The sequence below is a fragment of the Gorilla gorilla genome, chromosome 22 (genome assembly GCF_029281585.2).
Source record: "Gorilla gorilla gorilla isolate KB3781 chromosome 22, NHGRI_mGorGor1-v2.1_pri, whole genome shotgun sequence".
Taxonomy (NCBI): Eukaryota; Metazoa; Chordata; class Mammalia; order Primates; family Hominidae; genus Gorilla; species Gorilla gorilla.
The window spans coordinates 28,774,636-28,918,814 of NC_073246.2; the positions used below are offsets into that span (position 1 = coordinate 28,774,636).

At 37.6% G+C, this 144,179-nt stretch overlaps 1 protein-coding gene across 5 annotated transcripts; it reads right to left on the bottom strand.

The window, feature by feature from the left end:
- Positions 1-36,750: 36,750 nt before the first annotated feature.
- On the bottom strand, positions 36,751-97,019 carry ADAMTS5 (ADAM metallopeptidase with thrombospondin type 1 motif 5). Of its 5 annotated transcripts, none has more exons than XM_063702785.1 (9): positions 96,549-96,686; positions 94,385-96,240; positions 83,873-84,005; positions 63,558-63,841; positions 61,957-62,140; positions 61,089-61,264; positions 58,953-59,128; positions 38,959-39,047; positions 36,751-37,959 (listed from the first exon to the last, which is right to left on the bottom strand). In XM_063702785.1, exons 2-9 carry the CDS (start codon positions 95,486-95,488, stop codon positions 37,880-37,882), a joined length of 2,226 nt encoding a protein of 741 aa, XP_063558855.1. In that variant the 5' UTR covers positions 95,489-96,240; positions 96,549-96,686; the 3' UTR covers positions 36,751-37,879. The 5 variants fall into 5 exon arrangements, with proteins under 5 accessions (XP_063558855.1, XP_063558854.1, XP_004062693.2 ...); XM_063702784.1 differs by lacking the exon at positions 96,549-96,686 and adding an exon at positions 72,500-72,667 and having other exon boundaries at positions 94,385-96,446; XM_004062645.5 differs by lacking the exons at positions 36,751-37,959; positions 38,959-39,047 and adding exons at positions 47,003-53,703; positions 72,500-72,667 and having other exon boundaries at positions 96,549-97,019.
- Between the last annotated feature and the right edge of the window lie 47,160 nt (positions 97,020-144,179).

Here is a 144,179-nt window from a genome sequence, read left to right on the forward strand (position 1 = left end):
ATTATCTATTTCAGAAAAATCAGATTCATCAAATGAATCTTTGACCAGCAACTGTTCAAGAACAATGTTAGCATCACATGTAGGAATGCTAGGTTTTCTAGGATTTGATATATTTAGCAATGGAGAATTACTATATTTTGCAAATGGAAATGCCACTACTAAAAACAGAATGCTGTAAATAGAATGATGTTTTCTGTTTCTGAAGTTGATATACAAGAGCAATGCGAAAACAATAATAAAAGCAAAATATTTTGTGGCAAATTTATCTCGGGGTAAATGCTGCAGCTGCAAGCACTGCAGCTTTTATCTATGCAAACTTTTTGAAATGCTACATCAGTGAGTATTCTCAGGGCAAATGGGAAAAGGGTTACAACCTCAGCCAGAAGTATAGACAGCTATGTTCAGTCAGATGATAATTATTCTGAGAAATGATTTCTCCACAGCATCAGTGAAAGCTTGAAGAAAGTGGAATGATATATTTAATATCCTGAGAGAACGTAACTGTCAGTGCAGAATTGTATACTAGAAAAATCACAAGAATTAGGGCAAAAAAATGACATTTTCAGATAAAACCTAACAGAGTTTGTCCACAATAGACTAAGGAAAACCTAAAATATGTATTTCAGTGTAGGGTCCAGCCCTACAGGGCCTGTGGGTTTTTCTCTTCATGTGCGGAGAGGAGAGATCATAGAAATAAACACACAAGACAAAGAGATAGAAGAAAAGACAGTTGGGACCAGGGGACCATGACCACCAAGGCGTGGAGACTGGTAGTGGCTCCAAATGCCTGGCTGCGCTGTTATTTATTGCATACAAGGCAAGAGGGCAGGGTAAGGAGTGTGAGTCATCTCCAATGAGAGGTGAGATCACACGAGTCACGTGTCCATCGGACAGGGGACCCTTCCCTATTTGGTAGCCGAGGCAGAGAGAGACAGGGGACAGCTTATGTCATTATGTCTTCTATGTATTTCTTGGAGAGATCAAAGACTTTAATACTTTCACTAATTCTGCTACTGCTATCTAGAAGTTGGAGCCAGGTGTACATGTCGGAGCATGAAAGTGGACCAGGAGCATGACCGCTGAAGCACAGCATCACAGGGAAACGTTTAGGCCTCTGGATGGCAGCGGGCGGGCGGGCCTGACTGATGTCAGGCCTTCCACAAGAGGTGGTGGAGCAGAGCCTTCTCTGACTCCCCCAGGGAAAGGGAGACTCCCTTTCCCGATCTGCTAAGTAACAGGTGCCTTCCCAGGCACTGGTGCTACCACTAGACCAAGGTCTGCTAAATATACTTACGGGTGACTTCCCAGACACTGGCGTTACCGCCAGACCAAGGAGTCCTCTAGTGGCCCTGTCCGGGCGAGACAGAGGGCTCACACTCCTGTCTTCTGGTCACTTCTCACCGTGTCCCTTCCGTTCCTATCTCTGTATGGTCTGGTTTTTCCTAGGTTATAATTGTAGAACAAAGATTATTATAAAATTGGAATAAAGAGTAATGCTACTAACTAATGATTAATAATATTCATATATAATCATATCTGTAATCTATTTCTAGTATAACTATTCTTATTGTATATATTTTCTTTATTATACTGGAACAGCTTGTGCCTTCAGTCTCTTGCCTCGGCATCTGGGTGGCTTGCTGCCCACATTTCAGGAAGAAAGAATATTATCTTAGACAGAAGTTTTTGTCATGGGGTCAAGCAACAACTTCATTGTCTATATAATGATTCCAGAGTATATAAAAAGAAAGAAAAAATTAGCTCTTTATATGAAAATAGCGTAAGTTTGTTAGCAAAAGCCCCCCAAAAAATGAATGAGGAAGGAGAAGAGATATCAGGTCATTTCATTTGTGACATTGATGCAAAAATGTTTAGTCAAATATTAGAGCAAGCATAACTGAGCAATGTACAATAAAGAATATAAATACTTTTTGACCAGGTGGTTTAACTCAGAAGTGCAACAGAGGTTCAACATAAAATCAGGCCAGGTGCAGTGGCTCATGTCTTTGATCCCAGCATTTGGGGAGGCCAAGGTGGGAAGATCGCTTGAGGCCAGAAGTATGAGACCAGCCTGGGGCAAGATAGCAAGACTCAGTCTTTATTAAAAAAGAAAAAAGAAAAATCAATAAATGCAAATAAATGCATTAATAATTTGAGGAGAAAAACTTGGCAATTGTATGAAAATATGCCTAAAAATAGTAAGTTAAGAAAAAGAAATAAGAAGATGGCACAAATAGAAAACAAAGCTAATCACTATGAGTAAATACATCAAAGGCAACTGTACTAAATATTCCAAAGACAAAGATTAAAGATTGTTAGATCAAAATAACAACAATAATAATAAAGAACCACTTGTGTATACTCCTACATGGGACATAACTTTTTAAGAATGATAAAATATAGATAGGTTGAAAATAGACAGTGGAAAGGGTATATGTATTAGCCTATTCTTGAGTTGCTGTAAAGAAATACCTGAGACTGGGTAATTTATAAGAAAAGTGGCTTGATTGGGCTCACAGACCTTTTTTTTTTTGAGACAGAGTCTCGCTCTGTCGCCCAGGCTGGAGTGCAGTGGTGCAATCTCGGCTCACTGCAAGCTCTGCCTCGATTGGGCTCACAGATCTACAGGAAGTATACCACTGGCATTTGCTTCTGGGGAGACCTCAGGAAGCTTTTACTCAGGGCAGAAGGTGAAGCAGGAGCTTGCATGTCCCATGGCAAAAGCAGGAGTGAGAAAAAATTAGGGAGAGTGCGAGGAGGTGCTACACACTCTTAAATGACCAGATCTTGTGTGAACTCAGAGTGAGAGCTCACTCATTATCAAAGGTATGGCCCAAGCCATTCATGAGGGATCTCCACCCCTATGACCCAAACACCTCCCATCAGGCCCCACCTCCAACACTGCAGATTACAGTTCAACTTAAGATTTGGGAGGGGACAAATATCTAAACTATATCAACATATACTAAAACCTTAAGCAAATATGTGTATTGTGAATGTCTTGTCCTAATCTATGCAAACTTTTTGAAATGCTACATGATATCTTCCAAAAAAACAGAAGTTTTAAGTTCTAGTGCAGTATAATTTATCAACTTTTCCTTTTAGGCTTAGTATTTTCTGAACTTTGTTTAAGGATTTTTGCCTAATTCCAAGTTACATAGATTCTTTCCCTTTTTTATTTAGATGTTTATAATTTTACCTCTTACATTTAGAGCAATAATCCATTTCAAATTAATATTTGGGCGTGGGAAGTGAAGTAGAGATCAAATTTTATTTTATTTTTATATAGATATATAATTGTTTCAGTACTGTTCTAGTGATCAATTTCTGCCAAAAACCAACCAAGCAAAAACAAACAAAACTATCCCAAAACTTAGAAGTTTGAAATAAATAAAGTGAGTAAATAAAATAAAATGGGTAAAACACTCATTTTATTTTTTTCCATGATTCTTTGGGTCAGGAATTATGGAAAGGCTCAGCAAGGTGGTTCATCTCTGCTCTATATTATCTGCTAGGATGCTTGGCTTTGAAGGATCTACTTCCGCAATGGCTTCTTCCCTGTTATGTCTGGTGCCCGGGCTTCTTGGCCCCTCTCTATTTCTTAATCTCCACATGGTGTCTCATCCACTAGGGCTTCTCAATGTGGCTTGGGATTTTCACAGAACAGTGACCTCAGAGTAGTTGAACTTTTTACATAGCAGCTCATGGTTTCAAGAGACCAAGGTGGAAGCTACCAGCCCACTTATGACAAGGTCCAGAAATAGCATTATAACCAATTTCACCATGCTATGTTGGTGAAAGCAGTTACAAAACAGCTCAGATTCAAGGGAAAGGAAACTGACCATATCTCAATGGAAAAAAATGTGAACAAATTTGTGGCCATCTTTTTTTTTATTATTATGCTTTAAGTACTGGGGTACATGTGCAGAACATGCAGGTTTGTTACATAGGTATACATGTGCTATGGTGGTTTGCTGCACCCATCAACCTGTCGTTCACATTAGGTATTTCTCGTAATGCTATCCCTCCCCTAGCCCCCCACCCCCCGACAGGCCCCGGTGTATGATGCTTCCCTCCCTGTGTCCATGTGTTCTCATTGTTCACCTCCCACTTATGAGTGAGAATATGTGTTTTTAATTGGCCACAGCATCATATAGAGAGGACCATTCTTTCCCCCATTAAACTGCATCATAGTTATCATAATTTAAAGAAATATTGGCCTATGAATCTATTTCTAAACTCTTTCATAAAATTAAACATGTACTTACCATAGGACCTAGTAATCCTACACCTCAGTATTTACACAATATAAATGAAAAGCTATATTAACATAGAAACCCACCCCATGAATATTTACAGCAGCTTTATGCATAATTATCCAAAACTGGAAATGATTCTAATGTTCTTTCATCAGTGAATGGATAAAGAAACTGTCGTGTAGTGATACAGTGAAACTTATTTAGCAAATAAAGGAAATAACTATTAATTTACACAACAACATAGATGAATCTTAAATACATTTTGCTAAGCAGAGGAAACCAAATTCAAAATGTCATATATTGCTTGATTCCATTCATAAAGTATTATATAAAAAGCAAAATTATAGGATGTGTATTTGTCAGGGTTCTACCAAGAAACAGAAGCAATAACATACGTAAAGAGATATATAAGAGATTTATTACAGGAACTGGCTCATGCGAGTTTGGAGGCTGAAAACTACCTTAGTATTCTATCTGTGAGCTGGAGACTAGAAAGCCAGTGGTGTAATTCAGCCAGAATCCAAAGACCCAAGAACCAGGGGAGTTGAGAACAGGGAGGGGGGTTCCACTGGTGAGAACTGAATGTTCCACCTTTAAAAGAGAGAGAGAGAAAATTCGCTTTTCTTCTCCCTTTTTGTTCTATCTAAGCCCTCAGCTGACTGGATGGATGCCAGCCCAGGTGGGTAAGGGTGGATCTTCTTTACTGGGTCCACTGATTCAAATGACAATCTCCTCTACAAACACCCTCACTAACACACCCAGAAATAATGTTTCATCACGGAAATGTCTGGGCATCCCTCAACCCAGTCACGTTCACACATAAAATTAACCAGTGTGGGATGAAAAAGAAGTCTAGTTGCTAGGTGTTGGGGTGAGGGGAGATGTTGACAGCAAAATGTCATCATAAAGGAATTTGGGGGCTGATGAAACTTTTCAAATCACAACTATAGTGGTAGGCCCATGACTCCATTCATTTTTCAAAACCAATAGAACTGTATACCACAAAGAATGGGTAAGTTAAAGCTAAATTCAAAAAGAGCATCACATAAATACTGCATTGCAGTTAGTGGCTTTGTTTCTTATAGAGATATGGGTTAGTTATTCTGAAACTAATTTATGTGGACACCATGGTTGAAAACACAAGTAGATATATGTAGAAAATAAAAGCCAGGTTTCTTTCTTATTGTTTGAGAATAAAAGTTTCAAATAAGTAAAGGAGGAAGGTTAGAATGAACTCCGTGCTGCTAGACTGGAGTTGGAAATATCTATATAAAGGTGTGTGTGTGTGTGCACGTACAGAAATAAATATATAATGTGTATGTACATATGTATGAGGTAGTATACATACACATTTCTTCACACTCTGTCTGCTGAAAAGGTTTAAAAGCAATGACAACCCAGTAGCAATAAGAACACTTGAAGCCCAGATTTTGATTTTCAAGTACCATTCTCCAAAGAAAGAAACCACGCTCCTTGGTAAAGAGGTTGCTTGGACAAGGAAAATATAAGATGTGCTTGAAATATCTTGTGGTACCAGAAAGTGAAGTAGTTATAACTATAAATTACTTGTGTTAAACATAATTTTTGGCAAGCAAAAGTATACTGCAGAATACTTGCAGTATCATTCTATTTGTGTGAAGTCTACAAATACCCCAAAGTAGACATATTGTTAAAGGATGCAAACATACATGGTGATAATCCAAAGAAAATTGACGACATGCAATTCAGAATGCTATTTTTCTTCTTTGCTAAAAACAAAAACACTGTGGAACTTTCAACAGCTTAATGGCTTCCACAGTCAGAAAGACTTTCACTTCCTTTATCTCACGTATATCTTTGTATTGTTACATTTGCTTCCATCTGTTTGGGGTTCAGTAGATCTAGTGATTGCATCCTCTGGATAGTAGCCAAGCTTAAAATTGAAGATTGATTTTAGCCTTCTTTCGCTAGGGTAAATGATTTTATATCTTAATGCTCGTGTTCTCTAATCATTTAACCACATTTGCATTATTTCTTTGGTCGGCTCTGAGTTTTCTTCATGTTTTGGCTTGCAAACCTTGATGTAATGCTGTGGAATTGACTACTCCTAAACATAATGAGTGGATGGCCTCTTAATTCCTTCATGCTGTGCACTCTATGATATCAGTGAGCAAATCCAAAATATATTGGCTCTAAATGCAATTTCCAAAAAGGCTTTAATAAGATAGTTTTCTATTCCACAATTCCTCAGAAAAATACCCAAGCCTTGAGTGGTTAAAATTATCTGTCCCCTCTCTTTAGTTTTTAGGTATTTGAGAGTAGCATCTCTATCTATGCAAATAGTCCGTTTATCTAACCCAGATAGTTTCTAGTCATAGAAATACTTCTATAAACAGTATAAATAATACTATAATGAATATATGAAAATATAAATTTTACTTTCTCTGATTATGTGTGGAATTTATTATTTCAATATTTTCATATAATTTAATGCTTACACAATACACTAAATGTAAACAAATGCACCATGAGAGCAAGATGAAAAGAATAATTATACTGGAAGTTACAAAACCATTAGATACAATTCAAAGTTTTCTCTAAGTTTCATACAACCTCTTGGCAAATAAATGTATTAGATTTATTCTTACATCACATATTTTAATAATAAGTAATATTTGTTATATTAATTATACTTATTTATCCAAAATAAATGTAAACATGTTTTTAGAAAAAAGTGATCTAACTAAATGCAATGTGGTATCCTGTATTAACTTCTGAAACAGAAAAAGAATTAGAGGAAAAACTGGTGAAACCAGAGTAAAGTCTGCAGTTTAATTTATCAATGTATTGATGTTAATCTTTTAGTTTTGACAATTAAGCCATGGTTGTGTAAGAGGGTTACATTAGGGAAATCAGACTGAAGAGTACATGGAGCCTCTATGTTCTTTGCAACTAAAACGATTCAAAATAAAAAGTTTATTTAAAAATACTGTATGTTATTTTTAAGTAAACATTTTATTTCATTTAATTAATGTGTATCTTAAATCTTTTGACATTTTTTACTTAAGAGAATAACTTGCATAAGAATCTAAAAATGTAGTTTCTAGGCCAATTATTTAAAATTATAGATTAAAATTAATGGTGGCCTTTATTTAGAATTTTTCTATCACGTAAACTTATATAAGGTAATAACACGCATTTTTGTTTTGAACTAATGCTTTGAAACTGTATTTCCTGGATATTGGGTGACATTAATTGTCATTTTGTAATTAGAAGTTATATAACTTAAAAGTCTTTTATTTGTGCAGTATAGAATATATAATTGCTTGTAGAAAATATAATTCTATCTTTTATGAACAATGTTTCTTTTGGATGAATTCAGTTATATATTTGGTATAAAAGTCCTTAAGTACCAAATAGACCTTCTATTGCATACATTTTCTGTTAGGAGCCAAATGAGCAGTACAGATAACTATTGACATTCTTCAGGAGTTTAAAATATAAATATGTACAAGACAAAAGTAGTACACAATTTTAGTGTGAAGTCTAATGTGGAAGTCAGACCAATGAACTTGGGGGAAAGCCTCAACTCATTTCTGAGGCTGCATTTCCCAGTTTGTGAAAGAAGAAAAACCAAATATATTGTATTTCTTAAATATACTATGAAGACAAATCCATGTGGGTATTTAAGCGATTCTAGAGGATTCTATTTAGGTATAAACAACAAATTAACTAATTTGCTGCATTTTGTGGACAACAAACAAATAGTACTTTATTATGGATGCTACATGTTTTCCCCATTATTGGAAGTGATGGTTTTTCGATATACTAACAAAATAGAGAAGGCAATAAGATTTGCACGCTTTACATATGTGTTTATTTTTCAATTAATAGTACCCTGAATTTAAAGCTGATAATGACTCTGAGAAGTACAGTTTTTCCTGTTTGTGGACATTTATGTTGATTCCCAAACAGAACTGGCTTCCACTTTATGGAGAGCAATCGCACAACATTGATTGGCTTTAAATTATTGTCAATGTACACACACTAAAGTGGGCACAGTATACTTTCAGAGGATACAACCTTTAAAACAAATTTGTGTTTCATCATACCATGTGGCAGACAGTAAATAATGTTTTTTTTTGTTTGTTTGTTTGTTTTTTGAGACGGAGTCTTGCCCTGTCACCCAGGCTGGAGTACAATGGTGAGATCTTGGCTCACAGCAACTTCTGCCTCCCAGGTTAAAGCGATTCTCCTGTCTCAGCCTCCTGAGTAGCTGGGATTACAGGCATGTGCCACCACACCCAGCTAATTTTTTTTTGTATCTTTAGTAGAGATGGGGTTTCACCGTGTTGGCCAGGCTGGTCTCGAACTTCCGACCTCAGGCTATCTGCCCGCCTCAGCCTCCCAAAGGGCTGGGATTACAGGTGTCAGCCACCACGCCCAGCCAGTAAATAATCTTAAAGGTTAAATAAACTCAGTGAACATGTTGTAGTATTGTGTGGAATGTATTCATTTATATCATTGATGAATTCTAGATTTGTACAGCTTCTTTTCTCCAGTTACTCCTTTCTCACACTGAAGCAGAATTTCTCAAAATGGGTGGGTTCAGGAGGGAAGCACTGAACCACTGGTGAACCATGGGGTGAAGTCAGTGCGTGGGTTCAGAAGGAAGCATAGGTACCATTTCTCAAAAAGTATCCTTGCCTTTGGTGGATTACTATCTGTAATTCACTGTCATAAATTCTTAAGTACATGGCCAGAGTGGTTTTGCTTCAGTAAGACAACCTGACTTCTACATGGTAAACTCCTGCTAACCCAGCTCTTCAATCAGACCCAGTGGGCTTCATAAGCTTTCTCTTGAGAATCTTTAGCCATGGCTCTGTCTGACTTGAGCCATGGCTCAAGTCTTCTTGCCGGCTATCTCAACATGTTCAATACATTATTTTCTCTGTTTATCTTGCATTAGCTCTCATTGTCTTTTGCTTTACCTCTCCATTGGCCTTAGCTATGACCCGTGAAATCTTGGAAGGCTCTTCCACCCCACTCTTGTCTGATGCTAGCTGCAGCAACCACCTCTTTCCTGGAATCCTTGAATTAACCCCTTTCATTTTGACACTTGTGCCACATCCAACAAGATTTAAGATAATTTGGAAAAGCAAACATAACAAAAGGCAAAGCAATTTGGAATGGAAAACAAAAACAGAACAGAGGTCACCAGCAAAGAGTAAAAAGAGTAAACATGACCAAATACCTGAGATTATTTAATTATCATAATTGGGCATGAAGTTTGATTTGCCTGGAAGCAAAGACATTTTTTAGTTACAAAATTTAAACGATACCAATTCACTTAACATTTTTTTTTTGCAGGAATCCCATGTAAAAGAGGTGCTCTCATAAGGTACATTAAAAATCAATGAAAAACTACTATGGTTTTACCAAAAATAGCTCTAAAATTGTGTTTAAAGAGATGATGTTTTTACTGACACAAGAGCTGAATATTATATTATAAATTTGTAAAATATTTCTCATGGATAATGTATTAATATTTTTTAGATTTCCTATTGTTCAATGATCTACTTAATTATGGGAATGGGACTTTGAGAATCTAGGTGAATGGGTGGATGATATGCCAAATAGGCTCTTTAATGAATGGCCTGTCAATGGCAGATCCTGGGTGACAGTCAATAATATTTTCCATTTCTAACCTAAAGCACAAAGATCCTTGTTGTTGGTCAAATTCAAAACTATAGTTTTAAAAACCCCAGATGTTAGTGTAAATAATTTTATTATTTTGCTGTAGAATTTTGAGAGCAGATTTTATACCTCACCTGAATTTCAAGCCACTTTTTCGAGATACGAGTAAGCAAAGCAGAGGACATTTGTTAGAGCTAATATATATATTTTTTTCAGAATGTGTAAATGTAATTGATGGAGTTAGATTGATGAGACCTAGGTTTGGTTTGAGCTCCACTGCTTGCAAATCATGCGGCATTAGAAAAGCAATTCAACCTTTTCTGGTTGTGTCAATCAATGACATAGATCCTCTAAGCAAGCGTAGGAGCATTAAGTTTTTTAAAAGGGAAACAGTAGGTATAATTCAAAGTCAAACTTTACATGAATGTAAGTGCTGGGGTTTATATTGAGGTTGGAGGATATAATGGATGAGATTGGTGGGGGTTGAATCCCACGATTCAAAAAACTCAAATAAGGAAACTTCACAGCTTCTGCTTTATTACAGAAGACAAGTGAAAAGTGTCTCTATCTAAATGAACTGTGCAGTTAATGTGGACAACTAAGAGCATAAACTTAATATGCTAAAGTTCAATTAAAACACACACTGAATTTCCAGCGTTTCAATTTTAATGTTATGTAATAACAAGACCACCCAAAAGGTGGCACTAAAAAGCAGATATGTGACCTCCAAGTAAGTAGAATTTGGTGAGATAAAAGAGATGGTAGAGAAGCGTTAGTCTTCTTTTAGGTTTAAATACTTAAATTGCTTCTTAGTAACTTGTAAATATTAAGCTGTCGATATTTTGAAGAAAAGCTTCTATTTTCAATCCAACTTAAAGCATTTGAAATTCATTTGTCTTGCAGCTATGTATATTTAATTTAATATCTTTCAGCCTACCAAACTAGTGATCTTTTTTAGTGTGTAATCATCAGAGACATTGGCATATGCGGGCTAATCTGATTTTCTTTGGAGTCATGCTTGTACCATAAGTTTTGAATGAACAGATGCCCTTATCTGAATCCAACATCACACTACTGTGTGCCTCAGGGTTACAGAAAATAGACTCTTTAATGAATGACCTGTCAATGGCAGATCCTGGGTGACAGTCAATAATATTTTCCATTTCTAACCTAAAGCAGAGAGATCCTTATTGTTGGTCAAATTCAAAACTGTGGTTTTAAAAACACGAGACGTTAGTGTAAGTGGGTAATTTTGCTATTTTGTTGTGGAATTTTGAGAGCACATTCTGTACCTCACCTAGAATTCAAGCCACTTTATCAAGATGGTAAGTAAGCAAAGCAGAGGACATTTATTAGAGCTATTTTTTTTCAGAATGGGTAAATGTAATTTGATGGAATTAGAATTATGGGACCTAAGTTTGATTTGAATAGAAGCTGTGAAGTTTCCTTATTAGAGTTTTTTGAATCGTGGGATTCAACCCCTGACAACCATATCCATTATATCCCCTCCCCCACTATAAATCCCAGCACTTATAGTCATATAAAGTTTGACTTTGAATTATACCTACTCTTTCCCTTTTAAAACACTTAAAAATCAGTAGGCTTCTATGGCTGCTTAGAGGACCTATATCATTGATTGACACAACCAGAAAAAATTAAACTACTTTTCTAATGCCCTAGCATTTTCTAATGCTAGTAGAGAATGTTATGTTCAAACCAATTTTTTTTTTTTTTGCCTCTGTGCAAATAACCAAGTCACAATAGAGGTAGATTAAAACTATAATGCTTGTCGGGTGTGGTGGCTGATGCCTGCAATCCCAGCACTTTGGGAGGCTGACGTGGGTGGATCATTTGAGCTCAAGAGTTGGAGATCAGCCTGGGCAACATGACGAAACCCGTATCTACAAAAAAATACGAAAACTGCTGCGCGTGGTGGCACATGCCTGTAATCCCAGCTACTTGGGAGACTGAGGCAGGAGAATCACTTGAACCTGGGAGGTGGAGGTTGCAGTGAGCCAAGATTGCTCCACTGCACTCCAGGCTGGGCAACAGAGCAAGACTCCATCTCAAAACAAAAACAAAAACAAAAACAAAAACTATCTGGGTCCGGTGGCTTGTGCCTATGTTCCCATGTTCCCAGCTACTCCAGCAGCTGAGGCCAGAGGATGGCTTGAGCCCTTGGGAGGCAGAGGTTGCAGTGAGCTGGGATCATGCCACTCCAGCCTGGGTGACAGAGTGAGAATCTGTCAAAAAATATATATATATAATGCATTCATATTGACATATTTTACTTCAAACTGATAGAATTTTACAGAATTTTCTATGAAATGTTTATCAGTAGCTACACATTCTAATAATGTATTAATATCACTGAATATCAGGTCTAAAGTAGTAGTTGTTTTATAGTAACAGTAAAAAAAGAATGCTACTATAAAGGTTAACAGTGAATATATTTCAGTAAATAAAACAATATGCTACCTTTCTGAGGTTATTTGGGAGATGCAACAAATTGTGCTCCATTTACCCATTCAGCTTCAATTAAGAAACGTAATAAATTAGTTCACATACAGAGAATAAAATATAATCACCCTTATTACAGTCAAAATTGAAATTAGAGAATGTGTTTTGTATCTGGGAGCATGTGGACTTCTGCACCGAAGGCCTGATTTATATAGCCTTATTCACCTTGTCACAGCAGTGCTTGACTGGGCAGGCTCTACCTATGAAAACAGAAGTCACCCACAGAGAAGTAAAGTAGAACATGGGAGCAGCTGTTTCTTAAGAGAAACAGCGAAGGAAGATGTGGGTTCCACTTGCCCAGGTCTTCCTTCTAACATCACCTGTGAGATAAGCCCCTCCCAGGTATATAAACTATTTGGAAATGAGTGAGAAAGCAAGGGAAGCTGGGAGTATGAAGGAATATTTTCCACAGAGAGGAAAACACAAGGAATAAAGAAGTACTTCCTACCCATGCATGCATGGTCTTTCTAATGAAGGGGTTCTTGTCCATTATGAAACAGCCTTGAGTATTCCCTGATGACACAGTGCTGGAGCACAAGGGAAGTTTATCTTGCACAATGCCTGTTGTTTTAGAATTCTCTAGGAGAATGAAAAGGCACTTGAAGCAGTGAAACAGCAAAACCAGTGCTATGGTCTGAACGGTTTGTTTGTTTTCCTACTCCCCTAAATTCATACATTGAAATCTGATTTCCAACATGAAAGCATTAGATGGTGAGGCCTTGTGGATGTGATTAGGTCATGAGGGCTCCACCCTCACGAATGGGATTAGCACCCTTATAAAAGAGACCCCAGAGAGCTAGCTAGCCCCTTTCACCATGTGAGGTTACAATGAAAAGATGTCTGTCTGTGCAGAACAGAGTCCTCACCAGATACTGAATCTCCCGGTGCCTTGATCTTGGACTTCCCAGCTCCATAACTGTGAGAAATAAATTTATGTTGTTTATATGCTACTCAGACTTAGGCATTTTTGTTATAGTAGCCTAAAGAGATGAAGAGAATAAGACAGTTGCTAGCTTCCACCTTTCAAAGCTCTTCTGGACATTCAAGACTATTTGGCCTTATCACATCAGGTGCATTCTAGACCATCTTTATTGGTCAGCTTAGCTCACATCCATGAGCGGCAGACTTTTATCTGTGCTAAGGAGGGAATCTCCTAGTATGCCTGGGCTCTTGGCCTTCACATTCTAAGATCATGCTCCTATTCATGCTGCTTTCCATCTGGTCTGACAGCAGGTGACATAAGTGGGTCTGCTAGGACAGGCAGGTACTGTCCTCAATTTTTCTCTACAGGTAGTAATGCTCCAATGTGTAAAACGGCAGTTCTAGACTTAAGAACTTCACTTTCTACATAAGCTTAGCTGAGATTATTAATACAAATTTACAGTGATGGCAATAGTAGTGTTAGGTATTCTGTTCACTCCTCTACATTTTATGGCCCACTTGCAAGGTAAGACTATGTGAGCTGAAAGGAATTTTGTCTTCTGATTAGAGGCAATAAAAATTCCTTGCACATTTCTCTAGTTTTTCTCTTCCCTTGCCATTGCAACTGAGCATAATGTAGCACCAAATATGAGAGCCTTTGTTTACTGAATACCTGAGTGACAGCACAGTAGAGCTACCTGATGGCTCATATGGGACATTTAGTGTAAGAAAAAACTTCTGTGAGGTCATTGAAATTCCTGGATTTTTTGTTATTACAGCACAAATTAACCTATCTTGACTAGTATAGTTACACAGAGCTTTTGTATGCAACAAGTGTGCGTTTCACTGGAGGCACTATTAGGAGAAATTGTGCAAATCCTCACAAACATGAGATTGGAACAAGGTTTTAGAAGACAGTTAAGATTATAGGATAAGTTGAGAAAGCCATGAAGACATATTAAGCTGGGAACTCTAGCAAAGGAGTGGGAAGAGAAATGCGTATGGTACAGTAAAGCTGGCTTGAAGAGGACGAGGTGTTTAAGTCATAGAGTTATATAGGATGAACTTTCATGGATGTGGAGAATCCAGAGTGAGGAAACAGCTTGAGAATTCACATGATGTTTTTAAGGAAGATGAGGAGCAAAAGGGGCCAGATGGAAGCAGTAGGCAAAAGCTCAGGAAGATGATGTTGGCAGTGTTGCTCACAATACCTAGACAAGATGATATTTCACCTAATTAGTTAGTAACAGAGAAAGGTTGGCATGTGCTGGATAATTTGTAACTATAATAATTGATTTATTGGAGCATTCAGTTATAAATCATGAGTGAGAGGAAGAGATAGGAAACAAAAAACACTAAAAAAAAAAGGAGTTAATGAAGAATGGCCATGCCTCTACAGAAATAGAAGGTGAAAGAGAACCAATCAGAGTGAAGATAACGGATTTACGATTGAATACATTTTGTTTACAATAAGGGCAAGCTCTCTGGACAGTTGTATGTAAGGAAATAAAACAATTAGAAGTAAGAACAGGAGTTACATATTTGGGATTAATGCTAGGTGATGATAATTTGCCTTTAGATTATAGTCATATATAGAGAGAGAATTATCTATCTGTACAAAGATGTGCAAAGTGCTGATGAGTGTGACTTGTTCATGGTAGAAAAAGGAAGACAAGTTCTTGAAGAACTGCATCAAGTATCTTTTATAAACAGCATATTGAGCTCATTACCATATACATGGTGCCTGTTTTGTTGTTTGTTACAAATGTGATATGGTTAAGCTTTGTGTCCCCACCCAAATCTCATCTTGAACTGTAATCCCCAAGTATTAAGGTAGGAATCTGGGAGAGGCGATTGGATCATGGGGGCGCTTTCCCCCATGTTGTTCTCATGATAGTGACTGAGTTCTCGTGAGATATGATGGTTTTATAAGCTTCTGGCATTTCCCCTGCTTGCTCTTCTGTCTCCTGCTGCCACGTGAAGAAGGTCCTTGCTTCCCCTTCACCCTCCACCATGATTGGAAGTTTCCTGAGACCTCCCTAGCCATGCAGAACTCTGAGTCAATTAAATCTCCTTTGTTTATAAATTACCCAGTCTGGGGTAGTATCTTTATAGCAGTGTGAAAACAGGCTAATACAAAGTGCCTATGAAACCATGTTTATGTTTTTACAACTTTTATTCCATTTGACTCCATCGTAGGAGAATATCTGCAGCAATAGTCCACTCATTCTCTGGTTTCTTGTACAACTTTCTATTATTTTTTTCTGAATTTATTTATTCAGGGAAGATCGTCAAAAAAAGTTTGCATATTTCTTCTTGGGCTGCAATGGACAATCTTAGCTCATTCTTACATGTTATAAAACCAATTATCTCAGGCTGGATCATGCATCAATATAGTCAGTGTTATCCCACAACATGAAGAGCTTTATGAACATCTGTAGTTTTTTTTGAAATGTCCATGAGAGTTTACAGCTCACTCGAGTCAACAGAAGCTTTACATGAATCTGTAAAGTTTGTTTGCTCTATTGTAATACATTTTTTATAATCTAGAGTTGGCATTTTTAGAGTCCTGAAACTCTCTAGGTATTAAGATGTTTCTCATGCTTACAAGGAGAATGCCTTAAAATGTGTTCTCTCTGATCTTTTCTATTATTTGGGTCTGTAGAAAAGATACTGTATATGTTGCTTCTGAACATATTTTATATGTGTTCAGTTAGTCAATAAACATGTATTGGATGATTTTATGTGCTAGGTGTCCTACTAAGTGTGGAGAATACAAAGATGAAGCAAGCACAGTTTCCAAAATCAAAGAACAGCACCTGCCTTCTAGAAAGAAAGGCAAACAAAGGAAGAGAAAATTAGAGTATAGAGTGATAAATATTGTGTTAGAGGTAGGCACAGAGGGACTAGCACAGCAATGCAAAGAAGAAGCAGATTTCTTAGGCCTGGAGGTGGGAAATTCAGAGCTTGTCAGGTGAAATGAGGGCAGTGAGCAGGAAGGGCATTCCAGCCAGAGAAGCAGCCAGTTCTCAGGCCAGATGAGAGAGCTGTAAGTAGCTCAATATGCTTGTAGCACAGAGTGGTGAGAGATGAAGCCGGAGAGATAAGCAAATGCCAAATCATGATAGACCTTGCTTCTTCAATTGTTTGTGTAGTTACAGCTCACTTTGTTCCAGAAGAGTTTTTACGTGCATTGAAGGGCCGTGAATACCACACTAAGACATTTGGAGCCCTTCCAAAAATGTTGGCAAGCCTCAGGAAGAAAGCAACATGATCAGATTTGCATTTTAGAAGGATAATTCTATCTTCTTAGAGGAGAATGAATTGTAAGGAACAAAGACAGAAGCAGAGAGGCCATTTAGGAAATTGCTGCACTCGTTCAGATGAGAAATGCACCACGCGGGGCTAAATTAAAGTAGTAGCTTTGGGGATGGAGAGAAACAAGATATAGAATAAGCGCAATGAACATGGCTTGCTAATAAATATTTTCTCAATGAATGAGTTGTGACTAATTAGATGTATGGGGTGAGAATAAGAGGTAATTAAAAAATGAATTTCAGGTTTAGACTTGGGAAACCAGGTGGGTGACAAGAGAACTCATTGCTTCGATACTGAATGCATTCCTTCTGAGTTCTTTTTATACCTGGGAACTATAATTGTTGTGTGTGGATTAATCTTAACTGTGTGGTAAATGCCCTAAGCATAAGTACTGTCTTCCTTTTCTCGTATTATTTTTCTAGCACTGAGAACTTTAGAGTTACGTTCATTGAACTAACTATAATTCAATGAACCTGGCCCAGGTCATTATCTATTTAAGAATGAGTGACAGGTCTTAACTCTTAATTCACTAGTATTCTTTGGTTGTGTGCAAAAGAAACTAACCCTGACTAACATGAACCAAAGAAAACTGTGGTGAGTTATTGAGGATTCTCAGACTTGATATATAGTCTGGAGAAGTAGGCTTGGAAATACGCAAGCAGAAAAGTACATGCAGCAAACTGATCAAGAACCACAGAAAGTCTCCTGTAACATGAAGGATCCAGTCAGGAAGCCACTGTGCAAAAGGAGAAACCACAACTTTCAATCTCTTTGTCCCTCTGCTCAAGAATCAAATTCCAGAGAGCTCTGAGTTATTGCCTATCTTGAGGAACATTTTCACTGCCTAGCCTACAAGAGGTTTGGGCCCATAATTATAGTCCTGACAGAAGGGAAGGAGGTAATTCCTCAAATATTTAGAAATCATGTTGTACTTAGGAAGAGAAAAAGGATGCTAGCCAGCCAAATAATTACAAATGTCTACTTCCAGCTGATTCTAGCTTTTATTATTTTCTGTTTAGAAAGATTCTTAAAAACAAAATTGAAGCCTTATGAAGTATGGGCATGCGATTTATTTTCTGGCTAAAAAAAACTTGGAACTCTTTCAACTAAGCTACTTTTTTGACAAAAAATTCTATTCTGTAGCTTCTAGAAAGTAAAATGAATATGTTTTTAAAGAGTAGGACATAGGCTCTGAACTAGTGAGATACAATCAAAAACTTTATACTTGGAAATAAGTATTATTTAGTTCTGAAGGAAAAAATTGAATAGGTGGGATGAGGGGAAGAAAATATATGAGTAAAAGGAGGAACACACACAGAAGAAAAATCCAGCATTATTTGGATAAGCTTCTGAGCAAAATTCAAACCAAATCTAACTCTTGAACATCCGGAGGGAACACTCACCACTAATTACAGGACTAAGATATACAAGAAGCCACTTCAGGACCGTGGGGCCAAATCAGCCATCCGATTGTAGTTTTTAAGATGTGGCTGTGGTTGTTTGTTTGGTGGTAGGAGAAAGTTTAGATTTGCTTTCACTGGCTTTGGTGGATGTTGATATTTCTTTCATTTCTAATCTCATTCCAGAGCTACGGAGGTACCTGTGCCAACTCTGGCTTTGTTTGCTCTGCCAGACAATCCTGATGCTGCAAAGTCAAATCATTGTGAAGGATGTTTGTGCAAATGTGGGAAACAGGACTATAATCCTGCTTGAAGTTTGCTTAGATTCCTGGGAAGTCTCCCTATTCCAACCCTTTTTGAGAAAGTAAGTACAAGAACTGCTTTTATGATTGATTGTAAAACTATGGAAGGGTTTAAGTTGGTCTCTATTTGAAACCACAATTTTGGTGATATTTCTATTTTCTTTCATTTCTATCTTTTTCCTAGATAACAGTCTCTCTCTCTCTCTCTCTCTCTCTGTGTGTGTGTGTGTGTGTGTGTGTGTGTGTGTGTGTGTTTTCGAAGAAAAGCTCAACCTTGAGAAAGTCCACATTTCTGTGTAGGATAAGATAGAGATGAGACATTAGACAAAATGGGTGAAAAATACTTTTGGAAAACTGAATGAGTATTTTCTGTGCACAATCTGATTCTGTTATTACAAATACTAGACGTGTTATAGGATGACTTTATAAACCTATACGATTGATGTTTACAGCTTACCTTAGAACTTCTCAGTTTTTCTTTTCCCAAGCTAGACAGATATCCTAGAAAATAAAATAATGATTATAGCGCTTTTACTTACATTTATTATGGGAAGGGGTAATTCCTCAAATCGGAACTAAAATTGGAAATCAGATAGTGGAGCTGCTTAAGGAGTAACTAAACTATTTGAATTTGTCACACAGAAAAAAGATCTGACACATTCCTTTTGCTTCAAAAATGTTTTTCTGTCCTTACTGCTAGAAGAATTGATATGCTGTCAGGAATATTGAACACATTAAATATTGGCTTTTGAGTTAGGCAAGACAGCTTCTTTAATTCTTTCCAAAAATGAGTTTCTATGTTATTATTGTGGCCAGGGATGTAGCCAAGGATGTGAGCCAAACTGCCTGGGCTTGCATCCTAGCTCTCACCTAGGGAATCAGTTGCCATTCATAAATTGCAAAAAATGCAAAAAAACAGTGGTCTTTGCAGAGCTATATCTAAATAAATTAGTTGATAAAGAAAAACCTGGAAATTTTATTTTATTAGTTACTCTTTCATTTGATGGTTCTGAAGAGAGTTATAAGAGTGTGAGTGCATGTGTGTGTGCTTACATATTTATGTATACATATAAGTGCATGTATATACGTGTAAGTGGAAATATTTATTTACTGTATTTTATGTATGTATCTTGTGTGTGTGTATGTGTGTGATAGAGTCTCACTCTGCTGCTCAGGCTGCAGGGCAGTGGTGCAATCATGTGTCACAGCAGCCCTGACCTCCCCAGGCTCAGGTCATCCTCCCAAGTAGCCTCTGCCTCCCAAGTAGCTGAGACTGCAGGTGTGTGCCACCAGACCTGGCTAATTTGTGTATTTTTTAAAAATAAAGATGACAGTTGTAGTAAATTGAGTGAATAGTCATAATATTATCAAGCTATCCTGAGAGGAAAATCTCAGGTGAGTATCATAATGTTGCTACCCCAACCCATTTCACATGGAATACAGTTATAGCAGGCTTAAACCACTTTTGTTTTAACTCCTTTGCCAAGCATTGTCACTTTTTGTAGTAGAGTTGAGATGATTAGGTAGGTAGAACCCAACAGAACCCAAGACTGACCCTTGTTTACAATGGAGGTGAGTGTTGAGATGCTGCCCCATAACTGCCATCAAGACTAACTGCTCATATGGAATATGGAATGGCATGTTAGTGATGAATACTTAGTAATTCAATTTTTAGAAAGATTTGTTTTAGTATTTCCTTAGTCATCTCTACCTTCCTTCTAGCCTGTCATTTGTTCAAGGTGATGGAGGGTATGTGATAACTTGGAGAAATTGTTTGAACTGAATTAATCAGACTACTATTGGCAATAATATTGTGTGGCTCTTTGAGTGTTTTTTAGATTATTTCAGATGTTTGAAATGAAACTTACTGGCCCTGAAGCCATTTTGAGTTACCCACCAAATTAAGAAATGGTATTCCCTGAGAAATGGACATAAAATTGCACTGCATTCCTAATTATATTTTCTGATAAATTTTTATGGAAAGTAGGTGTCCTTGGATTTTATAACAGATGAATAAATTCCCAACTACAAAATGTCATTTCCAGCTTTATTCCAGTTTCCAATACGATGACTGTGATGGTTAATATTGACTGTCAACTTGATTGGATTGAAGTGCAAAGTATTATTCCTGGGTGTCTGTGAGGGTGTTGCCAAAGGAGATTAACATTTGAGTCAGTGGACTTGGTGAGGCAGATCCACCCTCAATTTGGGTGGGCACCATCTAATCAGCTGCCAGTGTGGCTGAATAAAGCAGGCAAGAGAAGATGGAAGACAAGACTTGCTGAGTCTTTAGCCTTCATCTTTCTCTCAAGCTGGATGCTTCCTGCATTGGAACAAGGGACTCCAGGTTCTTCAGCTTTTGGACTCTTGGAGTTATACCAGTGGTTTGCTAGGGGCTCTCCAGCCTTTGACCATAGACTGAAGGCTGCACTGTTGGCTTCCCTACTTTTGAGTTTTTGGGACTCAGACTGATTCACCAGTGGCTTCCTTGGTCCCCAACTTGCAGACAGCCTATCATGGGACTTTACCTTGTGATCGTGCGAGTCATTTCTCTTTAATAAACACCCTTTCATGTATACATATATTCTATTAGTTCTGTCCCTCTAGAGAACCCTGACTAATACAATGACCTTGTATGATTTTTATTTTAGGGAAAGGAGAGGGAGCAGAAAAAGGAATTGTAATAAGTAACCATGAGAAAGTTTTAAAATCATACCTTCTTTTTAGCATTTACAGTTCCTGTGTTGCCATGTCCTGATTTGGGGAGGAAAATACCAGTGATACTACTTGGGGTCTGAGAGGTTTACAGTGGATTTTTCACTCGGATATCTATATCTATCTATCTATATATATATACATATATATCTCAAAACTATTCAGGACTCTAAATTCTTCTCATGGATTCATCATCTATTCATGCCACAGTGAGAACATCATTCATATATGGCAGCACATCTGGAAACTGGGTGGCAAGGTCAGATTGAAGTCATGGAACATTCCAGGGAGGCCAAACATTCTAAATAGAAGCAGCTTAACTCAGAATGTTCTTCAGTAAGTGATGATTGTTTTGGCTTCTGCAGTAGCCTCATTGATGATCTGCCATTAAGAAGCTTTCAACAAGCAAATTTTTCAAAAACTTTACCTTCTGAAAGGAGGGTAAGAATTTCATTAACTGTAAGCATTAGACCATGAGCACATTACGCTTTAAATTCAGAATGTTTCTCAGAAAGTCTCACATCATCATTATTCTTTGGTTTTAGCATGACTTTGTCCAATATAGTAGCCATTAGCCACATGTCACTATTGAGCACTTGAAATGAATGTAACTAGTGAGACTGAGGAACTGAATTTTTAATTTTTTAAAAATTTTACTTTATTCAATTAAAAAATTGAATATAACATATATCATTCATATTTTTATATTGATCATGTTAAAATAGTAGTATTTTGAATATATTGAGTTAAATAATATGCATTACTATTAATAATTTTACCTGTTCTTTACACGTTTTTGTTAATGTGACCACCGCAAAATTTAAAATTACATATGTGGCTTGTATTATATTTCTGTTAGGCCAGTTCTGCCTTTTACTTGTTGGAGACTCAAAGATGTCTAATTTACTTAGATACATAATCTGTCTTCCTTTTTTCACCTCTAGAGTGATGGTATATAATTGTTTTCATTAATTGATTTAATAGCTGGTTTCAGAAGAAATGACTCTGATTCTTCCATCCAATCATCTAATTACTCTGAGAATATCTTGCTTTTTCTGAGAACAAATTCACTATTATCAAATAGTTGAGGTCACTATTATAATGCTGTGTTATTTCTTTTTCCCTTAGCCCCCTTTAATTCTCAAGGCTAACCCATGCAACAGTCATAGGCATGTCATTAAAAAATATTTTTGTTCATAGTTTTGATTCAATAATACCTCCAGGATGTCTTAATTATATCTGCTTTAGTCCAGCTAGTACATTGCTTCCTCCGGATTTCTGATATTCTTGACCTTAAACTTCTTGTCTCATCTCACATGCTCTTGTTGATCTTGATCTAAATTACTTCCCATGTCTTTTCTCAGAATTCTGCTTTCTAAGTAATATCCTCTCAATTCCACACCTTGATTGTTGGAACCCAGAATGGTGCAAAGCTGGATGCAAAGGCTATTGTAGGTGCTGGATACAGCTCCATAGGAAGACATGGCTTCTGGCCTTATGTGACCCACAGTGTAGTGGGGGAAACACAAAGTAAACATGTGTGTTTCTTTTCCAGGATGCTAGAACCTGCCTTTCCTGTAAGCTCAGAGAGGAGAAGTAGCTGGGCATTTATTTCTCCCTGGGAACAGCCCTTGGCTAATAACTGATACATTAAGGAATAGAAATATTCCATCCCCTAATCAGGACACCTCTAAGCTGAGAACAACATGGAATGCAAACTGCCTCTGGATTATTGAGCCTAAGATACATTCTGCTGGGCTATGCTTGCTAACACAGCCTTCCTTGGTCTCCTTCCTCTTCTGGTCCCAACTCCTTCCTCCTTTACTTCTGTCCTGGGAATACTTCAAGTAAGCCACTTTACCCCTGAATCCTCATTTCAGTATGATGCTTCTGCGGAATCCAACCCTATGTCAGTAATTTTAGGTACTGAAATTGGTTCTAGGAAGCCAACTTTTAGGATGAGACTTAGAATTAAATCACTCAATGCCCAGATGGCAACAGAGAAGCTGTTGTTTGTGGTGAGTGAAGGGATGATATCCTCTGGCCTGCTGTAGCATTAAATTGTTGATATTTTTACCTGTGGTGAGTTGGGATGGAATACAAGTGAAAAGGGATGCACTGGACCGCACAGCAGCTATGAAATTTAATACTTTTGTAATTTGATAGTAATTATAAGAAGGATGGGGTTGTTTAGTGGCTGCTAATTGATGTACTGCAGAAAGAAAACACTGTGCTTTGGTTAGTCAATTGCCAGTTCATGGGGAAGAAGGAGATCAAGAATTCTGTTTCACAGATATTTAGTTTGTATCTGAGGGTGATTTTAAGGAGAGTTCATATATCTGCAGATTGGGTCAAAAGCAGAAAAATAAATTTTCAAATCATCCCTCTTTACATGGTATTTAAGACAATTTGTATTAATAAGAGTTAGTACTAGCAAACAACACTAAAAGGGATCATCTCAAGAAGAAAAGAATATTGAATGGATGTTGGGTCATTCAAAGAATTGCCAGGATATCTCAGGGAATTGTCAGGAACAAAGAGGGCTGGCAAGAGCCAGAATTGCAAGACCACGATAATGGCACAGATTCTCTCCAAAGAGGACACTGCTACTGCCATGATGCAACTGAGTATCTCAGCTTATACAATCTCTACTTCTAGCTCTGATTCCTGGATGCCACCATAGATAGGCATCTCAGCTACTGGTGTCCTGGATAATGAGTGTAGCTGCAGCTGACATTAGAAAGAATTCCCTATGGACTCTGTTTGTTCTATCTCACAAGCTCCAAATTTGAAGATTGGTGGATTTTTGTGATTAGACAAGCCAAGGCCATGCTGCCTTGTGTCCCACAGAAGACACCAGTGCAGTGTGTCCTCTTTGAAACTCAGGATAACGTTTTTGAGATTCAGCCAAACTGTTGCATGTATCATGCAAATTCATTATTTTCTATTTCTGAGTAGTATTCCATTGTGTAGGGACACAACAGTTTGTTTATATCCTAGTATATCCTTGCCTTCATTGAGTTCTCAAAGTTTTTTTTTTTTAATAGTTCTCTTTTAGAAGCTGAATAGCTTTAGCTTTAACATTGAGGTTTATGATCCAGTCTGAGAAAATTTTCTGTATATTTAATAGTATGAAATATTGAAGTTTTTTTCCACATAGATATCCATTTGCTTCACTGCTATTTTTGAAAAAATGATCCTTTTCCCATTGTATTTCTGTAGCACATTTATTGAAACATCACACTTTGCCCCACAAATACATACAATTATTATGTGTCAGTTAAGAATAAAATTAAAATACAAAAATAAAAGAAAATGACCATATATATGTGTATATACTTCTAAAGTTTCTATTCTGTTCCATTGAGTGATATGTTGATACAATTGACATTATCACCTTTGTGATCACTACAGCTTTGTGGTGAGTCTTAAATTGCATTAGTACACTACCTCCAACTTTTTTCTTTAAAAAATTTTTTCTTGCCTATTCTAATCATTTGAATTTCAAAATAAATATTTGAATCAGCTTATTAGTTAGAAAGAAAAAGCTCTGCTGAAATTATGCTTAGAATGATCAATACATCAACTTGGGAAAATTGACTTTTTAATATTGTGTTCTAATGAACATAATATATCTCTTCATTTAATTTTTCATAATTCCTCTCAGCAATGTTTTATAATTTTTACAATAGAAGTCATGCATTATTTATATCCATAGCTAAATATTTTATGCTATTGAAATTATTTTTAAACATTTCAATATGCCATTATTAGTTGCTAATATATAGAATTATAATTAATTTTTAAAATATTGATCTTCTATCCTATATTCTTACATTATTTTAAATTTATAGGATATTCTGAGTAGGTATTTTGTAGCTTCTTTAATTTTTTTTATGCTTATTATCATACTGTCTTCCAGTAAAGAAAGTTTTGTTTTATTTCCAATTTGCTAGGAGCATTTATCATGAATAGTTATTGAATGTTGTCAAATAGTTTTTTCTCCATTTAGTGAGATAGCATATTATTTCTTTCTCTCCTCTGTTAATATCACAAATTACCTTGATTTGCTATTCAACTATTAACCAAACTTGAAATCTTGTGATAAGCCCAAATTGGTCATGTGGCACTAAATTTTTGTTTTGCTGGATTTTACTTGCTAATCTTTGGTAAAGACTTTTGTGTTTATGTTTATAATGTATATTGGTAGTTTTCTTTTTTTTTATTATTATTTATACTTTAAGTTTTAGGGTACATGTGCACAATGTGCAGGTTAGTTACATATGTATACATGTGCCATGCTGGTGCACTGCACCCACTAACTCGTCATCTAGCATTAGGTATATCTCCCAATGCTATCCCTCCCCATTCCCCCCACCCCACAACAGTCCCCAGAGTGTGATATTCCCCTTCCTGTGTCCATGTGTTCTCATTGTTCAATTCCAACCTACGAGTGAGAACATGCGGTGTTTGGTTTTTTGTTCTTGCAATAGTTTACTGAGAATGATGATTTCCAATTTCATCCATGTCCCTACAAAGGACGTGAACTCATCATTTTTTACGGCTGCGTAGTATTCCATGGTGTATATGTGCCACATTTTCTTAATCCAGTCTATCATTGTTGGACATTTGGGTTGGTTCCAAGTCTTTGCTATTGTGAATAATGCCGCAATAAACATACGTGTGCATGTGTCTTTATAGCAGCATGATTTATAGTCCTTTGGGCATATACCCAGTAATGGGATGGCTGGGTCAAATGGTATTTCTAGTTCTAGATCCCTGAGGAATCGCCACACTGACTTCCACAATGGTTGAACTAGTTTACAGCCCCACCAACAGTGTAAAAGTGTTCCTATTTCTCCACATCCTCTCCAGCACCTGTTGTTTCCTGACTTTTTAATGATTGCCATTCTAACTGGTGTGAGATGGTATCTCATTGTGGTTTTGATTTGCATTTCTCTGATGGCCAGTGATGGTGAGCATTTTTTCATGTGTTTTTTGGTTGCATAAATGTCTTCTTTTGAGAAGTGTCTGTTCATGTCCTTTGCCCACTTTTTGATGGGGTTGTTTGTTTTTTTCTTGTAAATTTGTTTGAGTTCATTGTAGATTCTGGATATTAGCCCTTTGTCAGATGAGTAGGTTGTGAAAATTTTCTTCCATTTTATGGGTTGCCTGTTCACTCTGACGGTAGTTTCTTTTGCTGTGCAGAAGCTCTTTAGTTTAATTAGATCCCATTTGTCAATTTTGTCTTTTGTTGCCATTGCTTTTGGTGTTTTAGACATGAAGTCTTTGCCCATGCCTATGTCCTGAATGGTAATGCCTAGGGAGACTTTAACACCCCACTGCCAACATTATACAGATCAATGAGACAGAAAGTTAACAAGGATACCCAGGAATTGAACTCAACTCTGCACCAAGTGGACCTAATAGACATCTGCAGATCTCTCCACCCCAAATCAACAGAATATACATTTTTTTCAGCACCACACGACTCCTATTCCAAAATTGACCACATAGTTGGAAGTAAAGCTCTCCTCAGCAAATGTAAAAGAACAGAAATTATAACAAACTATCTCTCAGACCACAGTGCAATCAAACTAGAACTCAGGATTAAGAAACTCACTCAAAACCACTCTACTACATGGAAACTGAACAACCTGCTCCTGAATGACTGCTGGGTACATAACAAAATGAAGGCAGAAATAAAGATGTTCTTTGGAACCAATGAGAACAAAGACACAACATACCAGAATCTCTGGGACACATTCAAAGTAGTGTGTAGAGGGAAATTTATAGCACTAATTGCCCACAAGAGAAAGCAGGAAAGATCCAAAATTGACACCCTAACATCACAATTAAAAGAACTAGAAAAGCAAGAGCAAACTCATTCAAAAACTAGCAGAAGGCAAGAAATAACTAAAATCAGAGCACAACTGAAGGAAATAGAGACACAAAAAACCCTTCAAAAAATTAATGAATCCAGGAGCTGGTTTTTTGAAAGGATCAACAAAATTGATAGACCGCTAGCAAGACTAATAAAGAAAAAAAGAGAGAAGAATCAAATAGACGCAATAAAAAATGATAAAGGGGATATCGCCACCGATCCCACAGAAATACAAACTATCGTCAGAGATTACTACAAACACCTCTATGCAAATAAACTAGAAAATCTAGAAGAAATGGATGAATTCCTCGACACATACACTCTCCCAAGACTAAACCAGGAAGAAGTTGAATCTCTGAATAGACCAATAACAGGATCTGAAATTGTGGCAATAATCAATAGCTTACTAACCAAAAAGAGTCCAGGACCAGATGGTAGTTTTCTTGTAATCTCTCTTTCTGCTTTTGGTATTTCAGCAAAGCCAGTCTCATAAAATGAATTGGAAATTATTCCCCCCTCTAATTCTAATTAACGAGTTCATGTAAAACTATTGTTTTCTTTCTTCAATGTTTAATAGAATTCAGCAGTGAAAGACATTCTGCCTACCCAATGCTTCTTTTTTTACTAGTATTCAATAATATGATTAAAATATGGCTTCTGTGGTTTTCTTTGTCTTTATCCTCTTTGTTGAGTTTCTCAGAACTGCAGATTTATAGTTGTATTAGTCCATTTTCACATTGCTAAAAGGAAATACATGAGACCGGGTAATTTACAAAGGAAAGAGGTTTAATTGACTCACAGTCAGGCCTGAGCAGGCCCAAGGAAACTTACAATCATGGTGGAAGGCTAAGGGGAGGCAGGCACTTTCTTCACAAGATGGCTGGAGAAAGAAGCGCTGAATTGAAGGGGGAAGAATCCCTTATAAAACCATCAGACCTCGTGAGAACTCACTGTCACAAGAACAGCATGGGGGAAACTACCACCATGATTCAATTACCTCCATGTGGTCTCTCACTTGACACATGGGGATTATGGGGATTACAATTCAAGATGAAATTTGGGTGGGGACAAAAAGCCTAACCATATCAATAGTTTTCATCAAAGTTGGAGAAAATTTGACTATTATTGCTTTAATCTGACCTTTCCTCCTCTTTTTCTGGAAGTCCAGTTGTCCCACAGGTAAGTGAGACTGTATTTATTTTTCAAGATTTTTCCTTTCAGTATTTTTGTTTGCATACTTTCGTTGCTATGTCTTCAAGTTCATTGGTCTTTTATTATATGGTCTGTTACGTACTACAAAGTCCATCCATTTAATTTTTTCTCTCAGATATTATGCTTGTCAACTCTATAAAGTACATTTGTTTTCTCAAGTCTTCCACTGCTCTAGTACCTTGTTTTCTTTTAAATCCTTAAGACTATGTATAATGTTTTAATGTACTTGTCTGCTACTTCCATCATCTCTGTAATTTGTTTGGTTCTATCACGTTTCTCATGATTATGAGTCATAAATTCCTGCTTCATGTTCAGTAGTTTTTATATGATATTGGACATTGTGAAATTATGGTTATAAGTGTGTGGATCTTGCTGTCTTCATGTAAAGAGTGTTGAAGTATATTTTGGCAGAAAATTTAATCATTTGTGCATTATTTTGAACTTTATCTCTCATCTTTTTAAGGGTGGCATATAGTAGCCCTACTATGAAGTACCCTCTGCATTTTCTTTTAAATGCCTCAGACATTCAACAAAGTATCCCCTTTTGGTTTGATCAGTGTGAAGTTGTCTCCCATTCCTGTATGATCTTTGGGAATCATTCAGCTTACAGCTGCGCAGTAGCTTTTCATTTTTGTACAGGCTCATGGAGTTTTACCCTATTCATTACTTAGTTTTACCTCATGCATATATTGCTTAGTGTTCAACCAAGCTATCAAGGGGATCCATACAGATTTCTAGAGCTATTTACTCTTTCTTGCAAGTTCAGCTGCTTCAGCCTTTCTGAACTCTAATTGCTGTTCCATCAACTAGGTGAGACTGCCATGCTTGGTTTGGGCTCCCCTTATCTGCTCTGAAATTAAGAAAGGTGTTTCCAGGAAGAAAGTGCAGTGATTATATAGTTCACCTCTTTTGTTTCCCTTTTTTAAAGCAATGCAGTCCTGTACTTCCAGTTGTCCAATGCCTGAAAATAACTGTTTTACATATTTCGTCAGTTTTCTAGTTGTTTTTAGTGGGAAGGCAAGTTCAATTTCTGTGACTGTGTCATAAGCCGAAATAGCTGTCCTTTCTTAACTTTTAAATCTCTATCTTGAAATTTAAAACTGTGTCAAAATAATAATTGGTAATATACTTTCAAAATCCACATGGTCATCAAATATGTTGGTCTTAAGTGAAATTAGCAATCTAGCATTTTATTTTGGGAATGCCTAGATACCTCTGACTGTCAAAATAATAATATGGCTTCAATTTTTGATAGTGACATCAAAAAATAAAACCTTTTACCAAATAAATCCCCCAAATCAGAGTAATAAAGTCTTTCGTATTCCTCAAATCAGTCAAAGGTGTTTTGTTTTAATTTTTCATTTATAGTTTCAGAGAAAAATTTATATTCTTTAGAATATATTTGTAGTAGTTGGTGTTTTCATTTCTTTTTCTTATTTTACATACTAGAATCATACTCTTGAATCAAATTCAAAAGCAAATATACAAAAAGACAGGATAAAAATAGACCATCGGCCAAAAAATAATCCAGTATTTAATCTAAACTCCTTTGCTCTTTTTTCTTGAATTATTTTGCCATACAAGTAAATGAACACAAAAGAGACAATCAAGTATTCCCTGGCTTATAGTGTATAAAGATGAATTTCAATGCTTCTCTTTGGAAGCTTTAAGTAATGTTCAGTCCTGAAACAGGACTTTAAAGGGATCCATTTTCATTCACAGTCACATAGATAGAGTCAATGCTTTAACTTTGGTCACAATCTCATTTTGACCTCTTTGTCTGATCTCTCATTCCTTAAGTTGTGTCTGCTCCTGCTCTAAAATCAGACCACATATCACAAAGGCAGCACAGGGATTTGTGAGTGGAACAATCCCAAGTTTCCTACTGAGGACTAGCAGTACTGTGTGCTCACTGAGTCTCTGAAGCTCAGAGAGGTATTAGTTTTAGTGTTTGCGGTGGGAAGGGCAGGGACAGGAGAGGTTGGGCATGGTACCATGCTCGCTATGGTAAAGCATAGAGAAGTGTCACATGGAAATGTGAAGTGTTGTGAGGACATCAACGTGAACTTGGTCTTTTTGAACCAATAGATGAAAGGGTGCTGTTGACAGCGTTGGCAAGTAATTTGACTTCTGGTCATGAATTATTGATCTCGTCCCATAAAAATGCAATGGGGCAGGTGACCACACAATTTTTAAATTACTATTGGCATCATCAGCTTCTGGTCATCTCTTTATGTAAGTGTTTTCATTTTTAAATTAGATTTGGCATCATCAGCTTCTGGCCATCTCTTTGTAAGCATTTTATCCTACAGGTAAATAAACTGACTCCAGCTGTCTTGCGTGTCAACTCTTCCAACAAGCCTGACACTTAGCTCTGATTTGGCTGCATACAAACCAAGCACTGTCTCCAACCAACACTTATTTTGGCTTCCTATTTCCTAGGTCCATGGTATACATGAAAATTTCTCACGTGATTTTAATATAGTTTTATCCGATAGAGCAAACATTGAATCAGCACCTATGTTGAGTTAGTCAGAAAAAGTATGATGCCGTATTTGAATGCATTTATAAAAATAACACTACTATCTTAGGTATAAGAAAGGATTATCATTTTTCTGGGGATTTGAGGTTTTAAAAGTGTGTATCTTGAGTGACTGATAACATTTTGTTAGCATTGTCTAAGGTCGGGGCATACACTGTGATCATCTTCTCAAGTCTCCTAAGATTCTTGAGACTAAATTTAGTGAAGTGAACAATAAATGGTTATAGGTTAAGCTATGATGTGAAACTGATTTAGTGGATGAAGATGTGACCAGTTTTCAAGGTGTTTATGCTTTAAACACATTTTTTCTGTTTGGTTGATGTTTTCCCCCTCATTTTCCTATTGCTAGTCAGTTATTCATCTTAGTTCAAAGCTAGCACTTTAGCACTTTTGGAAAAGGACATAGAGAATAAAGGAATGGTTACCAGAGGCTGGGAAGGGTACTAGGGGGTTGAGGGGGAGGTGGGGAAGGATCATGCGTACGAAAAAAAAGGGAGAAAAGATGAATAAGACCTACTCTTTGATAGCATAATAGGGTGACTATGGCCAATAATAATTTAATTGTATATTTTTAAATAAATAATGTAATTGGATTGTTTGGAACTCAAAGGATAAACACTTGAGGGGATGGATACCCCATTCTCCATGATATGCTTATTTCACATTACATGCTTGTATCAAGACATCTCATGTACCCCATAAATATATACACCTACTGTGTGCCCACAAGAATTTTTTTAAAAATACAAAAAATTTAAAAAATACACAGAAATTCAGAAAATTAAAATGAAAGGATATACTGTGGGGCCAAAAACTAAAGGAGTGACTATAAGTGAGGCCGAAGGGCTTCTCAGAAGCAAGAAAGTCTAGATCCCATTTGCTTTGATGTTTTGGGTAAGGCTTTGTCATTGTTTCCTTCTTGACTCCGCTAGATAGGTCTAGTTAGTATTTAAATTCCAACTTCCAAATCACAAAGTGATCTCACATTCACTTTGTGACTTTTAACGCTTACATTAGTAATAGGCTTATCAACATTTTGATGCCAGTAGAGGGGACCAATAATTATTGAGTAGATCTAACGGAAATAAAATAAACATTTAACTTATTTAGTTGATTCTCTCAGATGTTTAGATGTTCATATTTAGCCTAGGGAAAATATATTTGCTAAGTTTTTGTTATAGGAACCACAGGAATAAACATTTATTCTCTCTCCCAAAGTTTTCTTCTCACATTCTTTCTGTTTTACTCAGTGACTCTCTGTCTCCCTCTATTTTTATTCATGACTTGATTTTGTTGGTATATTCAGTTCGTCATTCATTCATTAAATGTGAGTGGAAGTGAAGTTCCATTAGAAGTTTAGCACAAACACGACTGGTTTATTTCAGGGTAAGCCCATCAACCAAAGGTGGAAAAAATTCCAAAAAAATTCTGTTTGCTGGAAAATTTGCTAACAAACTTGGATACTCAAAAGACTTGCTCACAATGTGGGATTTGAGGGTGGGGGCCCGGGTGGAGAAAATGCAAAATATAATAAACACAACAGACATTCACTGGCATAAAACTGATTGGAGTGCTTCAGGAAAACAAGTTATGAGAGAACTATGAAAACAGCTTTGTACTTTGTGAAGTGGAACATTTTAGAGATGCAGATTATAAAGATTGGAACTAATAGCAAAGCCCCAAAGTGAGGTTCTTGTTTTGGGTCTGCACATGCGCAATTTATTCTTCATTCAAAAAGAAATTTTAGTTTGCAAACAGGATGTATACCAGACCCCTTAACAATCTAAGTATTTCATCTACACAGAGGATTAGTATAAACACTTGCCCTTTTATAGTGAAAAAAGGTTAAGCTAAAATGAAACAAATTGCATTTAGCTTATCTTTTAAAAATTAGAAGGAAAAATATAAATGAAGCATTAGGTTTTTTATTAAAAACATATTTTAGAATGTTTCTTTTTCAGGTATATTTATTTTCTTCTTTCATTTGTTGACTTCACCATGAACTTAAATAAGTTCTTGGCATGTTCTTGGTTTATTTGACTTTTGACTTAACAAGGCAAGGGATGAATTTGAGTCTCTAAATTTGGAAGAAGTTCTTTGAAGTGAGGCCCTCTTAGCTTTCTGGAGGAAGCAACAATTAAATTTGCCCTTAGGGAAAGGACACAATTTCAGTAACAAAAGGACGGGGTAGAGTACTCATACAGAGGGGATGGGCTCCTAGAATGCAAGGATGTCAGGGACAGCCAAGTCATGTCAGGTGGTTGAGAGTAACCTCAGGGTGCAGGACATAGGCAAAGTGGAAGGTAAAGCAGGAAAGTTAGGCTTGCCCACACCCTATCATGTCAGGATTCAGAGTTTTATTTTAATAATTGGCACCTGGTAGCCTTTAACAACTTTAAGTAGAGTTCCATGGAAAAGTGGATAAGAAAGAAAGAATCACTGAAAAAGAGAGACCAAATATTTATGGAGCTATTCTCTGTGCTACATATTATATAGTTATGCTATATCCCCTATCATGCAGATGGGGAAACTAAAGCTCAGTGTTTAAAAACTTGCTAAGATTTACAGATTGATAATTTTGACTCACATTTATTGATTGAACAAAACAAGCTTCAAGAGGATTCAGGATTCAAGAGAGGATTCAACAGAGGCTTCAAGATGGGAGATCTGGCCTTAGGCATAAGAGACTGGGAGTGGGGATACTAGATAGATGTGAGCCACTAGCCTGCATCCAGATGAAACTCATAAACTATATCTAATGTTCCAGAACATAGGGCAAACACCAGAATTTTTAGTTTTATTATTATTTTTTTCTGGTTATAAAAGTATATGGGAGGCCGAGCATGGTGGCTCATGCCTGCAATCCCAGCACTTTGGGAGGCTGAGGCAGGTGGATCACCTGAGGTCAGGAGTTTGAGACCAACCTGACCAACATGGTTAAACCCCATCTCTACTAAAAATACAAAAATTAGTCAGGCATGGTGGCAGGCAGATGTAATCCCAGCTACTCAGGAGGCTGAGGCAGGAGAATCGTTTGAACCTGGGAGGCAGAGGTTGCAGTGAGCCGAGGTTGCACCACTGCACTCCAGGCTGGGTGACAGAATGAGACTCAGTCTCAAAAAAAAAAAAAAAAAAAGTATATATATATGATTTCTGAGTTACAATACTAGGCATGCTTAATAGTATACCTCCTCTTAACTTCCTTTTAAAATTCCCATAATAATACACAGACAGTGGCAGCAGCACTATAAATTAAATACAAGAGGTGAACAAGGGCAGAATTTTCTCTAATTTCATCTCTGGTGTGACAGATTTGAAAAGCATATTCTTGGGTTCCACATTCTAGGTTCCAATCTCTGAGCTTGGACAAGGAAGAAGCCACCAAGCTGGGGCCTGGGGGTGGAGTGAGGTGGCTCACGCCTGTAATCCCAGCTCTTTGGGAGGCCGAGGTTGATGGATGGCCTGAGCTCAGCGGTTTGAGACCAGCCTGGGCAATATGTTGAAATCCTCTCTCCACCAAAAACAAAAAATTAGCCAGGCAAGGTGATGCACCTCCTTTTGGCTTTTAGATCAAAACTGGAAAACTCCCCTAAATGAAGTGAAACTTGATGGAGGCTAGCTCCTCTCTTTATTGCAAAAATCATCGTCTGGATTGACAATTTTTTTCCTCTCAAAGATGAGCAACTAAACACCAAACCAAAGCATATAGTCTATGAAAAAAATTCTAGAACAAGGAATGAGAACATTGTCATAAAGATGTACAGAAATAATTTGTTTCACTGCTTCACTTTGGAAATCTCCTGAGGAGAAAAAGAAAAAAAAAAGAAAACAAAATGCCTGTGCCTCAACCCAGAGCTTCTGATTTAGTTGGTCTGGAGTGAGGCCTGGATGTTGTTTTTTGTTTGTTTGTTTGTTTTTAATAGATTTGTTTTTTAGAGCATTTACAGCTTCATAGCAAAATTGAAAGGAAGGTAGAGAGACTTCCCATATACACCCTTCTCCCACATATGCACAGCCTCCCTTGTTCCCAGCATCTCCCACCAGAATGGTACATTTGTTACAATTGATGAACCTACATTGACACATTATTATCACCCTAAGTCCATGCTTTAGGGCTCACTCTTGGTGTTGTACATTCTATGAGTTTGGACAAATGTATAATGACATGTATCCACCATTATAGTATCATACAGAGCAGTTTCACTGCCTAATATGGTTTGGTTTGTGTCCCCACCCAAATTTCATCTTGTAGCTCCCATAATTCCCATGTGTTGTGCGAGGGACCTGGTAGGAGATGATGGAATTCTGGGGGTGGGTCTTACCATTGCTATTCTTGTGATGGTGAATGGGTCTCACAAGATTTGATGGTTTTAAAAATGGGAGTTGCCCTGCACATGCTCTCTTTGCCTCCCGCCATCCACGTAAGATGTGACTTGCCCCTCCTTGCCTTCCACCATGATTGTGAGGTCTCCCCAGCCATGTGGAACTGTGAGTCCAATTAAACCTGTTTTTTTTTTTTGTAAATTGCCGAGTCTCAGGTATGTTTTTATGAGCAGCATGACAACAGACTAATACACTGCCCTGAAAATCTCCTTTGCTCTGCATATTTATCCCTCCCTATGCCCAAACCCTGGCAACTAGTAATCTTTTTACTGTCTCCATAGTTTTGCCCTTTTCAGAATGTCAAACATTTGGAATCACAAAGTATGCAGGCTTTCCATATTGGCTTCTTTCACTTAGTATCATTCATTTCAGTTTTTGCTATGCCTTTTAATGGTTTTATAGCTCATAGCTCATTTATTTTAGCACTTGATAATATCCCAATGTCTGGATGTACCACAGCTTATTTATTCATTCACCTGCTGAAGGACATCTTCGTTGTTTCCAGGTTTTAGCAATTACGAATAAAGCTGCTATAAACATCTTTGTGTGGACAGAAGTTTCAGTCTTTCTGGGTAAATATCAAAAAGTACAATTGCTGGATTAAATGGTAATAGTATATTTAGTTTTGTAGGAATCTGCCAAAATGTCTTCCAAAGTGCCTGTATTATTTTTCATTCTTACCAGCAATGAATGAGAGTTCCTGTTGCTCCACAGGTATTTTTAAAAAGTGCCACAGGTGACTTTAATGCAGCCAAGTTTCAGAAACCACTGACTTAGGGCAAGAACATCTGTCAGCAAACATCTTCTCTCACTTAGTATTAGTTTCCTTATCTGGTAGAAGAGAAGCCTTCCATAAGACAATAGATCATTGCTTCTCTCTGACTTTCTTGCACATGCTGTTACTTTAATGTTTTTATTATAAAATCCTTCAAGGAAATACATGTCCATGCCAAAATATGAGACCCAATTGGCAAATGGAATAAGCCAGAATTGCCAAGGATCTAAGATTACTTCTTTGTGCTTTTTAAATTTTAAAATATATTGTCATCTAAGATACATTGACTACAGAATGATAGAGAACAGTACCAACAAAGCCAAGATCTTGAACTGGTGCCAATGCATAGGAAAGCTTATTGGGATCTGTTCATGGCCACAGACCTCAAACCTGATGAAGGCCTCACATTACCGACAAAAAAAGAAGAAAAAGTATGTTCCTAGACTACTTTCTCCTAAACTCCTGGCCCTTAGGTGCTTGCTTTATCTTTAAAATGAAGGGAGTGGATGATACGATTTTTAAGCTTCCTTAATTCTCTAATCTATGCATTACATTATTTTTCTTCAGTAACAGAATTTCATTAGCATTGACGACAAGTTAAAAAGCATGTTCTACTAACTTTTCATCAGCTACGTTAGATGTAATAAATATTCTTGTACTGGGTCTATGATAAGATAAGTGAAAGACTTGCTTCCAGCACCAAATTTGAGCGGGGCGAAGGTTTGGTAGACTTTGTTATCAAGAAAAATTATACTTTAGTGTTACAGTTTTAAAAATTTAAATTACTGCACAACAATCCACGATGGATAAATCATCAACAGTTCTAAATAAAAACAGATTGCATTTTTAAATTAAATGTTTTGTATTATAAATTAATATCTACAATGTTTGTTCTAGCTAATATTAAAATCCATATTCATGTAATCATTCATACAACAAACTTGTAGTGATTACAAATATAAGGATGTTTAAAACATGACTTTGCCCTCTCAAGACTTATAATGTTGTGTGGGGTAGTGACGTTGTCAGGGTAAGGAAGAAACAGACTTCTGCAATTTACTTAAGGTCAAGGCAAAAAGAGAAAAGTATAATAATATAGATATCCATAATATCGACATTTAGAAGCCATAGTAATTGGTTTTTACTGGAAATGAGTGTGTGTGTGTATGTGTGTGTGTATGTGTGTATGTGTGTAGTAGAATAGTAGCAGCAGAATTGGGCCATCTGCTTGACAAATTAGACCTTTTAACTGCATAGTTAAAAGCTTTGTTAGGAAAGATGATTGAAAGACAACCTGGCTGAAGAATTATATGGCAGAGACCCAGAGACATCAGCATTTAGAGGAAATCTGGCCTTTGTGTCAGAATCGTCAGTGTGTTTGATCAGGTATAGCAGTTGCACATGTGGCTAGAAAAGTTGGTTGGAATTTAGATAAGTACCTGTCATCTGCTAGATTCCAGAGGAAGGCATGCACTATGGGGTCAAACACTGAGCTGCAAATATTCTTTAAAGTGTGGAATCCTCACAAGTGAGAATCCACTGTATTTCTAAATACAGTAGTGTTTTGGAAGTTTGTTGCTTTGACCTAGTAATGTTAGCTGAGAAGATTTAGTTAAACATCCAGGAAAACACGCTGCCTCCAAAGTTTAGCTTTGAACTGAGAAAAGGAATTATTCACTGCTTCATCTATATCATATGCACAGTGAATCAAAACCAATATAATTTGTTTTTAGTGACTACCTTTCATTTTGGTGGCTTGAGTACTTTAACATACTAGTCTCTGTGTATATCAGGCTTTGAATTGAGTCAAGATTGACGATTATGATTGAGAATCATTTCCGTGAGAGAAAAGCAAGCACATCAACGTGCAATCATTTTTCAAATCGTACACTTGATTCTGGAGATGTAGTGTCTTTGGCCTTGACTTGAAAGCTGTGGTGTTGAGTCCTTTAGGAGGTGGAAGGTAATGGGTTTAGACAGCAGAAATAAACAAGAACTTCAGGAATCCTGGTTTGACATGATGGAATCCAGTGGCAAGTACACTGTATATATCTAAAAATGAATAACAACCTCATGAAAATGTAAGTAGAACTTCATAGTGTTTTCTACCCTGATCTTACCTGATCTTAGCCATAGTGCTTGTAGCCTTCTCTTTCTTTCTCTCCTTCCCCCTCCTCTTCCACTCTTCCTCTTCCTCCCTCCCTTCTCCTCTTCCTCTTCTTATTCTTCCTCCTCCTCCTCCTTTCTCTCTATTTGTCTCTCATTTCTTGACCTCTAAGATATTGTTTATTGTGGTTCCTTTTTGGTATTGACCAAATTTCCGGCTATTGTGTTACTGGTGACTTCTTTTCTAAATTAGGAAATTGTGTTTGGAAAAACAGAAAGAAAAATACTCCCCTTGCTCCCCAAATTTTTGTTTCTTTTGTCAATTAGAATAACATTAGGGCCAAGTTTAATGACCCTAATGTTAAATAGCCAAGTTTAAGAATGTATATTTTGGCATAAATCTTCATGTACAAGCTTCTAAATAACTCTTACTCTCAAGCAAAAGTTTAAGAATTTTTAAACAAAAAGATTATTAAACAAAAAACCAATATCTATGCTAAGAAATGCACATTGGAAACTGAATTAGGATTGTCTGTTGTAGTATCATGTTTTTGTACTTCCTAGAATTCCCTAAAAACTAGAACATGGTCATTTACGGAGTTTATTATTTAAAAATACATGCTATTTGCACCTAAAATAAGATATTATTTAAAAATGCCATTGAGGAAACAAAACTTTCATTCTTCTCAACTCTTTTCATTTGGCTATATGGAAAACATTCCATTTAACTCATTCAGAAAATGTGCAAAACTGGCTTTAGGTACAACACTAATTTTCTAAAATGGATGGGCCAGGGCTGTTTTCCATAGATTTCTTGCAATCAGTTGCATATGGCTGGAAGTAGAACTAATGGTGATTTACAGTAATTGCCTGTCATCAGTCTATGCCATGTTCACCTGCATAATCCATCAATTGTCCCAACAGTGCCCACAGCTCATAACCTACCTGAGGTTATTTGGGTCTCAGGAAACACACAGCACGTGCCAATGTTCCAAGAATGAAGCTCTGGTTCCCAGCTTCTGCTGCTCCAACTTCTATAGCAGCAAGGAGAAAAGAGTAACAGACATACTGATCACATCTAATTAGAAGGTAAGAAGTATTCCCTTGAGCATGTTTATGACACAGGCACAATAGGACAGGAGTAGTCTATTCAAGCGGGTTCCTCAATCTCAGGACTACTGACATTCTGGAGAGAATCATTCTTTGTGTCGGGGCATGGGGGCTGTTCTGTGCATTTCAAAAGCTTCTGTGGATTCTTTCCACTAGATGTCAATAGCATCCCTCCCACCACTGTGGCAATCCACAACATCTCCAAACATCACAAATATCCCACGGGGAGAAAATTTTTCCTGATTTAGAACCACTGTACTAAGGGAAAATTAAAACTAGAAATTTGTAATTGGTCAGCATTATATACTGAATGCATGAAGTATAAGTAGTCTACATAGTGAAAAAATAATAGGACAAATATTCGTAAAACTAACTTAAAGTGATGTGTATAAACACAAAGCATACATTGACCTTTTGGAAAACTTTTCATGGGTGAAAGGGAGTGGTAAAAATAAACCTCTACAGTTATGACCCTTCTGAAGCAACTGTGTTTGGAAGAAAAAATGAAATGTGAGAATGGTAGAAACTTTTTTCTACACTGGTTCTTATTTTGACCAACTCATTGGTTTTCATTGTACCCTTCGGCTTATGTAAAGTAATTATAACTTTTCTTTTCCATGATAGCCTTTCAACTATTTGAAAGCACATGCTGTTTTGTTCTGAAGTCCATTTTCCAAACTTTATTTTGTTATACAAAATAGGACATAGTTTTAGATCCTCCATCTTTCTAACCTTTCTCTAAGCAGAGCTTCAATCTGTTTATATTATTATTAAGATTCCCAAGGTTGAGAATCCTAATTCCCATGAGAAACTGAATCAGTTAGAAATGCTTTTGTCTACAAAATTCAGAATATCCTGCAGTGATTTAATCCTTTAACAAAAAAAGTTCTTACATAACAAAAATTCCAGGGATGGTTAATTGTTGATATTTGTTCAACTGCTCAAAGACCTAGTCTCTAGCTGAGCAGATGTTAGTATGGAGCAAAAAAAGCAGGTGGAATGGAAGTTAGCAGTGTCAGAATCTGCAACATACCTTATCAATGCAGACTAGGAAGAGCATCATCATTTATAACTGTATTAATGCACTTTAAGAGCTCGTTGCTTCTCTGGGTATTGTATTACATGATTGATACTGTATCTACCTGTATCATAGAAGCAATTCCACTGCAATGTGATTTCCTATATATGCACCCTGTTGGCTTTTGCTTGTTGAATATTGAAACCGAGTCTTATTGGTGATCACATCCCTGTATTATTCTGGGTCATATTACATATGTGCTCAAGAATTGTTTAAAGGATCAATGAATACTAAATATGTTCTAATTTTAGGAGCAAAATTTTCAGTTGTGAGAAGTTACTTCTTAGAAAATTTCCATTTACAGCACATTTGTTTTTGTTTATGTTACACTGGATTTTCTTATTTAGCTTCTGGAGGTATATAAATTATCTCAAAGTTGTACATAATATTTTGTGTGCATGCTCATTTATTAAGTAAACTACAGCTTTAATAAGTTTCTTAAAGAAGCATTTGTTTCCCTGCATCAGATGTTAAGTTCCTATACAATACAGATTTTTTGGAAGAGGATAAATGAAAGATCAAAGTTAAACGACTTCGAGAGAACATTTATTTTCAAGAAAATGTGACGGCCAGCTGGGGCCTATTTTGGAGAGATTTCTGTGTCCTCCTATGACCCCAAAGTAAAAAATAAAAAAAAAAATCTACAACGACAATTCCGGATTTTATGTCTAATTCTGTCACTGAGCTCACATAATGGGGACCAGTCAATGCAAAAATTTTGGAAATGGCTTAGGAGTCTGATTCTAATGGATTGGAAAAATAACAATAATGTGCTCCAGAAACACTCAATCAGTATTAAAATAGTTTCATTCTTTCAGTATGAGGAGGGTGCAACATACAATCTGTGCTTTCTGTAGTTTCCTGACCCATTTTTAGCAGTAGGTGCCTTTTAAAGTCTGTGTTGATGAATTTATGTAATTGATCCATAATCTCTGATCAGCCCCATAGGAGCAATGGCAGAGGAACACGCAGGACTTAGGAGTGAGCTGTATCACTTGAATGGAGCTGGAACTTAATTGTAGCTTCATTAAATAGATCCAAACTAAGGCTAGCTACATTTTCTAAATATCACATTTCCCAAGTCTTCATTTTCTTCATTAGAGGGGTTTCAGTTTCTCACAATAGACCCAGCAGATGCCTGAACAATTCATTATACTCTTGTACACATCTGGCTTAATCAATTTTGTAAAATGAAGATGTCTTGTCCAACTTTACATGTAGAACAGATAAAAACTTTCTTTCCTACTGGAAAATATATTTGGGGCCTGCTTACATCCTGATCCACAGAATGGTCCCCTTACTTCCTGTCTACCTTATATCTGAATACCTCTGGTTCACAGAGTAACAACACCTTTCAGAAATGTTGAAATTTTTTTTTCAGGGTAAGGCATTTAGATTGGGAGACACACAAACAAACACACAAAAGAATCAATTCATCCTCCCCACCCTCAACAAGGAAGCTTCCCCAGTCAGACCACTAAGTTAATTACAATATTGTGACTTCTCATCTGCAGTTTGCTTATTTTATACTTGATCGCTTCTCAGCCTTTTGGCTAAGAGCAAGTGTAGTATTTTATACTTGAATGGATACAAAGGGTAGTAATCTCCTCCTCATTGATAACTATTATGCCTTTGTAATTCTAAATATTGTTGTTTCTGAAATAAAAGCCTCATTTTTTTGCATGTAGGAAAGACATGTTAACAATGAAAAATTTACTTTAAAAGGTTGGTAACCAAAGTATAAAGTGGCATATTTTATAATTTTTCCATTTCTAGAAGAATCAAGGTAGTATCTTTGAGTGTTGTTGATTCACGCGTTGTGAAATTTTTAATTAGTTGTGTTACAAAGGAATATTCTGGCACTTCCAAGGCTTGAGCATTAAACATCTTAGAGATTCTACTTGGTTTTCTGGAAAAACCTGTTCTTAGAACCCTTAGCCACTTTGTAAGAAGAGTGAATACCCTTTTGAAGAGGCCACACAGAAAGGCCTTGAGAATACCTGGAGAGGGAGGAGAACCCAGCTGAGACTGATTATCTAGCTGTCCCATCCAAGACATGAGGCATGTGATTAAACCTGTCTTGGACCTTCCAGTCAAGTCCAGTTGGTGTGTGGAGCAGAAGTATCACCCAGCTGAGAGCCCTGACTCACAAAATCATAATATTCAATAAAGTGTTGCTTTAAACCACTCCATTTTGGGAAATTAAGTATTAACAGCAATATATAACCAAAACACGTTTGTCAAATTTTTGACCCATTTGATTAAAACCGTTACACATATATTGATTGCCAACAAAGAATTTTTAGCTGCATTTGGAAAACATTTTTCCAGGCAATAAATCTCCATATCCATCAATTTCCATTTTTCTTGCCCCTGTTTTCTGCCTTGTGTTTGCTTGTTTTTATCACTGTGACTACAGATTGCTACCCTACATCACATTTTTAACTAATCCTGTCCTGGGGTCAGTGTGTATATATGCAGCCCTTGTTAACAGCTCAAGTGACTTGATAGCAAAATTAGATTAGCTGATGGTCTTGTTCCAAGATTTTGTGCCTGATCTGGTAACTCTGAGTTTGAGTTTTTCTTGTTTCCACCTTGTCCTGTAACCCTGATAGTGACAGGAGGCTACCAAATGCCTAGGCTGATGGGGCAGTTCCCATCCAAAGACAGTTTAAAGCCTGAAAGCCGAGCTACAATTTAAATCTTCACACCGGATTAAGAACTTGTCTTCCTGCTTGGCATGCTTTCCTCTGACTGATCACCACCCTTAGCCTATTTTACATATACCTACCCTTTCCTAATTGTTTTTCTACACTGTCGTGCCCACCTTTGAGTGGTGTTTTTGCTTCAAACTTTTTTGCATACTCACAAACCAATCAGCATGCACTCCCCATTTTGAGTCCATAAAAACTCCAGGCTCAGCCATATTGGGGGACTTTCTTGCTTTTAGGTAGGGGAAGCACCCCCCGCCCTTCTTTCTCTTTGCTGAGAGCTTTCCTTTCATTTAATACATTCCACTCCACTCACTCTCTGGTGTCTGTGTGCCTAATTCTTCCTGGTCATGAGACAAGAACCCGTACCTAGCTGAGCTAAGGAGCAGAAAAAAATCCTGCATCAACCCCAATAACTGGATTGTAATCTTGTTCATTCTGCTTATAGGCCTAACATGATAGCCTTTCTAATAATCCACTCTAGATTGAGATTATTCCTTGTTTTCATGTGTACATTCATTTTCTATTACTACCATAACAAATGCCAATCATTCAGCATCTTTACCAAACCTATTTATAATATCACAGTTCATAGATATCTAAGCTCAGCAGAGCTCCGCTGGGCCTCTGCTCTGGGTTTACAAGGCTGGAATCAAGGTATCAGCAGTGCTGCATTCCTTTCTAGAAGATCTAAGGATGAATCCGATTCCAACAAACTCCTTCATGTTTTAGCTAGAATTCATTTGTTTTGAAGTTGTAGAACTGAGGTTCTCATTTCCCTGCTGGCTGTCCCATTGGCCAGGTGTCATTCTCAGCTTTCTAGACACTGCCTGAATCCTTTAGCCTGTTGATCCTTTTCTTCATCTTCCTAGCCAGCAGTGGAGCACGGACTCCTTCTCATGCTTGGAATTCCTCTAACTTCCCCTTCTGCCTTTCTCTTCTGCTTTTAAGAGTTCATGTGATTAAACTGGGCTCTCAAATTAATCCAGACTAATCTTCCTATTTTAAGGTTTGTTGGTTATTAACATTAATTCCATATCCACAGTAGTTTCACAGCAGTACCTCAATTTGTGTTTGATTGAATGACCAAGAGACAGGAACTATGGGGGCACATCTTTAGAATTCTGTCTTCCACGTTGGTGTCATACCAGGAACTGAAGATCTGTCTTTGAATCAAGTAGCCAGGTTCTTGCTACTACCCATCTACCATGGCTCCTCTACTTCTTGGGCCTAAACTTGGCTTGATTTTTTTCTAAAATTTTTTTTTAAACAGCATTACTTGTTAAAAATATTTATATACCCACATTTTGCAATTTTGCAGAGACATCATCAACCATTTCCTGAACCCTTTAATAATTATTATTTGACTGGGTTGCCATCAATTTATTGATTCAGTCATTTATTCAACAAGTACTTATTGAATGCCAGGTACCTTCTTAGGAACAGGTAATACAGCAATCATACAAAATAAAGAGTATGGTCTCAAAGTATGTACATTTCTACATCTGGTTATATGATAGGGATAACAGACTTATACAAACGAGGATATGGTGAAATTTCAGGAACTTATAAGTGACATGAACAAAAATGAAGGAGAAATGTGTCTATTTAATTTAGGATGGTCAGGAATGGACTCTCTGAGGGATAACATTTAAGTACAGACTTGAAGGAAGCCAGGAAGCCAGTGTATATCTGGAGAAGAGTGTTTTAGGCAAAAGATTCTGGAAAAGGTTTAAACTTGATGCCGTAAAGAGTAGCAGAGAGGCAAAGTAGCTGGGGAGTGAACCAAGGGGTAAGAAAAGGAGGGAAAATCAGACAGGTTGGTGGTATCAGATCCTGTGGGGCCTTGAAGCCTGTGGAAAGAAGATTGTTTCCTACTTTCAGTGAGTTAGTAAGGTGTTGGAGAATATTTGGCAGAGGATTTAAATGATCTCACTTAAGGTTTTTCATTATTAGTCTAGCTGCTGAAGGAAGCAAGTAGTCCCATAAAGAGGCATTTGCTGTTGTTCAGGATAGAAAAGATTGAAGGATTCTACTCAAGTGGTAGCAGTGTAGGAGCTATAAACTGGCTAGTCTTAACATAATCTTAAAAAAAGAGACATCTATTGCTTGTTCTCATATACTAATATTCTGTCTGACACTCCTATAGCTGGTCATAGTCAGGCACTTCCTTTGAGTGTTCAAAGCAACATCTTTGAACAGAGGGATGGTAAAGGAGCTTGACAGTAAAGAAACAATCTAGGTGGACTCTTTACAATGTCTAGTAGGTAGCAGACATATCTGGAAGATGAAGAGGTTAATGCTTCTCAAATTTTTGTAGATAAAATACTCTTTTTAAAATCTAAAACTGGCTCAGCCACTATTTTTGGAAGCAGTCTACTTACAAGTGATTAAGAAATATTTTTCCATGCTTTCCAAGATTTAGATGCTTCTTATAGTAAATAACAACAATAAAAAGTCCATAATTCCAATTGAAAGCAAATCCCAAAGGAGGCTTAGTAGGGAGACAAAGCATTGGAGGTAGCTAGAAGTAGAAGGAGAAATCTATGTTACAGAAAATCTTATGAATGTACATTGGAGTGAAGTCTTGGGCTAGGTACTGCCCCAGATGGTTAATCGTTCTGGCATCATGTCTCCTTATGTGACAGACATGGATAGGAACTAGAAAAAGCAGGGCTATTCTACTATACTCCCTCACCTGTATCTACATAATGACATATAATCATTTATTTTGTGGGAAAACACGAATTTAATTGAACAGATAAAACACTCAATAATATATCAGAAAAGACCCAACAGAATCTGAGAAATAGAGATGATTTGGACTTCACAAACATCTAGAGTTCCATTTCTAAGCATCCCCTTTTTTCATTCTACTCCTAATCCAAAAGCTATCCCCATTACCACTTTTATGCCTTTGACCTTGTCTGACCCAACTCATTTCCAGCTGTGAAGGAGTTTGTAAGGTAAAATACCAAACTCTTTTTTCAAAAACTCTTACCAGCAATTTCTTAGTTTTCTAAATCAAATTCTCTCTCCTCTTTCCTTAAACAACAATCTTCTGTGCTACCTTCAGCTCCTGGCTCTATCCTTACTGCTTGCCTAATTCTTCATAGTTTCCTTACCATTTTCATTGGAATTTTAGGAATGTTCTTGCTTTTACTCAGGGGGCCTACACATTAGGCGTAAACACTTCCCTTCATTTCTCTAATCTCCCAGTCAATCCTTCAACCACCCTGCAATCTCTCGCTCAGATTCACTTTTGCACCAACCTAATAGCTAATAATTAATGGCTATCATATTGTGACTGTTATCTGTAACATGGAATCTTAATACCAGTATCACAAGAGCCAAAGGGCATGGAGAGAAATTTGTGGTAGAAAGTTTGTGGGGTGATTACCACAGGGCCTAACTCAATGAGATGTTGAACAAATCTTAGCTATATTTTGATAGTTAGTGTGTATGTATATATTATACCATCTTTTAAAAAATATAGATGTTTTAAATCATTTCTTTAAAAGCATACATCCTCCTAAGGAGAAAATTTAAAGTACCGCCATTCTACAATACTGTTTGATATGAGAGGGAAATTCAGCATTTGAAATGTATGCTAAAAAGTAATGATTCCAGGTTTAAAAAGAATTAATGCTCCTAGGAAGCTTAATGTTATAAATGTTATAAAATAGACTTTTGCTAGTCAATTTCAGGTTTTTTTTTTTTAATTCTATGCTTGCATTATTATCTCAACTCTTTAACTTTGTATCTGGACTAAGTTTAGACATAAAAATTAAAAATGAAGCAGTAGATTATGTTGCTTGCTGTTTCTAATTTAACACCAGAATTTTAATAGTATGCAATCTTCAAGGGTTGGTAGTCTGGTAAAAACTTGAAGCAATAGTTTCATAGAACTTTAACTAAGATAAAGTATTAATTGTCTATGCCAAAGAGGGTGAGCAATGACAGAAATTATAAAGAGCCTAGGGCTTCCCTGAGACCCAGCTTGCTGCTACCACTGTTAAGAGAAAATTAAAAATAAATGAACAATAGTTTCCAACTCTAAAACATATTATATGCAGTACATACTTTAACCTAGTTTACAATTTATATTTATTATGCCCACTGAACCCACAAAAGCAGTGTTTAATTTTACAGTTTAAAGTCACACATAGGGAAATGCTTTACAAAATAGGATATTGTTCCTCAATGAAAATATTACAGTATAGGTCCCAAACGGCTCAGTTCAAGTCTTTTACCTGAATAACAGAGCTGTTGTGGAATGCAGGCTACAAGACACAGTAATGCTTTAAATAGTTGATTAAGATTTGAAGGTTGCCAAAGCCGAGAGACATTTTAAACAAGACCCGTCTTAGTTTTCCAAGATTTTTGGTTTTTCAACTGCATTATATACCATTGCTTCTGGAAAATTGAGGGTAATAAGCAGCGTACATTTTACATCTTATATACAGTATGTAAATCTTCAATGATTTTCTCTACCATCAAAGCAAGTTTCAAGGTTTAAAAATCTTAGTTATACCTACTTAGGTTTATTACTTGACTTTACTCACAGACTCTAATATAGAAACCAAATATTTATGTGGTTGCTTCTATCAAATGCAACATATTTCTTCAGTCTATTTAGTTATCTGCAAAGTCTATTTACAAAGCATATGTATGATTTCCTCTGACTAATAGGTCATACAAATACGTAAGTAGTGTTTTTCAACTCGTGATTGTAGCAAGATGAACCATCAAGGTTTACGTTGTGCCTGAGTGTATAATGCAAAAATACCATCCAGAGATTATATATTTCTTAATCAAAAGTCTAGCTTTACAAAGTCACATACAGTATGGTCTTCTATTGTAAATATACTCTCAGTATAGGTAGACGTGTTTCTAATATATTGTGAGTTGTTAAAGAAAAGGCTGAGATATAGTCACCAAGTGTTTACCAATAACATAAATTATTGCAAAGCTTGAAAAAAAATCAGGCCAAATATACACGACAGTTTGAATGGAATGCTGAGGACTTAATGAATGCTGAAATATGACTCATCTAAAAGTCTGCTACTCTGGCCTGATGCTCCTCAAGTTTTAATGACCCCTTAAATGTCCTCAGATGCACACGCAGTTTACGTCACTGACCACTGTTGGTCAAAACAATCATTGGATGTGCTTACTTTTCAAATTTTGAGTATCAAGTTGTGCCCTACCATGACACAAAGCTTAGAGGTCTTTCTTGCAAACTGTAAAATCATGTAGAAAAATAGTAACTCAAAAATACCACATTTGACAGTTGGTCACGAAAGATGTTAGCACCTCAATAAAAATTAGAATTGTTCATTGGGTGTGCCAAAGGAAAGTGGAAAAAAATTAAAAAGCATGCCCTGTTTTTTGTTTGTTTTGTTTTTTTTTTCCTACAAATCACAGTTTTCCTCACAGTGTTAGACTTTTAGGTCACTCTGATGTAGCAGTACCTTACAGGATGAGGGGCCACTGCTCGTTTTTTCCATTTGACCTTTACAGTCCACATGGTCCAGTTAGTTGAAGCCACAAAATAAAGACCAGAGACAGCAAAATTATTGCTAATGTGCAACTATATTAGTAGAATGCAATTAACTGGGCTAACTAATGTGTATGTTAATGTCTTTTTTTTTTTCAAAACCAACATCATCTAACAACATATTCTTTTAGTTTTCCCATAAAACCTGCATTGAGAATGATATCATAGCCCCAGGCAGGCATTTACCAGATTGAATGTTTTGCTGATCTGAACACCACCTGTATTCCAATTTTTTGGCTAATGCATGGTTTTGTATTTCAATATGTTCTCATACATTAAATAAATGAAACACAATTATACATTATAGAGTTTATATGCATCATGATGATATAATTTGAGAAATTATCTCTATAGATTATGCTAACAAAGGATTCTTAGGAAGATTTTTCAATGTACTAGCCAGTTAAGTTGATCTATCTGTTTGATAACCTAAAACTATAGATTGTTGGCAAATGAGAAAAATAATAGGGAAAACATACAAGTTCCTTTTCTGTGTGTCTAAATGATACATTGTCTTGAATTTGTTTCTATTAAAGCTTTAAATGACCATTTCTGTACACATGGCTATTTCATTTATTTAGTAGTTTTGAAATGTTAGCAAATATAAGGTATTTGTAGAGCATCTTTCATTATAAAGAGATTAGTAATATTCACCAATCATGCCAATGAGATTATACACTCTGCCACAGACTACTAGAAAAATTTGATCATTATTAAATTCAATGTTATTTGACAGTGTGAACTCTATGTAACAGCACAAGTTCTGGACTTTGAATCTGGCTGCTGTCCTCACCTGAACCATTAAAATGACCTTGTTAACAAGGAAGGAATCAATGGGGAAATATCACAACCAGAGATTGGCTGTGTGTGCAAGGGTGCTTTGTCTTGTTGCCAGGATGAGACTGTGAAATCACAGAGGCAAGCTGATGTCATCAGAGGTGACTCTGCCTATTTCAAGTCCTATAATCACCCCATGGGATTCAACAGCAGTAGGAAAACATCACATTCTCTTAATGGGCACCCCATATTTGTAGAAACAGTTATGACTATTAGCATTTGTTATACAAACCCAATCTATTTGTGCTCATCTGTAGAATCCTACAGACACTAGAGACTAAATGATATTAATTTTAGGAGGTGTTTCTAAAGGAGAAACAGACAACATTTGGTTTTATTATCATTTGTATCCCTCAGAAGTTGTGTGTAGACAACTTTCATCTAATACATCAATATTGACTTGTCCAAGTTTCTCGATGAAGTGAAAGGATCTGATTATTGGCTGTGTCTTAGCGTCTGTAGGAAGCTTCTAGGCTATTTGTGTACCCAAATTTAAAACTTGCACCTTGTTTCATTGAATAAGTGTTTTTCTTATTTGTGACTTGGAAAAATTAGTGTTAATGTGATGTAAAAGACCTATTATCATAGGTACAAGTAATGAACACTATTGGTCGTGACAGATTAAAATTTCCTTGAAAAGAAAAATGATAGTATCAGAATAAGAATACATGAGGAATATATACATATACACCTGCTTCACACAGAAAGCTTTCTGTAAAAAAATACAAAAGCAACCAGTGCTGTATATTATGTAAACTCACAAAGTGTAAAAGTGTACTTTATACACAAACATGAAGCATAAATTAAAAAGTAGGACAACAGCAAAACATTTTAAATATAGAAAAATTTGAACATATTTTTGTTAAATAAGAATAAATAATTTTATCACACAAATTCACACACCAGTTGCAAAAACAATAAATTACTTTTTTTCAGTGCTGCAACTTTTTTTTTGTTTGTGATTTATCCCCTAATTCCTAGTTTAGTGGGATAAAACTGTTTCCACAGGAAGGCAAAGGAACATAAATTGATTGAATAAATTATAACAATGCCCTCATATTTCTAAACAGCAAGGCAGGGCTTAATTTAAATTTTTCTGATCTAGAAGAAATAAATGTCATTTTTTCTGGCTCCCTTTGTACTTAATAAAACTTATTATGGAGTGCTTAGTTATGTAAGTGAGATTAGATTCTTACAAACCTGAGCATTTTCAGACAAATTCTTTTTTTTTTTTTTTTAAAGAAGTAGCCCCTAGCATCCTGAACTCTAGACACTTTAAAAAATTCAAGATGCAACAATGGAAAGGTGAAAGACAGTACGAAGTCAAAGTGGACTGACTTAGATTGAGTTGTATAGAATTTTCCCTTTGTTCATAATTCGTGGTATCTATTGAACACTCAATTTCTCTGAATTTCAGTTTCCAATCCATATCATCTTCTCCAGGAATTTAGACATACATTCCTCAGTCAATCTAGTGAGACTCATAAGAAAAAGGTGGAGAAAACTACTTAAAAGCATGGAATAGTGGTTTATTTGCTCTGAGCTCTCTAGGATTGTTTCCATGACAGGTGTAAACCATCACTATTTGAGGGAAACATGAATCATTGATAAACCATATTAAAAATGTATGAGTATAGTAAGAGAAGCAGAGTAGGAGACAACTACATTTATGCCTCGAGTATTTTTTAATGTTGTTGGGAATATAACCACAAAAAATAAAAATAAATTTTGTCACATTTGAGTTACTTGATTAAAATTATTTCCAAAATGGAAAAAAGTAACATTAACCTCTCTCCTAATTCTCTTTGCACAGACAAATGGCACTGGGATTATTATTTTTTTTCTCACCTATTTAACTAGGTTTGCTTTCTGCCCTTGGCATTGGGTGATCTCCATCAAATATAGGTTATCAGCCTTGTACAGGCCTCATTTCTCAAAGTGATAATTTATTAAGAAAAAAATTTCTACATCGAAAGCAAAGTCAGTCTATGAAAATTCAAAGGATAATTATTGGTTTTGTAAAACAATTATTTGTTTTAAAAGCAGTTTCTTAAGAAAATACTGAAAACAGCGAGACATCTATTTTCCTGGCCCACTGAAATGATGTGATATAGTGATCAGTTACATAATTCTTTTATATTAAAAATATCTTATAATAAAAATAAACTCTCATGAGCTTGTAGAACTCAAACAGTGGTTCCCTAAGATCTTCACATGCAAATCTTTAACAATAGGCACATTTGGCAGGATTACTATGAATTTTTATGAAGAAAAACTGGCTTTGCAGTGTTTCACAACAAAAGAAATCCCAATGAAATGAAACAACTTAGATTTTCTAAGTTGTGAGGTTGGTGATGGGGGGGGTGTACATTTTATCATCTAAAAAGATATCTTTAGGTGTGTGCTTATAAAATAATTTCCATGTCTAACTATTCAAACTTACAACCTACTTAAACAGGCTATGGAAACAAAAACAACAACTTTCTGAAAATCATCACATGTCATCACTCAAACACTTACGGGTACAATCAAGTGCTTTCCAGTTGGGAAAAATATTTAGTACAATAGGAATATACTTAGATTTTTTAAATTAAGAAATTATTGCCTATGGTGTGGAAACAGTCTTATTAATATTAACCACTTTTTGGCATTAACCACATTAACAATGATAACCACTTCTCAATGTGGCTAACTACCAAGTGATCTTTAATGTTTCTAATAAAATAAGTCAAGAAATACAAAACATTGTAGGTCTTACTGAACCCTTGAACAAAACAAATAAGCAAACACAAATGCATTTTAAAGGCTTGCTGGTAAGAGGTATACCAGTGTTGAATGTGTTGGACATGATAGAAAACTTGCTGTGTGTTTTGTACATATATCATACATTGTGAGATATCAGATGAAAGCTCTGGAGAGAGAAAGTAGTTGTGAAAATACAAATTGAAAACACAGTGAAATACGATTTTTTTCCTTTTAAATTTCCAACACAAGGAAACTAGTTTTTAGACTCTTGAGTACGATCACACACACACACGCAAACCCTACTTCTACATCTGAAATTATGCATTAATTTGGCTAGCTACCTGAAAAAAATACAGGCAGTCAAAGGTTTAAGTAAATGAACCCGTGTATGTATTTAAGTGACTAGATACACTGAGATCTATTTACTTTTCAAAATTTCTCAGAAGATACTTGCTGTCAAAATGGTTTTTTGACTGAAATTTTATCTCCTGTAGTCAGAAAATATACTAAATCTTATTAAAACAGCAGCAAGTTCTTAATTTCCAGTAAAATATCCACAGCTCTTTCTGGAAACGGAAGGAAGTTGAAATAGCTGCAGACCTACTTTGGTCAAACACTTTTTTTATAGAAATATATATGGATATTTTAATAGAACCAGGGGATATAAAGTGACATACCAAGGGAGAATGTATTTACAAACAGTAAAAAGAAGCTACTGTGTATTATGGGTGAAAATGATTATGATGCCATTAAAGACATTCTATAAGAGGTAGGTGACAAGGGGGAGACAGTTCTGCCATCTTCAAATGTCCCCTGATTTTACATTCATCAGTGTTTCTTGTAAGCCCAGGGGATGTTCAATAACTCCCAAGTTTTTCTATATTGCAAGGTCACCACTGTCACGTGAAGCAGTGCACATCCTCTTTTGGTCACAGAGAGCAGATTCTGCCCATAATTGGACTCCTGTTGACAATGTCACTGAAGCATGACTTTCTGTGCATTAGGTAGACCTCCTGTTCACCACGACTGCATCGGTGCTGAATCCTCCAGTTATCTTTGTGCATAAGATCATAACCACAGGCTAACATTTCTTCAACAAGCATTGCTTAAACGCAGAAGGCCTTTGGGAGAGAGGACATCCTTTCGCTAACTTCCGGTTTCCATCCTGGCACTGCACCATTCTGGTGTGCCAACCTGTGTCACAGGTCCTAGAGCAGGCGAGCCATGGGCCCGTGACCCACTGCGGCTGCGAAGTGTGTGATCCCACTTTATTGCTGCCATGACTAGTGACAGAGTTTACTTTTGGAGTGGACTTCTTGGGAACAAAAAAGCTATAACGGACATCTAATGGTTTAGTGGGGTCTGTTGCAAGAATCTGCACTATTAGAATTTCCTTCGTGGCAGAGTAGCCCATGCCATGCAGGAAGTCATCCCTGTGGCTCCAACCGCTATAGTTCATGACTGTTCCATTGATGTCAATGATAGTCTCTGAAGTGGAGATCATGTACTTTCCATTGATAAGGTACTCACCGTTTTTCTTTTTCAGGGCTAGATAGGCAGTGAATCTAGTCTGGTCTTTGGCTTTGAACTGTCGAACTTTTATGTGGGTTGCCCCTTCAGGAATCCTCACCACGTCAGTGTAACCCTTACTGGAAGTAGGAATGTTCACAGGAAGTGGGGGTAGGTGGTTAAAAAAAGGGAGAAAAAATGAGTAAACACTTAACAAATAAATAAACAAACAGAAGTTCTCTAAAAAGTCTTCTCTTAACACACAGTTTTAATGGATTAGTTTAAAATTGGGTTTAAAAATTATTTTTATGAGAAAATTGCAATTATACTACAGTATTGTATACACTTTAATTGAGGTGTTCGAAATTAGGATGATGCTAGCAACCTGCCTTCATTTAAAACATTTATACTAACTTTCAAGATTTATACAACCATTTTCATCCTTATCAGATCCTATCATCTTTACAAATCTACTTTCCATTCTTTCTGGCACAAAATGGGATCTGTTTAAACACAAACTGACAAAAATATGCCTTCACTTAATCTCACATAATTCTTTAATGTTTCTCAGATTGCTTCCACATTAGAATCACGTGGGGATCTTTTAAATCTTTCAGAGCCTACCCAAACCTCAGACCAATTAAATCCCCATCTTCCAGGGTCGGGCACAGTCAAGAGCACTTTTGAAACTTCTCACATTGTTCCAATGTGCAGACTAACTTGGGAACACAGAATTAATTAGTTTTTGGACTAGAGGTGAGTAGAGTCTCTGCATTCCTTTCTACTAGAATTCTGGATTTGGTGGGACAGGCCACTAAATGAAGCACGCAATTCTGAAATTGGGTAATGATATTACTAATACCATCATAAAAGGGGAATTTTTTTAAATGACTTAGAGAATTTTTCTGAATTCTTAGTGCCCATAAGATACAATAGATTGAGAAAGGCTTTATGGTGAGTGACATATAAGTCTTCAAAGAGCCATCATCTGGACAAAAAAATGGGGAAAGACACAAATATCTTTAATACCCATAAACCTGTGAGGAATGCTAGGACGGAAATGCTAATTAAGCACCAAGGGTGAAATGAGGAGTCAACTTTTGTCCACATTTTTGCCTTTTTAAGTAATTCCATAATAGGGTCCCTTCACTTTCCTAGTTATTTAAACAGGAATACTATTGGCTTGAGCAGTTTGACTGACGTGTGGAGCTGAACTGTCTCATTTCCAGTTCTCATTCACATGCTAAAAATCCAAGTGTGTTTCCCTTACTCCAGAGTTTCCTCTGAATTGGAAAGGAAGCTCATCGCCAAGGAAGTCCCCTGTCTGCAGGGCAATCTGTTCTACAGTGACAGCCACACAGGTGGTAAAGCTTCCTACAGTGTTGAAGAGAGATGATGCAATGCTCAGGGCATTCCTTATTCTGTCTAACTCGATTCATTATTTTTATTTTTGTAGTACATTACAGATCAGATTTTGTTACAGATGTGTTTTGTAGTACCTAATATTAATAAATAATCCATGAAACTATAGTGGCTTCAAAGAAAGTCAAAAGGGATGTTGGAGAATTCCTTGAGGCCAGGAGTTTAAGAGCAGCCTGGGAAATACAGGGGAGACCTTGTCTCTACAAAAAGTAAAAGAGTTAGCCAGGGATGGTGGCGCATGCCTATGGTCCTAGCTACTGGCAAGGCTGAAGTGGGAGGATCACTTTAGCCAGGTCTTGGCTGCAGTGAGCTATGATTGCACCACTGCACTCCAGCCCGAGTAACAGAATGAGATCCTGTCTAAACAGAAGGTAGTTGGAGATAAATATAACATCTTACACAAAAAGAGTATGAAATGGGGATATATGACAGTATTTGAACAAGTTCACTTTAGAGCTGATTAGTGGCAGTGTTAGGCTTAAAAGCCAGGCTTGGCTGGATGCTGTGGCTCACACCTGTAATCCCAGCACTTTGGGAGACTGAGGCAAGGGGATCACCTGAGGACAGGAGTTCCTGACCAGCCTGGCAAACATAGGGAAACCCTGTCTGTACTAAAAATACAAAAAGTAGCTGGGCATGGTGGCCCGTGCCTCTAATCCCAGCTATGCTGGAGGCTGAGGCAGGAGAATCGCTTGAACCTGGGAGGCAGAGGTTGCAGTGAGCCAAGATGGTGTCATTCCAGCCTGGGCAACAGAGTGAGACTCTGTCTTAAAAAAAAAAAAAAAAAAAAAAAATAAGGCCAGGCCCTTGACTCCCAATTAGTGCTCTTTTTCACTATGTCCTCAGGCATAAAATCCTGACCCCTGCCAGCCATATGTTATAGCAGTTAAATGAAATTAAATTCTGGTTATGTGCAGAGTTTAAATGATGCCCAGTAAGGAGTAAGTAAAATAAAGAATAAAGGGTAAGGGAAGCTTTTTTGGGTGTTTACCCTTGTTCCTTAGAGCTTATCTCATCTTGATGAGAATTAGTATGATGGTCAGTATTGCTGCAGGTCTTCAAACTGAGTTTCACAAGCACTAGTAAACCTGAGTATTAGTGCCCTGATTTTTTAGTGCCTTAGTAAGAGATGATTCTCTTGATATTCCTGATTCCTTTTCTTTACATCCTGCTTGGTATCATTTAAACCCCAGACACTAACCAGCTTTCCCGACTACCATAAGTGAATGCAATTTTCATACAACTCTTACAAAGTATGGCTGGCAGGGCAAAGGAATCTTGTTTTGTTCAGGGCTATCTGCACAGTGCCAAGGGCAATGTCTGTCATGAAGAAATATATTCATTTATATTCAAGCATGCTCTCAGGGAAGGGATGTTTTAGTCCGCTCCCAGCAAACAAAATATGTGGTGATATCAATTGATAAGAGCTGTGAAGAAACGGAATAAGGTAAGAAGTTGCACAGTATTGGTGGGAGTGGAGGAGATGTTCTCTTCTACATTTACGGTAGCCACCATCTGGGGAGGTGATATTTGACAGAGACCTAAAGAGATTCTGGAAAGTGTACTGCTCATTAATAGCAGAAAGTGTTCCAGGCAGAGGAAACAGTATTCTCATACCTGGTGTCATGTTTTTGAAGTGCCAGAAAGTGCATTCTGGTCAGAGCAGAGCATGAGAAAGGGACAGTGTAGAAAAGACATAGAGGAGGGAAGGGGCCAGATCTGTTAGCACCTTAGAGATTACAAAACAGTCTTGGGTATTGAGTCTAAGTAAGATGGAAGCCATTGGAGGCTATTGATCAAAGGAATGCAATGATCTGGTTTAGGTAATAGCCATGGCTTCCCTTGCTTGGTAAGACGAGATTGAGGAGCAAAGGATCCAGAGGTCAGCGAGAAGACTGCAGTGTTAGTCCAGGCAAGATCTGATGAACACTTGGATTGCGGTGGGAGCGGTCATGGTGGTGAGGGGCACCCAGATTCTGGAGATGTGGTGGAAATAGAACTGACAGGATCTGCTGATGGATGGATGTGGGGTGTGAGAGAAAATGAGACATGAACCATGCCTCCAAAGTTTTGGCCTCAATAGTAGAAAGACTGAGTTGCCATTTACTGAGATGAGGAAAACTGAGGGAGGAGCGAGTTAAGATTAGGGTCATATTGTGAATGGGCTTAAACTTGATGAAATATTTTAATATGTATTACCTCATTTCACCTTCACAACAGTTTTATTAACCATATGATAATAATTACCAGTATTTCCACTTTACTTTTGAGAAATCTCATGGTAAAGAAATTAGGTGACAATTCAAAGATCACATGTCTAAGGAATCATTGAGCCAAAGCTTGATTACAAATATTCCAGTATGAGATCAATGTTCTTTTTCATAAATCATATAAATTACTATGGCCTCCCTAGGTAATTAATTTGAACTACTCAAACATGTCATTTGTACCATAGTAGAATCTTGGTCAAACCAATTTTCAGGTGGTTACATTGCACACCACTTGTTGCTATAATGAATTTCTTCTTTTTCATGTGAAAAAATGTGCAGATATTAGTTGTCAGCACAAAAATACTTAAAATGCTAAATTTAGCAATTTTAAAAGTGGTTTATAACTTTATATAGAAGAGAATATGTACCATAAAGTGTATAAGGTATTACTTTTTAAAAGTAGTTTTGTTTCTAATTTGATTCCTGAATTCCCTCTCTCCCTCCTTTCCTTTTTCTTTCCTTCCTTCCTTCCTCTTTCTTTCTTTCTTTTTCTTTCTTTCTTCCTTTCTCTCTCTCTTTCTTTCTTTCTCTCTTCTATCTCTCTTCTTTTTTTTTTTCAAAGTGACCTGTGTATTCTAGGATTTCAGTTATGGTGTCTGCTCTTCTCTGGCATTCATCAGCCATGGAGAATTGGCTAACTCCTATATTTTCAGAGTCCAACTCATTTTTAAAACAGAAGGTTGGACTGATCATCTCCAAGGTGTTTTATAGCTTTGAAACATATAAAAATGCAGGATATAATTGGGCATTCAGGGTTTTTGACATAGATGATCTAACACAATTAGGTGAATAATTATTTCATTAGCAAATAGAATTAGTAATGCATATTTTAACTCAGAATAAATTTTTCAGCCATATATTTTCAAATCACATCAGAGAAAATTTATAGTTTTTTACATTAACATGTTTAATTATTTTAATAAATCCTATTGTTAATTTGGTTTGCATATTACTCTCAAGTTACAGACAACACAGCACGTACATCAAGAATACAGATACATTTGACTAATAACACTCAGCCTAAGAGTGGTTTGGGAAGAAAAGCAAGCCTGTATTTTACCAGACTCTAGTCAACTCAGTCATCCTACCTGATAGCATATTTTATGCCAGAAATTGGTACTTCATAAACTTGAATATTTAAAGCAAAAATCTAGGACCATAAGAGGAAGCAGGAGACAGACACTGCTGTATATATTTCTTTAGAGATTAGATATAAACCAGGATACTTCACTAGGATTGTTGCCCACACCATTGCAATGAACTTACATTTTGCAAGGAGAAATATTTTCTTAAGGAAAACACAGTGTAAGGAGAATTTGTTTTTAAAAATATAGTTAAGATCAAAACCAACCAACCTTCCCTAAATTATGTTTTAGGAATAACAATAGATCTGCAAGATATCACTAAAGTGGAATGTCCCCCACTTTTTCTTTTCAGTTTTCTGACTCTACAAGCTATTGATTCCCATGGCTACTGCAGTTTATCTGCTTCCAGAGGCGGCATGAGTTTTCCCTGAGCAACCAGAGTTTTATTCATCTCCTGTCTCTTCCTTCTCATACTTAAAATGTGTTTCTAGAGCCACGTTAGACCTCCTCATACAGATAGCTTATGATGTAATATGAATCCTCCTTTATCAATTTTGCAAGAGTCTAAAGCTTTGTTCAATTCACATAAAGACAAAGGTTCTATCATATTACCTTTTCTTATTAAAGGTTCCAACAATCTTTGTACAGCTGGAGTTGTCTCCTCCACATACTCCGCACTTGTCATACTGCAGCTTTGAGCCAATGATGCCATCACAGCCAGTTCTCACACACTTCCCCCGGACGCAGACGGAATTACTGTATGGCCTACATTCAGTGCCATCGGTCACCTGAATCATGGCAAATGCATTAGCAGTGGGAAATGTTTGCATCAGTATTTGCTCCTTTGGTCAACTAGTAAGTTCATTTGTGATTTTTTGAGTTTGATTGGTATGGACAGTCCATTGAAAAAAAAAAGCCAAAAAACATAGTTTCCAGAAGTATCTAACTGAAAAATCCTTGGCATATTGCCAGAAAGCAGATTTTGGATAAGCCTAGGTTATACATTTTCTCTCTTAAGCTTACCTCTGAATGTGTTAAGAGACACAAGGTACTCATCTTCGTTTTTGTATGCATAATACATTCTCATGGTACAATCTTGGCTTTTTACAATAGAAGTAATCTTTTCACTTAGTGTTTCAGACTATCATTTGTGTGCAGAACTGAATATGAGCAGGCTTGAGAATGCAAAGATCCTTCTTTGTTGCATAGTTGTTATTATAATGACAAATTTGAAAATCTAAACTTGACATTCAAAACTGTGTCATGGTTGGAGAGCATTCCCTATTGTGTGTTGAACTGTCAGACACTGAAATAGACACAACCAAATTAGTACAGAAAAAGGAGTCTGGGGAAGTTAGATTAATGGACTTACTGGAAGAGACTGAATATATTTTGAATAAACGGATTAGTGTATAGTTTAAAAGCTAGTTATAAAACAGTGTGTATATAGATTGTGGCTTGTGCATATGAGTATATGTAATATATATACACTCATATATATAAATAAGCCTGTAAATTTTATATTTATGTATATAGAAAACTCTTTTTATGCACGTGTATGAGTATGTTGTGAATGCGTGTGTGTGTGAATTGAAGTAGAATATACTTTATCAGGTTAATAGCTCTGCAGATGGTGGTATTTTCAGGTGATTTTTATGTTTTTACTTCTGTGTAATATTTTTAAATGAAAATGCATTATTTTCTAATAAAAACATGAGCTTTAAAAAATTTCATAAATTGACATTAGCTTGTTTTTCAATAACACGTTATAAATATCTGAAGGCCAAGTTTCAGAGGTAATTTTTTTTTTGAGACAGAGTCTCGCTCTGTCACCAGACTGGAGTGCAGTGGCGTGATCTCGGCTCACTGCAATCTCTGCCTCCCGAGTTCAAATGATTCTCCTGCCTCAGCCTCCCGAGTAGCTGGGATTACAGGTGTGTGCCACCACACCCAGCTAATTTTTGTATTTTTAGTAGAGACAGGGTTTCACCATGTTGGTCAGGATGGTCTTGATCTCCTGACCTTGTGATCTGCCCGCCTCAGCTTCCCGAAGTGCTGGGATTACAGGTGTGAGCCACTGCGCCCAGCCATAGGTGATTTTAAATGTAGCAACTGTTTACAAATTTGTACATTGCTGTATAACACTGACCATAAGAATAAAACTCTGCTATAGATTTAGAAAATGCTCACTTGTGAAAAATAAGGCATGTTCCATACACAAATATTATACACATACACAAGGATTATAACATATATAACTAGAGGGACATTGATTCATATTAAGGGTTCTTGACTTATTCAAAAGCCTGAGTCAGAGGTATATGATCTTGAAACCCATCTCCACGGCTCATCAAAGGAATTCTTAAGTAAATCATAGAAAAATAGAAAAAGTTTTCTTGCTTTACAGTCTCCTTTACAATGCTGCTTAGGAAATACTAGTTGTTTTCATGGTTACTTTAAAGTTAAGGTCACACTTTGCCTTCCTTGACAGTGAGTTACACCTTTTACAGTGAGTTACACCTTTTAAATATAGCTTTTAAAACATTTACTTGTTCTGTTTATAAAATAATTTTTATTCATTGTGTAAAGTTTGAAAATATAGAAGTTATAGAGATGAAAATAAAAACCTTCCAAAATCTAACTGACCCCAAACTAATAACTGTTTACATCTGGCGTCCGCAGGCTTCATTCTACCAAATAATTTCCACCAGTACGCCTACTGCTTCTGGACAGTTGGTGTGTAGTTACCTTTGGAGAAAATACCACATAGTAGCCAGTGCCCTTGGCTCTGCAGGTCAGCTTGCACACATCCGCTGGCAGGACACCTGCATATTTGGGAACCCATTCCACAAAAGTTTTGACTCCTTTTGCATCAGACTGATAGCCATTTTTGGCCTCACACTGTTCATGACGAAATGATTTACCTAGAAAACAAACATGTTTCAGTATTACCTTATCAGTTCTGAAACTTGGATATATTCTTGTGGGTTTAAATAGTTAATTTTTAGGGGAAGATGCAAACGTGTTTTTTTTTTTTCCCACAGTCTCTTTACTCACCAATGCTGATGGATTTTATCTATACATAGAGTTCAAAATGGTGATTATTTATTCCGATTCTCTGAATATTGCTTATAATAAAACTTAAAAATCACATATGTGGCTGGGCGTGGTGCCTCATGCCTGTAATCCCAGCACTTTAGGGAGCCGAGGCGGGTGGATCACAAGGTCAGGAGTGTGAGACCAGTCTGGCCAACATAGTGAAACCCCGTCTCTACTAAAAATAAAAAATAAAGAAAAAATAGCCAAGTGTGGTGGTATGCACCTGTAATCCCAGCTACTCAGGAGGCTGAGGCAGGAGAATCATGTGAACCCAGGAGGTGCAGATTGCAGTGAGCCAAGATTGTGCCATTGCACTCCAGCCTGGACAACAGTGTGAGACTCCATCTCAAAAAAAAAAAAAACAAACAAACACATATGTGTTTGTTATTGATCTGCATATTGGTGGAACTGTGCAGTATAAGATTAATATTATTTCCCCAGCTTCCCTTATTCATTATTGCTAGAATACAAATGACATGTAGCATATGATGGTTGCTGACACTTGGGAGCAGCATACCATTGGGTGGGCAGGGCATGAGACTGCAGGAGCGGTAGATGGCCCTCTTCCCTGTGCAGTAGCGTCCGTTGTTTCTGGGAGCAGGGTTATTACAGTGACGATAGGCAAACTGCACTCCTCCTCCACATGAGCGAGAACACTGGCCCCAGGATCCCCAAGATCCCCAGTTGCCATGGCTTGACGTCTGAAACAGAAAATAGAATATATTTTAACTCCAATGAGAGAAAAACATTGAAAGTGTGCATTTGGAAATCACCTGCATTTAATGACAAAGTGGAAACTTTGTCACAGATACAGTTATATTTTCACTGAATTTAACATGATCATGCTTTGGAAATGCAACACATTTCCAGTGCTAAGCAATTCATCTTTTCCACCCTCCCAACTCCAGCACTAGAAGATCTGAAAGCATCATCCTAAGTACTGAGCACTCCACAAAGATTATTACCTTTTGGTTTCTATGGACCATTGTAAATTATGTCTTCTAATATGGTCCATCTCTGTTAATATCACTGAACCATGGTAACTTTTTGTCCACTCTGATCTTGGATCTTTATTGAAACATGCTGAAGGATCTGCATGGCACTGGGCATTATTTAATTGTGTTTGCCTCTCTTTAGCAGTAAAACTCTGCAGTCCCTTTGCTGACATCCCACATCCTGTCTGTGACCGACTCCATGACATTCATAAATGTACTGGACCCAACTTGGCTTAATTCCTAATTAGATGTGACATATACTGACATGCACTCACGCCATACATGCAGACACACCCCTTAGGGAAGGAAGAGCCCTTTTATGGCAACCTAAGTCTGTTTCTCTGGAAACATTCCTGGAGGGAGCTTAGAGATTCTGAAAGGAAGAATATGATCAGCTGCTTTGCTGAGGGAATCTGTGAATTGCCTCTGGCTGACTGCATCAGGTTATCTGATGATGAATGGTTGGGTGATACCCTGGAAAGATACAGGCAATGGGCACATGATAATTCTCTTCTAGGGACTTTGCAAATCTTGTGGGTTGAGAGCGAGCACTTATTTTACTTAGGCCTCGAAAATTAATAGGGCAGTTGCTGACCTGAAGCTGGACTGTGTATATAGTGGCAGACGTGTTTCCCCGGAGCAGTCATAAGTTACTTTAGCTCCTAAATTTAGATTAACTTATTGTCAAGGGGAAAAAAGTGACCATTTGGAGCTCACCAAATATGTACAAGGACCACATGTTATCAGCTCTGCTATTACCTCCTTACTGAATTTAAATACTTATATTCTGATAACTTTAGCAAGAGAAGCTTGAAAGTAAACTTCCCAAAAGCAATTAATAGGGTCCTACCTGGGGTCTCAATTAGACAGAATCTGAGTTACATAAGTATTTGTTAAAAGATGTAAACTGCAAATAAATTCCCAGTATCTGCATTTTCCCCAGTAAATCTCGGATCACTGAGAATGGCTACTGCGGGTAAAAGAAGAAGCTGTAAATAAACCTCAAAATGAAAAGTTTTTAAATTAGAAAATAAAGCCTTCTGAGGACAGTGCCCATACCCATCACAAGAATGCACTTCACTTCTTGGGCCTCCAGGCATTGACTGATGAGAAAATCACTTACTGAATAATATTTTTTCTTGGTTTTGTCCACACATTTGCCCTGCAGGCAGATTCTCCCCTTTCCACAAGGCGTCCCTTCCACCGCAGGCAGCTTCTTGGTCAGACAGACCATCTGGCCCTGGCGTACCACGGCACACCACAGGCGAGCGCAGACATCCATGCCGGGACACACGGAGTACTCAGGCCCGAATGTCAGGTTGCACTGCTGGGTGGCATCGTAGGTCTGTCCTGGGAGTTCTTCGGGGCCCAGGATCTGCTTTCGTGGTAGGTCCAGCAAACAGTTACCTACAAGAATAACTGAGAGTGACCACGGCTCTGTGTTTAGGTTTCAAACCGCTAAAATCATGGATCTAAAAATGAAATGCCCTGGCTGGTGTTGGAGCACGAGGCACCCATGAATCTGTAGTGTAATACTCTGGAGAGGGACTCCGTGGGGACAAGGCTGGGCGCCCCCTTGGACACACGATACCCTCCAGGGTTCTCAGGAGTGATGCGCTCCGGAGTGTCTGTAACAACAGAGGTGAGGTTGGCAGGGGTGTGATGGAATAAAATGATTCTGTAATGATTAGTTGTGAAAATAGCCCTTGTGCTAAGGCACTAAACAAAATTGGGATGGACCTAGAGAAAATCAGATGGTGAATTTTAATAATAATAATAATAATAATAATAATGATAATGAAGCATTTACTCTACCACTTTGAGAAACAGAGTTTGTCCTTGGCACTCTATCTGTATAACCCATTACCCATTTCTGACTCACCCCTTCCCCATGTGCCTATCACATCTCTCCTTTCCACTAATTCCATAAATAATAGCCAAGCTGGCTCCTCATTCATTCTTACAGTCACTCGACAAGCATTTGTTCAGCACCTACAATGTTCTAGAAAACACACTAGGTATCTGAAATACAGAAAAATGATCCAGATCTACCTTTGAAGGCCTTCCAATAAAGTCACGGAGATAAAGTATTTCTCTCAGACTGATATAATTTTAATAAAAAGTTTTCAAGATTCACAGAACAAAGGAGCAGTGAAAAAAGAAAAAATAGCCTTTGATAATTTAGGATTAAGTTAGTCTTTATACTCTTTGCTTTATGTCTATTTAATGGAATTGGTGTTTGTTGAGTATTTGGATCTATCTGCCGAAACAAGGTAGGCATCTCATTGCATTATATATGAAGGTGTACAGGCAGAGGGGTGAGATGGGGAATCCACAGAAGCTGGAACATGGACGATGAGAATCCAAAACCTTAAATTTGCTTCCTCGTCCTCTCCTTCCCCTCCCCGCAAAAGCTTCCCTAAGAATCCCTGTCCAGTGAGTTAACATCATTAATTTTCTTTTGTCACCCACATGTGCATGCATGTTGCCCATCTGTTTCTGTATTTTTCTGTTTACTTGATTTTAGGATTTACACAATTATTATAATAGCAATAAAATAACAAATATTTGTTACACACGCTATTCTCCATTCTTTACATATATGAGCTCATTTAATCCTCACCACAACCCCATCAGGCAGATTCTAGTGCATATTTTATTTATCCTACAGATAAGGAAACTGAGGCCCATAGGAGGCAGACCAGTTACCCAAGGTCACACAGCTGTTATGGTTTCATGCTCAGAGCCTGCCCTTCTCTTCTGATGCCATATGGCTTCTGTTAGCATGTGAGTAGCTGCCTGATTGTATTGCTGAAGGGCAGCCATGTGTAAGGATCCTTTAAGTGGTGGATATTGAGCTTAATGGAAGAAACACCCAGTCTGAAGTCTTACTCTGGTGAAATACTAAATGGTTGAGTGCTCCTGGCTAAGTTAGCTAACCTCTCCCTAATTTATTTTCAAGATCTGCATAATGCTTCTCTTCTCACTGTGATACTGTAAATGTGAAATTAGCTAACAAAGATCTTAAGGGTGACCAGAAAAATACAAAGCAATGGTAGTTGTATCCCAGCATATTTAACAGTCTTTTAGATGTATTACAGTTATTCTTTTTATTCAACAAAAAAGTCATATTCAAATCCTTATGTGCCACTGAGAAATAGAATATTCAGCATATTTTAAGTATACTGTAAATTTTTAAGGACTACATTCAAATTTCTTCAAAGTGAATACCTTAGAATTTGTCAATCTGTGTTGGGGGCATTATATAAAAATGAATAAAGAGCAAAGTTCCTATTTAACTTCTGAGCCAGAACGTTTGAAGAGGTAAAGCTTCTTAAGGCAAGCCAGAAAAAGCATTAAAAATAAGAATCCAGCCAAAGAGAACTTTGGGAGAAAAACACCAAGTTAAAAGAAAAACACGAACATCAAGCCAATAGGAAAGAATGATAGTAAAAGCTCACTAAGCTTTGTTTATAAGACAGAGTGCGATTAGGGCTTCAGAACTCCATGAAAAACATTATCTTCATTGCAGAATCAAAAAAGAAGTACTGTGTAAACTAGGGGATGCTTGGCAGATTGCTGATGTTAGAAGACTGTCAACAAATCTCTGAGTCTGCAATAATGTTTTCCAATTCTTCAAAAGTGCTGTTTTAAGAAAGTTTTTTTTTTTAAATTTTACTAAAAAGCACAGACCATAAGACTGGGTAATTAAATATTAGCTAGGAAGTCTTTACCATGTGTGCATGCACATGGCATGGATCTATCTCATTTTTCTGGAGTCAAAATAACTCACCACCTGACTATGCATACACAGTCACTGACACCTGTTCTACCTCACTAGTAGATGACAAGTGAAAAAGAAACGTGTAATGCAAACAATTTGAAATCGGCTTCCAACAAGGAGACTTCAAGATGTGGCATCTCTTTAAAAAGCTTAACTTAGAACTGTAAGTTTTAAAAATAAATAACACATTAGCTTTCTATTCAAAATAAGATATATCAGCTCTATAATTTTCCCTTAGAGGTCATACATGTGGAGATGATCTTTTCTTGCTTAAAATAAAATAATTTATTTCAGAATTGCAATTAATGTGTTATGCCAATGTTCTCAGTACTAGGATTTGTAGCTGCATCAATTTCTGTTTATGCCAAAGTATATATAATTTCATTTTTACATTGAATTATGTCCTTTTGCAACAAAATAGGTACAAGCATCTCTACCAAATGGCAGAATGGTGCCAAGAAACAATAACAAAAATCAATACAGAGCCTAAGTCTGAATCTTACAGTATAAAATGTTTAAAATCTAAGTAATAACAGATTGGATATACATTTTATATGTTTAAGAAATGTATACAGTTTGGGGAAGGAGTAGAAGGGGAAACTGATCAACCTTTCAGTATCATTTCTAGTGACCTCTAGAGGCATCCAACCTACTGCTGATTTTTTTCTTAATCTGTTTTAATTTTATTCTCAACCACTTCTTCACATCTACTTCACATATTTTCTAATTCATCGTAGTCTGAAATTTGATCTGGATCTTCCTGGGAACATTTTGACCCTTCCTTCCTTCTTCCTTTTGTTTTAACATTGTATATTTATAAATGGATAGACTATAAAATAAAGTCAGCCAGGTGCGGTGGCTCATGCCTGTAATCCCAGCACTTTGGGAGGCTGAGGCGGGTGGATCACCTGAGGTCAAGAGTTCGCGACCAGCCTGGCCAACATGGTGAAACCCTGTCTGTACTAAAAATACAAAAATTAGCTGGGTGTGGTCGCGGGCGCCTGTAGTCCCAGGTACTCGGGAGGGAGGCTGAGGCAGGAGAATCGCTTGAACCCGGGAGATGGAGTTTGCAGTGAGCCAAGATCGCACCATTGCACTCCAGCCTGGGCAACAAAGAGCGAAACTCCGTCTCAAAAAAAAAAAAAAAGAAAGAAAAGAAAGAAAGTCAATAGGAATGTGTGCATATTGCATACATGTTTTTACCATTCATGTTAAACTAATGCTTAAAATAAGGCAAAAAAAAAGTAAAATGTTGTGATTTGAGGCGAACCAGTAAGAAAATGTGTTGGCAGAATTCCACTAAAGGTGTTGGAAGGAATGCCACGCCTCCAGGAAACGGAACAGAAAAATCTCTAGTTTCATATGTCTGACTTATAGTACTATTTGTCTCTCATATTAATGATTAACCAAAGTTATCAAAGTTGTTTTTTTGTTTTGTTTTGTTTTTAGATGGAGTCTAGCTCTGTTGTCCAGGCTGGAGTGCAGTGGTGCAATCTCGGCTCACTGCAACCTCCATCTCCCAGATTCAAGTGATTTTCCTGCCTCAGCCTCCTGAGTAGCTGGGATTACAGGCATGCGCCAACATGCCCAGCTGATTTTTGTATTTTTAGTAGAGACTGTGTTTCGCCGTGTTGGCCAGGCTGGTTTCAAACTCCTGACCTCAGGTGATCCGCCCACCTTGGCCTCCCAAAGTGCTGGGATTACAGAGAGTGAGCCACCATGCCCGGTCTCAAAGTTGTTGTTCTTTATTGTTTTCAAATTTTTCTTCCCTATTTCTAGCACTAACATTATTTCCATCTTCTCTTCCTTTTCAATATGCAGGTATGAAATTAAGCATGACCCAAATATTCATGATGCAGGAGAAATCAATTAATGTTCCTAATGAAACTCATCCGAAGAAGCCTAACACCACTGCTTACAATCTCCCTTTGCTTCCACTCTTCATCTCACTGCCCTTGCCCCTCAGCTTTTAGGTCTTTACTTGAATGTCTAATGTTAAAAGAAAAATGGGTGCATTTGCCTGCTCTTTGATCACTCCTTCTGGGCCCAGTGATATAAGAATGAACAAGAGCACTTCAAAAAACCAGACAATTGTTGTCAAAAAGCAATTCAAGGGGTCTGGGTGTGAAGCTGCTAGATGCATTAGGTATACTGTTGAGCAGATGTAATGGCAAGGAAATTAAATTAAAGATTCCCTGTGATAGAGGATAAAGGAATGTTTTTAAAAATATAAGTCACCGTGGCCTTAAACTATATGTCTTATTTTCACACTCTATTAAAGAGCATATTTAGTATGAAAATCAAGATACAACCACAGTGTTGGCTTTGAATTTTATTAACGCCAGCTTAAAAACTGATGTTAAGCTCTCCTGGCTAGCTTTACAGTCTATACTTAACAAAAGATTCAGAGAACTGGTTTTCCAATATCATTTTATGTGCAAAGTTCTGTGTTCAGTAAGTGGCTGTAAACTTAGCTCTTTACACTACATGACGAATTTTCAAAACCATCTATAGATTTTCCTTAGCAACCTGTGTTGTGAGTGTTCTTGAGCTGTATCTACATAAGTCGTGGCCTTTCTCATCATCTGGCACTGTGGACTCAGGGATACAGCAGACACAGCTATCTTTTCTGGACTCAAGGTTAGTAAGCATTTGAGAAAGGAAATTCAATAACCTGCTTTCACTGCACAATTTCTTTGCCAGTGCTTACCTTTATTTTTGAGGATCATACTCCTAGCCAGCTTGCCTAGAGCTAGCTTGTATAAACACTGCAGAATGTCTACAAGTATCTTGGTCAAGGTTGGGAGTAGGGGGGGTCCCATGAGACATGGCTTCTCCTTTTCTGAATCACAAATCTGCAGACACAGTGACTTTACAGTGAGCACACTGGTTTTTCAACCATAACCTAATTGCTGCATATTTCTTGTTGGAACTAAATCAGGAAACACTCAGTACTAATGAATTTACATTTGGCAGTGGACGAGTGCTACAAATGTCCAGCTACTTATGGCTAATAATTTTAAAAATAAATCAAATGCTTTGAATTTAACTTTACTCTCCGACCTCATTTCTCCAGTATTGCTGAAGGTGAGAGGGGGTGGGGTAAGATATTAGACATAAATGGAATTCCCATTTATAATGTACTCTTTAGGTACCATTGAAAAATTGTATATGTGTTGTCAGATTACCTGCTTAAAAATAGCAATTGCTTTTCTGCCTTTATACTGGTCACAGTTTAACTTTCCTAGATAACTGAAAATCAATTTTTTCTGTGTGCCAATTATTGTATCATGCTGAAATATAGCACTAACTTGAGGGACCATGTTGGTGAGATAGGGCTTTTGACCTTTAGAAAATGGTACCAGACCACTGTGCCTTTCATGTTTTGGGGCTATTTACAGCTTTTCTCTTATTGTTAAATAATATCATTTCTTGCTCTCAGATTACCTGTCTAAAGTCTCCCCACCCTCATCCATCATGACTATTTTATTGCTTAAAAAATTGAGTGGCCTAGAAAATTAGAACAGAAAAATGGTAGAACTGTAAAATACCAATAAATGGGCTCTGAGTGGAAGCCTGTGTAGCTTTCTATGAGTAAAGTTAAAAGGTTTTATAATATAGTTTTGTGACATCGTTTAGTCTTCTAACAAAGATGCATCTGTTTGTTATTCTATCATCTTGGACTGTGACTGTCTTCTTAGTTCTCTCCCATGCTCTGTAGTTGAAATGTTAGCACCTCAATCATCTCTAAAGTGGGTTTAGTAGTTTCTATGGCCACACTTTCACTTACATTGACTTAAGTCAGCTTTTTGGTTACAATTTAAAAGTTATTAAGTTATTTCAATTCATCTTTAAATAATAGCACTACAGGGAGTACCAGTGTTTCAATTCTGAATCTGAGTATGCTCTTTTGAAACAAAGTAAGACAGACACAACTGAGCTTTGTCATTGTGCCACACTGCTTTTCTTTGGTTTTTGTTATTCTGAAATCACTTTATTCATGTTATAAGCTACTGATAAAATAGGATTATTTTTATTGAAACAAAAGGCTGCCTAACCAAACCAACATATTCAAAAGTGAGAAAGTCTAGATTGGATGAAAAAGATTAAATAAGTAAACTATAAGCATTTTCTGCTCAAGGAATTTTGATAATTGAATTTATTTAATATATATACGCGAGAAATTTAGATACTTTTTTATTAGTGCAAATGAACAAGATCTATTTCTATTAAAATTATGTTCTTAGTTGTTCTCTATCATGAGCCCTTTGGAACAGAAACAGAGATATAAAAATATGTAAATTGTTATAAAATCTTTAAAAAATCAGAGCATGGACTCTTTTAAATATAGAATTAATGTTAAAAATGAAGACAATGCTGAAAGCATATTTACTGCATAGAAATTAAGATCACAAATTCCATAAACGTGAAATAAATGAATCATTCCAAAATTAGGAACAAAATTCTCCACAGCATTGTAATTAGCTGACCTAATACTTGCACAGGGAAAAAAATCTGGTCTCATTTTAGCCATAAGTATTTGCTGCCTTAGCAACTAAATCCATTCATTTAGTGATTCAAGGTTTAGCTCAACTTCTTGGAATGTGTAACGTGTGATTTTGAAATAAAATATTAATGTTATTTTATTTTCAGAAAACCTGAAAAGCAGTAAAACAGAAAAGTAATATTATGCGTGGAGACTTAAGATTCCACCCAAGAAGGACTTTATGAGATACTGACCTGATCAATGTAGATAGGATGATAGTAAGGTAACATTCATTTTAGGACTTTATCTGCATTTAATCCACAATGTAAACTGAGCTAAACATAAAATTACCGTTGTAATACTGGTCTAAAGAAAAAGCTTCAGACGTTAATTCTTACTGTTGTTTCCAAGTCTTTAAATTATTGACATATTTTTTCAACTAAAAAGGAACTTTTTTTTTTGTATCGAGATATATTTTAAACCAAGCTGGACCCAGATTGCTTTTCAAAATGAGACATACAAATATATAGTAACAGGCAGCTAAAGCCTTACCTGTTCACCACGAATGGAGCAAGAATGGGTTAATGAACATATTTTGACTCCATGGTATCAGAGAACTGTGCAGCTGAATTTCTTTATGTCTGAAATAATTTGAATTTGTCCATTGTTCTGGTATTACGTAGCCACAGTTCAAAACAGTCAACATACTAAAAAATTGTGGGACATTAAGTCATAAACTTTGTGGAACTGGGAAAAAGACAGTTGTCATAGATTATGCAACTTTGAACCGTATATCATGAGGTAATTTTATAGAAAATTATTATGATCAATAATGTCTGTCACATTCAATTTAACTACTAGTTTTAGAAACACAAATTTTAAGAGAACATAAAATAAATGAGAATATGTCCATTTCTGTAACATAGGAAATTTCAGCTACGTAATGTCTGATGATTCTTTAGAGTGCTAATGCATCTATCCTCCTGTGTTTTTATTACTTTAAAGTACTGAAGAATGCTAGGAAATTTGCAACAGCTTGTTTCAAAGATTACTTAGGGGTCAGAATTTATTATTTCTAAAAATTGTAACTTCCTCAGTATTTTAATGTAATTTACAGCACTAATCCTAGTCTTACAGAATTTAATAAAGTATGTTGTGCTCTTGAACTATATTTAAAGGATAATGCCAAAGATTTTCTTTTGAAGTTCTTAAAGTGTTTTCCCATCATTCAGATTGCTTTTCTATTTCTGTTATGCAGTTTTTACTCTACTTTCAGGAGAATCTCCTATCAGGATAAAACCAAATTCTTCTAGTCAGTGCAAATCTAGAAAGCTTCCTCTTCTGGGCTTATGTTGCCATAAAGAGAATCCAGTAGAATTGTCACCTACACCTTAACTGCACCCCTATAATAGGCATGTAACAAATAATTCTGAGAGTCATATTAATAGCAGGGAAACCAAGATGTCTGCCAAAGTTCTCACAGGAAGCTAGTGGTAAAAGAAGGAATAAAAGCCAGACTTTCAGGGCACTAGCTAGGCATTCTGTGTGGTCTTCCACACTGCTTCTCCTTTGAAATTTTTCAATTCAAAAGCCAAAATACCATAGCTAAAATGCCACCAAGGACGTTGGCAGTACATACCCACATATGATCAATTTTCTTGGTCTTTCTTCTGACACTATCCACACAACTATTGTCTTAGAGGGCAAGATGAATATTATGAGGATATAATGAAGTCAAACTCCTAAGAATCCCAAATTTTGTTTCTCAGTCTGTGTTCTCCTAAATGATACATACCATGGCCATCATCCAGGAATTCTGTGATGGTGGCTGAAGTGCATTTGGACCAGGGCTTAGACGCATCAATGCTGGTAAGGATGGAAGACATTAAGCGCTTATCTTCTGTGGAACCAAAGGTCTCTTCACAGAATTTGGAATCGTCATGGGAGAGGCCAAGTAAATGTCCTAAGGGAGACGACAGAGGGTACAAATAATCCGTGATTGTGTTTTTCTATCTTTCCATGACAATTATGCTAGGGCTTGATTTTTTTCCCCTAATTGTAGATGAGTTCACTTTAACTGCTTTCTCACCCAGAGACTGGACCTCCAGGGAAATAAAAGTTGCATGGAGTTAGTGTAGCAGTTGCTTTTGGTGAACATTTCAATGGAAACTGAAAAACTAAAGAGTAGATGTTCCCATAATCCATCTGGATCACATATGCTTAATGACATGTGGAGACAAAGCTTTATTTAGAATCTAGAGTTTGCGAGACAATTGTGGGATTATGTCATAGCCCTCACCACATATCATTTTGATTGTCTAATTTTCTGCCTTCTCTGATCAAGCCCCATGAGATCAAAGTGCATTTGCTCCCATATACTGTTGAAACCTCTGTATTGAACTTAGTGCTGTGCAAGTTGCAAACACTTAGTACATGGTTTTTGAATGTCAGTGACTTATTTTCTTAGTCAAGTAAATAGGTGGCTAATAAAAGGGAGGACTAGGGGAGACAAAGAAAGAGAAGTGAAATGAGGAACTTTCCGGTTTCTTGCAAAACTAAGCTTGCTTCATCCGTTCATTTCTTTTGGTGATTTAGTGAGTTATGAATGTTTACTATTGTCACAAACATATAGCTCATTTTGAAAACATACCCATTTACATTTTAAAATGTCAAAATACCAATAACATGGAGTTTGAGAGCTTGAAGAAAGGACAGCTTGGTTTCCCAAGTGATAGTTGTGAGTGTTCAAAACCACTCAGCCAGGTGATATTTGTGCTTAAGCCTCTCAACCAACAATGTTCTCTGAAGTTCCAGTCAAACTAGATATTATTTCACAGAGCCCATAATTGCATTCTTATAATCCAAGTAAATTTCTTTTTATTACATAAGATCAATTTTCATGCAGTCTAAGGATAAAATGATATTCCACAACAAATTTACAATGCTATTTAAAACATCTAGGACAGTAGTTTGAGCAATTACAAACTCTAAAAAGTAGACAGCAAATCATCCTAGTGGTGTTTTTAACAAAGCTTTCTAGAATCATACACAAACCACTAAAACAAATTTAGGAAACACTGTAGCAAACTGATGGCTACATTCTCCTTGGGATCTTGAATGCCAAACACAGAAAACTTTGGCCATTCTAGCAAAAGAGTCCAGTGGGCACCAATAAAACCCAACAGAGATGAAATCTTTCACTTTATATTCCGACTACTTTGGGCCAACTTGTTAAATCACCAACACCTCATAACAAAATTGTCCACTGAGCAACTGACTGCTGTTATGGCTGAAAATAAGTGGCTAGGGCTCGGTGACCTTCCAAATCTCCACGTTTTTATGTTATTTATTCAGATATTTACTTCAACAGCATTTACTAGGCTTACAAGTTTTCTCTGGGAAGTTCTCCCACCACCACTTAACATTTTGTTTGGTCAGTAGCATAAGTGTACATTATAGTCTATATATAAAGTATGTCCCAAATAACTTGCAAAGGAAATTAGCAGGGGCTCATCTAATTTTTGAGTGGTTTGTTGAGTTTTTCAAGAAACTCACAGCTCACAGAAAAAAAAAAAATAACAGTCTTTCATTCATGTACTATTAGAAACGACTTAAAGTTACTTAGTACATGAAATACTTGCTGATAATGCACTCTACACTTCCTGAAATTTTCCAAGATAGAAGATTTATCAGTTAACACTGAGGGATATGGTAGAAATTTCACTCTTGAGTTTTTTCCTCTGGCATAGAAGAAAAGTGTCCCCAAGTGACCTCTGCAACATAATATGTATTTGAATCCAGGTTTTTACTTAAAAAATGTGACGTATACATTCTACTTCATAGGATATTTATATTTATTTAATGAAGTAATGGCCTTTTCCTCCAAATCTATATAAATACATAGCACTTTCCATATGCCTTTTTATTATTGTATCAAGAGATTTTCACTTCATTTGGAGGGTAGATTTTAGAATTCTGATTTAAAATATAGGACACATGGCAGACACGAAATTCACTTTGAGGGACCTGAGAAAGTACCTTCATTCTCTCTTTCAAACAGAGAGGTGAAGCATGTAATTTTAAAGGTTTCAATTATGTAAGCAAGTCAATTTAATTTTGAAATATTTCGGCATCATTTATGAATCTTTTGGAATACTAGTTAATATAATATTATGACTTCTATGCTCCCCAAATTTACTCATTTTCCATTGAAACTTAATTGCCACTGAAGATGCATAGAGGAAATTGCACTGCGAAAGACTGCCATTCAAGCATGAACAAATCTTTGCTTCACCTCAGCAAGGGGATGTGACTTTTGTAAGATCTCCAAAAGTCAGGCAGAAACAGACTGCTTAGAGTCAACTGAAAGAGATCGACTCTTTTGAGGGCGAATGAACACTCTGTGCTCCATGAAGAAAGCCTGTCAGCTCTCTGGGAGAGGCATGCTCTCTCAAGGGCAGCGAGAGTCCTGGGCAATGTGAAGAACACTTAAGCACCCAAAGTAACAGGCAGCCAGTTCCAGAGTAGCTGGAACCAGGGCATGGCGAGAGAACCGCGTGACTTCCCTTCAGGAGCTGGACAGGATATGAAAGGGAAGATCAATGTGAGGGATGTTTGGATGCTCTTCAGGAAAGACGTGACACACATTCTAAAGGCTGCAAACAGCAAAAGGAGTGGTATTTTCTAATTCGAGCCCCCGGTCAATTATGCTAAGACATTTACTCTTAGTTGAAATCGGCCTTGAAATAGCAAAAGTATACAAAAGTATAAGCAATTTTAAAGGAGTGCTCACAGTAAAGACGGCACGCTATGATACCAAAAGCTAACTACCAGAGAAAATCCAGAATCCGGGGAATTTAAAATACAATGTCACAGCTGACAACTGTGTATTTTAAGTAGGGATTGTGAAGGGGAATTGGAAAAGCTAATAGCTTTGAAGACATCTGCCTTTTCAGGGAGAGTTTGTTCATAAATCATTCACAGAGATGTTTAAAATGAATGGTGTGGTTTGGAGATTAAGCATTTCTTGGACAAGCAGACCCCAGGAGCATTAGCAGCAGATAGGATTAGATATCCCTGTCTCAGAGAGTAAAACAGCACATGAAGAATATAAAAGAGTGTGGAGAAAATGTGTACAATGCCAAAAGTAATTTGTTGTTTACATCAAATTGTATTACATGATGAGTTTTTAGAGCAATACAGAGCAACAGAGTTAGTTGAGGGTGAGGTTTTAGAGGAGGCAGGGGGATGGAATCGAGAAATCCACATAGAATGGCAATCCTTACCCTTGGAAAAAGAGAAAGAGTTCTTTTTGGAGAGTCAGAGTGTTGCAAGAGAAGGGTGGGGAGGACTGAAAGCCATTTTGACAGAGATTTGAGAAAGCTCCCTCACTAAAATAGGACGTGAAACTCCTAGCGAGAGAAAAGGCAGAGGTGGGTTTCGAGGTAACTATCTGCTGTCAGGATTTAAAGCAGAGGTAGTGAAGTCTTGCTTTAGGGAAGAATTAGTGTTTGTGTTTAGGACCATTTATAATCAGCAGACATGCAAAAGATCGAAAAGCAGTTTGCTTGAGCAATTTTGTTTACAATACTATCTTTCTCAGCTATCTTTAATTCTTGATGATGTAATTGGAAGCTTTTCACCTAAAACCCTGAGGCAACTAAGGACCAAACACACTTGTGTAATAGATGCACTTGTTAATGACCTCTGTATTTATATGCTAAATAGGGTTTTAACTGGGGAGGGGAGATAGAAGCCAGAGTGAAATTCAGAGAATAATGCAACTGTCTAATCCACGAGTATTTTCCAAGCGGTGCCTACCTCAGAACTATATTTATTTTCTTTTTTTCTTTTTCTTTTTTTTTTTTTGAGATGGAGTTTCTCTCTTGTCATCCAGGCTGGAGTGCAATGGCAAGATCTCTGCTCACTGCAATCTCCACCTCCCGGGTTCAAGCGATTCTCCTGCCTCAGCCTTCTGAGTAACTGGCAGTACAGGCGCACACCACCATTCCCGGCTAGTTTTTTGTATTTTCAGTAGAGACAGGGTTTCACCATGTTGGCCGGGGTGGTCTCGAACTCCTGACCTCAGTTGATCCACCTGTCTTGGCCTCCCAAAGTGCTGGGATTACAGGTGTGAACCACCGCGCCCGATCAGAACTGTATTTCACTGTTTGAAATAATTAGTAAAAGCTAAGGTGTAAATTGTGTTAGATGATGTTGACCTATTCTTAATTGATGTTAAATCATACAACAGTCATGCTGAGTGTCTGTCAGCAAGTAACATCAGAAAGGAGTTTATTTGAATTAATCTAAGAAATTAAATGTAATGATAAATTATGTCAGAGTAAAGTCTATAGGACTGAGAGTTTGAGTTACATTGTTAGCTCAGAAATAGCAAACAAATCGTCACCTGATAACTTTTCTGGTATGAAAATTCTCTTTTTGAATTGGCAAAGGGGTGACATTTTATAAAATAAATGTCATCTTTGATATTCCCAATACAGATTTTAAGAACACCTTGCTTCATTAAATTCACAAGAGAATCTGGTGTTAGAAAATCTGTGATAATGTGTAGCCAGATGAAGACACATCACTTTAAAGGAAACTGTTGGTTCAGCTTCTTATTCAACCCAGGCATTACTGTACAACCAGGGCTGACTTATAACATTAACCTCAGGAAGGAAATTGGTTGTTTTTCTAAACTTTGGTCTGCAAATTAAACAGAATTTCAAGCTCTTGTCTCCTGATCCCAAACTGACCAATGGTCAAGGGGACACAGTACCACATCCTAAAAAAATGTCACAAGAAGCTCTGTAATGTGTTTACTTGGGAAAGCACTGCTCAGATGAAGCATCTGTTTCTTAATGAGGTCATGTTTTTATTTTACCTAATTTTCCAGCTGGGATTATGGAGGTGCACGGTCTTGCCAGGGGTTGAAAAGTGAGTCAACTGCTCACATGGAATCAGAATCTAGAATCCTTGAAGAAGGGAACCATGAGCTCCAGTCATTGGATCATGCATGCTTATTCAAACACGAATCTTTACATAGATGTGATAAAACTCTTAAAACTCCCATTTCAAAACATTAAACATGAATGGTAAATGTGGTATCAATGATGTAATTTGGAAGGAAGAAACTCTAACTTTTTCACCTTATAACTAGCTGTGTCAATATCCTTTTGAATCCATTTCAGAATTATAGCCTTTAAAGTAAAAACTGTCTAAAAAAACATTCTAGAAGCATATAAACATCTTGAGCTCTGGAGCCAGATGGATTGGGTTTTAATCTCACTTTAGCAGTATATTAGTTGTTGACCTTAGACGGGTTTAGAAAGTACCCTGTGTGTTAGCTTCATTCTCTCTCTTGGGTGACCCACTAATGGTACTTACCTCATGGCATTTTGTAAGAATTAAATGATATAAAACATGCAAAGTGATTAGAATATGTGCTTGACATATATCAAAAGACCAGTGATTGTTAGCTAACTTTATTGTCCTCATTGATATTCTGGGATTGTTATATACTTTTACTTATGAGTATTCTAGTAATCAGTGATATATATATATATCACACATATATCCGTATATATATATCACACATATGTATATATGGAGAGAGAGAGAGAGAGTCTTGCTGTATCACCTAGGCTGGTGTGCAGTCATGCTATCAAAGCCCACTGTAGCCTCCATCTCTTGGGTTCAAATGATCCTCATACCTTCTGACTAGCTGGGACTACAGGTGCACACCACCACCCTTGGCTAATTTATTTATTTATTACTTATTTATTTATTTTTTTACATTTTGTAGAGACAGGGTCTCACTATGATGCCAGGGCTTGTCTCAAACTGTTGGGATTACAAGCATGAGCCACCACACCAGCCAACAAGCTTTGATATTACTAGACACTCTTTATGTGGGAGGGAAGAGGAAACTTCCTAAACATAAAAGAAAAAAAATCACTCAGCAAGTGTGTGATAGAGTTACTTTTTATGCCACCTTCAATTTGCTGGTTTCCACACATGTGTCAGATAATCTATAGGTTTCTCCCTAGAGAAACATGAATTGGGATTAAGTTTTTAAAAACTGACAATAGACACAAAATCTCTCAATATTCCTCAACATATAGCAAAAACTTATTCCCACGTTGTGTTTGGGGGCCAAGAAAGACATAGTGTGGCTTTGCTCCAAACTGCTTGTTGATTAAAGCAATGGGTTTGCGGGAAAATATCAAGTTTAATCCTAGTTCCTTCGAACTTTACATCTTACAACAAGCCTGGACATCTGATTCTGTGTATTTGGATTTGGTCTGTGGTGTTTCAAGAACCTCTGCAGCTTTTCAAAATATGGCCGTGTTTAATCTAATCATCTACAGAAGCAGAGTCACACACAGATCAGCACAACCAGGGAACACCTTTTAACCACACCAAAACACAGGCGGCTTTGCTGTTGTGTCTCAGCCACTTCCTAAGTCTCAGCTGAGTATTTGGTCTTGACTTTTTAAGTGGCCTGAGTTTAGCTTAGGAAGCACACTGGAGTCTTTCACAGTAGAGAGATTCACTTAGTGCATTTTATAATTAACTACTATAAAGCAAAGCTTCGGCATGTTTGCAAATTATGGATTTCATTTGTCTAAATAAAATCAGATTGTTCCTCCTAGTGTATTAGAAGCTGGCCCAACATCAATAAAATTATTGTTTTTAAGAACCATGTGTGCAGCAGGTGAAATCTTTATTATTACAAGTCAATAATAAAAGTTTGACAAGTTAAAATATAAACTCAAAATGTAAACTTACACTAACTTGAAAACTTTCTGCAGTTCACATTTGGATTGTACAGTGGCTGTAAACACATTCCTGCCTCCACTCAAGGAACATGGATGGGGACTGTGTTTTTGATAGTTTGAAGTGACTTTCTGAAATGCCTTAACAATTTAGCCAACATTTACATGCATATAACACAAGAAGGAAAGCACTTTTTGACTGCCTATCCAGAATCAATGTCAATCAATATCCATCTTCCAGAAGTCTGTATTGGCATCAGTTGATTAGTTACCTTCAAAATCTGGCAGCTTGTTTGAAAGAATTAGCAGAAAAAAAGAAGTGTTCTAGTTTCAAATGGTATATGAAAAGAGTTTTATATTTTATGAAAAGAAAATAAGTTTTCATAATTGTTCATTTTTAACCTGTGTCATTTTGGCTTCAAGTAATTTAATGCCGTGGGTAGAAATGGTGTCAGATAGAGACTACAGCTCTGCCTCTATTTACCTTATGAGTTAATTATCAAGGTAAGATTTTTTTTTAGGTGGGGGGCTCACTCTGTCACCCAGGCTGGAGTGCAGTGGTGTAATCATAGCTCATTTTATCCTCTGTCTCCTGGGCTCAAGCAGTCCTCTCACCTCAGCCTTCTGAGTAGCTGGGACTACAGGCATGCACCACCATGCCCAGCTATTTTTTTTTTTAATTTTTTGTAGAGACAGGGTCTCCCTATGTTGCCCAGGCTGTTAATGAACTAAAAAGAAAATTTTGATTCAGTTTATTCATGCACAAAATAGGTATGACTTTCTATTTTAAACCACTGTGAAGAGAAAGAGGAAACAGTTGTGCGTTTCCACGAGAACCTGTAAGTAGGTTAATAGAAGAGTTATTCTTGCTCAAATATATCCTTTTACTGCTTATAGAAGAAATAAAGTAGAAAAATTATGGGAACAGCCTGGGAACCTTCTCCTAGCTTGTGTTTTGAGCACAGTAACACATTCACACTGTTTGCATAAAGGAAATTACACATTTTGGAATGAGGCTAGAGTAAATTTAAAACAGTGGAAAACTGAGCATTCAAAACGTCATTTTCATCGCCATACTTTGACCATATACACATCTTCCAAATCTAGAAAGTCACAAATGTCTAGTAAAAAGGAAGGGGGATGGTGAAACCCCATCTCTACTAAAAATACAAAAATTAGCCGGGTGTGGTGGTTGGTGCCTGTAATCCCAGCTGCTTGGGGGGCTGAGGCAGGAGAATCTCTTGAACCTGGGAGGCGGAGGTTGCAGTGAGCTGAGCCTGCGCCATTGCACTCCAGACTGGGCAACAAGAGTGACCCTCCATCTCAAAAAAAAAAAAAAAAAAAAAAAAAAAAAAAAAAAAAAAAAAAAATTTAGGAAGAGAGAAAATTGCAGGAATTGAGAATTAGAATTGAGAGCATGGTTAGCTCAGACTGAGAGCTTCACACAGCAATCCAAAAAAATACAGCATGGGAAACAAACCAGCAAGCTGCATTATCCAAGATCACACTGGCTGGAGGGGCAAGACTCTGTAATAATACACAGATGATCAGGAAATCTTTTGTCAGGCTATCTTTCCTAAACGTTGAAGGCTTATTTTTTATAACACATGTTCATAATATTTAGGCAAAAAGTGAAATTAAAGAATAATAAAGAGATTAGAAAATAAACTGAATGAGAGCCAGATTCTTTTATGAAAGCAGAATTGAATCCATATTCCCCCACTTCCAGACCTTAAATAGCTCAGATTAGTTCATATGTAATACAAAAGGGAAGTTAAATAGAGAGTGTTTGATTGGGCAATGAATTACAGGGACTTCTAAAGAAATAAACAAAGACGATCCAACCAAAAATTTAAGTGCACAGAAGGGCATAATCATATATCAAAGATTTAGGTTTGAGTTTTCATACAGAAGCCCACCTTTCTCCTACATTGTTTCCTTGTATAACTATGTCTAATATTCTTGTACTATTGAGAAAAGTTCTTACTGTGTGTGTACACACATGTATATATTTAGTTTTAATATAACGTTTGTGCTTATCAGCATCTGGCTTCCTGCCTCTCAGACTGCTGCATCAGCCCTGTAACCCAAGATTGCCTTAGGAATTCAGGAGAGCTGGGAAAGGTGACCCTGCAGGGCTCTTCATTCCTCCCTAGTTAACTTGAGGTCAAAGCAGCCCTGAAGAAGCTGCACTTATTGCCACAGTGTTTGTCTGACAGGGAAATCTCCCAGATGCAGTCAATGTGTGAAAACCAATCACTAGAAAGGAAAGAAACTGCCCTTCCTTTAAGGAATGTGGAATCTTTCCTTTTGAAGATCAGGATTTGGAGCCCATAATCCTGTGGATGGGTGATGCCAACATTCAGCTCTGCTGCTTATTCCCCATAATTTCTCCACTTGACCTGTGACGAATCAGCTTCTGCCTTTCCAGGGACTTAGAACCTTTCTTATGGGACTCCTCTCACTCTGAATGATGGTGATTAATTACTAGCGTACTTTAAAAGTCTCCTCTATTTAATTACATCCTCCTGAGTGTTTGGACTAATTCCTCTTAGTTTCCAGTGCAGATCGGAATGTTGCCTTGAGCAAGTCTCATGTTTCTTTCTCCCGCTTACGCAGTCAAGCACATACATCGATATGTAATAAATATTGATTAAGGTTCTGTATTAGGCTGTGTTTTTATCAGTAAGGATTAATAGGCATAAATGAGAGACATGATCCCTGCCCTGGAGCCTAAATGGCATGTGTTATAAAGACGCTTTCTGGCTGACCAGTTCTTCTAGTGCAGCTGAGAAGACAGCCATGCCTCCTCATTAGCCCACTTTATAGGGAAGAAATGGAGACTCAAAGTATCTAAATCACTTGTCTGAGTTAAAACAGAGAACCCAGAGACAGAGCTGGGACTCCACTCAGATCTTTGACTACTGAAGCCAAAGACGCCTAATCAATAAAACACTGAATTATTCTCAGTGATGCTATTGGATAATTATTTACGTTTAGGTTTTATATTTGTGTTTTTCTGCTTAGGAGGTAAGAAACGTGTCAGGAACATTAATGCCATACTTAAGAACTGACATTTAACTACTGAATTCTGTTTTACTGGGGCAATATTGTGAATTATGCAATTACACTGTACCTTGGATTAGAAGTTATTTAACTCCCCAAAGAAAACATAGCAGTTAGAAATGGATGCTTTGTGAAAATATTCTCTGCCTATTAGGAATGTAAAAAAGTAGTTTTAATTCCCATTTAAAAGTTATAATTTTAACCTTAAAAATCAAAATCTGTTTAAATCAAAATCTTTTTTGCTATAGATGGCAAAAGGTACCATAATTATCAAACCATGCTTTGCTCCCAAAAATGTGATGCTGAGTTGATGATACATACATTTCAAAAGCAAATGAACTATTTAGCTAAAAAGCAAAACATAAGTACATATGGATATAAATAACATCTACTATCTAAACTCTACCCAATATGTTCCCCCAAAATAATTCCCTGAAATAGGCACTATTATCCCTATGTTTCAGATATGAAAACTGGAGTTCAGAGAGTTTAAATAATTAGACCAGTGTGACAAGGTATAAAGTAATTTAGCAAAAATTGAGCTCATTTAGGACTAGATGTTGGAATTAGACAGAAAAAAGTTAGACACAAAAAATTGTGTCTAATTCCAACATCTAGTCCTAAATGTACTAAGCCAATTTCTCATACACCTAGTAACCTAGGCCAATAATTAGGAAGCACATATTCTTTATTTTGGAAATATTTTTTAGCAATCAACTCAGTCCTGTATTTATAGATGTAGGATTTAGATGTGTTTCTTATAACAAACAAATTAGGTAAGTGACATTTTAAAGCAAACCCTGTTGAGTGTCAGGCTTGGCTTCCTTTCCTTGCTATTAAGAACGAGACAGAAATATTTACCATAAGCCATTGATGACCTTTGACAGGAGCCTACAATTATCACTGACAATGAAATAAAACATGTTAAATTTCTGTGCAAACTGATTAGCCCTGGATGAGCCAATACTGTCTCCAGTAACTTCTAAGAAGGACATCTCTGCATACCAAAGTTGCCTGTGACAAATTTCATCCAGGGGTCATTTAGGGATGCTTAAAAAGATAGTAAGAAGGCAGTAGCAGTAGCAAATTTCTCTTGAACTTTTAAATGACACTGTCAGAAGAAAACATCCACCGTGTTGCTGACTTTGCCTTCTCTGTCGCTCATATTAGTTAACCTTAAAAGTGCAAATATAAACAAATTTAATCCCCAGTGGTACATCTGAACCAGGAGAAATCTGGAATTAATTGCTAAGTATTTTGGTTCCTGTTGCAGCTGTTACAAGTGTTTGATTTGGTGAGGGAAAAGAAAAGGCGCTGCATACCGATTTCGTGAGCCACAGTGAAAGCTGCGTGGAGGCCATCGTCTTCAATCACAGCACAGCTGCGCTCTGGAGAACATATGGTCCCAACGTCTGCCATTCCCAGGGTGTCACATGAATGATGCCCACATAAATCCTGCCCAGGAGAAAGAAAGAAATCATTAAAATCAATTTACATCCAGAAGGAGCCACCACATAGAGCCACTTGCTTACCCCAAATGGCAACAGGGATATGTTTATGGTATCACCTGTTCCTCTCTGGAAACGTTCCAAAGGCAAACTCAAGGCAGAGACTCTTCTAAACTGCTCTGGGACCCAGAAACACAGAAGGATAATGGAACTCAATTACATTTAAAAAGATGTCTTAGGATTGTAACTGGTCTATTACAATAGCACCCGCAGCTTTAACAAAGCCGTAATGCATATACGTCTCCGATCACTTTCCCATATGGTCATGCTTAGGAAAGTCCTAAAATTCTGATGGAAATTCATGCTAAATTTATCAAAATCTGGTTTTATAATTTGTTTTCTATTACAGGGGCAAACTGCAGCCAGACGTCTGCAGCAGAGTATAAATTTAGTAGAAATTTGGATAGAAAACTAAATTTTAATTCATAATTTGAGGAAAGGTCATCTTTTACTCCCCAAATGAGCTGTAATTTCATAGGTTGTGTCTTCTGAAATCTGTACATTCTTACTCATAACATTTAATGTAGCATTTCTCAACCTGACCAATCTGCAGAAAATATATGTCATATATTAATTGTGTATACATGAATATATGCATTTTTCTGGTAGAAAGTCATAGTTTTTCATAGATGTCATATAATCTTTTAAGAGATTCTCAAATAGGAACATGATTCCACCCCAATAATGGTGAAAAATGATCAATTTAGATGAAAGGGACCTCAACAAGCCTCTTGAGATATGAAACATAAAGAGAAAATATAAGCCGCAACTTTTTGACATGACAGATCCATAATGATAAACTTTCCCTTTAAATGCTATTTGAGTATTAATGGACATTAGCATTTCTTGTGCTTGACCACAATTTTCCTTGAAAATTTACTAACAATGTGCTCATTTATATTCCCAAAGAGCAAGATCGTGTTTCTAGTAAGCCATAAGTTAGGAACTCTAAAAGGAAAAGTTTTAAAAATATACCAATTATTGTAAAGACAACTGTTTATTAGTTAAAATAATAAATGTTTCTATTATACAGCAATCATTTTTGTATGCCCAACTTCCATATTCTCCAGCTTAGATAGTAGGAACTCAGCAAACATTTGTTTCATTGAGTTGAATTGTGACCTACAGTCAGATACATTATAGTGCTCCCACATCTTTAATATGCTGTATGCCAGCAGGACCTCAGCAGGCTCCAGACAACCAGTACAAGGCAGTGTGACTACATAACCAATGCTACATACTCAATGGCAACACACTCTTCTAACCCTTTGCTATTTTGCTGCATAAAAATCCTACCAAGGTGAAGAGTATTTAAAAACTCAGCTGTATTCTCTTCTCTTAACTACATTCCTTATTGTGTTCTGTTTATTATGAGTTCCCAGCTGAGATAAGTTACAGTGTGGCCACCACGTTACTGTAGCTTTAGACACTGGAAATCTCAGCCAAGTAGCCTTGGTTAATCATGTCACAAAACCAACAGCCTTCCAAAGTTTCCTGTATATCCTCACATGTCATCCCATGGGATGCCAAATTACAGCTGTTGAGTACAAATCAGTAGTTTTTCAAATTGAAATTGGAACACACTTTTGCATAATAATCAGTCTTTGAGATAATAATATAGCACAATACATTTTTAAGCCCCTCCCCCACAATCATTTCACTATCTCTAGGACCAAAAACCTAGGTCATGCCTTAAGGGAGCTGCTAGACACTCTAGGTTATATCTGCACACATTTTTTTAAAACAAGATTTATGTTTATATCGCAATTTGGGGTATTTATCTCTAAATAATAAAATCCAAGAATTACATTTTCCCTTCTTAACTCTATAAATAAGCTAAGATGAGGAGCCACAGCAAAGGGAAATGACCCTCCTCTTGTTGATAGAGATTAAACTAGATTCTTAATATCTCTCTGTTTACTGCTAATCAATTGCTCATTAGAGGCCATCAACCCTCCTTGTCATCCTTGAATTGGATTAAATGCATTTGGCCTTTTGCCACGGAAATGTGACAAAATTATGAACAGAAGCACTTGTTATTTTTTTAACCACACTGATTAAACTCCTTGACTACTCAGCCACACTATATATTTCTGTAGCTATAATTATGTAAACTGGCAACCTTTCCATTTCACTCACACAATTTCAAATCTTGGCAAACGGTTACAGTTTCAGCCTCAAGGCTTATAATGAACATCTGAATTTCTTTGTGAACAATGTTCGTTTCAATGAATTAAAACTAATGTGCGTCAAATTGTTAAGAATACAGCATCTCACATTCATGTCTACTTTCTGTTGATGGTTTCCAACAACATTTATAGGTGTAAACCTTATTTGAAGTTTATAGAATACTTTCTTAAATTCTTAAATTCTGAGCAGGAGTAAAGATATTATTGGGGCAATAGTATATGTGTATACATATATACACATTTGCTATTATATATGTGTATGTATACACACACATATATGTGATACATGGATATGTGTGTGTGTCTATAGATAGATAGATAGATAGATAGATAGATATAATCTAGACCTGGAAGCAGGAGATACTGGAGAAATGTGAATCACATACAATACCATGTAAGAGGTAAACGAATTAAAAGTTCTGACAAAAGCTTATCTGCTTGTTCAGTGTAGATCTGAAGGTAAGTGATTATCTTTGTCATATCAAATAAGGCTTGTTTTATGCAAGATCAATATCTTATCACTACTGTGTGGACAGTAATGCAATGGAAGATTTAGTAAAATATGAAGGTTGCAAAGGTTGCAGAGATTTATCTAGTGGTTTTGTGGTATGGTGTTGGCCAGGATACAAGACTGAGACATTGTATCTAACTCAGAAGTGTATTCATGGTGGTCTGCACCACCAGCAGAGATTCGATAGGAAGGTCATTGACACTGTGACCATTCACCAGGTATGACCTTTTAGGAGACTATAAATATGGCCAAGCTTGTGATTTATCACAGAATTTTGAAGCCGTAATAATACCCAAGATCTACTGGGCACTTCTTGGGGATGGGATGGGGGACAGGGAGCCAGTAAAGGATGCTGCCTTGAGAAGCAGATGCTCAGAAGATAGTGTGAACTTTGAAAATCCCAGTGGGCAGTACTGGGTGGTGAGAATGAACCAGTCAGACCCAAATGTCCTAAGGTGGAAAAATCACTGGAAGCATAGGATTTCTTGTCTTGACTGAGAGATTGTTTTCACATGCAGTGCAAATACGCTGAGGGAGGGAGCCAGAGGCAACACAAATGCTGACACAGGTAGATACCATCACAGCTGCAGCCACAGCAGCTGAAATCAAGGAAGAACACCTTATATAGGAGTTAAATAATAGCAACTTCTGTTTCTATAGATCTTACCCCTTGGTAAGGGCAAGCATGGAGCTCAAGGGAAGAGCACATACACACACACACACACACACACACACAAACGCATGCATATTTGTTCTGTGGATCTGATTCTTGATTCTTGAGGAGTCCTTTGCCTTTCTGGCTACCTATCCAGCAATCCCCAATAATAGGGGTTTTAATTTTAGATTTCAGCAGAGACTACATTAATTGGAACTGTTAGGCCAACCTTTACGATGACCCATTTTATACAATCTCTATCCTTGTCTCTTGATACACCTAAGGGATACCAAACACACAGAGCCCAGATGGATTAGGGTCCCAGAGATCCAGACGTGTTTATTCCTAAAACAATTATTGTGTGCCTACAATCTGCCAGACACTGTGGAAGTGCTGACACTGTGGTAAATAGATGAAATAAGATCTGATCCTGAGCTTTAAGGAACATCAGGCTCTAAGGAGCAAAACAGATATGTCAAGAATAAAGCAAACTGTGACTTCCATTATGAACAGATTGTTCAGGGAGAACAGAAGAGGCATTGATGAATTCTCCTTGAGGGAATCCGTAAAGGTGTCTCCACGGAAGTGAGTGGATCTGATAGCCTGGGAGGAAGGATACTCTGGCAAGGAAAGACTAGTGGAAACATAATGGAATGGGAAAAGGCAGAGTCTTTTGGGAATGACAAGAAGTTTGTTTTGGCTGGAACACAGGATCTGTTGAGCAGAGGGCTAGCAGGGAAGCTGGAAAGAGAGTCTGGGCCCAGAGTTCCAAGTCAGGAAGCTTTCTCTGACAAATGTGAGGTAAGAAGGGGAAGAAGAGATGGAGCAAGTTGGAGACAGGGAGCAGGGGAGTAGATGCTTGACGGAGTCATTTTGGAAAAGAGAAATGGAAGCTGGTTAGAGAATGAATGGAAGGTAGATTGCTTTTTAATTCAACGCTGTTAGTGAGAAGCACTGTGTAAATCATTTACATGCTTTGAGACAAAGTTCCTTCATCATTAACATCAGGAGTTTGGTCCAGGTCATCTCTAGGGTTTGTTCCAGCTACACATGTCCTGATATTAACTAAAAGCATTCCAATTTATAAAGAAATTAAAGCTCAGGGGCATTAAATGCTCCAAATCTCAAGTTTGTCCATACTGAAGCTGAAACACTCAGAGTATCTAAACACTCAGAATCCTGAACTTACTTCACCATGGTTTTGTTAAGTCATCACATATGTTATTCTTGACATTAATCTTATCTTTTGTATTCATAATCTACACTTGATTAAGCAAATTTCTTTCTTGCAGCAAATAAAGAATATCCTGGTTTTCTCTCTATGCTGTGTTGGAAAAACCAGATAATTTAGAGGTATACTAAATATATAAAATACACTGTGAAAGATATTCCAGAAAACAAGAAAACGGAAGCACTGGATAAGAAAACTGGTGACATCATTAACTCGCCTCCTTCTCTCACCTGTCACATCTAATTAGCCACTGTAAGTCACTGTAGTTGTCCTCTAGTTCTCATTTTTTTCTACTATTATTTCCTGCCTGAATTATAACCTGAGACTTCTAACTGGTCCCTTTTCCTCCTGTAACTTCCTTATCTATATGCTCCAGTCAGTCACCTTCTTAGAGCACAGATCTTATTAGATTCCTCCAGTCCTTCATGTCAGCCTTAGCCTGGCATTCAAAACCTGGCACACTACAGCCTCAGTCTTTCTGTCTGCCTCCACTGTACCTTCCTGCTCCATTCTGTCCACTATTTTGTGCATATGTCACGAATATTTTGGCCTCTGAAGCTCAGCCCAAGACATTCCTTCTGTTACAAAGAATTTTTACTCACATCCACCTCTTCCTAACATTTCTTGACCCAATCTATGCCTCTCAATTCCTAATGCCACTGCTTTAGTCTAGACCACCTTGAGCCTCCCTTGAAGATTTCTGAAACAGCCTGCTCACCCAGGATCCAGTCCACTACTTAGACCAGAAGGTTCATTTCAGAGCACACCTCTGATCATTGCTGTCTTCCTACGAATGTTCTTTTCAATGATTGCCATTGCACTTAATTTACAATTAAAACTTGTCAGCATGGTGGAGTAGACTGAATTGTGTCCTCTCCAAACTCATCTATTTGGAGATAGGGCCTACAAGGAGGTAAATGAGGTTAAATGAGGTCATGAGGACAGGACTCTAATCAGATAGGGTTAGTGTCCTTAGAAGAAGTGATACCCAAGAGTGTTCACTCTGTTTCTACTTGCAGGCAGTGGGAAGGCTTTGTGGGTACACAGTGAGAGGGTGGCCATTTATAGGACAGGAAGAGAGCCCTCACTAGAAATCAAATTGGCTGGAGCCTTGGTCTTGGACTTTCTGGACTCCAGAACTGTGAGAAGACATACTTCGGTGGTTAAATCCACCCATTGTACAATGTTCTGTTACGGTGGCCTGGGCAGACTAGCAGACATAGTGTATAGTTTTGTTGTTCCATAGTTGGGTTATTATCTTCTCCAAACTAATCTATTACCATTTCCCATTGAACATGATGGTTTGCTGATGTCTGCAATGCCTATCTCCTCCTTACGTATCTGGCTAACTCCCAGTCTTTCTTCAAAATTGAACTCAGATGGAGTGAGCAATCTTCTAATGCACTTCCATAATACCTTACGAATACATCTACTGTAAGAGTCGTCATGCTGTGCAGCAATGACCATTTCCCTGTCTGTTTCCAGGAATAGATTCTTAAGAAAGGGGCTACTTTTTAAACCTCTGAATCCCTCCCTGCCTACGAGGAGCATATTAAAGGTTTGAATAAATTAGTGATAATGCTTTTAGTTTAGAGAGCACTAGATAGGACTGTCTTCTCTGTCTCCCATTTGTTAGCTGTTACTCTAAGAAGTTTATCTTTGTTTCTCTTCACATGAATTCTGTCAAGATAATTATACAATGGTTACAGATTGTTGAAATGATTAATTGTAAAATAGTTTGTGGCCATGAATAGTACATAAGAAATGCTCAATAACAGCTGGCTGAATCTAAATCCAATCTATCCATCCTTTGAGGACCAATTCAATTCTACATTTGCAATGAGACCTACAGAAAGGTCCATAGGCAGAATTAACTGTTACCTTCCTTTTCCTTTCACAGACTTTGTTTATATCTCAGTATGGGATTTATCAGAGTTTTCCTAACAGTAGTGTGATTTCCACGTGTATCTGTTTCCACTCTGCTGGGGATACGCCTAGTGGGCAGGGAGCAGGTATTTCTACCTCGCTGCCTTAAACTGCCTACATGAGTCTCACACATAGGAGGTGCATGTAGGCAGATACTGCACAGATTTTAGATTTTTCATAATATCCCTCACAGTTTATTGTAAAAATGTTAATTAGAGCTGCTTAGTCTGCTACCAGTCTCCCCATTTCTGAGTTATTTATCCTTTTATTGATTAGGATGGACCTATAGGCTCTGATTCCTTGACAAGGGTTCACTTTTGACTTTAAATGAGATTTCAGCTCAAATATGTGACTGAATCAGTGCAGGCAGCAAGCCAAGAAGAAAAGGCCCATCCCTCTCCCTCTTCCAAACTTCTGGTCTTCCTCTACTGCCCCCTGTTGTCAGAATCAAGCCAGGAGCCACGTGGTAAAGGAGAAATGCCATGTGGGGAGACCCGGCCCCAGCGATCTAAGGCAGAATGTACAGAGTTTTAGCTGAGACAGTGATCTATCAACTGGCATATTGATAGTTAATGAAAGGGAATTATCTTTTTATACTGCACAATCTCTTAGTTGGTTCGATTTTAATTCAGTGTTTCAATCTATGAAAGAGTAAGGTTTTTGCTGCTTTCATGAAGGGGTGGAGGGATATTAAACAATTTCCTATTTTGTTATCAAGCAGGTAGGCTTTTGTTTCTAAAGAGCAAATGGTCTAAAAACAACGACTGTAAGAGTTTGTCTTTTAAGAAATTATCTTGAAATAAAAGAGGACGTCCAGAACAAGGAAAGGATTCTGGAAAGCAAAGCTAAATCCTGGGGAGATTGGATTTCTACTGTTTGATGGCAGAAGTGGTGTGAATTCCAGCATTAGTGCCATTTCAGAATGAAAACAGCTTTTATGCCAGGAAATTGACTGGTGCTAACTCTCTCTAATTAGAATAGTACTGGAGTGCTGGGTACAGTCCTGACAGTGAAGTGTGATCGTTTGATAAATGAGTTACTAGCTCTATTCTGCTGACTTCCAGATGCAACTTTCAAGGTGGCCTCAGCTAGTAAACAGAAGTAGAAAACATATCCTCATACATTCGCTTCATGCCTAAAAAACAAGCAATTTAGGAGAAGACATCTGGACCTAAATTTGAACAGGACTCAGAGCCCATCAAAACATGGATTTCATAGCTTGGCGTCTGGCTGCTAAGCAACGCACTTCTTACATTCAAAACAGAGTTGTAAAAGTAGAATCTTGGTGCCAACTCTGGGTATTTCTCATTGAAAAGGAAATAGCTATGAAAGCTTTTCTTCGGGCCTTAAGATAATCTGATTTTCATGAGATGGAAGACCTCAGATCATCTCTCCTCCAGCCTTCGTTTTTTTTTTTTCATGCTCTGAAGTGTTAGGCAAAGTTCACTTTGCATTGTGAAATACTCTCAAATGAATGCTGCATAAATGCCTTGAAATTTTTTTTCAACCCCCTAATTAGTAACACTCTTTTAAATTGGGCGCATCTATTGAAAATACACATGCATTTCAAATATTTGCTTCTTGTGAAGTTAGATGTGTATACTACAGGGCCAACCACAAATGAAATTTGTTTTCCTAAAAGTATGCTTCTGCTTGGCAAGGAGACCAGAGAGGGCCCGTGTGAAATATTTTCCATGTGTAGACTAGTTTGAAAAATGCATGTCCTTATAATACTGACAAAAATTAAGATGGACCATTAATTTATTGGTCCCTTGCTTTGTATCTATTTAAAATATGCTGTTAAGTTTCAGACTTTGGAAAAATAGGGACAGTTAACTATCCAAACAAAAAACAAATTCAGAAAAAGTAATCGACAAATCATTGAGAATCACTGAGTAGTTTCCTGTTTTCTGGGAAACAATTAGGAATGTTATGGGGCAGGAGGTAGGAAGTAACAGACCTTCTATTAATTTTTATTTATTTTAAAATTATGAAATGTGGATTTGTGTTTAAAAATGAAAGCGAACTACTAAAATGACCCACTCCTTGGCGCAGTGTGCTTACAAAAGTATTTCTTCCTCTTCCTTTAGAGAACCTCCTTCCATAAACTCTCCAAAGCCTCCTTCTTGGCATCCTCTTGTGATGTAGCAGAGCAAGGAACCCCAGACATGGAAAGTTGCTTACCAAAAAAAAAAAAAAAAAAAAAAAAAAAGAGCTTGGAAACCTAACAAGAAATGGATACTTTTACAGAACTTCATTTTGCAGAGAAGGCTACAAATGAATGTTCTACCGCTTCAAAGACTAATGTTGTGCAGAGGAATTAAAGGATGGCTTCCAGAAAATCACTTAATGAGGAAAAAAATGTTTTCCATTGTGCACAGCACTGCGCGCTGCCTGGCTCTCCCTAAACTGCCGCCCTCCAGCATCTTTGTTTACATGTGGTTTACATTAATGTCCACCCTGTGAACCACAAGTGTTTCTCTACTCCAAATTTATCAACACTTTTCCTTCATACCCGGGGTGCCTTAGTAAAAATAGAAGAATTAGGTAGCGAAGCTTTGTGATTCTAAAGTCTCCTGCAATCCATCATTTAATTTCCTATCCTTGTTCTGTTTGCTTCGTTTCATACCATGATTTTACATAATACTTCAAAGTTTGTAATCCTTAATCTATTCTGGATGGGTCTCAAATACTTAAAGAATGAGCTTTAGAAGTCAATTCTTACCAGGCATTTAAGAGGCACAACTTAAAACTGCCAATCAGAGTCGAGTTGTGACAACTGAGGCTTAGAACTATGCGCAAGCCAGGCCCCAAACCAACCCAGACTTTTTGTGTAAATGTCACACTAACGTAGTGGTCAAATACTGTATAAATAGATACTGCGTTCCTCCCTGAGCCTCTGAGCCTTAAAGATCCATTTCTTTGCTTCCCCATAACCATCTTTCTTAAAAGGGGGAAATGCCGGGAAAACATTTCTTCCTTCTGTCTTGACTCTTCGCCCAGATCTTCTGCACTGGGGCTTCGGAAACATATTCATCCAAAACCCAAACACGCAAACGGGATGTGACCCTCCCTAGGCGGCGGAGTTGGCCTGGGCAGTGCTTGCGACGCACTGGTCGACTAAGCAAAGGAGTTGTTAAGGAACCTCACAAGTTTGTCCTCTCATCTGATTGGGTCTCTGTACCCTGCTGGCCCGCCCACATTCCTTCCTTCCAGGAACTGAGATTCCAAGGTGGACATGTAAGAACTCCATTAGGAATCCAACCTGGAAAAAGAGTCCTTGAGAAAGTTTTCTCATCCTCTGTGTAACAGAAGGGGTTCTAGTAAAAAGGTGTGGACACTTACAAAAGAAGGTCATCGGATAACAGTGACTACCGTGAGTGAACCATCCAGCCCTTTCCATTAGGTTGGACAGGGTTATATTTTATTTTCACTGGAAAGAAGAAGACCCATGATCCCAAAGGCAACTTTGTTTTCCTTCCTTTTCCCCATTTAACTGTATCATTTCCCCAAGCATCCTAGTGCCTTCTTATGTTTACGTTCCTACGCCACAACACCTCAGACTAGATGACAGGCAGCACTACTGGGTCTTCATCATCACCTAAGCAAGTCTTGGCATTTAAGGCAAAAATTTCTGCGGGGCTAACGTGAATACAGGAGCAGAGTTGAAGGCTGGTTGGATTTCCTGCAAGAAGCAGTTAAACACATCCATAGCTGCAGGAGGTTTGAGGGAGAAGCAAAGCCACCAGCAAGATTCCCTTCCACCTACCTCCTGATCCCAGCGCTGGGACCCCCGCATCCCGGCTGGACCTACCTCCCGAGTAAACAGGATAGCTGCGTCGTAGTGCTCCTCATGGTCATCTCCCAGCTGGTTGTGTTGGTGCTGCCACTTGCAAAAGTTCTTGAGTGTGGTGGCAGCGTTCTTGCTCACTTCCAGGCTCTTGTCCTTGTCGCCTAGCACCACCACCTTCACCACGGACAGGCGGATGTGGTTCTCGATGCTAGCATGGCTGTACAGCCTATTGGCGATGGAGGCCAGGGTCAGCAGGTAATGCTGCAGGCCCCGGCCATACAACCGTGCCATGGACGCGTCAGCCACCAGAAGCAGCTCCACCTGGCGGGCCCGGGAGATGGAGCGGCGCCGCCGCCGCCACCACGTCTGCGGTCCTGAGCCCCCAGCGGGAGAGAGAGCTGACTGGTCCAAGAGCTGCGAGGCCAGTGCTGCGCGTCCGCTCGGGTTGCTGTGCGCCGGAGGATGCTCGTGGGGCTCCGGTGTGGACGCGGGGGTTTCGCAGCTGGCGCGCGGCGGCAGGGCCTCGAAGCTGAAGCCCTCGCGGGTGTAGACGTGCAGGATCCGTGCGGACCCATCCCCGTACACGCGCCCCTTTTCTTCCTCCGCCCAGGGTCCGCGCAGCAGCGGCTTTAGGGTGTAGCGCGCGTGCTTGACCGCGAAGAAGCCGTCGAGACCCCCACAGAGGTCAAAGACAGCCAGAGAGCGGGGACTACCGTCCACTGTGCCCCGATAGAAGCAGTGGCTCCGGTGGCGCCAGGGCGCACTCGTCCCGCCTCCTGCGGGCACGAAGCCAGCAATGCCCACCGAACCATCTCGCTCCAGGTCCAAGAGGAACCTCCGGCCGCCCGCGTAGACGAGGTAGCCCACCTTGCCGCCGCCGGAGTAGAGTTGGTCGATGTTCTGCACTAGCCCCTTGCTCCTGCGCCGCTGCGCCAGGGGGTGCGGGTGGCCGGGAGGCTCGGCTCGCTCCTGCACCTCCTCCCCCTGCCGCCGGCGGGGCTGGGCGGCTGCTGCAGCAGTCGGAGGCTGCCCGGCTTTATCCTGGGCAGGTGTCGCGGCGGGGCCGACCGCGGCCAGGGGCAGGCGGAACGCGCACAGCAGCAGGGACGCCCACCCGAGCAGCATAGTGCGCTGCCCGCGGGGAGGGGCTGCGCGACTGGGACTTTATGGGTATTTGTTATTTGCTATGAAGTTAACGGGGCGGGGGATGGGGACACACACACACTTGCTTGCAGGATTGAGTCAAGTGTCGGAGGGAGGGGGGCCCGGCAGCAGCGCCAGCCTGTCCGGGCTGCGGTGCCAGCGTGCGAACTTTTCTTTGTTGCTTGGGAAAATGTTTGGATTCGTGCTCCAGAAAGAGGTGGAGGGGGAAAAGAAAAAAAAAAAGAAAAGAAAAGATTAAAAAAAAAAAAGTCGGATAGTGGAGATTCAGCAAATACGGGAAAAGGAAAAAAACAAAAACCAAAAAACCACCAAATGCAGGCACGATCGCTGTTTCAAGAAAAGTAAGGAAAGGTACCGCGCACCGGGCTGGCAACTGGTGCGCGCAGCCTCCCGCCCCCGCGCTGCGCTGGACAAGCCGGCTGTGGAGGTTCCAAGCTCCGGGGCCCACTTCCTTTCTTATTTTGTGGGTTTCCTTGGCTCTGCTGGGACCAGGAGGAAGGGAAGAAAGAGAGGGGAAAAAGCCATAAAAATTAAAACAAAAAAGCAGGGGGCAGCCTGAGGCGAGCTGGTGAAGCGGCGTGTCTGTGTCCCTTCGGCTGCGGTCTCCTCCTGCCCGCCGTCATCCCCAGTCGGCCGCTGCGAGCGCCGAGAGCAGCGCGAGCGCTGTGAAGATGCGAGGAGGTGGAACAATGAATTTATAGCGGCATGCCATCCTGCAATGGCAATTTCAACAATTCGTCACTGCACGCTGCCTCTTAAAGGGAGAGCTTCCCCCACCACTCCCACCCTTCCCAGTCCGCGCCTAATCAGATGGGGGAGGGCAAAAGAGGAGGGTGATCGAGGAAAGGGAGACGAAATGGGAGGAAGGGACTGGGACCCGGCGAGGTGGAAGGAGGGAAGAGGGGAAAAAAAAAGTAATGGGGCAAGAAAAACAGATTTCTTTGGCCACTTTTAAAGCCACAGCGGCTCCGGGTCTGTCTGATATTTCACAACCAATTGGGGTTGGCTAACCTTGGCTTACCTCATCTCCTGAACGGGTGTTTTGGTTAAAGTTATTGAGACGTTTCAAGTCTCTCCCTGCCTCCTTCTTGCCTGCTTTTCTCGCCCTCGGTAGGAAGTTCCTGCCGCAAGTTTTTCCCCTTTGCACACCCGTGCGCTCTGGCCTCGCAGACCGTGCAACTCCATCCACCAGCCAGAGCTTTTCAGCTTCCCGTGCGTCCCCTAACCACCGCATTCCCTTCGCTTCCTCCCCTCCGTCCCGGCACCCGGTTTCCTCCCTCCCCATTCTCCAGCCTCTTGATGCTTTGACGCTCGCCGGATTCGGGCTCCGGGTGACTAACTTCTCCCGGCCACCAGCAGAGCGGCTGGACAGCCAGAGAGCCCAGGGGCGCTTCCTGGCGCGCTGCGGTACCCCGGGGCGAGAACGCCCGCCGCTTGGGAGCTCCGCAGCTTTGTGTGCGAACGGCGGGCTCCCAGCTTTCTCCAGCACGCCTTTCGTCAGGGTCCACAATCTGTCCCTTAATCCCAGCCCACTGGAACTTCCTTTGCTCTAAAAAGGCAGAGCGAGAAAGAGTGAACTCTTAGAGGGAATTCCGCTCATTTTTTTTCCCCGAAAGATTTTAAAATTTTGCGCTCATACTTTTATTTTTTGCTTAAATGATAATTTAATAATAAATTCCTATATCTGTTTTTGTCTCTTCTAAAGCAACCACTTATCGCCATAGGCCTTGACCTACCTTCATTCTCAGAAATTCCTTTTAGAAGAAAAAGAATACTTTTGGCGGAAGGAAGATTGGTGCTTATTAGTACGCGGGTGACATTATCACTGCTACTCGTTTCCTCTGACCTCTTTGTTTCCTCTAATTATCATTCTAAGAAGGGAGAAGGAAAACCCGACGACTTATGGTTAGAAGGTCTACCTTCTACTGTGGGGGTAAGAGCTCCCTCCATCCCCAAATTATTCTTCAGGCTAATTAACTAATGCACCAGTGAAAAATGAATGTGGTGTAATTTGTACATTTCCATCTTTTTCTACGTTTAACTTTGGCTATGCTGGGGATAGCAGGGCGGGTGCCTTAATGGGGCCCCAAGCTGATCGCTTTCTCTGGGAGGGAACCATGAGGGTCCAGGGCTTGATGGAGGTTCTTAGAGTGGCAGTAATCCTCTGGAAGGAATTTCAGAATTGCCCGGCAACAATACCCATTGCCGTGTGCCTGGAACACCCTCTGGAGTCTTGTGAGGGGCAGATGTAACATCTTGTTTTAACTTATAAATAAAGAAATCACTGGGGCCTTAGGGACACCCAACAGCCCCTGATGGATTCTGAAATACATCAGGACCAGGGAGGAAGTTACTATTGCTGAAGGCCATTGCTTTATAATTCCACAACGCCTCAGCCGCTCAGTGGCCAGTTGCCCCAGGCCAATGCTAACAGCTGGATGGGTCAGAATAGGAGGTTCCAGCCATTTTCTCTATCCCACCAAGGCCTTTGAGCCTTGCGTTAGCCATTCTCTCTTGTGGTCCTTGCTTTGCACCTACAAGTAGCAAACTTTATCTTTTTAACCAGTTACAGTGAAAAGGAGTCCAATATTTGGCACTAAACACCATTTCTAATACAACCTTGATTCAATAAATTTAACAATTTTGTCATTGTTCATGCCAAAGAATCATTTTAATAGGCATTTAAGTGACAGTGGTTAAAATTGGTTAATTACAATTATTTTCATTCACAGATAGATTTGTTATTTAGAATTTCAGGAAATTCCAGCAGATTCTCTTTTCTTTGATGGTCTTGAACTCATAACCTCCAGGGATTCTCCCACCTGATGAGACACAGTGACGGCTTGAATTTTCTTCTTAATGAAGCTTTTCTCCTCTTTCACAAACACTGTGCTGAATCCTGAATCTGAATATTATGCCTTTAAGTTTAATTATATACTGACATTTGTACTCAGTTTATTCAAATATTTAAAAATACTTGGGGAGAACAGGATAGACACAGATAAAGTTCCAAACATGAATATCAAGCACAGAATATTTACTAGAGGTATATATTCACAAGGAAATAAATACTAAATTTTATGAATACAATGAATAAATTCTTACATCTCAGAAAATTTCTACTTCGATATAATTTTTTTTTAGAAAGTAACTTGGACACTTTAGAAACTTCATTTGGTAGTATTTTTAAAACATTACACTAGTGGATTAGGATGAGCTGCTACATTGTGGAAAAAATTACTATCTGTCACTCTAAGGAAGTAATTTGCACTGGATAAAAGTAGCTGAACTTTTTATTTTTACAGTAGAAAGGAAAAATATATTAGCAATCATGTTTAAGCAGAATAACTGCTACTCATTGAAAGTAACAGTTTTATTTGTGCACATTTAATGAGAAATTTCCACTGAATTTATAGAGTATATGATCACAAATACCATTGACAGATGATTTTACATTTCCCAAAAGGAAGAAGGACTTACTACTCCAGAATGTTATAATTTATCTTGGAGATCAGGTAGGGCAACTTTCTCCATCTAACCGTGAAAAGCTGAGACCCAGAGGCCAAAATGGCTTGCCTGTGGATAAAAAAGTCCACTAGTGGCCGAATGTCCTGAAACCTAAATCTCCCAGCTCCTAATTTGGGCTCATTCTACAACACTTCTTACAATGTATCCAGTTTAACAAATATCTATCAAGGTCCTACTGCAAAGTGCTTTATGAGGCTCTCTGGAGGCATGAGAAGATGAACAAGTCATGAGTAATGTCTGGAGGAAACTCACAGTTTAGAGATGGAGCTGTTTGTATAATAGATGCACAGAATACAAACTGGAAAATACAAGTACAGAGGGGGAGAAAGCAAGAGAATTACTCCTGCAGGTGCTCTGAGCCCTGTATTTTCAATATAGCTCCACTCCATAATTTGTATACTCTTTTAAGTAGTATTTTCTCAAGTTTCCATTTGCTAAAGTGTCATTTCCTACCCCCCACCCCAAACTATGATTTTAATGGTAAGAGTGAGGAAATATCTGACAGTAAAATATTCCCTTCCAGCCAAACACCTGCTCCTTACCTCCCATGTAGAAGAATTACAGTCTTTCAACTCTGCGTTTTTCTTTCCCACATCAAGATCCCTACCCTAGGCCTGCTGAATTGGAAACCCTTTTAGTATCGGCACCCTTGGTGGTAGCAGGGTGTGTGGATTCTATGGGTAAGATCTCCACTACTAAGCTCCACTACTGCATGGGACCATTAATGAATGCCTTAAAGACACTGGGTGAGCTTTTCCCTTTTGTGACACTCGCTTTGCAAATTCTTGTTTTTAGAGGGCTTTGCTTCAAAACCAAAGGTCACACTTTGGGAGTGATTCTAGCTTTGATATGAACTCTTCATTTTTAGAGGGTGAAACTACACTTAAATAGTCCTTCTTCCCTCCTTCCCCAGCTCTTTTTCCCCCTGTCCATCCCCTCTGATATTTACAATGGCAGAACATGGATCCTGATGCACTAATGCATGTGTACCCAATCTCATTGCATTAGTACACACAGGACATGTCAGCATGCATGTGCCACACACGTACTCACTTGAACTCATGTTTCCCTCTAGGCTGCACTGATGGCTTGATAGAAATCCTAATTAGAGCTCAGATAATAGAAGAGGGGATTAAACCAACCATCCTCTGCCTTTACGAAGAAAACTTTCTAGAGACCTGCACTGTAGAGATTCTTTTATTTCGCCCCTCGGGAAACCTTACTGAATGCCTGATAAAACTCGAAACCATCTTCTCTGCTATCTGATTAGGACATATTACAAAACAATCTATCTATTGTAATGGATAACATATGCTTTAGAATCTGTTTTACTTAATATTATAGAAAATATATTTCTAGAAAGCCAGATTTTCATTTTTTATACACAGTAATTTTATACTATATAGAAGTCTTCAAATGAATAATGTACATATGTATTATTTAAGACATACAGGTGTTATCTGTAAAGTAAAACCGACAAGTCATTTTTTATGCTGACCAGCTGTGAAATGTTGTTTTAGCTTTTCTCACACAATTATGCACATATTACTTGCTTTTATGAGTTACTTGAGTTCTATTTTTCCTTATTTTCCAAAAATCATCAAAAATCAAACCTTACTAGAAACACATGGAAAATCAGGAATTTCCAGCAGAAAGTAATTTGAAACATTTGAGGTTTTCTTTCCTTTCCTTCATAATGGCAAATTTCAAGCAAAGTTTTCAAATTACTTAATGAGTAGTAGGTGTAATTGTAGTAGGAGTTGTTTCTTGGTTCTATAATTATGTATATATATTTTTACAGTTAAGATTGTATCTTAACATCACCTTTCTCAAGCTCTAAAATATTATAGTCTTCCTCAAAACCATTTGGTCTCTCCATGTTAAATACATTCTTCTGGTAAATAAGGTAAGAACTGGAAGTAAGTTCACATAAAGCTGATAAATATCAGTTGGTTACAGTCTCACCCCTGGCAAGTAGGGAAATGGAAACTGTAGCTTCTTGATCAAGGTAATTATCTCCTACCCATGATGTTGGGGTCATTGCAAGTTGCTTATGTGGTCAGTGGAAGAAAATATACAGTATCTTTTTTCAGACTCTCCATACACTATTACATACCTCTCTCATACACACCTTTCCTAGTCAGGGACTAACAGGTGGAAGAGCAGTTATCTGTGTTACACTCCTAGACCTGGGTTCAAGTAAATACATTACAGTTTTTTCTCACTTTATTTCACTTAGGAGGTGTTGCTCTTCCTACATCTCTGCTTCTTACTCTTTTAAATCAAGTTGGAAAGAGGAAGTGACAATGCACTGTCACTTACTGGCTGAATGATGATTTGATTCTAAGTCCCAGAAGGAACCCTCTTCCAGGAACTCACCATCAACTCTCCCCCTTTTCTCCTTCCAGCTGGCCCAACCTGGACCTGTTGGAAACTTCTCCTTCACCACTATGCCCCAGGGTCCCAAATGCCCCAGGATCCCAAAAAGATTGCCACCTCTGACCTTTGAAAATATGAGCATGTGAGCTTGAGGCAGCAGGAGAAGAAGAAGTGGGCTTTGACTGATTTACAATTCAGGGAACTAACTCTTGCCCATAGCTTCTAGTGTGGTTCTTTCCAAGAGCCAGACTACCACTTTTGCTCCTCTCTTTTTCTCATTTCAGGACCCTCTTCCAATCCATCTATACCCTGTCCGGTTTATGTTAGTGACAAAACAAGACTCCCCCATCCTTCAAGGAGGTGGAGCATCAGAATCTTTTCAGAATGGGGGTGGAGAGGAAAGGATTCAGGTGTGGTGCCCTCATTTGTGAGACTCAAGCCCTTGTTCAAAATCATCTTCTCAGATAAATCCCCACCAGATCTGCCCAGAAAGTTTATCAGACCCTCCGTGGCCCATGTCATTTTGGTTCCAAATGTTTCAGGTGACTTTTGAATTGCAACTGAAAAAGTTATTCTGATTTTTGACATTATAGAGTTCATTATCGACAGCTGGCTATAAATTACTAAATTTATAATTAACTATATAATCTCTGGCTTGTTTTTTTGCACCTCAAACTCACACTTATTTCTGATAAGCCTTAATCAAATAGGCAATTATTTCATTCATCTATTAGCTTAGTAGGTGTCTTCCTTTCTTTAGGAAATTCAAATGAGGAAAATGGTGCAGATTGAGTCTAGGAAAGGTAGAGGCATTAACATAGGGAAACTAGCCAGTATGACACAGAGAAAGCCTCTTACATATGTTGTATAGCTAAATTCCAGAGACGTTCCAGAGAATCCATAAATAACTTTAACAAATTGCTGGTTTTCAGAGCATTAAAGAGCAAAGTAACCTGATTAGAGTCTCTGCTAGCTTCCAGCCAACCAGTTTACCTTCCAGAAAATGCAAAACAATGTCTTGAGATTATGAGATTTTTTTCCCCTCTTTTCTATCATAAATTTCATTTTTGCTTTTGATTGTTGGCAGTAGTCTAATGGTTGGGTCCCTCCTACATGAGTAAACTTTTTGCATGCTAAGGATAATAATGTCTCAGAATTATTTTTGGCTAACGTCTCTTTCTTCTTTCCATATTCTTTTCTTTTCTTCCTCTTTTTCTTTCTGTCTTCACCATAGAATGTATGTTCTATGAAACCAGGGACCATGCTTGTCTTCCTCACCATGGTATCTCCAGTTTCTAGTTCAGTAACTAGCAAATTGGAGGCATACATGGACACATGTAAAATATGCAAAACACATATGTTAACTATTTTTAAAATTATCTATGTGGGTGGTTACTGATATTTTCCTGTTGCTCTTCTTTACCATCCTTGTCTCTGGTAATAAAAACACACCTTTCCAAGGAAAGTCAATCCACATGTTTGAATAAAGCTGATGGCTTTCCTTCAGATCTGGATACTGGATACCAAGCCTGACAAGTCAGAGTGCCCCATACATCTGGCCAGAGCTGATGGTTCTGGGAAGAACTCTGCCCACTGGACATTTGCTCAAACCATTAGCTGAAAGCACTTTTCCTCTGGGATCAGACAATCTAAGGATCATGTATTAAGAAGGAAAGTTGAACTGCTGTAACAAATACCTTTAAATTCTCAGTGGTTTCACATAAAGTGTATTCTTTGCTCCTGTCACTGTCCCCTGTGGGTTGATGGCCAGCACAGTAGTGATCCATGCAGTAGGAGCTCAAGCTTGCTCTATCCTGTAGTCTTTCCCCTCAACTGCCTCCAAGGCTGATGCAGAAAGAGAAGAAAGAGAGAGAGATAGTAGAGAAGGCACACTCTCCCTTGCTTGCCTCTTCCTAGAAGTAGCATACTTCTGGTCCATTGGCAGAAATATAGTCCATATGGCAGTAATAGCCCTATGGCCCCACCCAGATGTAAACATAGTAGTGGGAAGCTGAAAACTACAAACCAGTAGTGAGCCAAGAAGAAGAAAGAGGGGGAAACATCTAGCCAGTCTCTGCTGATTGCCATTTTATCTCACAGATCCCACCCAATGGGAAAAGTCTAAGAATGAAGTTGAACAGAGATGAGAAAGGGAGAAGGCAGGAGGAAGTAAAAAAGAGAGGAGAGAAAAAGGGGAGATAAATCATCACAATCCTCGAATCCAATAATGTTAATAAAATTCTTACTTTTGTTTAAGTAAGTGTAATCAGGGATTCTGTCACCTAAAACAGAAATAACCTGGTTAACATACTACTTTGTCCTGGCCATGTTATGTCTAGCCCCTAACTCAGTCCTTTGCATATATATTAGATAATCTAAGTATTTTTGGTATCAAAGAGCGTAAGAATGAATACTTAATATTAAGACATTGAGTTAAAACTGTGTATAGTTATTGGTGTGATGTTAACTAACAAGCTTATCTCTTACATTATTCCTAAAAATTGTAGTCTCAGGTAACTAATAAGTGTGCAACATTTATTCTATTATTGTAGTTCCTGTTTTTCTGTTCTGTCACTTACCTATGAATGTCACTTACCTGCTGGTCTATGTAAAAATTGTCAATGCCTTTTATCTGGGTGGGTATACTAAATATAAAATGTTTACATTCATAATTAATCAAAACCAAGACTTCCATTGTAATTCTATTATTCTAAGCTTGCTTAGTCTTACTAAATACCGTAATTATCTGTAAAATCCCGGAATGTAAGGACATTAACCTTCCTCCAGTGTTTATTCTGAAGAAATGTTTGGCTAGCCTTCCTCATCTCACTGCGTGACCTTGCAGTATAGAAAAATACTAATCATCGTGGCTCTTAAACAGTGAGAGCTAACTGCCTAGCTGAACATCGTAACAAAATTCTTCTACCAAACGACAAGGCATGGAAGGAGAACACTCCCCGTGTGCTAACTTTCTTTATGGTTGAGCACACCCTGCCAAAACAAGCAACCAAAAGGCCCGAGTTTATGTCCTAGCCTAGGCACTATATGGGATCCTGGGGAAGTTATTTAGATACTTTGTGTACTTTTTTCCTCATCTGCAAAAGAGTGACAATTATAACACATGCCTCATTGGGTTTTTATGAAGGTTAGCAAGGTTAAGAATTTGAATTGGTGTGAAATACCTAGTACATGGCAAATAAATAATAAATATATTATTGTTATTTTAAATTACCCACTATAGCAGTTAAGGGTTTTGTTTTAACTCTTTCATTTTCACTTAAATTTTGCCTCAGAGATTACCTCTGACTTTGTTCTGATAGAAGCTTTTGGAAGAGAATCACTAAGGCTGCAAGGAATAAAGAAGTTTAAGACATTTCAGTTACTAAGGCTGGAGAAAAGTCTGATGCAAATAAGTAGAAAATCCAAAAAGGTGTATAAAGATGCACAACTTCTATGTGGACTACATATAGAGAAGACTTTTAAAAAACAGTGCATCCTTTCCATTCATGTCCTTTTGTGTTTATAGTCCCCGATAGTGTTAAAGCCATTTGTGTGCTTATTTTTCTGTTGCTCCTGTCACATGCCAGGCTGCCATCACACAGAGCGTGAGGACTCCATCTACACACACGGCACCCCTGGTGCCTAGCACAGCATCGGACTTTACAATTTTTTGACAAACATTGGCTTAATTGATTTCAATTAAATCAATCTCATATAGTCCCATAGAGTTTAGGTGAGGAGAGAGAAAACTATATATATATACATATATATATTTGTATATATGTGTACATATATATGTATATATGTACATATATGTACATATATGTGTATATATATAATTTTTAAAAAATCTTTGTTTAAGTTAAAGAAAAAGAATTATAGCTTAAGAAAGTAATCATGACTATCTATAACTTAGTTTAATAGAAACTTTTGTGTTCTAGAGCACCACACCTCGAAGAAAACTCAGGTATTGATATGGTTTGGCTGTGTCCCCATCCAAATCTCATCTTGAATTGTAATCTGAATTGTAATCCCCATGTGTCGAGGGAGGGACTTGGGGGGAGGTGATTGGATCATGGGGCAGTTTCCTTCATGGTGTTCTTTTGATAGTGAGTGAGTTCTCAGAAGATCTGATGGTTTAAAAGTGTGTGGCTTCCTTTGCTGTTCCTCTCTCATGCTGCCATGAAAGATGGGCCTTGCTTCAACTTGGCCTTCTTGTGATTGCAAACTTGGGATTGCAAATTTCCTGAGGCCTCCCCAGCCATGCGGAGCTGTGAGTCAATTAAACCTCTTTCCTTCATAAAATACCCAGTCTCAGGTAATATCTTTATAGCAGTGTGAGAACAGACTAATACAGGTAGTTACAAATGGTATTGGTTGCTTTTAACTTGAGGGAAGAATCAATCACTCTCCTCTTTCCCATCACATAATGTAATATTTGACCCTTAGGATTAGTGTATATGGTATTCACATTTTCAATCTCTGAGAGGTTTCCTGAAGAACTTAGATGGATAATACATAGCAATTCATAATTTGAAATGTGATCAGCCTATGCAGTTGCATGGCATTTCTTGTTCTGCGTTTTGTTGGTTTGTTTGTCTTGGTTTGAATACTCATTGTTACATAGCAAGCAGCTAAGGTAAAGAGATTAAAGCAAAAGCTGAAGCCACAACTCTGTTTCTTTTAGAGAAATGCTCCTCCTAAAAAGGTTAGCTATTATTGTTGGTGGTGGAAGTGATGAGAACATAAATAAGTGCAAGACAGTTGTGTTTTAAGACAGAAAGTAGAACAGATAGATTTAAAAAGGGAATTCAGTAATGGCTCAAATCTACCAAGGGAATAATCTCAATTATGCTGCCCTCAGGTAGAAGAAAAGGTGGTAGATGAGATAGCCCCACCAGGCAGTTCATCCATTGCAGAATTCACTCATCAATAAATGCTTGGGAGAAGTTGTAAAATGGTCAAATGTGTTATTACACACAAAACAACACATCTGTGAGTTTCCATTAAAATGAGGTTGAAGAAAGGGAGTCAAGAGTGCAAACATTTCAACAAAGCTACAGGTGGTGAAGGCAAGTTGTAGGCAGCTAAACTAGGCACACCTGTAGTAAATGTTGCTTTTAAACTTCCAGAAACATTTTATAGTTTTTGCCACATGTGAGGTCAACAAATGCATTGTTTGACTTACTGCCCCACATGTGTTCTCTTGACGGGAAGAAACTCCTAGAAGAGAAATAATATGTTTAATAAAGAAAATACTGGCCTATGTTAGAAGAAAATACTTTCCCAAATATTCATCCATGAGATGGGTAAGAAAACACGATGATTTAAGGAAGCCAAGGATAAATTGACTCATCTACTTTTGTGGCAATGCAGCATATTTTGGGATTAAGACTCACTTGTTTTCCTGTTCTGCCATTTCCCAGTATTAAGGAACTTGAATAGGAACTGGCTGAATGTTTATTGACATTCCATTAAAAAGAGCATAAGACACAGCCAGAATTTTTTTCCTTCAAAAATGTCTACAAGTACATTGAGCTAAGGTGGTATTTTAAAACATGTGGGTTCTCAATATTTTCTTGACATATCTGTAAGAGTAGGAGAGCGTACTTTCTCTTTCTTTGTATGTCTATTGACCAAGGAAAAACAAACTTCCATACTCTAGAAAGCGGTGAATCTCAAATATTTTGGGGCCCTTTTATCCCTTTAAAAATTCTCAAAAACCTACAAAACGTTTGTTTATGTAGGTTATATCTACTAATATTTACCACAATAGAAATTACAACTAAAAAAATAAATATTTGTTAATAACAATACCACAACTATGATATGCTAACGTAGGTAACATTTTTATGATAAGGAATCATATTCTCCAAAACAAAAAAAAATAGTGAAACAAATGGTGTTGTTTTATATATTGACAAGTTTCTTTAAAGAAGATAGCTGGATTCTAATATCTTGTCCTGTATTTAATCATTTTAACATCACATGTACCCTCCAGGAAACTCCACTGTAATATCTCTGTATTATTATAAGAACTTTTTTTTTTTTTTAAATCTTGGGGCTCTCCTGAAAAAGCTTCATAAATCTTGCTCTAGAAACTCGCTACTCAAAACCAGCATCTGCATGACTTAGAGCTGGTAAGAAATGCAAAATCTCAGGTTAGACCCCAGACCTACTGGATTTGCAGTTTCACACAACTTCCAGATAATTATCGTATACATTAGTAAATAGAAGGATGCTGTTACTTTGTTTTCATTGCTTACTGACTTCTCCCCAGGGAAAAAGTGGATCAACTTTTTCCACTTTGGTGAAATGATTGGTGGAATGAAAAGGTAGACAAATGTTGGCCTACATTTCCCAGTTGAATGCAATTAATTTGGCAAAAATCACTGGGCGTATGTGGCCTTTTTGTGTGTTGAGGTGGTTGGAGGGTGGGATGGATCCTCTGTGCTTAAAGTTTCATGTAGCAAACCTGCTAAACGTCGTGCTCTTCCTATAGCAGGTCCCAAGGCTAACCAAGGAAGTCAGAAGGACAGAGAATCAAGTTAAAGCGCCATCCTTCAATTAAGCTTTACCAATTATATTTTGATCTGCATCCTGTTTCTAAGCTGGTTCGGAAAGGGAGAAGACTGTGATAATTTACTATTCCCACATATCTCTAAACCTAGCAAATGTCTTCTGCACAATGCTTAGCCCAGTCAGTGCATGTACCCATTATATGTTGCTGCTGCTATTGGATGTAGAAAAATAGACTAGAACTTAATATTGGTTCGATTATTCTTTTTCTTTTTTTCTGAGACAAGTTCTCACTCTGTTACTCAGGGTGGTGTGTAGTGGTGCAATTACAGTTCACTGCAGCTTTGACCTCCTGGGCTCAAGCGATCCTCCCACCTTAGCCTACAGAATAGCTGGAACGACAAGCACATGCCACCACATCTGCCTATTTTTTTTTTATTTTGTTGTAGAGATGGGGTCTCATTATGTTGCCCCAGGCTGGTTTGGAACTCCTAGGCTCAAGTGATCTTCCTGCCTTGGACTCCCAAAGTGCTGGGATTTAGGTGCAAGCCATGGTACCCAGACCAATTATTCTTTTACTTTGAAAAAAATAGACTGTAAATATTTTTACAAGATTAGATATTAACAGCTAGGATCCACAAAGCACATAAAGTTTATACTTTTACACCTAAGTTACAATTAAAAATATATAAACTTACATTTTAAATTTATATTTATGCATGTTTACATCCCTCTACTCAAGCATGCAATGAATATGGGTAACATAAAATATGAAAAGAGAAAAATAGAATAACGCATTCTCTAAAGCCTATCTCTTTAGATCAGAAACAGAAACTCAAAGTTATGAGATGAGAGGCTTTCTGGACTCTGCGATAAGCAGGCAATGGCATCTAAGTGTTTGGCCCCTGTGTGCTAATAGAGGCAAAAAAAACACGAAAAATAAAAAATAAAAAAAAGAATAAAAAATAAAAAAACCCAACTATATCACAATAAATGGAGACCTAAAGTCTGTCTCATTACTTAAAGCTCAAACTTGAATCTTACTACTGATCCCTAGATTATAGTAGCAGGCTTAGGAAAATGGCAGCTAACTGTTACCTGCAACAATGTTTTGTAGCAAGCTATGGTCCGGGTCAGTAACAGAACCAAGCTCAGAAACCATAAACTGAACCAAGAAACCTGGTGGACTAGTGAATACTTCTGTGATATGCCTAGTGTCTCCTCTGGCAGGAGCGCTGAAATCATGAAGTGTTAGGCTGTTAGAGCTAGTGACTGCTAAAACAGAGATGGGTAAGTACAGAGGAAAATTAAAAAAAAATTCCCATCTAAGTGCACAAATGATATTACACAGAAATCAAATGCTAAAATTACAGCCAACAAAATCAAAATTCAAAATATAAATATAATTTCAGTGGAGGTTGACAAAAATTTTAAGTGAAGTTTCTGAGGATGTTTGAAGAGATAAATGAAGAAATAAGTTTGATTAAAAAGAATAGAATATTAGGTAAAATGAAGGTAAAATATAAAGTAAGAGGGCCAGGCGTGGTGGCTCACGCCTGTAATCCCAGCACTTTGGGAGGCTGAGACGGGCGGATCACAAGGTCAGGAGATCGAGACCATCCTGGCTAACACAGTGAAACCCCGTCTCTACTAAAAATACAAAAAGTTAGCCGGGCGCAGTGGCGGTTGCCTGTAGTCCCAGCTACTCGGGAGGCTGAGGCAGGAGAATGGCGTGAACCCGGGAGGTACAGCTTGCAGTGATCCGAGATAGCACCACCGCACTCCAGCCTGGGTGACAGAGCGAGACTCTATCTCAAAAAAAAAAAAAAAAAAAAAGTAAGAGGAAGTAATAAACTCTAAATCTTGAAACTAAAAAATATATATTTAAAAAACATAAAACTATTTTAATGGATTCCATAAATGGTGCATACAGTTGAAGGGAATTAGTGATTTGGAGGAAGGTATCTTCATCTAAAGTTCTTCATAATAGAGACACAAAAGGCCAGGTAAATGGTGTATAGGTTAATAAGGAGGGTAGCAATAGAATAAGGGAATGAAAGGAATGATAGAAAAGCATATATGAATAGAAAATATTTGATAATTTTCCAGGATTCATTAGATCAAAACTTTACTCTGAATGAAAAATGAATAAAAATAATTTTAATTTAGACTCATCGTGTTGAATTTTACTAACAAGAGGGATAATTCATTTATCTTAATGGCTTCTAGATTGAAGAGAAATCCAAATTAATACACTTTAGGCAAATTTTTTTGTCAGCAAAAGTAGATAACAGAAAACAGTATATTCATATCTTTAAAGGACTGAAAATTTAAACTTAAATTTTTATACCCAGCTATATTATTTTTCAAAAATGAAGACAAAATATTCTTTAAACATTTTTCAGAACTAAGAAATTTTACTATCAATTAATAGGCCTTTATAAAGGAATTGTTAAAAAATAAAATTTAGCAAGAAGGAAGGTCAGCACAGAGGGAAGATGATGAATGCAAAATTGATAAAATATGTTGATAAATATATTGAATTTTGATATAGAGGTAAAACAGCCCAGCTTGTGTGCTTTTTCTTATTTTGTTCAAGGTAATAAGATGGGAGAAATTATGAGCTTTAATATAGAAGCTATCCTGAAAAAGCTTCTAATGGCCAAAGATGGAACAATTTGAAGAGCAAAATAAATGATGTAGTATAGGATTGTAACTCAAAGCAAAAAATAAATAAACATCTATAAGTCCATATTGATATGAACACATTATTAAACAAATAAAAGAAAGAAAAGATACAAATCTTCCATACAGAAGAATACTACATAACATGTTAACACTCCCTTTCTTAAGGAGTTAGTGCTTAGCTCTCTGTCTCTTGAAAATGGGTTACACTTAATAACCTGCTTCCAATGAATACAGTGTGGAAGGGGAGAAAAGTGTCTTTACAATAGAAAAATCCTGCCAACACTACCTTGCCAGGGGATCGAGATTAACTACATCACTGATAATTAATGTGGATAGTATGTAATTGTCATACGATATGATGAAAATGACACTTCATCTCTACTGTCTTCCTTTTTAAAAACTTTAGTCAAATCATGAGAAAAACACACTGAGAAAATGGGGGAGGGGGGGCGAATGTTGCTGGAAATTTAGGAAGGAATAAAAAGAGGGGAGAGTTATGAGGGGCCCAGAAGGCTTTTTAGTGAAATTGAAATGTAAATATATGGAAATAAAATGAGGGAAAATGAAGGCCAGATTCAGATCCAACTGGACGGACAGAAAGAACTAGTGAGCTTTTAAAGCTTTAACAATGAAAAGAGACAGAAAATTGTCAAGTAATGTGTGGCAATATCCAGACAGGATTTAACTTTAAAAAGTGAAAACTCCTGGACAAGTTGAAGGGAAAGAGAAACGATTTTGTGAATGGTGATGCTGTTTTGGAAAATTTGGTTTTCTAAACCAAGTTTGAGTGCCTATACCATGGGACAGAACTCAGGCTAAGTAGGTAGGATAAGGCTCCCTCGTTTATGATTTATACATGACATTGATGGGAAATGGTTCCCTTGTTTAATTTCTATTTTTTAAGAGCAATCCATCATCTACAATGTTGTATAGAAGGCAAGTCTACATAATCTAAATATAGGGTGGCCATAGGAGTCTCAGATTCCAGATCTCAGTTTTCTCCAAAGAGGAGGCTTGGAAGAGAAGATTTTAGCAGATACAGGTGTGGTAAGAGGGAATTCCTAGAAAGTACTGAAAGCAAGAGTTGAGGACTATGTACTTTGCATCAAAGGGATCACTCTTAAATGAATTTTCTCATGCTCTAGTAAATTCAATGAGGCACTTGTCTTAACTACAGGTGGTTCCCACTTACGGCAATTTGACTTATAATGAGTCATAGGCTCAGTGCTCTGCCAGTTACTCAGAGCCCTGGCAGAAGGCCACACACAGCTACATCATTGGCACTGTCTTCTTTCTGACAGGCACCAATATTTAAGACCCTTTTGCCTGGGTCCTTGACTTTAGATGACCTCTCAAGAGCCTTGCAGCTTCCTCGGTGTGAGTTCTCTATGGTACGTGTTTTCAAACATTCCTGCTAATAATCAATAATAACAATGTAGAATATATTATATAAAGCTTTGCTACTTACCCTTGTGGGCATATTCTTTCATTCTGTACTAACATCAATAGCCAAGTATCTATTGAGGACTTACTATGTGACAGTCACTATAGTAGTCACTTTAAATAGATGAGTGTATTTAATCCCTTAAGAGACGTATGAGGAGGACATTATTAATTGTATTTTGCTTAAAAATACTGATATGGTTTGGCTGTGTCCTCACCCAAATCTCATTCTGAAATGTAGCTCCTCTAATCCCCATGTGTCGTGGGAGGAACCCAGTTGGTGGTAATTAAATCATGGAGGCAGTTACCCCCATGCTGTTCTCGCGATAGTGAGTGAGTTCTTATGAGATCTGATGGTTTTATAAGAGGCTTTTCCTGCTTTGCTCGGCGTTTTTCTCTCCTGCCACCGTGTGAAGAAGATGTTTCCTTCCGCTCCACCATGATTGTAAGTTTCCTGAGGCCTCCCCAGCCATGAAGAACTGTGAGTGAATGAAACCTCTTTTCTTTATAAATTACGCAGTCTTGGGCAGTTCTTTATAGCAGCAAGAGAAATGACTAATACAGCGAAATTTAGGTTTGAAAATGATGTCTGACTTGGGTAAAGGCAAAGAGCTGGTATGTGGGAGAGCTGGGACTAATATCTAAGTTTCCTGATTCCAAATACAGTTCCTTTTTTACTGTACAATTTTGCTCCTCGTCAGGAAGACCCTTTATTATTAATTTTTAGCTACAAGTCCTTCTACCAGTTATACTTTCAATCATATTTGTGTGTCTTATTATTGCATTTGTTCAAGTATATTAGCTTCTATATATGTAAAAACCTTTATACCATACAGTGTATAAGTTTATGCTTTAATGGCAAATAATTTTGATAGGCTGTGATTATTTCATTTACAAATTGAGCATCAGGCTGTTGATTAGGAAATAATCCGTTATTATGACATTGTACCTGTAAGAAAACTAAAGTCAACTTGAGTCATTTCATTTATAGCTTGAGTAATTAGCTTTACATTCAAGCACTGTCTTAGAATGATCTAGGAAAAGAATAGAGGGCAAGGTCTGAAAGAGAAATATCATCTTCACTTTTGATTCTTGGGTATAGACAGTATGACATTAACTTGAAAGAGACTAAGACATCTAGCTATTTTCTTGTACTTTGAAGCTGCCCTTATCAAGGACAACTCTTAATTCTGATAGGGTGTCATTCTGAGGTGTGAGTGGGCTGTATTTTGAGTTCAGCTTACTGTTCACCAAAAATTCTCAGAGATTCTTATTACCTTGGTGAATTTTCATGGTCTAAGGTCTGGTCATTAGCCTTGAAGATAAGAAACTGGGCCTTTCATCTCCCCAGCTCACCCACTGTTTTTCTGCTGACAACCCTCCTTGATATGCACTTTCTTTGGCATATTAAATTTGCTGATAAAGTCAGCAGCTCCTTTAGTCCTGGAAAACATTTTTGTACCCTCTCATTTTGTGTTGAGTCCAATAACCAGCAGGGGATAAACTTTTATCCTGGCTAGTAGTAAGATGTAATATATATAAACATAGAAATGTATGTGCTTTTCCCTTTCCCCACCACTGAGTTATTTCTTTTTAAAAACCCTTAAAATATTTTCAAAAATAGAATAAATTACAAAAGAAATTGTTTATCTTAAAGAGTCAGTAGTAAATTTTGAGTTATGTAACATGGAAAAAAGTTGAGGAAAACATGGTAATTACCTAGAATAACACTGTAGTTATTAAGCAATGATAGTTTTTACATATTTTTTCCAGCCTTCAATTTATAATTTTGTTAATTGTGTTTTTTATCACCTAGAGTTTAAAAAAGGCTAAAAGGCTTAAAGTGAACAAATAATGTCCCCAGGCACCTCCAGACCCACTAGTTTTATTCCTCGGAAGTAACATTTCCATTTTCAAAGTGTTTTAGCTATTTCTTTTGATATTTATTTTCATATTATGAGGTGTATGTTAATAATGTGCTTTCTTGATTTATCAGTTTTAGTCATCACCCAGTTACTTCTCACAGTAGCCAAAGACTGATCTTATATACCCTTCCCACTCGTTTCTTTTCCCTGTATATACCCAATATAGATAAATAAAATGTTTGGGAAAAAACAGTAGTGTGCAGAAGTCCTGTTTTTTCAATAACAAGGAGCAAGGGTACTAGTTGAGAGTGAAGGAAATTCGAGGACTGAGGTAAGAGGAGAATAAGAGGAAGGATGGTCTGGGAGTAAGGGAATAAATTGGTTAATGATTCATTTCAGTTTGTTCTTGAGAAAGAAAGACAATACATGTGATCAGTCTCATATGCTTAAAGAACAACAAAAATCACAAAAATTTATTCACAAAACATGCATATAACTAAATGTTATGAGTTTTTATTTAGCTTAAATATGATGGTCAATTGTATACCATGGTTAAAAATAAATAAAGGCACTTTGAATTCCAGAGATGTAACATCTCTAGTTGAAGCGTGTATGTATGCCCTTAGCTACCTGCTTTAAACCAATCAAAGAAAATACCTATAAATATGCTAAGCTTTCATTACAATAGAAAAAATTTTTGCCCGAAGAACTAAATCTTGGTCAAAAGAAACAAAAATGTGTCGATTATTTAGGGATTTTAAGCAGCATGTTTATGAGGTAGCTTGTTTTGCTAAGAATAGCATGACTTTGGGGTTGAAGAGTCTCGTGTTTGGTTTGAATCTCAATTCTGCCAGTAAAATCCCTCATCTATTAAAATATCTACAATAATATTTTTGTCATTTATTAAAATGAGGAAATTACCAGTTTTCATATTTATTACAATAACAGCTCCTTTGCTGCAATGTTGGGTGGAGTAGAAGTCATTTTTATACAGTACCCAGTACATTGTAGGCCTTTAATAATTAGAAATTGCTCTGCCATAGAGTTACACCATAGCAATTCTATGGAGCATTCATTGGAGGAAATGCAAATGGCATGCTATCTGTATTTAAATCCAAAGCATTTCAAAGTCAATCAATTAAAGGTTACATTTTTCATTTCTGTTCAAGGCAATATTAACATTGGTATTGGTAACTGATTAACAACTCATTTTAACAATTTCACATTTTTCACTTCCATGTTTACCATCCTCCTGTGTCCAGACTACAACCTCTTCACCCACCATCTCTCCTTTCCACGCCGCCTGCCCAGTCAGAAAACAAAACAAAACAAAACAAAACAAAACACAAAAGTTCAACACTTCCAAAGTGACTTGTTTCTCTCCTCACCCTCCTTGCATTGCTTGACCTCCTTCTGGTCCTGGAATCACTCCAAGCTGAACATCATTAACCCAGAGCTCGGACAAATTAGGTAGATAGAAATATTTATCAAGTGAATGAATGAATCGTACAAAGAGCCCACAAGTCCCCCTATCATTCTTTTTTCAGTTAATGACATTAGTATTCATTCATCTGCTGAATTAAGAAGCCTTGGATTCCTTCTCATTCCTGACATATATTTGATCAGCAAGTCCTGGCAGTTTGACTTCAGAAACGACTCTTAAATTCATATTCTTTCTGTCACCTCTGTCTTATAATTTCCCCCGGGATGTTGCCATTGGTTTTTTAACTGGTCTCCTGGTCTCTGTCTGACCCCACACTAGTTTCTTCTCTGTATGTCTTCTAAGGTGAACACTATAACGTATAAACAAAATCATATCTCATGAACCCCTATTGGCTTACTGCATTAAAGATCTTGAGAGTTCCCCATTTCTTACATATAAGTTCAAATTCCTTAGGACCACACAAAAAGTCATCCACAATAAGGTCCCAGGTTACCTCTTAAACTTCATTACTAGCCTTCCTTTCGCTTATCCTCTACTCCACTCAAATAGGCCTGTTCCACATTGTGAACACCTGTTACTATTTGATTGCCTCTGCACCTTTGTGCTTTCTACCTAATCACCTTCTTTCTCTTACTTATCTGGATAAGATGAATTTAATCTGCAAGTACAGCTGAAAAAATTTTTGTGACATGACCTTGACTCAAGGAGAAAGCAGTCTTTCCTTTTTTGTTAATGATTCATTTCATTAACACCGTTAATGTTGTTTTTGTAAAGGATTTTTATTATTTCTGACATGTCTGTGAACCCTACAAGACTGTGATCATCTCTGTGAAGGGATTCCTGTCTTTTCTTTGTACCTGTATTAATTTTCCATGTCTTCTTTAACAAATTATCACACACTTGGTGGCTTAAAAAAAAAAAAAGAAATTTGTTCTCTTCTAGTACTGGAGGCCACGTGTTTAAAATTAGTATCTTTAGGCCAACAGCAAGTCATCAGCAGGGCCGTGCTCCCTCAGGAGGCTTCAGGGGAGAATCTAATAAACATTCCTTCTCTTCCTGGTGGTTACAGGCACCTCTTGACTTGTAGCTGCATCAATCCATTATTTCCCTTCGAGGTCACATTGCCTTCTCCTCTCTTGTCAAATCTTTCTCTGTCTCCTTATGAGGATGCATATGATGGTATTTAGGACCCAAGCAAATAATCTAGGATAATCTCTTTATCTCAAGACCCTTAAATTAATACATCTGCAAGTACCTTTCCTCCCCTCCCCCCCCAAATAAGACAACAGTTACAGGTTCTTGATTCCTTTGAGGAACACCATTCAAGCTACTACAGTTTACCCTCTGGCCTCCAAAGTTTCATGTCCATCTCACATGCAAAATACACTCAAACCATTTCATCATTTCTAAAAGTCTCAACCCATTACAGCATCAACTCAAGCCCAAAATTTCATTTAGACATGTCTGATTAAAAACCCAAACCTCATCACCTTAATCATCTAAATCAGGAATAGATGAGACTGTGGGTATAATTCAACCAAAGGCAAAAAACTCACCATCTGTGGACCTGTAAAAGTAGAAAACAAGTTATCTACTCACAAAATACAATGGTGAGACAGAAGTATAACAGTTATAGAAATTCCTATTCCAAAAAGGAGACAATGGAAGGAAGAAAGGGGTTACTGATTCCAAGCAACTTTGAAATCCAGCAGGACAAATTAATTGGGTTTCAAAACCTGGGAATTATTCTCAGTGGCTCAAGGCCCTGGCCTCTGCTTTTGAAGTTGTGCTTGCTTTTTATCGAAGGGTAATGCATGCCTGAAACTGAGTAGTTTCATCATCCTGTTATCTGCTTCTAGAGCTTTGGAAGTCTGACAATCTTCTTTCATTTGCCTGTCTCTGTTACTTTCAAGACAAGCTCACAGTGTTTTTGCTGCAATAACACTCTCAAAAATGTTGTGGCTCTCCTGTTATGGAATTCCTTCAATTAGACCAAAGGATCCTCCAAAGAGCTTTCCTAGTTAATTCTGTCTCTGTTTTTGTCTTCTGCTGAGATGACCTGGGAGATCCATGAGTCATATGCCTAATCTCTTTAGTACCAGCAAAAGGTTGTCCAGCCACACTTTTGATCTTCTCTCCACAGCACCCTTTCCTAATGAGTGGATCACCAAATTTTAGCATTTTTGTTTCCAATCTGGATAGGCTGAGAATTTACCCATAATTAAATGTAGATTCTTTTTTCCTTAATTGTTCTTTTTTTCACTCTACCTCTTTCCACCCTCATTTTACTATCAGCAGAAAGAAGCAATTGAGCTGCACTTTCAACATTTTGCTTGAAATTTCCTCAGTTATATAGCCAAATTCATTGGTTTACAAATCTTGCTTTCCACACAACTATAGGGCACAATTCAGTTAACAAGCTGCCACTGTATAACAAGAATTACCGTTCCTCCAGTTTCCAATAACATGTTCTTCATTTTTTTCTGAATCTTACCAGAAGTGTTTTTAAAATCCATATTTCTACAAAAAGTCTATTTAAGGCAGTCTAGATCTTTTCTATCCTGTGTCTCAAAATCCATCAAGCCTCTACCCATTACTCAGTTTCAAAGCCACCTCCACATATTTACTTGTTATATTGGCATCCTATACGCTACCTGCTGGCACCAAAATCTATATTGTTAAATTTCTACCAGAGAAACAGAATGAATGGTTTGAATAGGTTCTGTTTTCTTTCTTTCTTTCTTTCTTTCTTTCTTTCTTTCTTTCTTTCTTTCTTTCTTTCTTTCTTCCTTTCTTTCTTTCTTTTCTTTCTTTCTTTCATTATCATGTAATCTACCTATCTATAGCTATCTATTCAAATATAAATATAGACAAAGATATATATATATATATATAGATACATTAAGAGATTTGTTGCAAGAAACTAGTGTATGCAATTATGGAAACTGGTGAAGTAGATCGAAAATCCATAGGGCGGGCCATCAGGAAAGCCAGGCTGTAAGTCTTAAGCACAATCTGAAGCTGCAGTCCACAGGCAGGATTTCTTGGTCAAGTATGTCTCAGTTCTGCTCTCAGGCCTTTTAAATGGATGAAAAATAATCCATCTGAATTATCTAGGATACCTTCTGTACTTTGTAGACACCTAATTATTATTATTTTTTAAAAGACTGGGTCTTGCTCTATTGCTCAGGCTGGAGTGCAGTGGTGCGATCATGGCTCACTGCAGCCTCGACCTCTTGGGCTCAAGCGATTCTCCCACTTCAGCCTTTTGGGTAGCTGGGACTACAGCTGTACCACCACACCCAGCTAATTTTTTTATATATTTGTTTTTTGTAGAGATGGAGTCTCACTGTGTTGCCCAGGCTGGTCTTGAGTCCTGGCTCAAGTGATCCTCCCACCTCAGCCTCCCAAAGTGCTAGGATTACAGGCATGAGTCATGATGGCTGGCCTAATTACAGATGTTAGTCACATCTACAAAATGCCTTTACAATAACACCTACATCTGTTTGATTGACTAAGTGGAGGCTGGGGATTGTAGTCAAGTTGACACATAAAACTGATTGTCACAGTATTCTAGTGGTTAGGACAGGTTCTGGTAGATCGTAGGCCTTCGCTTCATTTATGCAAATAAATAAGTGATGTCCCACTTTACTTGACTCTCTGTGGAGCTTGAATTCTATGGTTAGTTTCGTAAGTAATGCCATTGTGAACACATTTAGCCATTCCTCAACAAGGGGTCAGCCCCACTGTGCATTTTTACCACTCCTGATCATAGGTATTAGTCATGATACCAAGAACATTTGCATAGAAAATCATAGTTAAGAAGGGAAAGAAGTCGATATTGAGTCTCTAGTTTTTAAAAGGTACTTTTCATAAACGTTTCAAAGGATTTATTGTTTTTTGAATCCATTATTTAAAAGCTTATTTATTTAAATAATCTTGTGAGTGTATTTGAAATCAGTTTTTCCCTCTTATTAATTACTATTCCACATACTTACTATATTTCTTCCTTTTTTTCTACCTCCCTTCCAGAATCATGAATATGAGAAGTTATCTAGTGGTAGCAAGTTTTTACACACAGTTTACCAAGCTCTCCTAGAAAATTTCCAAAAAGTCAAACTAAAGTTAAATCCTTAAATTCCCAGAGATGTGAACTCTTCTTAATATACTGAAATACTGCAAGTATTCCACATAAGTTTATTACTTCATTAAAGTGGAAATCCCTACTCTACATTTTTAACCACTTTGAAAATCAAAATGATATGTTAGTATTTTGTAGTTTTCACATTTTCCATGAATTACCAAAGATTACCTATAGAGACTTGGCTCATTCTCTGCAATTTTGTTCAAGTTCCTACAATATAACTCAGCAGGCCCAGACACTAAAGCATATTAAAAAATTAATATCTGTATCTATAATCCGAGCATTTTGGGAGGCTGAGGCGAGCAGATCATTTGAGGTCAGGAGTTCGAGACCAGCCTGGTCAACATGGTGAAACCCCGTCTCTACCAAAAATACAAAATTTAGCTGTGGGTGGGGTTACATGCCTATAATCCCAGCTACTCGGGAGGCTGAGTCAGGAGAATCGCTTGAGCCTGGGAGGTGGAGATTGCAGTGAGCAGATATCGTGCCACTGCACTCCAGCTTGGAAAACAGAGTAAGACTTTCTCAAAACAAAAATAATCATATTATCCTTGCTATTTTTTCACTAATTTGAGGCTTCAATTTTAACTAAATGAATCATCTGTGTTTGAAAGTTACTCTTTTGACAGAGAAAATAAAAATAATATATAAGATTGTTGAATCTCAGCTCTTAAACTTATACAAATCAACGATGTATCTCCTCTATTTTGTTTGGGTCTTTCTTAGACTTTAAACAGTTGCTGAATGAATGATAAATTTTTACTGTTCTTAGCGTTTCTCAAAAGCCTCAGTTTTGTACTGTTTCTTCAGTAGTTTCAATTGTTATTTGTCTCTAGTAACCACTACTTTTCTTTCTTGTGTTTTTTTTTTGGGGGGTGGTGGGGGGGTAGCGGGGAATGGAATCTCGTTCCTTTGCCTAGGCTGGAGTGCAGTGGCATGATCACAATCTCAGCTCACTACAACCTCTGCCCACCTGGTTCAAGCGATTCTCCTGCTTCAGCCTCCTGAGTAGCTGGGATTACAGGCACCCGCCACCATGCCCGGCTAATTTTTGTATTTTTAGTAGACGGAGTTTCGCAATGTTGGCCAGGCTGGTCTCGAACTCCTGACCTTAGGTAATCTGCCAGCCTTGGCCTTCCTAACTGCTGGGATTCAAGTCATGAGCCACCGTGCTCGGCCTCTTTTGTGTTTCTGATTTGCAACTATACATGTACCCAGGAGCTCTTAGCCCAGATTTGTAGATTGCCTGAAGCATATGAACATTTTTCTTCTCCATGGGCACAATTTTTAATTACATACTTAGAATTTCACTTGCGATACACCCCAGTGTTGGTTCGTGGCTGGGATTCTTAATATTCCATCTTAATATTCCCTCCCTTGCAGAATTTTTATTCATGCGATCATCTTTGTGCTTTTTTTCTCAATTTCTTGAAATCCTGGTTATTAACTCTAGAATTTATGTTTGATAGGGTCAGATGCCAGGCAGTATGGATATACCAAATTGTTAAAATGTATTTCAAGTTGAGTCAACAACCCAGGGAATTGTTGAGCTTGTTTGGTGTGAAAATTTGAGTCAGGTACATTCTGTGGAATATTTTAATCTGAGTTTCCGTTAAGTTGATTGGAAAAATGCCAAACCATGTGTTATTCATAATTTGTTTTTCCACCCTGCCTCCTCCACTGTTACCCACATTCATCTGACCGTAAAAGGCCTTTTAACTAGGACGAACCCATCCATGTTTTGGTTCCTCAAATGTTTCAAGTTATTTTTCCAACTGTTGGGGTTTGGCAAACTCTTGTCAGCTTTTTGCCAAGGTGGTTATTTTTTTCTTTTAAATTTTCAAACCTGAGTGTATTTTCTGGAAATGTAGTCCATATGTTTCTTATTTTTTAATATATAACTCATAAAAATAGTTCTTAATAATTATTTTATGTTCACAATATCTGTATGCTATCCCGTATCAGTCTCTTAGTCCATCCAGGAATGTTTCACCTTTTGTCTTTTAACTTAGGTGAAAAATTTTGAAGCAAATCTGAAACTTGATAGGCCAGTACATTGAACGGTTGGCAAAATTTATTTTTCATTTCTCTCATTACCTTTAATAGAAACAAATAGTGTCCCTTTTGCCTAATTCAATAAAAAGTCAGGTCAGCTCAAATAACTAACAAGGAACACATGCAAATAGTATGTTAGAAATCAATGGGGAATGAGTTATTTATATTGTATCTATAATTGCTAGACCCTTTTATTTTGGAAATCTCCTTTCCATTCCCAGACAGACTTTTTTTTCCAGAGACAATCATAATACTAATTCTCAAGTAGAACACATTTGAATTCTTTTCATTTTTTAGCATAAACCAAAAATGTTCAGCTGAATTTAAATCTTGATGTCTAAAGTCACTGACACTTGTGCTAAATTTTGACTTGTTTTCGTGTTTCATCTTAACTTATCTTACCTCCATCAGCTTACCTACTGTCTGAAGTGTGTTCTCCCTGAGTCTGCCCCAGCACATCACCACACTAGTGCTGCCATTGCCCTCACCATTACCCTACAGATCTCTTTCCTTGCTTCCACCTCTCTCTGCCTCTAATCCAGCCTTCACACTGCTACCTGTGAGGCTGAAGGATTGTATTAGGTGCTTTATCTGACTCCCTGAGTTAATTATTTTTAATCCAAAAGATAGGTAAATAGATTTAAATTTCTGCAAGCATAAGAAAATCATTGGTATCCAGTGATCACTGCTCAATTTCAGTTTGCATATATGTTCAGATTTTTAAGGAACAAAATCAATTTAATTGCAATAAAATACAAATATAACCCTAGAAGTCAAGCTCAGGGGTAAATGTTAGCTACTTTTAAAATTTCATGGAGAAGCAAGGTATTGTCTATCAGTCAGTGAGCAAGGAGGAAACAGGTAATACATTTAAATGATGATCATTCCAGAAGGCTTTAATGAAGGAACTGTTTGCAAATGTGTGGGCATAGTGTGGGGGAATCAAGGGTTGGTGCAGGGTAATGAGAGATAATGACAGTGACAAAAGTTGGGCACAGCAGGAAAAGAGGCTGGATCAGTTTTCAGGACCCTGAAAAGAGTCTGTAGAAAGGGACACATGGAAAGGAGCAATGACCTTTGGTTGAAGAATGCAGCCAGCCTGAGGCAACCCCACAAGAAGATGGCTTTGGAGGCAAATAAATTCACTTGCCTCCTCTTTTTTGACCAAATCCAACAGAAGCCAGAAGACAATGAAGTCCACTAATATACAGATGTTCCTCAAGTTACAATGGGGTTACATCCTGATAAACCCACAGTAACTTGAAAATATCATAAGTCGAAAATATATTCAATACACCTAACCTACTGAACATCATAGCTTAGACTAGCCTACCTTAAACATGTTCAGAACACTTAAATTAGCTTACAGTTGGGCATATTCACCTCTATTTTATAATATAGTGTTATCTCATGATTGCTACCCTTGAGAGTACATGGCTGACTGGCAGCTGCAGCTCCCGGCCACTGCCCAGCATTGCGGAAGAGTATCTTCCCTAACTTCTCCAGCCCAGGAAAAGATCACAATTCAAAATTCCAACCACATTTCTACCGAGTGTGTATCCTTTTGTGCTATTGTAAAATCAAAACATCTTAAGTCAAACTATCATTAGGGCCCCTTCTGTCGTCCACACAGGTCAGCTTTCCAAGAGAGAAGGCAGGATGGAAAAGGATGGGAAATGGAGTTGGAGGGTCTAACAGAAATTTATCTGGGACATACTGAAAGGGCCACCAAAGACTTGTACAGTGAAGCTACAAAGGAGACACAGTGTTTACTATACTCACTTGACTAGATAGTTCTAGGTACCTTCAACAGCTTTATAATTCATTTGCTTTTGATAATTGTCTCTGGTGTTGCTGGTTGACATCTTCTGTTGCATATGGACAATGATCATCTATAATATCAGGATAATCGCAGGCCTCTAATTAAAAATGAGGAACATAATATTCTGTGACTATAAGCCTGGGAAGGATTATCCTGCTCAAGCACATGGCCTTCAAAGAATATACTGTACAGTTGCCCCTGGTATCCAAGGCAGACTGGTTCCAGGACCTCCATGGATACCAAAATGTGTGGATGCTCAAGTCCCTTAGTCAGCCCTGTGGAACCCGTGGATACAAAAAGCTGGTTCTCTGTATTGGGGTTGGGGGATTTTTTCACATTCCCCAAATACTGAACTGTGTTCTCCATCTGCAGTTGGTTGAATCCCAGGAGGCAGAACCCATGGATACAGAGAGCTGACTGTATTCAATTTTTGCACTAGATTGTATCAAGTTTCCTTGGACTATTCAGATCCTATTTCTGGGGCCATCACACATGCCCTGATCTTGCCTAACCTTTCAGAGAGCCTCTTCTGATGGAAGGAGCATGGGTGAAGGAGTTAACAACAGACACGTGAAAATTTTGGTTTTGGTTCTTAGAAAAGCCATTTAACCTTGCTTAAGATTTATTAATGGGTTCCAGCCACAGGCATTCTGACTTGGTAGGTACAGGATGGTTTCTGGTTGTTTATGTCTTTTTGTAAAGTTCCACAAGTGATTTTCTTGTGTGGTAGGACAGTTAATATGCAGAGTTCAATAAAGTGGAAGTGATTGCTTTGAGGGTTACATAACACTCCCTGCCTCTTAGCCACTGTAGCTTTTTGTTGAAATATTGAGTGACCTTACTCACATTTATGAGTTTTTGTGAGAACCATGCGCCGCTAAAGAGATAAGACAGGCTATTGGCATCAGACAGATTTAAAGGTCTGAATATATTCTCCCTTACATCATTTCCAGACTGTGTTCCGTAAAACTCTAGGTCTCAACAAAACTTCACTTTTGTTGCCAGCCTGAGCCCATTAAGTTTTTGCTGTTGTCATTATGAATTCATTTGGTTGTTTTCTTTTCTTTCTCTGTTAATATCCCTTCAAGATATCTAGGCTATATATATTACCTTCCTAAATCACCGTGTGGAGCAGGGTAGACCAGCTTTTTGCTCCCACAGGTGGACCAGGGAAAGAAGCTAGACAAGTATGTTCAGGAGTTTCCCACAGGATGTTGTGAAGCATAAATCATACCAAGAGATTGTCCTGCCCAGAAGCCAGAGGGATGGACTGTTAGGTCCCTTTTCAGTTAGCCATTGGCTATGAGGCGGCCCAGGAGTGATGGTGGGGCGGAGTTAACTTGGTATGCATCTCCAGTTGAGTCAACTCCTGTCTTGGTATAAGCTGTTAGCAGCCAACTACCGCAGCATCTAAGGGCTGAATACAATGGTTCAGTGAAAGGAATCTGGGTAGGGCACCAAGAAGTTATGTTACAGATATTTTGAGAAGTGGGTAAATTTCACTGTAATAGAAATGTGATATTTGAGAAAGATGGATAACTGGTAGAGGCATATATATATGCCCCTAAGATTATATGTATCTGCTAATGTATGTGTGTGTGTGTGTGTGTGTGTGTGTGTGTGTGTATACATATATGTATGTATCTGCTAATGTGTAGACATATATATACACACACAGAGACATACATATGTATCTTAACGGAATACTTGGAATTTGAGGTTCCAGATAAACTTCATTGTAGGAAAAATACCAGCATCCCATGTTTAGTTTCTTTTTTTTTTTTTGAGATGGAGTCTCGCTCTGTTCCCCAGGCTGGAGTGCAGTGGCGTGATCTCAGCTCACTGCAAGCTCCTCCTCCCAGGTTCACGCCATTCTCCTGCCTCAGCCTCCCGAGTAGCTGGGACTACAGGCGCCTGCCAACACGCCCGGCTAATTTTTTGTATTTTTAGTAGAGACGGGGTTTCACCGTGTTAGCCAGGATGGTCTCGATCTCCTGACCTCGTGATCCGCCCGTCTCAGCCTCCCAAAGTGCTGGGATTACAGGCGTGAGCCACCGCGCCCGGCCCTGTTTAGTTTCTTTGTAAAAACTTTATCACCTATTAGTGCCAATACTATGTCTTGAATATGAAATTATACAATTACAGCACTAAGAGGACTCATTAGTCCAGGGATATGGTTATATTTGATCACACAACCTACAAGTTCTGTCATTATTCCATCCCACATAGTAACAAGGGTGTGTAATCCCTGGATTGCCATTACCAGGTTGCAAATGGACCAGCCTCATGACCCCATCATCAGCCACTGGTAATGATAAAATAATGGAGACACCCCGACAAGGCACACATTGATTCAATTTTCACATGAACACAGACCCTGAAAGTGGCAAGAGTCCTTGGTATTTCTTTCCCACATTTCAAACACAAGTGCACCTGTGTATCCATTCATAGAGATTGAGCATTTAATCTCTATGAACTTTATTAATCTACCTGAAGACCTCCTAAATTCACCAGTCCAGTCTAATCTGATGATGAAGCTGAAATGTCAGGAACTATGAGACATAGAATTGAGGCTTCATTATGTATGAGGCCCCACTGGGGCCAGGAACCCGCTAGGCATCACTTGTTGGGGAAAAGAGCTCCTAAATTGAACATTGATTTCAAACTACAGTAAAAACTGGCTAGAATGCTAACTTTGCCCCCAAGATAAATCATAGTGTAGAGTTATTTCTAAATCTTACTTATTAAACCAAATCTACATAATGACAACATCTATCACTTCTGGAATAGGACAAGTTTCTATTAGATCCTTACAAGCTTCCACTGTTCCCTGACTAATTAGTTAAAACTTCATCAAGACCAAATTACAAGGAAAAAACTTGCTGTTTCCAAATACTTCTAAGAAATCACCAGCTCTTCCCTCTGGAACAACACACTCAATAGATTACCCAAATAGTTCAGGATGCATCACATTAGGCCAAGATCCACTGTTAGACCAAGATGCCACCAAAACCAAACCACAGCTTTCAGCATCCACCATGTGGTTCCTATGCCAAAAAGGCCACAGACAGAAGTCAGAGGCCTTGCTAGTCCCTAAAGAACAGCGCTAGACTCCATGAATTGTCAACAGTTGCACAAAGGAATAAGTAAGTTCCAACCACCAAGCCCAACCCACAAGTTTCATTATTATAAATATCCAAAAGAGAGCTCTTTCACCTTTGCCTGGCAACAGACCTTCACACTAAATCAATGCACTTAGCCTTGCAATGGTCTGTGCACTGCCTTCTCCTCAAACCAGGCTCAAGTTAAGGTTTGGCAGGTCATCCAAAGCTTTTGACCAATTTCTTCTTGCCAAATCCAAGCCCAGGGAAATTCTGCTCACTCTTCCACTGAAGAGATTTCAGATCCCAGAATCCTCATCTTTCTAATGATAACCGTTTTCCTTATAAGAACCTGTATTCGTCCATTTTCACACTGCTATAAAGAAATACCGGAGACTGGGTAATTTATAAAGGAAAGACATTTAATTGACTCACAGTTCCACATGGCTTGGGAGGCCTTGGAAACTTACAATCATTGCAGAAGGTGAAGGAGAAGCAAGTACCTTGTTCACCGGTGGCAGAAAAGAGAAAGAGAATGAAGGGGGAAGAACCTATTATAAAACCATCAGATCTCGTGAGAATTAACTCACTATCACGAGAACAGGATGGGGGAAACAGCTCCCGTGATTCAATTATCTCCACACAGGAAATAAGACACACGCATATGTCCCTCCCGTGACACGTAGGGATTATGGGAACTACAATGCAAGATGAGATTTGCATGGGGACACAGCCAAACCATATCAACACCTAACAGTTTATACAAATTGAAAGCTCACACAGACTTTACTTGCAAGTAGAGATGATCCTAATGAAAACATAATGGTCAAGTTTTCTTTGTATTATCCTTTCTTTCTGTTGCCACAGCACCTGACCCTGACAGTACCTTCTTAGTTCAGCCCTTCCTGGTGCTTAGGCATAATGACAGTTAGGTGTAATGATGTTTTTCAGGATGAAAAGTGTTATTAGTTCTATCCTCTCTTTGGCTTGCAAACTGGTAAACCTGATAAAGAAATGTGCTCCAGAAACATTTTAACTGTGGCTTTTTTATTTATTAGTTTTTTTGAGGAAAATGTCTTACCTTGTTTGCTAATTTTCTGGTGGTTTTCACACACTAAGCCATGATAGGGTTAAATTAGTTCAGCCACCATGGAAAGCAGTCTGGATAGTCCTCAAAAAACTTAAAACTACCATTTGACCCAGCAATCCCATTATTGAATATATACTCAAAGGAGTACAAATCATTCTACCAGAAAGACACACGCATATGTATGTTCATTGCAGCATTATTTACATTAGCAAAAACATGGAATCAACCTAGGTGCCCATCAATGGTAGACTGGATACAGAAAATGTGGTGCATATACACCATGGAACACTATGCAATCATAAAAATAATGAGATCATATCCTTTGCAGCAACATGACTGGAGCTTGATGCCATTATCCTTAGAAAACTGACAGGAACAGAAAATGAAATACTGAATATTTTTACTTCTAAGTGGGAACTAAACATTGAGTCCATATGGACAAAAAGAAAGTAACAATAAACACAGGCCTACTTGAAAGGGGATAGTGGGAGGGGAGTGAGGATTGAAAAACTACCTATTAGGTATTATGCTGATTACCTGGGTGACAAAATTGTCTGCACACCAAATCCCCGTGACATGCAATTCACCGCTGTAACAAACCTGCACACGTACCCCTTGAGCCTAAAATAAAAAATGAAAATAAAAACATAAATTATAAAAGAAGAAAGTTATTTAGGCCAAGCATGGTAGATCAGCCTATAATCCCTGTGCTTTGGGAGGCCAAGGTGGGAGGATTGCCTGGGGGTTTAGTTCAAGACCAGCCTGGGCAATATAGTGAGACCCCCATCTCTAGAAAAAATTTTTAAACTAGCTATGTGTGGTAGCACTCGACTGTAGTTCCAGCTACTCTGGAGCCTGAGGTGAGAGAATCATTTGAGCCCAGAATTTTGAGGCTGCATTGTGCTATGTTTGCACCACTGCACTCCAGCCTGGGTCGCAGAGTGAGACTCTATCTCTAAATAATAATAATAATAATAATAATAATAATAATAATAATAAAGTTATTTAAAGAACCAAAGTGATGAAGATGCAGATCACATTTTTGTGTTTTACTGTGAAGATGCAAATAGAGCAAACACTATGACCAATAACTGCCATTTATGAAGCACCTGCTGTCTGCCAGACATTTTAGGTGCAATATAATATTCAGTTGTAACGATAACCCTAAGAAACAACTACTATTATCCTCATTATACATTTAACTCAACTGATGTTCGGAAATGTACATCATTTGTCCATAGCCAAGTAATAATTAACAGAACTGCTGTTAGACCCTAATTACTTGAGATGCTAGAATGAGGCCTCTTCTTTCACTGCCCTGTGGCCTCCCAGCTAAGTGAGATGAACTCAGACTGGGGCATGTTTTCAGAATGTGGTTTCTCGGGAGGTTTTTGCTCCAAATATTCTTTCACCAATGATTATGATGCTTGAAATTTCTCCAAAGGACATTTATTTCTCTGAGTCAGAAGGGATTTTAGTTCATGTAGACTCTTAAACTAAAATACAAATGCACTTGAGGTTAAAATGAAGTTTAATTAGGTAACACCTTAACAATTACTGATGAATGGCTGGCCAGAGCTTTTGTGACACAGGAGAAAAAAGTCCACTGAAGGGATAAATTAGAGCAATCATTAAATTTGCCACTTTTACTTCTTAGAAATTTTGCCATTTTGGTTGCTTCTGACCTTGCTATGCAGTTTTCAAAACACGGGACTCGAAGAACAAAACATTTTGCTGAAGTGGAGTGATTTGTAACATTTGCATTTTAGAAGAGCAGTTGGGTATTCCCTTTGATGGAGTCTCTTAAAAGCGGTGGAAAGTAGGCCTTAGGAAATGGTCAATGGTAAACAGATGGCACTGGCTTGTAAAACCACAGGGCTCTGGGAATCTGCTCTATCTCTAACTCCAACTGATGGACAAGCACATTAGTGGTCTGGGAGTTCTAGCAAAGGCCATGATTATTTTAAAAGGAATAGACTTGTTACAGTTTTGGGGGTCATGGACACATATGATTCTGTGTGTCTGCGTGTGTACTTAGTGTGTGTTTGAAATTTGAACTGAATGGTTTTCTTTACAACATTTCTGAATACACTGACAAAATAGAAAAGGAATGAAAATATTAATTACTTTTTTGAATAATTGCAGTTAAAGTGATAATCTCACCTCAAACATAGTTATTTCAAAGAGGCAATTTCCTTAATATCAAATTCTTCTATATGTAGATATTCACTATACATGAGACTCAATAAATTGTTTTTCAAGTGAATTATTAGCCTTACATTAGTTTGTTCTCATGCTGCTAATAAAGACATACTTGAGACTGGGTAATTTATAAAGAAAAAGAGGCTTAATGGACTCCCTGTTCCACATGGCTGGGGAGGCCTCACAGTCATTGTGGAGGGTGAAGGGGAAGCAAGACATGTCTTACATGGCAGCAAGCAAGAGAGCTTGTGCAGGGGAACTCCCATTTATAAAACCATCAGATCAATGTGAGACTTATTCACTACCAGGAGAACAGTATGGGGGAAACCACCCCCATGATTCAATTATCTCTACCTGGCCCTGCCCTTGGCTGTGAGGATTATTACAATTCAAGGTGTGGTTTGGGTGGGGACACAGCCAAACCTTATCGAGCCTCCATGATAGATGGTGACATATACTTTCACCAGTAGCAAAACACATTAGAAAAGAATCAGATTATAGAACTAAACTTCTTTAATAACAGTGACTTTTTAGCTTGAATTGAGAGAATTCTCAACTGATGGACTTTAATTAAAATATTCAGAAATATGACTGTTCTGGAAATATCTTGATTAGGGTAAAATCATAACTTTCAAAAAATATTTTGGAATACTTCCAAATTTATAGAAAAGTTACAAAAATAGGAGGACAAAGAATATTTTTACCCTTAACCGTTTTTCAGGAAATAATTGTTTGATGCCCTTCACCTCTGAATACTCTAGTGTATAATTTCAACAAAGAAATTATCCAACATAACCATGATATAACCGTCCAAATCAGAAAATTAACACTGATACTTGACTGCCACCTTCTCCTCAGATCTCATTGAGGGTTTTCCAGTTGTCTTCAGAAAATGTCCTTGATAGCAAAAGAAACCATTCCAGGATTATGTATTACATTAATTTCATGTCTCTTTAATCTTCTTCAATCTGAGAGTTTCTCAGTCTTTCCTTCACTTTCATGACCTTGACGCATTAAAGATTACGGAACATATATTTTGTTCTGTCACTGCCTCTCCACCCACCAAGTTTGGGCTTGCCTGATGTTTTCTTTCTGATTAGATTCAGATTTTGTGTATTAGCAGAAATATCATAGAAAGGGTACTTTGTTTTTATTATTACAGTCTATCAGAAGTTATGTGGTTTCAATTTGTCCCATTACTGGTGATGTTAACTTTGATCACTTGATTAACATGATTTCTGTCAAGTTTCTTCACTATAAAATTACACATTTTTTTTGTAATTAATACTTTTTCTGTAGGGAGGTACTTTAAAACTAAGTAACTATTCTATTCTTCATCAGTTTCTGCTATGACTATTTCTCTCACTACATTAAAAATTTATTATTACTGACTTATTGGAAAGCTATTGATTTTATGTGTTTACCTTGTACTTAAGTGTGTTTCTAAACATTTATAAGTTCCAATAGATTTTTAAAAAACAATTCCCATGAATTTTCTGTAGTAAATTATTTGCCAGTATAGTACGGAAGTCTTTTTATTTCCTTCCCTTATTTTATTGTCACGCCCAAGAATTCTAGTAAAATGTTAAATTTCTGGCTTAAATGGAAGTGCTTCTGAATTTTCTCCATTAATTACTGTTTTTAAGATGAACTTTTTACAGATGTATAATCAAATAGGTCTAGATTTCTAAGAAGACCGTTTTGTTTTATAAATCAGGAATGGCTATGTAAATTAGTAAATAATTTTTGGCAACTTTTGAATTGATAATATATTTTTCCTTCAATATTTTAATATAGTAACTTAAACTGACATTTTCTAAAATAAAAAGGATCTTACATTATTCTTGGAACAAACTCTAGATAATTATAATATATTTTTAATGTACAGCTGGATTAAATCTGCTAATATTGTCATATGATTTTCAAAACTTTATTCACAGGTGGCAGAGTCCTGTACTTGATTGTGTATGAGTGTGTCTATGTGAGTGAGTGTGCACTTTATTCTTATTTGCTTGTATCATCTTTCTTTGTTATAATTCTTATTAATGGCAACTAATTTCAGGGCTACCCTTACATTAACCTCTTTCAAGTCCTGTTATCTAATTTTGTATTCGCAGTGTGTATTCTCTTCTCTAAAAAAGATATTCCATGATTATGTAAGCAATGGACTCCAAAAACTTGAATCACTCTTTGAGTTGAGCATATTAATGTTTGTCAACGCAAGGAAATTCTAACTATAGAAATAGCCATATTGGTTTCAACTCTGGGGACATGGAAAATGCAATCATCATGCTTCAGTGGCGCTTCTCAGCTCTAATTTCCAGTACCTACCTACTCAATAGGTGGATATGGGACAGGAATTAGCTATGAGATAGCAGTTTATATGGTAGAAGGTGGATTGCTATGAGATTCTTGCATCTTATTTTGATAGATCTTTCTTATTAAATCATTGTTGAATTATATCACAATAAATTAAATTATAGAACTGATTGTACTGCATGAACTCAAAATTTTATCAGTCCTGGAAAATGGGTTATAGATTTGATGAGTTTCCTTCGTTTTGCTGTAAGCTCCATGATGGGCTCTCCATGATGGCAAGGGCTGTATCTTGTTCACTGTCTCTATTAGAATGTGAAACATATACTAAATAATCAGTGATTATTTGAATGATTCTTGAATAAGGTTTGCCCAGAACAAATAACATTGTTTGTTTGGAATACATTACAAACTCAATACACGGTAAAGTGTGGACAAGCTTCAGGAAGAGTTTATGTCTTGTAAAGCTGCTGAGTGACTGCTAAAGATAAGTTTTGCTTGGAATATCTGGATTAATATGTTTAGATAATAAAATATTTTTATTTATTTTAAAAATTATTAGGTCTGTCTTACAATGATAAAGTCATCGCATCTTAGCAGCTTTGATTCAGAGATAGGAAGCAACCAGGCAAAAAAGTTTTGACATAATATAAGAACAAGAAACTTAAAAAGGAAAAAGAAATATTAAAAAATATAAGAAATCTAATTCAATTTATATTTAAATTTTGTAATCTAAAATATAAAAATTAAGAATATATAATCCGTGGCTCAAATAATACCCATCTGGGCTTCAATATATTCCATGAATCAAATTTAGATATTGTTTGTCTTGAGCAGAGCGTTTTTTCACCAGAATACCTTTTTTAGTTGAAAAAGCAAAGGCAAATGAAAACTATAGAAGTTCTAATTGCTAATGAAGAAATGCCATCTGAAAATTACAGATAATTTTATTTTAAAATTTTATTTCAATAGTTTTGGGGGTACAAGTGGTGTTTGGGCTACATGGATACATTTTTTAATGGTGATTTCTAAGATTTTGGTGCACCCGTCACCGGAGCAGGGTCCACTATACCCAGTATGTAGGTTTTCATCCCTCACCCCCCTCCCACTCCTCCTCAGTGAGTCCCCAAAGTCCATTATATCATTCTTATGCCTTTGCATCCTCATAGCTTAGCTCCCCCTTATAAGTGAGAACATGCAATATTTGGTGTTCCATTCCTGAGTGACTTTACTTAAAATAATGGTGTCTAGCTCCACCCAAGTTGCCACAAAAGATATTATTTTTAGATGTGTTGGAATGATTTGATTACTACTCTATAAAACAATGACCTGTCCCTTTGGTACAAGTCTTTAGCATACTTGCAGCTTTATATAATATAATCAGATGATAGTAAGCATTTTCTTTAATGAATCTGTCCTCACTCTACCCTTTTTCTCTTAGAGTATTTAGCATAAAATAAAACTGATTATTTTTTCTCATACAATATTTAGCATAAAATAAAACTTATTATTAAACCATGTTTATGGCAGCCTTGGTTGATATCTCATTTTTCTTAATTAATAATTTTATGGCTCTCTGAATCACTTAGAATGAATTTTCTGAAGAGAAACATCAAGAACTTACATCTCATTTCTATTGATTCTTCAGGAAATCTCATTTTTAGAATCTGTTTTATTACCGCTGTTGTTTACCAGACCACAGAAATATCTCCTTTGTCTAAAATCCATCTGCACAAATTATTTACCAATCATCCTTTTAATGTGTCTGTGTGTTTCTTGAAACTAGAGATAATGTTTTCTAGCCCTTTAAGCCATACCCTAATAGAGTAAGTCTTAAAGCAATGCATAAGAAATAGCAATACACAAGTAATATTAGTCTCTTTATTCACTCCCCACTATCATCTACTTCCTGAAAGCAGACTATTGCTTCAATATATCCTAGCTGTCAAACATTTTGGCACATTTTTCTGTTTCTGCCTCATTAGGAAGAATCACTAGGAGAGATTCTTTGCAGTAATTATCACACAAACTTCTCATCTTTATTAGGTGTTATCTTCTGGCTCATTTGGCAGGAAGATTTGAGGAGCAAATACCCATAAACTTCACGATCACCTACAGGCTATAAGGAATGAGATTGCATATACAGGCTGGATTTTAAGTTGATAATGTTTCATACTTTACTTGGAAACATAGTCCTGAAGCATTGCATATTGGAAAGGATATTAATGTTATATTAATATTAGAGATGTCATGAATTTAACTCGTATATCTGCTATTTACTGGTTTTCTTTGATTCTGGGATAGTTACCTTAATTTTCTCATTTGTAAAAGTCTACAACATAGGATAGCAAGGAATAATATTTTGGGGTGATGAAATGAGGTGCTCTATTTAAAAGAATCTTTCTTACACAGACTCATAAATTAAGATATATTGTATCATCAGTGATATTAATTCATGGGACTCCAGTTTGGTGGCCCATGCCATATGATTGTAGACAGTATTACATGAAATGTTAACAACTAAACATTGCTTACCCTAGGAGAAAGATTTTTTAAGAAATCCATTACATTTTGTTCCATTTTAAGTCTTTTTTATGACTAAGAATGGTGTGTATCTTCTTTTATTATCTTTCAAATAAAAGATCCTAGAGAAGAATTTTAAAATGTACCATCAACCCAAGGGAAAAAGTACAGGTAGAAAACAGCCGAAACTGTCTAATGTGATCTATTTTGCAAACAGTATGGTAGTGGATCCAAAATAGAATATTAAACCACACCACATAATCAGGATGGCAGTATGCTGCCTTATCTTATACTTTTAAAGAAAAAACAGTAAATGATTGTGGCTAAGCAGTAGAGTGGGGAAAATAGGATTCCAAAAAACACGGTAGCATCTGGCATTGTGTTTAAACTAAAAAAAATCAAAAACTAAGGTTTTACCCTAATCAAGATATTTCCAAAACAGTCATATTTCTGAATATTTTAATTAAAGTCCATCAGTTGAGAATTCTCTCAATTCAAACTATAAAGTCACTGTTATTAAGTTTAGTTCTATGATCTGATTCTTTTCTAATGTGTTTTGCTACTGGTGAAAGTATATGTCACCATCTATCATAGAAGCTTGATAAGGTTTGGCTGTGTTCCCCCCCAAACCACACCTTGAATTGTAATAATCCTCACATGTCAAGGGCAGGGCCAGGTAGAGATAATTGAATCATGGGGGTGGTTTCCCCCATACTGTTCTCCTGGTAGTGAATAAGTCTCACATTGATCTGATGGTTTTATAAATGGGAGTTCCCCTGCACAAGCTCTCTTGCTTGCTGCCATGTAAGACATGTCTTGCTTCCCCTTCACCCTCCGCAATGATTGTGAGGCCTCCCCAGCCATGTGGAACTGGGAGTCCATTAAACCTCTTTTTCTTTATAAATTACCCAGTCTTATGTATGTCTTCATATGGGAGATTTTAAGGACAGCTTGTGGTAAATACTCTCTCAGGTAAGAACTTTGCAATACTTGTACATTGTGAGTAATGTGAGAAAATAAGAAAGGAGAACATTAAATATGAGGTATACTTACTGCTTGGATTATGTTTCCTGTTTGTGTTATTACATTTCAACCATAACACAATTCAACATTTAGATTTCACATCTTATTTGTTTCTCTTGCTTTGTAAAAACAAAACATTTAAATTATTGTCATATATATGTCATACATATACATATTCAGACCATTTTGCAAATAAAATGGAAAATCAAGACAAATAATAAAACATTTATATCAAAAAGTCTCAATCTCACAGTGACCTGAATTCCTAAAAGAATTAGCAAACCCAAAACCTGGTTCTGAAATTTTGGTAAATTTCTCCAACCTCTCTATGCCTTAGTGTTCCCATATTTAAATAGGAATATTAATATGAATATTATTATTCTGTAGGATTTTTCTGATTATTTCAAAGGGTCCATCTATTAATTAAACTTGAGAAGCACTGGTCAAAGGTCCTCTGTTTCTATTAAATAGGACCATTCAATAATAATCTATGTTCACTGTGGGGAGCAATTGCTGTTAATGTCCCCTAGCTCCCATCATCCTTCCCTCCCCTCTCCCGCTCATGTCCCTGTATACCAAATGGCCAGAACCTGCATACCAATGCCCAAGAGTTTTGCCCTGATGCTGGAGCCCCTTTAATGGCCACTGAAGACCAGGACTGTGGCTCTCAAAAAATGCTTTCATTTGTAAATACGATAGCCCTCTTACCCCTCATGTATGATAACTATAGAACTTGTGTTCTACATTGAATCCCAGAGTTTCTCTAATGGAGTTAGTCTGTAGTCTCTAGTGCCACTAGTAGTAGACACCTTTTATTAGCTGCCTTCTTTTTTTTAAATCTCACTCCCAACCTCCCTACCTGGCCTCTTTAACTTCCAAAATAAATGATTTGTATGATATACAAATTCTTGTCTCAGGGTCTGCTTTTGGGAAGCCCAAACCAAAACACCCTATTCTCAGGGTACTTTAACTTCACCATTTCCCAAAATAGTATACAAGATTTATGTAATTTTGATGTCCCTTTGATCTATTTTATCTGCTATGGAGAGGTATCAAAAATGTTCTTGGTCACACAGTGATAGATGTCTTTGTATCAATCTGCATAGCACTGAATTCTTGTGGGTGGGCACTGCCAGTCACAAAATATGAAAACCATAGGAAGGAGATGCTCTTGCCAAATGAGATCCCTAAGGGAAAATATTTTAAAAATTTGAGCCAATGATCACATTGTAAATATATGAGGACTTGGTATACCAGAAAGCTGGCTCTATAAATCAATAGTTTAAAAAGCAGATTGTTTAATACATGGTACTGAAGAAACTACTTCCTCTATGGAAGAAAATAAAACTTTAGATGGATTAAAGAACTAAATATGAAAAGTACAAAACTATAAAATTGTTAGATAAAAGTGTAAGAAATTATCTTTTTGACATAAAGTTGAAAACAAGTTGCCAGAATAGGAAAAATATTGAGATAGCTAAAATTGAGAAGAGGGGAACAAAACCTAAATAAAGTGCGTGAAAATCAATAATTAAAGGTAGAAAATGGGTAGTATCTAGGAATAGGAAAGTTAAAGAAGAGGAAACTTTAAAATCTTACAATCATATAATAAAATACATTGAATATTTAATACCAGGGAAATGCAAATTAAAATGACGTATACATTTGTATATCTAAGACTGAAAAAAATTTACAAAGCTAATGTCAAATGTTGGTGTGATCATAAAGTCTATCTGTTTGGATGGGCAAGCATTAGCTATGAAGACGAATAACACAAAAACCTTGGTGGCTAAATACACTGAAGGTTTATTTATTGTTCATCCCACATGTAAATTACAGTGTTATAGTCCCCCACTCATGCACTCAGAAACCCAGGCTCATATATCACAACCAATTGGACATTGTTGATCATCATGCAGGTGGGAAAAGAAAAGCTCTCTGAGCTGAAAATGGGGGAGTTAGTTGTGGGGAACTGGGGCTTTGTATAAGCAAATAGATGATGCGTGTAACTTCTGCCCACAATTCATTGGTCAGAAGTATCCATAGGTTTTCAACTACATGGAATGAAAGGAACCCTCAAGCATTTCTGGTAGAAGTGAAGGCTGCTTTGACCCATTTTTGCAGGGCAATATAGCAATACTTAGTCAGGTTAAGTATATTTGTACACTGTGTTCCATTCTCTTCTTAGTGACTTTAAGACATCTCTCTGTTAGACTGCTCTCAGCTAAAGGTGCTGCAAGACTCTCAGTTTTGTGTCCTAGAGTATCCTTCCTTGCATTAGACTCTCTTAGCATTTGGAAAGATATCAATATATTGGAACTATCAATACCACTGAAGCAAGATACTTGGGCCCTCCTTGGTCTTTCTTACAGATCGAAACTTGTTTTTGTCACAGTTAACTTTTTTTAAAGATGCCAGATTTTTAACTTGTAAACAAAAATTCAAAACTAAGCATATTTTTCATATAGATGTTTCCCAACAATACATGATGAGCAGTGATGTCAAGCTACCTATTTTTAGTTTAATAATTGGATTTTCTTGCTCACCTGGAAGGACAGTCTTCACGGGGACAGAGAACTCACTGTCACCCAGCCTGTCTGTGTCCTTGTTGCTATTTTTGAGACTTAATGGATTTCTCCCCTTTCTCTTCATCTGCATGATGCTCATCCACTCCGGTCCATTTGAATCTCATCCTAGTGTGCCTCTTGAAGAATGGTTTGCTTAAATTGCTATGGCAAAAAACAAAGCATAAGGGGGAAACTGTTTCTAGAATGAACCTTCTCCATTCATATTTCTGAGCAATATTTGTTCAAAGTCTTAAGGATATAATCCAAGCCAAAAATAATGCATCTGAGGCCGCTGGCCCACAGATGCTCAGCAAGCCCTTGAAATGCACTTTTGTGGAGTCTTTTCCTCTTGTTAGAACTAATCCTTTTGGAATGTCAGATTGTCCCCAAGACTGATAATTAAACATGAAAAATTAGGCTTTGGGGAAGTCACGAAAATTAGAGCCAACAAGCCTTGACTTCTTTCTTACTGTTCTGTACCTAGAAGAAGAATAGTTTATTCCCTTTAATATCTAAAATGTCCCGATTATAAACGTTTCTTTTCTGACTGTTTCCAATTTACCTGTCAGTTCACCAGAACTGGAGACACTTAAAGCTTGTTTTACACTGTGTTGCTAGCACCCAGAAGAGTCCCTAACATATAGTATAAGCTCAATAAATACATGTTTATTGAACGAATAAATAAATTACAGGTCTGGTTTCATGGAAAAAAATGAAAATGCATTGGAGATGTGTCTTCAAAACATAGATAAGTAACATAAATGGAGAAACTTGCAATTTAAAAGACTAGAAGCAATATCAAATGATGAATCAAGTATTTGTTACCCACAAGAAACTATTGGTCAGTTTTATGGGTTGAATTTTGTCCCTCAATAAAATTCGTATGTTGAAGTCTTAACCTCCAGTGTCCCTGAATGTGACCTTATTTGGAAATAGGGTTATTGCAGATGTAATTAGTTAAGATGGGGTTATACCAGACTAAGGTGGTCCTCCAATCCAATTTGACTAATGTCCTTACAAAAAGGGGAAATTTGGATACAGACAGGCACAAAGTGAGAATGCCATTTGAAAACTGGAGATATGCTGCCATAGTCAAGGGAGGTCAGAGATTGCCAGCAAACCACAAGACCTTACAGAAAAGACCTCAGCCATTTTCCATGGTGAGCAGAAGAAACCAACTCTGCCAACATCCTGATTTTGGGCTTCTAGCCTCTAAAACTGTGGGGCAACATATTTCTCTTCTTTAAGGTACCCAGTTTGTGGTTCTTTTTATGGCAGCCCTGGCAAACCAATACAGTTGGTAATGATGATATTGTTTTAAAAAGTTAACAGAGGGCTGGGCACATGGTTCAGTCCTGTAATCCCAGCACTTTGGGAGACTGAGGTGGGCAGATTGCTTGAGTGCAGGAGTTCAAGACCAGCCTGGTCAACATGGTGAAACCCCATCTCTACAAAAAATATAAAAATTAGCCGGGCATGGTGACACATGCCTCTAGTACCCGCTACTTGGGAGGCAGAGATGAGAGGATCGCTTGAGCCTGGGAGTGAGCTAAGATCACACCACCACACTCTAGCCTGGGTGACAGAGCGAGACTCTGTCTCAAAAAAAAAAAAAAAAAGTAAATAAAAAAACTAAGGTTGATACAGGTGCTTGTGACAAAGCCAATAGCTCAGACAACATTTCCCCTGCAAACTTAGATACCATTAATTCACGGAAAAGTTTCTCTTTTTGACATGTGCAATTAGAAAAATTAGAACAGTGGCTGGACTCTATGTTACTGAAATGCAAGGGTGTGTACAAATGCAGAGAAAGGTTATGGAAGAGGATGTGCTCCAACAATAAATGAGAGAGCTGGGCAAGTTCATGAAATATTTCAATTTGAGAAGGTACCAGTTTGCCAGAGACTAACAGGTCCTACTCAAAGTCTTCTAGTGTTTTATCTACTTCCCTAATTTTAAATTAAGAATCTCAGTACATTCAATGGGGACCCTGGGATATTCAGACGTAGTTTAAGAATTGAGAACCATCCAGCTGCTGAATCTTGAGTAAGAAGGCAAAGACTGGAGCAAGCTGATAGGAACACATGTTCTCTTATCTTTATGCCTTTCTGCAGGGAGGCAATCATAAAACAGGATGAGGAAAACACTCTGATTTGGTTTGGCTGTGTCTCTACCCAAATCTCGTCTTGAATTATAGCTCCTATAATTCCCATGCCTTGTAGGAGCGACCTGTTGGGAGGTAATTGAATCACAGGGACAGGCCTTACCCATGCTGTTCTCATGATAGTGAATAAGTCTCAGGAGATCTGATGGTTTTATAAAGGTGAATTCGCCTGCACAAACTCTTCTTGCCTGCGTCCATGTAAAACATCTCTTTGCTCTTCCTTTGTCTTCCGCCGTGATTGTGAGGCATCTGGAACTACTCCTGAACTAGGATTACATGTGGAACTGTGAGTCCATTAAACTTCTTTCCTTTATAAATTACCCAGTCTCAGGTATGTCTTTATTAGCAGCATGAGAACAGACTAATACATCCTCCTGGAAACTCTTCAGCTGACTTAGTCCAGCAGAAACACCATCACAACACCTAAGTGAAGGATGAAGGGTGAAGCCTGTGACAATGGCTTTCATAGTGGATTTCTCGAACAGGATTTATTTTCCGTGACAGAGATGCGTCTCTGATGCCATATCTATAAAATATCAATAAAGCTGATAAAGAAAATGCCAAATCGGAAGTGGCTGAGGGGAGAATTTTCCCACAATACTTTGAAAGAACCCCATTGATAATTTTTCTTCTCTTCATCAAAGATTGGGAAAACAGTGAATCAAAATTGGGCACTTCAAATTAGATGGAGTAGAGTTGTTTATATGATTTTTTTTTTAGTAATGTTGCTTTCCCACATCCTATTCTGACTCTTTTTAAACTTCATGTTGGCCATTCAAAGCAAGGGGACATTTTTAGAGACATGTTAACTTGCTATGGAGACAGTGACCCTAGCATTTGGGGCTTCTGTGGGAAGGAAGGCCTTAGCCACAGGCAATTCCTGTTGACGTTCACAGTGAGGCAGCATCTGAGACTATCCTTCTACTCTTCAAAGTGTAATAAAAGACATATTTTTAAAAGTGAGTACTCATTTAGTGAATGCTTCCAAGTAACCTTCCACCTAACAACTTAGGGCAGAGAGTTTGTACTTCGGAATATATCGGGAAGATATATGTATTTGTTATCACCTATTTTTACATTTATTTTTATTGAAATAGATATTTAGGCCACTACCCTAGTTTTGTAGCTACATACTGGCAGAAAATTCTGAAGTTATTAGCAAGATTCATGAAAATAACAAAGATAGAACAAATATAGTTCGTGTGAAATGAAGAGTTAACAACAATGTCAAAGGGGAAGTCATAGGAAGATGCAGATTTACTCACTTCAGCTCTGTACTGGAAACTCTTATTTTTTCTCCTTTACAAAAATCTATGAACTATATTTTGCTTGGTTAATTTGAACAACTTAGGTTTCTTCCTTGTTATTTTTCACTCATGTAGGTGCAGAGATATAAAATCAGTGATTTTGAAGAGTAACTAAAAATGAATTAATAGCCATACATTTATGCAGACAGAACTTTATTTTTATCATGTTTGTCTAAATAAATAAAAAGAAGTAACCAAACCAATTTTTCCTTTGCTGCTTGTTATTAGTCATTCAAATATTTGCCTTCTCATTGAGTTAGCGTTTTAGTCAAAATAGCTTTCAATATGCTAAAATAAGCAAACTATTAAGTTCTGGTGGAGTTTTTAAATTAAAAATAATTTATTATGCAGTGATGTATATTAAATGGATAGTTTATGTATATGTAAATAATGTTTTTAAATAGCATTATATTTAATATAATATTTAAATAAATGTTGCCCACATTGAAAAATTTCTTATTTGTTTTTAGTTTAGTAGCTCTAAAAATTCTTTATAATACAAAATAAAACACAGTAGATTCTGTCAATTACTGAAGAGTATATGCATATATAACATGCCTATATGTTATACATATATAACATGCACGTATATAACAACATATAATGCTTTTCTGTGTTGTTTTTCCAAGGGCCATTATTATAAAATCAGAGATATGTTCTTCCAGAAAATGTTTGACTTGAAACATAATGGAAAATTTTAAATTAAATAACATTTAATTTTAAGTAAAAACATCTTCTGACATGATATAAATTCTCAACCTATTATTGTAATGAATTTTACCCTAATATATTAACTGGTAAAAAATATGAAAAAATACCTAAGGTTGAAATTTCTTCTTTAAATATAGGTGCTAACTTTATTTATTTATTTATTTATTTTGAGATGGAGTCTTGCTCTGTCGCCCAGGCTGGAGTGCAGTGGCGCGATCTCCACTCACTGCAAGCTCCGCCTCCGAGGTTCATGCCATTCTCTAGCCTCAGCCTCCCGAGTAGCTGCGACTACAGGCACCTGCCACCACGCCCAGCTAATTTTTTTTTTTTTTGTATTTTTAGTAGAGACGGGGTTTCACCGTGTTAGCCAGGATGGTCTCGATCTCCTGACCTCGTGATCCACTGGCCTCGGCCTCCAAAGTGCCGGGATTACAGGCGTGAGCCACTGTGCCCGGCCATATAGGTGCTAACTTTAAATAATAAAGTGCCATTTACCTCCATTAAAATAAAAAACGTTTAAATTATAATAGGGCAATTAAGGAAGATTTGGATGGAATTGATATGCTCATGTGAAGAAAAACAATTCGTTCAGAGAGACCACTGATTATTTTTTCTTGCAATTTATCCCGAGAGACTTAGCATGAGGGAAAATAAGAACAATAGAAGAAAGCTATTTCCCAAACTGTTCTTTTCTTGTATACAATAATTCAATATTTGCTAAACAGGGGAGTAGTTAATTAAATCAAGGCCTATTTACTTAATCAAAATATGTGCCATTAAAAGAAAATTTATAAATATTTTGTAAGAATATGGATATAGTGTTAAGTTGGGAAAAATAAAAATTGTTCTTGTAATAATGTTAACAACACATTAGAAGTACGTGTATATATTTGATAGTAGTCATTGCAGTGGTTAGGATAGTGAGATTATAGGTAAAATTTCTCTATTTTTCGTAATTTTATGATATCACGATATCACTTGTATAATGCAAAATAAACTTAAAGGTATTATAATACATTTGGAATTCTAAACCCCAGTGAAAGCTCTTTATTATTTCCTATGTACCAGACAGTTAAACCCAATGATACTTAGAAAGTAAAGGCAAAAAAGCAAGTGAGAATCTTCCTTAAGCTGGAAGCCATTACCTTCAGCAGACTAACACACAGGAACAGGAAACCAAACACTGCACGCTCTGACTTATAAGTGAGAGCTGAACACTGAGAACGCATAGACACAGGAGAGGAGAACAACACACACTAGGGCCTGTCAGGGGGCGGCGGGAGGGAGAGCATCAAGATAAACAGCAAACAGGGCTTCATACCTAGGTGATGTGGGTTGATAGGTGCCCCAACCCACCATGGCACACGTTTACCTGTACACAAACCTGCATGTCCTGCGCATGTGTCCTGGAACTTTAAAAAATGTATTTTCTATATCCACTCTCATTATTCTGTGTTGTGCATTATTCACAATAGTCCAGGATAAGCTGTGATAAGAAACATGCCCAGCCTGTCAGAGTCAGAACATATCAACAGTTTATTTCTCAATTGCATGGTGCCTGGTGACTCTGTGCTGACTCTTCTGCTAGTAGCTACACTTGGCTTGTAAATTCTCTACCATCAGGGGAAAAGAAAGAAGAGGCACACAAGCTTTTAACTGACTTGTTCCAGAAGGTACACACAACACTTCCACACACAGAACATCTACTGAAAGTCCGTTGATCAGAAGGAGACACTGTCCTGACGGTTAACTTCAAAGAGG

Excerpts from the sequence above, each read along its gene's own strand:
- ADAMTS5 (XM_004062645.5), bottom strand. The coding sequence starts at position 95,488 with ATGCTGCTCGGGTGGGCGTCCCTGCTGCTGTGCGCGTTCCGCCTGCCC. Across the intron at positions 84,006-94,384 it reads CTATCCTGTTTACTCGGGAG|GATTTATGTGGGCATCATTC; the intron begins GTAGGTCCAGCC and ends TCTCCTGGGCAG. Across the intron at positions 62,141-63,557 it reads CCAAGAAAAAATATTATTCA|ACGTCAAGCCATGGCAACTG; the intron begins GTAAGTGATTTT and ends TTTCTGTTTCAG.